General features: G+C 44.2%; 2 protein-coding genes across 2 annotated transcripts in view; both read right to left on the bottom strand.

Annotated features, from left to right (window-relative positions):
* Window positions 1–583, bottom strand: part of LOC115140484 (endothelin-1-like) — a 13,414-nt gene extending 12,831 nt beyond the window's left edge. The window contains exon 1 of the mRNA XM_029678825.2: window positions 354–583. Within this exon, the coding sequence (XP_029534685.1) occupies window positions 354–519 (166 nt within the window). The 5' untranslated portion in view covers window positions 520–583. The remainder of the gene's footprint in view (window positions 1–353) is intronic.
* A 33,871-nt stretch (window positions 584–34,454) lies between these two features.
* LOC115139397 (transcription factor HIVEP2-like) lies at window positions 34,455–132,879 on the bottom strand. Its single transcript, XM_029676717.2, is given in 12 exon segments — window positions 34,455–36,472; window positions 36,475–36,988; window positions 44,108–44,649; window positions 44,652–45,038; window positions 45,487–45,588; window positions 45,875–46,050; window positions 48,480–48,631; window positions 48,879–53,996; window positions 54,100–54,169; window positions 73,843–74,026; window positions 132,091–132,156; window positions 132,692–132,879. Coding segments are annotated over 8 exon segments (7,014 nt in total). The 5' UTR covers window positions 53,757–53,996; window positions 54,100–54,169; window positions 73,843–74,026; window positions 132,091–132,156; window positions 132,692–132,879; the 3' UTR covers window positions 34,455–36,209.
* Between the last annotated feature and the right edge of the window lie 11,300 nt (window positions 132,880–144,179).

The following is a 144,179-nucleotide window of genomic DNA, read 5'->3' as shown; positions in this document are numbered from 1 at the left end:
AGTAGATTCAATAAATCAACTTAACACACTGCTCCTTTGAATAACATATCAAAACAGACAGGGATAAAAGCACACAGTCAAAGCTGACAGTTGACCCTGGCATCTGCTCAAAGGCATGACCAACGTGAGCTCTCTCAATCACCTACTACATGTTATCTCTATTAAACCACAGCTCAGGTGCAACAAGTATACCCCGCAGGATAGTAAAGCACACTTTATGCCAGTTAAAACAAAACGTGCAAGCTTCTCATACGGTCTCAATAATCGCTGTAAATAAGAATTTGTTCTTATAACTGACTTGCCTAGTTAAATAAAACATAACTAAAATAACAAAGTAGGAGAAAGGTCTTTACCTTCATGCTCCAGTATCAAAACCAAAGTAGTGGTCAGGAAGTAAAAAGTGGTGAGATCCATTATTCTGTTCCAATGTTCCAAACAGCTGTGAGTACAAACAGATCCAAATTCAAAAATAGGAGTGACAATATTTCCAGAAGCAGGGACCAGTGAGAAGTGAAGCATGGAGAGGTTCTACAGTCAGTCCCAGGCACTGGTCTGGAGCAGCAGCACCTCAGACACCAGCACACCCTCCCTTCCTCCTCCCCAGATTCAGTCTCTGTCACTACTTCTGCCTCTCCTCTCCCCCACAGTCCCACACATGGACAACAGCCCTACACTTGTGTGTGTGTGTGTGTGTGTGTGTGTGTGTGTGTGTGTGTGTGTGTGTGTGTGTGTGTGTGTGTGTGTGTGTGTGTGTGTGTGTGTGTGTGTGTGTGTGTGTGTGTGTGTGTGTGTGTGTGTGTGTGTGTGTGTGTGTGTGTGTGTGTGTGTGTGTGTGTGTGTGTGTGTGTGCGCAGCGATACACTACACTAAGTGTACATCTCTGCTATGTGCTGCAGGCCTGCCTGTTACTGATAACATACAGCAGGAAAGAGCTGCCTTGAGAGAGGATTGTTTCTGACCACATACCGAAAGGTGTGCTGAAGGTGTTGTCACAGGGCCAAACCGGTTGGGATTAGAATAGAGCACTGTGGTGAATCCAGCACCAGAGCACAAGGAAAGCAGATGTTTTAGTGGGAAGGGAACTGGGGAATAATTGGTTGTCAGATTCCCAGCAGGCAGTGGATTTTGAGGATATGTTTGGCATAGAGAGGTCTAAAGAACAAGTCCATGGAGCTAGAAAAAAAAGTATTTTGGAGGAAATCCTCAACTTCATACGGGGAAGCTGTCTAGCACCGTGTCTTTTAGCCAAACTAAGGGAAACCCATTGTGGCAAACCAACATTTTAATTAAAAGAATAAAGAGTCCATTGAAGCATCTCAATTAACGCATCTGTGTGCCAGACACTTTGTTAATTGCTCTAAGCCAGGGTCTTGTATTGGTCTTGTATTAGGTAAAGTTTTGCTGCCTTCAAAATAGTTTACAGTACTCACGTATCCCTCTCTTTAACCCAGGCTTTTTGTTTGTTAGAGTGTTTATTTATTTTCCATCCTTTGGCTGTACCATTTGCACATCACATTTGGATCCGATCAAAGCCCAGACGCACTAACATCATCGTTGTGGTCTGTGTTGTTGGAGGTTGTGTGTGATATCTAGAAACTGTGAAGGTGAGTGAGTAACCTAATGCTTTAATGCGTGAAGGTTTCCCTGTGCACTCTTCATTGGGGCCTGTAACATGATCACAGTAGGTATACTGAAGTATTCTGAGTCCCACCACAGGGGCTATTTCTTCCTACCCTCACTCCCATTTAGCAGAGTCTTAGACTTCTCATTAGTTGAGATTAGGCTTAGTTTTGCATTCAGGAGAGAAAATTAAAGGCTTGGTGAAACACAAAACAACATCTTTGCTCACTGTGCCCCTGGCTACAGCAATTAGATACTTGAGGTGAGATGGGGTGGGAATGGATGAAGGGGAAAAAGGGAGACAAAAAAACTTCAGAGACTTTTCAGCCCAACTTTTCTCCCGCAAAGTCTGCGGAAGATTTAATGAACAGGTTGTCATCAACTGTCAGTAAATATGGCCACTCACTCACTTAGGCTCCCAGGGTTAGCGCTGCAGGGATATCTCAACAGTGCGTGCAGAATGTAAAAACTAAATTTACCCTACAAGTCTCTCTAAAGTAAAGGGCATAGCTTACTGGTATGTTTTGATCAAAGGAGGGGCAGAAAGAGTCATTTAATTTCTTTTTTAAGAGGTATGGGTGAGGGGCAATTTTGTGTTGTGACTCATAGGTGTGATCCCTTGGCTACACTTTCTACTGGCTCAGGAGACATGACTTCACGGTCCATTTCTCATCATTTCAGAATTTGTTTGACACAATGCAGATTTTTTTTGTAAGATGTTCCTGTCTTTCTCTCCTTTGACCGAATCGTTAAAATCACAAAGGCCATCTGGTAAAATGTCAAATAGAACTTTGACTTCAAGTTTTAAGTCAAGATAAAACGTTATAATTTCTTATTACAATTATCCAGACTTAACTGACTTGTGGAAAAACAAGAGCACCTTGTGGATGATCATTAGAGCAATTAGAACAGCATGACTCCCCCCTTCCATTTCACTCAGCTGATGACAAACACCTGTAAAGAATGATTATTGGGTGATTTAGGAAATGACAGATTTGGGTTTAGGAGGACATTCTCAAATGTCCTGAGTACAATTACTCCATTGACCTCCAACCACAATTAGACTTACCACATGTTCAGTCACTCCAGGACAGTCACAGTCAGTCACACAACCACACCAAATTTGGAAAATGTCCATGATATTTTATCCTATCAGGGCTACACAGTGTGCATTATGAACCCTAACCCTAGCTTCATGTCCACACCCCAGGCTCAACCCAAATCCTAACCATAATTCTAACCCTAAGCCAAGCTAAATGTCCACACCCCCGCTAAACCCTATTTCTTACCATAACCCTAATGGTTAGGGTTATGGCTATAGGTTAGGTTTTGAAACCCTACGGTTTATAACCTTAACCTTAATACTAACACAAATATTCACCCTGGCTCAACCCTACCCCTAGCCATAAGCCAATAACTACATGTATCTAATTCTAAGGACACTTGCAGTAAGTGTGTTCCCAATACAGACGGTTCCACCTGATTTATCCTAGCACCAATGCTACAGCTGGAGCTTCATTCTTTCTGCATCTATACTTAGATAACAGGAGCCAGTTCCTGAAGTGTGATTAGGAAGGTAGGGTCAGCTGAGGGAAATGAATGCTAATTATATAATATTTTCACTTTCTTACCTCCTCTAGGGGCAGATAGACTGCTAAACTTTCAAATTTGCAGTGGAAATTTCATCTATGATCTCCTGAACAGACTGAAAACACGAGCGTCACCACTAGAGTACTAGACAACACGGCCCAAAGAATGTAGATTAACTGCCTGGACTGACATCTGAAAGCACAAAAGGACACTATTGGAGAGCGATTAAAGGAAAATAAAACAGGCGAATCATGTCAGAAAACAGTTGATAAATAATGTCATCTACAAAGGGAAGGACTAATCCTTAAATATGTGACATGTCACAAAGGCAGGACAGCCATCGCAGAGTGTGCCATTAGTTTAGACAGATACTGTGCTTTAGTGACCAGGCAAATGGTCTCATAGACTAGACGTAACATAGAAAACGTAAATCCGAGAAACTTGAATTCGTATGATATGTTACATTTGGTATGATTACATAAGACAGAAGTTTACAGAAAGGCACAAATGAAAGTGGGGTGGGCTTGTAATGTGAACCTCTAGCAACCCAAAGGTTGCGTGTTCGAATCTCATCACGGACTTAAGCATTTTAGCTAATTAGCAACTTTGCAACAGCTTACTACTTTCTATCTACTTTGAAAATACTTAGCATGCTAGCTAACCCTTCCCCTAACCTTAACCATTTAACCTAACACTAACCTTAACCATATGGGTGGGCGTATAATGTGAATGTCTAGCAACCGAAAGTTGCGTGTTCGAAACTCATCCCAAACAACTTTAGCATTTTAGCTAACTAGCCATTTTGCAACTATTTACTACTTTTTAGCTACTTTGAAACTACTTAGCATGTTAGCAAACCCTTCCCCTAACCATAACCTTAACCCTTTAACCTAACTCCTAACCCTAACCTTAACCCTAACCTTAACCCTAACCCATAGCCTAGCTTTATGAAATAAGTGACAGGCACACCATTTTCTTCATAATGCATTCTGTCCAGTAGGGACAGTAAATGGAGGATTAGTTGAGCAACCCTCGTTTCTAGGAAACCATACACAAAATGTATAATTTTACCAAATATACAGGAAGAGATCATCATTTCATGGAGTCTGTAAAGGAAGAAACCACAATGGACAAGTTAGGTCCAAAAAATGATTTTTAACCATTCAAATTCATTTATTGTGTTATCAATTTATTGAGGTTTCATGATCCTTGTATCTACACCAAAGAAGATAATTTTAAGATTGGGTTCATCAGTTGGCATCGCTATACGTTTTAATATGAGGTCCTAACCCTAGCATGAAAGTGCATAATTGTAGCTGTCTGGGCTAAAGTAGTCAAAATGGTTGCCTTGGGGTAAGTTAAGCCAGTGGTTGAGCCAATGGCAAGTTGAGAAAAGTGTTTTCTTCCCAGGCATTATCACTGGGATATGAGATAACAACAGGGCCTATTCTAAAAGTGTAAAAAAAAGTACAAAGTGTTTGTTAGGTGTTAAATATGTGCTAAAAGATGCTTAAAATTATTCAAAGACAAAAAACAAGATTGTGATTGTGTTGAATTGTGTTTGGGAAATAAAGATAGACATGGTTTTAAAAAGTTAGTGGAAAATTTTCATTCAGTGCAGAAATTTGTAGGCGGCTTAACTTATCTTGTTCCGCGGATCAACTTATCTCATTGTGCCAAGAGACCACTTTTTTTGGACAAGCTATCTTTTCAAAACTGTAATGATTTACATGAATTCTGATAATTTCCAGGGATTCATATCCTGAAATATATGTAGATATATTTGTTAGAAAGAATAATATATTTTCATTGACGGAGTGATGCTGAATATAAAAAATGGCTCAACCCCACTCTTGTTGTGGCTAAAGGCCTCCCCATACTAGGTTTGGTTTACTCCAGGCAGAGCTCAGCTAGGCGACGTGAATGTCTGTGCCTCCCATTCTCCCTCAAAAAGACATTCGCTTGTCTCTCTTGAGACGCCGTAGCAACAAGATACAGTCAAAATCAATCTAAGATAAAAAATCTAAGAGAAATCGAGAAATCTGTCATTCATTTTGATGTTTAGTCACAAATGTTACATCTAACTAAGATGTTTGGTGTAGTATTTCTCAAGAGAAGAAAATTTCATGAAAACTGTCGTTGAACAAAAGCAAACTTCATTGAAGAAGCCCTACTGTTGACCAATCACAGACAAAGTGGCGTAGACTTTGACTACTGAACTTCGCTGTTAAAAAACCCTGCTTGAACACTGCCGAACACCAAAACCACCAAAAACATCAGTCTCATATTAAGATAATAAAAATCCACAGCTTTGACTGTGCTTACAAAAAAATATTCAAGGATAAAATTGTTTTCCACATATTTATTTGACACCCTTTTCTTGGCAGACGTTTCTAGAATTTAAGCCAATTTAATTGGTTTCCACAAATCACCTCATATGCATTTGAAACTTTCAGGGTTCATATTGAGAGATTGATCACTACTCACCTCCTTACTGCCACAAAGTTTTGATCTTAAAATCACGAAGGCCATCTGGTAAAATGTCAAATAGAACTTTGACTTCAGGTTTTATCTATTTGGCATCTCTTAGGACCATTATCCAAACGTAAAGGGACAGTTCACTCTGGCTCTGACACAGCATATAGTCATTACTATATTAACAACATCAAGTTTTTGTCATAAACATCACAATGATCCAAACCACCAGCTGCAATGAGCACATTTTAATTTCACTGGTAAATCGGGGAGTTTCGACTTCCTGTGTATTCCTCTGCTCATGGTGAACCACATTCATAGTGCCGGCAATCATAGTGCCCACAAACTTGGATGATGGTGTTGTTTACTTCGAACAAACAACACAAAGTAATCTCAGAACTTCTCTAGGTAAGAATTTTGTTTTTTTTCACTAATGTTTGTCATCATGCCTGTGTAGTGTTCTGTGGCTGGCTGTGCTAATTACAAACAAGCGCAAAAAAAAGTTGTATTTTTCCGTTCTAAATACTACAGATTTACCCCTGCCAGTGGGCTGCAGCTATCAATAATTATGCTTGTGGTAACCAAAGATTATCGGGGATTTTCAGGTTGAACTGATGAGGAATCCATTCCAATGAAAGCTGAGAAAGTTACCTCTAAAGATTCTCGATTAGAGGTAACCTAAAGTTAGCTACCTTGCTAGCCTAGCGGGACTAGGTAAGATAGCTAGCTAGCTAATGTTACAATCCTGTATTGAACTCTGAAAGCTATCAACATATATAAGGTTCTTCAATAACTTTATCCAATCAATTTTTTCAGTTGGTGGCACCAGAACATCATTTGGTCGCACCTTATTTTTATTATAAAGAAATGGATCATTGATGATGAACTAGCCTGTCTCCCATACTGTGCCTGCATTCCATACAGAACCAAGCTAATAATGACTAGCCATCATTTAAATTAGCATGCCCTTGTGTTCTTACATTTATTTGAATAGATTTACTGTAACAGCAAAGAGACTGTTACATTTATTGCAGATTTTAAAGTGCTATGTGTTCTTTTCTGCAAAATCCTCGAGAGAGAAGATTTGATAAAGAAAGTGTAAGGACCACTTTCCTCCAGTTTCTTCATGCTTTCACTCTCAAAATCTACTTTTTTGTAGAAAAGCAACTACAGTGGATGTTCTAAGTCTACAAAAATGCTTAAAGGGAAATTTCACCCAAATTATCTTTTGGTCTTTTTTTGTCATTAGTCCACTGTTGTTGTTTTTTTGCATGTCAGCAGTCAAGTTACCAAGATATTGGACTTTTAAGAAGCAAAGTGTCATCAGCCAGATCATGATGATGATGCAAAATGGATCATATGATGCAAAACGCATCATCATCATGACGTGGCCGCTGACACTTAGAAGTTCTACTGCTCCCATATAATTGTTCTGTGATTTGATTTCTGATCAGTTTTTATGAGAGATGTTGGTGTTTTGGTTTGTTTCCCAACATTTGAATTGAAGGCTGTTGTGCTGGTCTGTTGCACTTGTTGCGGTAAAACCATGTGTGGTTATTATGAGCAAGACAACCGAATGTTTTCTTCAACTTGATTTTCTATTTTTTTTTTACAATTAAAACCATTTAAAATTTGCATAAATTAACATGGGTTTGAATTAGAGCCACAGTAATACAGTGGTACAGTAGCTATTTAAAATGGTCCTAATCCTTGGCAAATTAAGCTATAAACCAACTTTAAAACATTCAGCCTATCCTAACTTCAAATTCTTTAAGATCTCTGTCACGTTCGTTGAATGGAGGAGACCAAGCGTGATATGAATACATCTTCTATTTATTAATGAAGGTGAAACACTAAACATAAAATAAAATAAATCACTAACCTTGAATGATCTTCATCAAATTACACTCATAGGACATCATGTTACACAATACATGTATGTTTTGTTCGATAAAGTGCATATTTATATCCCAAAATCTCAGTTTACATTGGCGTGTTACGTTCAATAATGTTTTGCTTCTTAAACATCCAGTGATTTTGCAGAGAGCCACATCAATTTCCAGAAATACTCATAATAAACATTGATAAAAGATACAAGTGTTATTCATAGAATTAAAGATAGACTTCTCCTTAATGCAACCGCTGTGTCAGATTTCAAAAAAACTTTATGGAAAAAGCACACCATGCAATAATCTGAGTACGGCGCTCAGAGACCAAACCAGCCAAAGAAATATCCGCCATATTGTGGAGTCAACATTAGTCAGAAATAGCATTTTAAATATTCACTTACCATTGATCATCTTCATCAGAATGCACTCCCAGGAATCCCAGTTCCACAAATAAACGTTTGATTTGTTCGATAAAGTTCATAATTTATGTCCAAATTCCTTCTTGTTGTTAGCGCGTTCAGCCCAGTAATCCATCTTCATGAGGTGTGGGCACTAGGTCCAGACGAAAAGTCCAAAAGTTCCGTTACAGTCCGTATAAACATGTCCAACGATGTACAGAATCAATCTTTGGGGTGTTTTTAACATAAATCTTCAATAATGTTTCAACCAGAGAATTCCTTTGTCTGTAGAAACGCAATGGAACGCGAGCTACCTCTCATGTGAACGAGCGGCGCGAGCTTGTGGCACTCTGCCAGACCACTGACTCAAAGAGCCCTTATGAGCCCCTCCTTTACAGTAGAAGCCTGAAACAAGTTTCTAAAGACTGTTGACATCTAGTGGAAACTTTAGGAAGTGCAATTTGACCCCATAGACACTGTATATTCAATAGGCCAAGCGTTGAAAAACTACAAACCTCAGATTTCCCACTTCCTGGTTGGATTTTTCTCAGGTTTTTGCCTGCCATATGAGTTCTTGTATACTCACAGACATCATTCAAACAGTTTTAGAAAATTCAGAATGTTTTCTATCCAAATATACTAATAATATGCATATATTAGCAACTGGGACTGAGTAGCGGGCAGTTTACTCTGGGCACGCTTTTCATCCAAACGTGAAAATGCTGCCCCCTATCCCAAACAGGATAACTTAGTAAGGGTATGGGGTAAATTGAGCATAAGGACAGGGTAAGCATAAGGGCACATTTCTAACACTTGTACAAAACATTTAACATAGGCTCAGACCCTGGGATAACCTCATATCCCAGCGATAATACCTTACATGACACTTTGGAAGAAAACACTTCAATTGTGGCCTTGGGCGAGGGGAGGGGGTGGGGGGGCAACTGAGAAAGGCATTTTTCAAAATACTATAAAAATAAAACTGACAAAATGTAATCATTTGTATGGGGTACATTGACTACATTGGCTCAACTTTTGCATCTGGCCAAATGGCACAATTTACCCAAAAGCAACCATTTGGATTATATTGTATTAGCCCTCACAGCTACAAGGATTCATATGTACATTTAGGACTTCATATTGTAGCTTATAGAGACCCCAGCTGATGTATAAAACATTCTTAAAACTATCTAATTTGGTTTACATACAAGCATCATGAAACCTTAAACACAATACATTATTTTTACTTTGTGAAAATCTATTTTTTGGGCCTAACCTGCTTACCACTTTTTCCATGTGGCTTCCTCCTTCACAGACTTCATGAAATGATGACCTCTTCCTAAATATTTGGTCACATTATTCATCTTGAGTATGGTTTCCTAGAAATTAGGGAGCGGGATGACTTGCTTCCTCTTCTGTTCTTCTGTTCCTCCATACCACCACAATGTTGGCATACTGTACAACACATCAAAATAGAGAAGAGTTCAAAGTACCATACAATTATTGTTAATGGAGATTTGTACATTTATGCAAAAAGGGTTCAGTTCCACGTAAATAGTTCAAGAGCAGTTCAAAACCAATGGCCAACAGGGATTTTTGCCACTTTTACTTTCTTGCTATAGTGGAAACGTGGATAGAAAACCCAGCGCTGTTACTGACTCCCGTTGAAGAGCCATCCATGGCCAGGCTGAGAGTGTGCTGACTCTGCTCAGGCTCAAATACATCTCAGTAGAATTAAATGGCAATGCTCCTCTATGTAGTGAGACAACTCCAATAGTCAGACAACTCCACCTAGCTGACAATATTTGTAAGTGCATAATTTAGTCTGTTACTGTTTCACACTGGTTTGCCAGTGTTTGGTTTCAAGTCTTACAGTTGCTGCTTTAGGTGAGACTGTTGTAAGCTGACGTAACTCTGACCATTATGGCAATAAATGTTTTTTGGAGGGGTTGAGTTTTTTTTTTTTGTGGAGTGTCCCTTTAATATCTATAACAAATAATCAGTGATTAGTCCAACATAGAGATTAGTACGGCGATTCAGCCAGGATTATACATTATTCACATTTAGTTTATACAAAAATTATTTTCCTTTTTAAGGATCTAATGCGCTCCTTTCCTTTCCAACACCCACACACTACCCTGTCTCCTATGTAATGTGAACAGATGATTATAGAACAACAAATGGTGTAGTTAGACTTGAAATGTGCTCATGTGCCTCTCTATCTGTCTACTTGAAGCTACCAGGTCCTTCATGTTGAAGGATTCAGACTAATGGAGTTCCCAGTGCCACATCTTCTTGCCACAATCAGACGACGCACTAGGGGAGAGACCACATTCTAATGTGTCTCAGTGGCCATATCTACAGGGGCCTCACCACATCCTGCTTCTCATGGTCCACTGTAGGGTTTGGAAGCCATGCGGGGAGAGAAATCAAATGTGATTACTACTGATTATCTCCTCTGGAAAGCACCGGTTGGAGAGAGAAGAGGAGTGGAATTGCCAGTAAATGTTTTTTGTTTAATAAAGTCATTTTTGAGTAAAAACACACTTTTTAACTCGTCCTGTTGAATGTATTTGAAATCAGATAGCTCAGAATATATGTAAGTGTGAATACCTTAGGAAAGACCGATGGATCTGCAATGGCATCTTAAAGACTATATACTGTACAGTAGGAAGCATAGATCTATTAGACTAGATTAGAACACTTTATTGTCCGTTAGGTTTGCACAAAATGGATCATTCGTTTCTGGCGCTTTTGCATTTAAAGGATTAAAACAGACATAAAACATGCATTAAAATGATTAAAAAAGACATACAAACATCAACATTACACACACTGAGCATTTCCATGTCAGTTCACCATAGTCTTATTGAGGATTGTCACTGCAGAGGGGATAAAGGATTTTTTAAAAAATTGGTTCTGTGTGAGTGACACCTGTAATCTCTGACAGGATGGAAGGATGCGTGCACTGGGCAGGTGTTGTCATTGAAGACCTGGAGTGCTTTACTTGTAGTGTTCTGTGAAGAGATCTGGGAGATGTGTTCTTTAGTCTTGATGACATTGAGGTCAAGGAAGCATTTGTCAAGCAAGTCATGAGCGGGACTCAGTAGCGGTGCGTGGGTAAAATCAAATCAAATTTTATTTGTCACATGCTCCGAATACAACAGGTGTAGACCTTACAGTAAAATGCTTACTTACAAGCTCTTAACCAACAATGCAGCTTTAAAAAAATACCCCCCAAAAAGAGATAAGAATAACAACAATTTAAAGAGCAGCAATAAATAACAATAGCGGGGCTATATAAAGGGGATACCGGTACAGCGTCAATGAGCTGGGGCACCAGTGTCGCGGTAATTGAGGTAAAATGTACATGTAGGTTCCTAAAAGGCAGGAAGCTTGGCCCTGGTGATGGGCCGTAAGCACTACCCTCTGTAGTGCCTTGCGGTTGGAGGCCGAGCAGTTGCCATACCAGGCAGGATGCTCTCGAAAGTGCAGCTGGATGCTCTCGAAGGTGCAGCTGTAAAACATTTTGAGGATCTGAGGACCAGTGCCAAGTCTTTTCCGTCTCCTGTGGGGGGATAGGTTTTGTCGTGCCCTCTTCACGACTGTCTTGGTGTGCTTGGACCATGTTCGTTTGTTGGTGATGTGGACGCCAAGGAACTTGATGCTCTCAACCTGCTCCACTATAGCCCTGTCGATGAGAATGGGGGCGTGCTCGGTTCTCCTTTTCCTGTAGTCCACAATCATCGCCTTTGTCTTGATCATGTTGAGGGAGAGGCTGTTGTCCTTGCACCACACAGTCAGGTATCTGACCTCCTCCCTATAGGCTTTGTCATCGTTGTCGGTGATCAGGCCTACCACTGTTGTGTTGTCAGCAAATTTAATGATGGTGTTGGAGTCGTGCCTGGCCGTGCAGTCATGAGTGAACAGAGAGTACAGGAAGGGACTGAGCACACACCCCTGAGGGGCCCGCGTGTTGAGGATCAGAGTGTCGGATGTGTTGTTACCTACCCTTACCACCTGGGGGCTGCCCATCACGAAGTCCAAGATCCAGTTGCAGAGGGAGGTGTTTAGTCCCAGGGTTCTTAGCTTAGTGATGAACTTTGAGGGCACTATGTTGTTGAACGCTGAGCTGTAGTCAATGAATAGCATTCTCACATAGGTGTTCCTTTTGTGCAGGTGGGAAAGGGAAGATTACAGTTCAATAGAGATTGCGTCACCTGTGGATCTTTTGGGACGGTATGCAAATTGAGTGGGTCTAGGGCTTCTAGGATATTGGTGTTGATGTGAGCCCATGACCAGCTTTTCAAAAAACTTGGCTATAGACGTGAGAGCTAAGGGTCGGTAGTCATTTAGGCAGGTTACCTTGGTGTTCTTGAGCACAGGGACTATGGTGGTCTGCTTGAAACATGTTGGTATTATCGACTCGGTCAGGTACAGGTTGAAATGTCAGTGAAGACACTTGCCAGGTGGTCAGTGCATGCTCGGAGTACACGTCCTGGTAATTCATCTGGCTCCGCGGCCTTGTGAATGTTGACCTGTTTAAAGAAAAATCTTGGTCCAGTACGATTAATCTCTGTCTTGATATCCAGAGGCTCTTTTCGGTCACAAGAGACGGTGGCAGAAACATTATGTAGAAAATAAGTTACAAATAACTCCAAAAAACACACACAAAAGCACAACTGGTTAGGAGCCTGTAAAACTGCAGCCATCTCCTCCGGCACCACATCATGTGGCTGTCCATGGTACTGATTTCTGAACCAAACAAAGATACCAAAAATGATTTACATTTACATTACATTTAAGTCATTTAGCAGACGCTCTTATCCAGAGCGACTTACAAATTGGTGCGTTCACCTTATGACATCCAGTGGAACAGCCACTTTACAATAGTGCATCTAAATCTTTTAAGGGGGGGGTGAGAAGGATTACTTTATCCTATCCTAGGTATTCCTTAAAGAGGTGGGGTTTCAGGTGTCTCCGGAAGGTGGTGATTGACTCCGCTGTCCTGGCGTCGTGAGGGAGTTTGTTCCACCATTGGAGGGCCAGAGCAGCGAACAGTTTTGACTGGGCTGAGCGGGAACTGTACTTCCTCAGTGGTAGGGAGGCGAGCAGGCCAGAGGTGGATGAACGCAGTGCCCTTGTTTGGGTGTAGGGCCTGATCAGAGCCTGGAGGTACTGAGGTGCCGTTCCCCTCACAGCTCCGTAGGCAAGCACCATGGTCTTGTAGCGGATGCGAGCTTCAACTGGAAGCCAGTGGAGAGAGCGGAGGAGCGGGGTGACGTGAGAGAACTTGGGAAGGTTGAACACCAGACGGGCTGCGGCGTTCTGGATGAGTTGTAGGGGTTTAATGGCACAGGCAGGGAGCCCAGCCAACAGCGAGTTGCAGTAATCCAGACGGGAGATGACAAGTGCCTGGATTAGGACCTGCGCCGCTTCCTGTGTGAGGCAGGGTCGTACTCTGCGGATGTTGTAGAGCATGAACCTACAGGAACGGGCCACCGCCTTGATGTTAGTTGAGAACGACAGGGTGTTGTCCAGGATCACGCCAAGGTTCTTAGCGCTCTGGGAGGAGGACACAATGGAGTTGTCAACCGTGATGGCGAGATCATGGAACGGGCAGTCCTTCCCCGGGAGGAAGAGCAGCTCCGTCTTGCCGAGGTTCAGCTTGAGGTGGTGATCCGTCATCCACACTGATATGTCTGATATGTCTTATTACAATCAATGTTGCTAAATGTCATGTGGCTATCCATGGGACTGATTTCTGTCTGTGCGTGTGTGTGAGTGCATAAGTAAAACATTTTTGGGGACTGATCTACTTGTAGACTCGTTAAACGCCAATGTCGTCCTCCTCTCTTTTATGTTGGCAAAACGGTCTATGGCTCTGTACTCTTTTAGCTTTTGTTTTCATAAGCTACCTAGCTAAAATGTTTGCTAGCCTAACTTACTCACATAGGCAACAATGGACCACCTAAGTTAGCTAGCTAGTTAACGTGAATCTACTAGGTTACATACTGAACTTCGATCGTCACAGGCCAGTGGCACAATATATGAATTTATGGTTAGATCAGAATCACCGTCATTGACACAACCAAGGTGATCAGATAGGGTGCCTTTAACACTGACAGTCTAGGGTCGCTCCCTCAGGAACTCTCGGATACACTGCACCAGGCCCAAGTTGACATTTAGGTCACAAAGCCGTTTTAGTAGCAGGTGTGGTTGCACTGTGTTAAAGGCTGATGAGTAAGACCCTGAAATATGTGTTGGCTTTGTGAAGATGGGTGTAGACTTTGTCCAGGAGAGTCAGTGAGGCATCCTCTACACCCCGGTTTGCCCGATAAGCAAACTGAAGAGGGTCCATTTGCATAGTTAGTTATTTGACAACTAGTCTTTCCTTGCCCTTGCTGAGTAGTGCGGTCAGGGCAATGGGTCTAAAATCATTGAGGGATTTGGTATGTGTTATCTTAGGTACAGGAATTATAGCAGACACCTTCCAGGCCTCGGGGACAAAGCTGGTGTTCAGAAACAGCTGGAACAGTCAGATGGAAACAAGCGCATTCCTTCAGGACCTTCCCCTTTAGCCTGTCTGGTCCAGGAGATTTGCGTGGGTTGACCCCTCGGGAACAAGACAAGTTCTTCCACACAGATCTCAACAAACAATTTCTGTATGGACCTCGCTTTGTGCACGTGGGCATTGTCATGTTGAAACAGGATAGGGCCTTCCCCAAATTGTTGCCATAAAGGTGGAAGCACAGAATCATCTACAATATCATTGTTAGCTGTAGCGTTAAGATTTCCCTTCACTGGAACTAAGGGCCTAGCCCAAACCCTGAAAAACAGTCCCAGACCATTATTCCTCCTCTACCAAATTTTACAGTAGGCACTATGCACTATGCAGGTAGCGTTCTCCTGGCATCCACCAAACCCAGATTAATCCGTAGGACTGCCAAATTGTGAAGCGTGATTCATCACTCTAGGGAATGCGTTTCCACTGCTTCAGAGTCCAATGGCGGTGAGCTTTACACCACACCAGCTGATGCTTGGCATTGCGCATGGAGATCTTAGGCTTGTGTGCGGCTGCTCGGCCATGGAAACCTATTTCATGAAGCTCCTGACAAACAGTTATTGTGCCGACGTTGCTTCCAGAGGCCGTTTGGAACTCGGTAGTGTGTGTTGCAACCGAGGACAGACAATTTTTACTCGCTACATGCTTCAGCACTTGGCGATCCCGTTCTGTGAGCTTGTGTGGCCTACCACTTCACAGCCGAGCCGTTGTTGCTCCTAGATGTTTCCACTACATAATAACAGCACTTACAGTTGACCCGGGGCAGCTCTAACAGGGCAGAAATTTTACGAACTGACTTGTTGGATAGGTGGCATCCTATGACTGTGTCATTGCATGTGTCACGTTCTGACCTTTATTTCCTTTGTTTTGTCTTTATTTAGTATGGCCAGGGTGTGAGTTGGGGTGGGCAGTCTACGTTTGTGTTTCTATGTTTTTTCTATTTCTGTGTTTGGCCTGATATGGTTCTCAATCAGAGGCTGCTGTTTATCGTTGTCCCTGATTGAGAACCATATTTAGGTAGCCTGGGTTTCACTGTTGGTTTGTGGGTGTTTGTTTCCGTGTGTGTGTTTGTCGCCACACGGTACTAGTTCGCTTTGGTTATTTCATGTATTCGTTTATTGTTTTTGTATTTCGTAGTGTTCAGTGCTTTTCTTATTAAAATCGTCATGAACACTTACCACGCCGCATTTTGGTCTGATCCATACTCCTCTTCAGACGAAGAGGAGGAAATCTGCCGTTACAGCATGGCTGTGTGCTCGATTTTATGCACCTGTCAACAACGAGTGTGGCTGAAATAGCTGAATCCACTCATTTGAAGAGGTGTCCACATATGACACTTGGGCACATATGCATTCTCCACATTGCCATAGCACATATCCGTGGTCATATCTAGTCTGGTTGAGCACTCTTAGCAAGTTAGGTAACTGTCACACAAACACATCTTTGAATATCAGCTGAAGAGGCTTGCCATTACTCATAAGTTATAACCATTAGAACACTTCTGTTTTGATTTACTGAACTCTAACATGATCGATCTTGTTAGCTACACATTTTTTTTAAAACATGACTTTTAAACGATTCATAGATATGAAAAGCATTGGTTTAGCAATGGCATATTTACACGTTCTTTTTCAGGATCAACAAAACAACAAAGACCTTGTGTGTATACTGAAACAAAGAATCCACTGTCTAATGATGTGCTTGTCTGGCGTCTGCACAGCAGAATGCTCTGCGGTGTCATGGGATTAACCTATTTGAACCTATGCACAGATTTTTGTCCAGATGTTTTCTGGATCCATAGTAAACTTACCACATCCACCGTTTATGAATGGGGTACAATAACAGTACTAAGCATATGTTAAGCAAAGGATCGGTGATGTTGTTTCTTTGTAGAATCATGCAATTACGCAACCAGAAAAACACACGTTTCTCAATTGCTACTTAAAATGTTTTACAACTTTTCGGACTATATTTAGAGGTTTGGATTCATGGAGAGCACTTGGGAGTTCTTGGACGATTGCTTTGAAGCTAAATTGTATCATTCACCAAAAATGTACAGAAATACTCGTATTTGGTCGTTCGGGTTATCATTTAGGATACTTTTCCTTAATGAATACAATTAAAAAATCACTAATTGCCCTCGTTGGTTTGGCTTTGGAATATCAATCAAGTCAAAATGTCAATTAAGCCGTTTAACATTTCCATGAGCATTCGCCCATAGAGTTCATGTAATAATGTACAGTACCAGTCAAAGGTTTGGACACACCTACACATTCAAGGGTTTTTCTTTATTTTGACTATTTCCTACATTGTAGAAAAACAGTGAAGACATCAAAACTATGAAATAACAAGGAGTTAAACAGATCAAAACATGTTTTATATTTGAGACTCTTCAAAGTAGCCACCCTTTGCCTTGATGACAGCTTTGCACACTTTTGGCATTCTCTCAACCAGCTTCATGTCACCTGCAATGCATTGAAATTAACAGGTGTGCCTTATTAAAAGTGTATTTATGGAATTTCTTCCTTAATGCTTTTGAGGCTATCAGTTTTGTTGTGACAAGGTAGGGGTGGTATACAGAAGATAACCCTATTTGGTAAAAGTCCATATTATGGCAAGAACTGCTCAAATAAGCAAAGAGACACGACAGTCCATCATTACTTTAAGACATGAAGCTCAGTCAATACGGAACATTTCAAGAACTTTCAAAGTGTCTTCGTAAAAACCATCAAGCACTATTATGAAACTGGCTCTCTTGAGGACCGCCACAGGAAAGGAAGACCCAGAGTTACCTCTGCTGCAGAGGATAAGTTCATTAGAGTTATCTGCACCTCAGATTGCAGCCCAAATAAAAGCTTCACAAGAGTTCAAGTAACAGACACATCTCAACATCAAATGTTCGGAGGAGACTTCATGAATCAGGCTTTCATGGTCGAATTGCTGCAAAGAAAACTTTACGAAAGGACACCAATAATAAGAAGAGACTTGCTTGTGCCAAGAAACACATCAATGGACATTAGACCGGTGGAAATCTGTCCTTTGGTCTGATGAGTCCAAATTTGAGATTTTTGGTTCTAACCGCTGGGTCTTTGTGAGACAGAGTGGGTGAACGGATAATTTCCGCATGTGTGGTTCCACCGTGAAGCATGGAGGAGGAGGTGTGATGGTGTGCGAGTGCTTTGCTGCTTACACTGTCTGTGATTTATTCAGAATTCAAGGCACACTTAACCAGCATGGTCGATAAGCCATCCCATCTGGTTTGAATTTAGTGGGACTATGATTTGTTTTCAACAGGACAAGACCCAAAACACACCTCCAGGCTGTGTAAGGGCTATTAAATAGCCATTCCTTTTGACCAAGAAGGAGAGTGATGGAGTGCTGCATCAGATGACCTGGCCTCCACAATCACCCGATCTCAACCCAATTGAGATGGTTTGGGATGAGTTGGACCGCAGTGTGAAGGAAAAGCAGCCAACAAGTGCTCAGCATATGTGGGAACTCCTTCAAGACTGTTGGAAAAGCATTCCCCTCATGATTGAGAGAATGCCTAGAGTGTGAAAAGTTGTCATCAAGCAAAGGGTGGCTACTTTGAAGAATCTCAAATATAAAATGTATTTTGATTTGTTTAACACTTTTTTGGTTACTACATGATTCCATATGTGTTATTTCATAGTTGTGATGTCTTCACTATTATTCTACAATGTAAAACCCTTGAATGAGCAGCTGTCCAAACTTTTGACTGGTACTGTACATCAAAATGATATTGGCACAAGTGCATAAAACAATGTTTTTATTTCACCCAGTTTCACTGATGTGTCAGAATAAGCAAATGGTTTTAAATGTTGTGTTATTGCTAATAATCCGTAGCGCCATTCCTCATTCACAATGTATTGCACCCTCTCATTCTTGTTTTATCCAGTTCTCTCATTGAGATCAGATCATTGTTTGGAGGTGGCCTCAGTCAGTATGCTGACGGTCTACAGTTTGCAACAGTGTGACATTTTAAAACGCCAGAAACGTGGAGCGGATGACGACAACGTGGCTCTAAGAATAACAAACATACAGACGCGGGCCAAGTCCACCCTGTACCCCAGCCCAAACACACGTCAATGACATGAGACCTGCCATGTCTTTTTCCCTTTCTCTCTAACACCCCCCTCCCTCCTCCTTCGCTCGCTGGAAATACTTCGGCCAAAAGTGGCCTGAGGAACAGATTTTTCAACCATATGTCCTCTCTGTCTCACTGAGCTCCATCTTTCCCGCTGCTTCATCTCTTGCCTGCACCCCCCTCCTCCTCCTCCATCCATCCCGCCATTCCTCCCACCTCTCCCTCTCCTCCTTTCCCTCCATCCCGCTCTGGGCAGCTCATATTACTTGCCCATCTATGTGTTGGCACTGTTGTTTCCTATGTGTTATGTCTATCTTCAGAGATGTGGGGTGTTCTGGCCACCTCTCTTGAGGTTAACCGCTGGTCTGCTCTCCCCTCCCTCCTTTCTGACCCAACTGACAGAGCTCCAGGAATCCCATCCTGTAATACTGTAGCAGACTACAGAGTAGAAGATAAGGTCTTGCAAAGGCGGTTAAGAGCATTGGGCCAGTAACCAAAAGGTTGCTGGTTCGAATCCCCAAGCCATCTAGGTTTAAAAAAAAATGTCAATGTGCCCTTGAGCAAAGCACTTAACCCTAATTGCTCCTGTAAGTTGCCCTGAATAAGAGTATCTGCTAAATGCAAGTTTTGCTGCAACACCCTTTTCACTTTTAAACATATTCAATTTTCCAAATAAACACCCCAGCATGGACCTGTCACAGGAGAGAAGGAAAGGTTTACTATCCAGATTTCCTCAGAGCCGTGTCATTAATGTGTGACCTGGAGCGGTGGCTGTGGGGGAGAGAGAGGCAGACAGCATGGTGATGGTGTGGTGCTGATGACTGATTTATAGGGCTGGATTAATGGAGCGAGGGTCATCCCGGCGTGGAGCAGACACAGCCCTGTCCTCCACAACCTCCCTCCATCTGATGGAAAAGTAACCTCTCAGTATGTTCAGCATGCCCTTGCCCTTTCTCATGCCCATCACGGCAGAATTGATGTTGTTCTTTCCCCCAATGTTTCCAAATAAATCTTCCTAATGGTGGCAGCTGTAATCACAATTTAACAGGGCCTGACTCAAACTCAAGGAATTCTAGGCCATCTTGTTGTCCTTAAATATCTTTTGCATGTGCTTTGTCAGTGCGGTGGGTTATGGTGAAAAGCCAGCCTGGCAAAGTACTAGCCAAGGAGTCTTCCCAGGCCCAAGAGGGGGGGGGGGGGTGTAACTATCAGAGACAGAGAGAGAGAACGTCATCTGGCGTGACTGGAGGATATCAGGGTATGGAGAGGATGAGCACAAACTCAACATTACAAGCATGTGCCCAAGGGAGAGGCCATCACTCCAAACCCATCATTACTCTGTACTACCATTTCCTAATTACAGAGTAATTAACTCATTACCGCACAGCATTTTCTCTAGAACCGGGTCCCACAATACCGAGTGGGACCAAAAACCAGCTCTCCTTCTCCCAAAGAACCATTAAATATCTCCATCCCATACCCAAATGAACCTAAAATATTCACATTATGAAAGTTGGAATCTACGTATATACGTTGCTCTCAGGGAGCATTTGTTTTTAGAGGAGTGATCGTCAACGGCTGTGTGTGGTCGAGGTGCTGGAACACGTGACGAAACACACAGTTGGTAGGTACGAAATGAATCATCCACCGGTAGGAACGAAATTAATAATCTGTGAGGGTTTGTATAAGGTATGAATAATGATGAGATACAGAGGCACATACAGCATCCTGTTTACAGAAGAACATACAGCATCCTATATACAGAGGAACATACAGCATCCTATTTACAGAAGAACATACAGCATCCTATATACAGAGGAACATACAGCATCCTATTTACAGAAGAACATACAGCATCCTATATACAGAGGAACATACAGCATCCTATTTACAGAGGAACATACAGCATCCTATTTACAGAAGAACATACAGCATCCTATATACAGAGGAACATACAGCATCCTATTTACAGAAGAACATACAGCATCCTATATACAGAGGAACATACAGCATCCTATTTACAGAAGAACATACAGCATCCTATATACAGAGGAACATACAGCATCCTATTTACAGAGGAACATACAGCATCCTATTTACAGAAGAACATACAGCATCCTATATACAGAGGAACATACAGCATCCTATTTACAGAAGAACATACAGAGTCCTATATACAGCGGAACATACAGTATCCTACATACAGAGGAACATACAGCATCCTATATACAGAGGAACATACAGCATCCTATTTACAGAGGAACATACAGCATCCTATTTACAGAGGAACATACAGCATCCTATATACAGAGGAACATTGTTCCTCAACTGTAATGTATGACATAATTTCTATTATTTTATTTAACTAGGCAAGTCAGTTAAGAACAAATTCTTATTTACAATGACGGCCTACCAAAAGGCAAAGACCCCCTGCGGGGACCGAGGCTGGGATAAAAAATAGATAAATAACATAAATATAGGACAAAACACACATCACGACAAGAGAGACAACACTACATAAAGAGAGACCTAAGACAACAACATAACAAGGCAGCAACACATGACAACACAGCATGGTAGCAACACAACATGACAACAACATGGTAACAACACATTAGTAGCAGCACTAAACATGCTACAAACGTTATTGAGCACAGACAACAGCACAAAGGGCAAGAAGGTAGAAACAACAATACATCACGCAAAGCAGCCACAACTGTCAGTAAGAGTGTCCATTATTGAGTCTTTGAATGAAGATATTTAGATAAAACTCTCCCGTTTGAGTGTTTGTTTCAGCTCGTTCCAAGTCGCTAGCTACAGCGAACTGAAAAGATGAGCGACCCAGGGATGTGTGTGCTTTGGGGACCTTTAACAGAATGTGACTGGCAGAACGGGTGTTGTATGTGGAGGATGAGGGCTGCAGTAGATATCTCAGATAGGGGGAAGTGAGGTCTAAGATAGGGGGGAGTGAGGCATTTTATAAATAAGCAACCAGTGGGTCTTGCGACGGATATACAGAGGTGACCAGTTTACAGAGAGGTATAGAGTGCAGTGATGAGTCCTATAAGAAGCATTGGTGTCTAATCTAATGGCTGAATGGTAAAGAACATCTAGCCGCTCGAGAGCACCCTTACCTGCTGATCTATAAATGATGTCTCCGTAATCTAGCATGTGTAGGATGGTCATCTGAATCAGGGTTAGTTTGGCAACTGGGGTGAAAGTGGAGTGATTACGATAGAGGAGACCAAGTCTAGATTTAACTTTAGCCTGCAGCTTTGATATGTGCTGAGAGAAGGCCAGTGTACTGTCTAGCCATACTCCAAAGTACTTGTATGAGGTGACTACCTCAAGCTCTAAACCCTCAGAGGTAGTAATCACACCTGTGGGTAGAGGGGCATTCTTCTTACCAAACCACATGACTTTTGTTGTGCTCAGAACAAGGTTAAGGGTAGAGAAAGCTTGTTGGACATTAAGAAAGCTTTGTTGTAGAGGATTTAACACAAAATCCGGGGAGCGGACAGTTGAGTATAAGACAGTCTCATCTGCATATAGAGTTGATGTCGGAAGTTTACATACACTTAGGTTGAAGTCATTAATATTCGTTTTTCAACCACTCCACAAATGTCTTGTTAACAAACTATAGTTTGGACATCTACTTTTTCCAACAACTGTTTACAGACAGATTATTTCACTTATAATTCCCTGTATCACAATTCCAGTGGGTCAGAAGTTTACATACACTAAGCTTGGAAAATTCCAGAACATTATGTCATGTCTTTAGAAGCTTCTGATAGGATAACTGACAGTCAATTGGAGGTGAACCTGTGGATGTATTTCAAGGCATACATCCAAACTCAGTGCTTCTTTGCTTGACATCATGAAAAAATCTAAAGAAATCAGCTATGACCTCAGAAAAAAAATTGTAGACCCCACAAGTCTGGTTCATCCTTGGGAGCAATTTCCAAACGCCTGAAGGTACCACGTTCATCTCTACAAACAATAATACACAAGTATAAACACCATGGGACCACGCAGCCATCATACCGCTCAGGAAGGAGACGCGTTCTGTCTTCTAGAGATGAACGTACTTTGGTGCGAGAATTGCAAATCAATCCCAGAAAAACAGCAAAGGACCCTGTGAAGATGCTGGAGGAAACAGGTACAAAAGCATCTATATCCACAGTAAAACAAGTCCTATATCGACATATCCTGAAAGGCCGCTCAGCAAGGAAGAGGCCACTGCTCCAAAACCGCCATAAAAAATCCAGACTACGGTTTGCAACTGCACATGAGGACAAAGATCGTACTTTTTGGAGAAATGTCCTCTGGTCTGATGAAACAAAATAGAACTGTTTGGCCATAATGACCATAGTTATGTTTGGAGGTAAATGGGGGAGGCTTGCAAGCCAAAGAACACCCTCCCAACCGTGAAGCACGGGGGTGGCAGCATCATGTTGTGGGGGTGCTTTACTGCAGGAGGGAATGGTGCACTTCACAAAACAGATGGCATCATATGAGGAAGGAACATTCTGTGGATATATTTAAGCAACATCTCAAGACATCAGTCAGGAAGTTAAAGATTGGTCGCAAATGGGTCTTCCAAATGGACAATGACCCCAATCATACTTCCAAAGTTGTGGCAAAATGGCTTGAGGACAACAAAGTCATGGTATTGGAGTGGACATCACAAAGCCCTGACCTCAATCCTGTAGAAAATGTGTGGGCAGAACTGAAAAAGTGTGAGCGAGCAAGGAGGCCTACAAACCTGACTCAGTTACACCAGGAATGTGCCAAAATTCACCCAACTTATTTTGGGAAGCTTGTGGAAGGCTACCTGAAACATTTGACCCAAGTTAAACAATTAATTGGCAATATTATCAAATACTAATTGAGTGTATATAAACTTCTGACCCACTGGGATGTGATGAAAGAAATAAAAGCTGAAATAAATCATTATCTCTACTATTATTCTGACATTTCACATTCTTAAAATAAAATGGTGATCCTAACTGAACTAAGATAGGGATTTTTTACTCGGATTAAATGTCAGGAATTGTGAAAAACTGAGTTTAAGTGTATTTGGCTAAGATGTATGTAAACTTCCGACTTCAACTGCAAGCTATGTTGTTGATGTAAATTGAGAAGAGCGTGGGTCCTATGATTGAGACTTGGGGTACTCCCTTGGTGACAGGCACTAGCTGAGACAGCAGATTTTCTGACTTTATACTCTGCACTCTTTGAGAGGAACACCAATATTCCTTAGCTGGCCCAGATAAATGGAATGGACTACTGTATCAAAATCTTTGGCCAAGTCAATAAATATAGCAGCACAACATTGCTTAGAATCAAGGGCAATGGTGACATCATTGAGGACATTTAAGGTTGCAGTGACACATCCATAACCTTAGCGGAAACTTGATTGCATACCAGAGACAATACTATAGACATCAAGATATCCAGTCAGTTGATTATTGACATATACAGAGGAACATACAGCATCCTATTTACAGAGGAACATACAGTATCCTATTTACAGAGGAACATACAGTATCCTATTTACAGAGGAACATACAGTATCCTATTTACAGAGGAACATACAGTATCCTATTTACAGAGGAACATACAGTATCCTATTTACACAGGATCACACAGCATCATATTTACAAAGGAACATACAACATCATAGATATCATCCTAACCAACTTGCCCTCTAAATACACCTCTGCTGTTTTCAACCAAGATCTCAGCGATCACTGCCTCATTACCTGCATCCATAATGGGTCAGCGGTCAAGCGACCTCCATTCATCACTGTCAAACGCTTCCTGAAACACTTCAGCGAGCAGGCCTTTCTAATCGTCCTGGCCCGGGTATCCTGGAAGGATATTGACCTCATCCCCTCAGTAGAGGATGCCTGTTTTTTTTTAAATGCCTTCCTCACCATCTTAAATAAGCATGCTCATTCAAGAAATTTAGAACCAGGAACAGATATAGCCCTTGGTTCTCTCCAGACCTGACTGCCCTTAACCAACACAAAAACATCCTATGGTGTTCTGCATTAGCATCATACAGCCCCCGTGATATGCAACTTTTCAGGGAAGTTAGAAACCAATATACACAGGCAGTTAGAAAAGCCAAGGCTAGCTTTTTCAAACAGAAATTTGCTTCCTGCAACACTAACTCAAAAAAGTTCTGTGACACTCTAAAGTCCATGGAGAATAAGAACACCTCCTCCCAGCTGCCCACTGCACTGAGGATAGGTATCATTGTCACCACCGATAAATTCACTATAATTGAGAATTTGAATAAGTATTTTTCTACGGCTGGCCATGCTTTCCACCTGGCTACCCTGGTCAACTGCACTGTACCCACCACAGCAACTAGCCCAAGCCTTCCCCATTTCTCCTTCTCCCAAATCCAGTCAGCTGATGTTCTGAAAGAGCTGCAAAATCTGGACCCCTACAAATCAGCTGGGCTAGACAATCTGGACCCTTTCTTTCTAAAATTATCTGCTGAAATTGTTGCAACCCCTATTACTAGCCTGTTCAAACTCTCTTTCGTGTAGTCTGAGATTCCCAAAGATTGGAAAGCAGCTGCGGTCATCCCCCTCTTCAAAGTGGGGGACACTCTTGACCCAAACTGCTACAGACCTATATCTATCCTACCCTGCCTTTCTAAGGTCTTCGAAAGCCAAGTCAACAAACAGATTACCGACCATTTCGAATCCCAACGCACCTTCTCCGCTATGCAATCTGGTTTCAGAGCTGGTCACATGGGTGCACCTCAGCCACGCTCAAGGTCCTAAACAATATCTTAACTGCCATCGATAAGAAACAATACTGTGCAGCCATATTCATTGACCTGGCCAAAGCTTTCGACTCTGTCAATCACCACATCATCATCAGCAGACTAGATAGCCTTGGTTTCTCAAATGATTGCCTCGCCTGGTTCACCAACTGCTTCTCTGATAGAGTTCAGTGTGTCAAATCGGAGGGCCTGTTGTCCGGGCCTCTGGCAGTCTCTATGGGGTGCCACAGGGTTCAATTCTTGGGCCGACTCTCTTCTCTGTGTACATCAATGATGTTGCTCTTGCTGCTGGTGAGTCTCTGATCCACCTCTACGCAGATGACACCATTCTGTATACTTCTGGCCCTTCTGTGGACACTGTGTTAACAACCCTCCAGACGAGCTTCAATGCCATACAACTCTCCTTCCGTGGCCTCCAACTGCTCTTAAATACAAGTAAAACAAAATGCATGCTCTTCAACCGATCGCTGCCTGCACCTGCCCGCCACCTCCCTCACTAACTTTGAGCACCAGCTATCAGAGCAGCTCACATATTACTGCACCTGTACATAGTCCTATAATTTAGCCCAAACAACTACCTCTTCCCCGACTGTATTTATTTATTTATTTATATTTTGCTCCTTTGCACCCCATTATTTTTATTTCTACTTTGCATTCTTCCACTGCAAATCTACCATTCCAGTGTTTTACTTGCTATATTGTATTTACTTCACCACCATGGCCTAGTTATTGCCTTTACCTCCCTTAACTCACCTCATTTGCTCACATTGTATATATACTTATTTGTCTATTGTATTATCTTGGCCAGGTCGCAATTGTAAATGAGAACTTGCCTACCTGGTTATATAAAGGTGAAAAAAATATGTTAAAAAATGAAAACATATTTACAGAGGAACATACAGTATCCTATATGGGAAACATTGGATAGCTGATATGGACCATATAAATTAGCCAGGATCTGAGGAAGTACATGTAGAACCAAAGATATGATCTATCTGCCGTAATCATACGCAGGGGACCACATTTTTAGGAAACAGAAGCCGGCAAACGTGGTGTAACCGTGTCTCCATGAAATACATTTCATGTTAAAATCATTTTTAGGACATGTTGCAGATTTGACAATAATTCCCCCAAAACTGCTCTCTTAGTCTACATATATTGATTGCTTATCAATTTCGTTGGGCTCTCATATCACCACCAATGTGAGATTACAGTAAACAATAATATTAGTCTGACTCTGAGACTGTTGTTATCTGCTTCACATCTGGTTCTGTTTATGAGTTCCCATGCCGACCATATGTGGCTCCAGTCCCCAAGCTACTTTGCCTGGATCTCGGGGCCAGAGAGAGAGAGTGAACTTCATCCATCCGGCAGGCAGCCAAACCCAGCCTGGACAATAAAAACACCTCCCTATTTTGTAAAAAAGAGAGTTTATCCCAACCAGAATCCGACTGAATTAATACTGCACATATAATAGGACTGTTCATGTAAGTACAGTGGCTGTTATCTTATCAGGGACATGGGAGGGATTTTTCTCTTGAGACATTGTCTTGCCTTGGGCTGTTTTGAACAGCAACATTGAGGATGTATTGTTTAAATGTGTAATTAAACTGCAGTCATTTTGGGGGATTATAATCTAGTTAGGAGTGATGCAAAAATGATTTAAAACGCTTGACGAAGTCTCATGAAATGAAAATCATAAAGTGTAAAGTAAGTGGATAAAACTAAATACATGTGAGGTGCCGACTAATGCAGAACAGTCATCCGTCTACATGCATGCAGTTCACATTTCAACAGGCTTTCAACACAGCTGTACTACTATGTTTTACCTACAGGTGGCAGTATATATCTATGACCACAATGAATGTTCTTGAAGCCGCTTAGCCTAGAGTCGTTAGTATATTTATTTCAACAGCTTATAATACTAGGTAAGTTTCATATTCACAAATGCAAATGGTCTAATTCAAAACATAACTTTTTTCATTTTATTAATGAATTTAAACAACATGGCACTACTTTAACTAAAATGAAGGGGAAAAAAGGCAATTAAAACTTGTTGTATTATTAATGAATATGATCTCTTTGTTTAGGATTCCTGGCAATTTAAATCATTTGTATGTATGCTTGTTTGCATGCGACTATTCCTCTTTTGTTTGCGGATATTTGTTCATTTAAAAAAAATAATAATAATGAAAATGACTACTCGACTCAAAGAAAATACAAAAATAAAAGCATCTACATTCATAGATTATATTCTAGGTCAGTGCTGACTTTTACTTAGGGTAGAGTCTAACCAGCCTTTATGTGGGACATATGGGTTGTTGTGTGCACTACACTGCTTTATGCTTACTGTGTATATAATCCTGTCATTGACATTTACAGAATACAATTTTCTGGTAAACACAAATTTTGGTTCATATTCCAATGTTCCTGGCACACACCTTCCTCTATATCATTTTTTGTCAAGCCATCATGCATAGGTAGAGTACATTTGAATTATTTAACCTTTATTTAACTAGGCAAGCCAGTTAAGAACAAATTCTAATTTACAATGACGGCCTAGGAACAGTGGGTTAACTGCCTTGTTCAGGGGCAGAACAGCAGATTTTTTACCTTGTCAGCTCAGGGATTCAATCTAGCAACCTTTCAGTTACTGGTCCAACAGTAGGCTACCTGCTGCCCAAATTTTACGTAAAAATAATTTACATTAAATGATTTCCCATGCAAGTGGGTTTCCGTCTGAGGGATATCATCAGAGCTTGTTAACGTCACCAGTTTTTCCTGTCAAGTGCTCAGATGAACCTTCCCGATCCTGGAAACATGGACATGAGAGAGAACATTATGGTTTTAATTGATACATTTTTTTCCTGACACCAAAAAATGGACAACTATTTCCTCCTCCAAACAGATTCCTCTCCAGGAAAACAGGCACACACACTATGAGGGTACCCCCCAAACCAAACACTCACTACTTCCTTGGAACCTGTGAGTTCAATCTTAACGACACATTGCAGTCTTCCATTATGCTAGTACTACATCCTAGTGATTCCAAATGACCAATTTGAAATGAGAGAAGTAAATCATTTGGCAAAATAAGACCGCTTTTAGACAGCTTGTTAACTGCACGTTGAACAAACCGCACGGCTTGACGAGTCATCATTTATATCTAGCATGCATTTGCTTTATCCAGAAAAGTCCCATTGATCATTTACGACCTGGCCAAGATGGCACTTCAATAAAAAAATAATGCATTGATCATACACAATACAGTGCATACACAGCACAGCAAAAACATAAAGAGATTATTTCCTGTCATTGTGGGTGTTTATTAGGATCCCCATTAGCCACTGCAAAAGCATCAGCTATTCTTCCTGGGGTCCACACAAAACATGACATAATACATATTACAGAACAATATTAGTCAAGGACTGAAATGCATCAATTTAAAACGTCACACATAGCCGACATATCAGTACATACACACAATATCTAGGTCTAATACATAGTACAGCGCAAATTACAATACAATATATGTCAAATGGCTGTGTCCCCTTTGTGCAGTAAGTTGGTCTTTTATCCGTTTTTTTAAACTGATTTTATTGCTAGCTTGAGTTGCCTGGGGTGGCAGAGAGTTCCATGTCGTCATGGCTTTATTTAATACTGTGTGTTTCCCAGCCTTTGTTCTGGATCTGGGGACTGTGACGAGACCTCTGGTTGCATGTCTTGTGTTGTACCGAAGAGTGTCCGAACTGTGTGCCAACTGGTTGAACAGACAGTTCGGTACCTTCAACACATCAATACCTCGCACAAAGACCAATAGTGATGCAGTCAATCTCTCCTCAACTTTGAGAAAGGAGAGACTGGCATGCATGTTACTGACGCTTTCCCATGTACATCTAAGTGCGATAAATTCTTTGTTCTGGTCCATCTGCAATTTATCTATGTCCTTCTTTGCTGCACATGACCACACAGCTGGGCAGTAGTCCGGGTGATAAAAAATGTGGGCCTGTCTGGTCGACTGAAATGTCAAGAAGGCAGAGCAACGCCCTATCATGGACAGACCTCTTCCCATTTTAGCAACCATTGAGTCTATATGTTTTGACCATGACAGCTTGCTATCTAGGGTTACACCAAGCAGTTTAGTCTCCTCAACTTGCTCAATAACCACATTATTCAATAATAGATTGAGTGATTTGTCCCACAAATGATGCTTTTAGTTTTAGAGATGTTTAGCACCAGCTAGTTACCCATTCTGAAACTGACTGGAGCTCTATGTTACATTTCTCAGTTATTTATTTTAATGTTGCAGCCAATGTGTATACTGTTGAGTCGTCAGCGTACATAGACACAGGCTTTATTCAAGAGCAGTGGAAGGTCATTTGTAAAAACAGAAAACAGTAATGTCCCTAGCCGGCTGCCCATAATATGGCAGAGGATGCAAATCCATAACAGCTATGTTTTCTCAGCAATAGGTTATGATCAATGACATCCAAGAGCTGTAATGTACAGTAACTATATCCTTAGTGGCATGCTACAGCACGCCCTCTAAACCCATAACTAATTTTGCTCTTGCTCTATAACATTTCACAATAGCCACTCAGTACACAGTGTGAAGTGGGTGATTGTGGCATTATAGGGATGGCCACTCCTCCTTTTTCAAACAAATCAAAATGTTTATTTACTATACGTGCCTCACCCTTAAACCAACGACAACTGTAAATGTCTGTAAGAGAACAATAGAGAGTAGGTAGGCTATCTTTAGGGCCAGGAGAAATCTCTGGGCTGTGCTTAATATTCAGAGGCTGGCTCCAGCAGCACGTCCTGCCGTCCTGATCTGTCTGTGGTAGCCGTTCATCAGAGAGGGTTGGACATGAAAAGACAGGACAAGGCCAGACGGATGGCAGGTGTCTGGGTGACACAGCCATGTCCTAGGGGAGGACACTCAACCGACGGCCTGCCTGCCACCCTGATGGAGATGTAAGGAAAATAATACATCTAGCGTGCTCACTCACAGCTGTAACAGCACCAGGCCACTGCACCCACACGCCTGGATACAAAATAACCAATAGGCTAGTCATTTGCTGGCTGTATTGTATATTCTACCTGAATACCGACATACGGTAAGAACAAGTTGTCAGATGCAGTATTCATGAGGATGACAATCTGACAATCCAAAATAGGCCTCTGAGTTACTGAAGATCTAACGGGAGAATTCCCATGTGAATTTACGTAAACAGATGACTTTCAAAGTAGAAACATATAAACTCATTAGGTTTAAAATACTCTAAGATCAAAGTATCGTTCAAAGTGATCTGAAAGACAAGCACATTAGTGAGAATAACCAACCTAGATGTGTCAGAGTGGATTAAACCAAAGGGAAGTATCTACACGCAGTGATTGACAAAAATTAGCCGCTGGAGATGAGATCTTTAAGGTTTTATATAAGAGGTATATATATAAGAGGTATAACTGAGGTAGTTGATAAAGTGTAGACCATCCAAAGGCCTAGGGCTCTATTCAATCCATAGCGATGAAGATCCAATTTATAACGCAATGTGTTGGCTCAATCGGAAATTACCTTTACATTTTAATTTATTTATTTATTTATTTTATTTCACCTTTATTTAACCAGGTAGGATAGTTGAGAACAAGTTCTCATTTGCAACTGCGACCTGGCCAAGATAAAGCATAGCAGTGCAACACAAACAACAACACAGAGTTACACATGGGGTAAACAATAAACAATAAACAAGTCAATAACATAGTAGAAAAAAAAGAATCTATATACATTGTGTGCAAAAGGCATGAGGAGGTAGGCAATAAATAGGCCATAGCAGTGAATAATTACAATTTAGCAAATTAACACTGGAGTGATAAATGATCAGATGAACATGTGCAGGTAGAGATACTGGTGTGCAAAAGAGCAGAAAAGTAAATAAAATAAAAACCGTATGGGGATGAGGTAGGTAAATTGGGTGGGCTATATACCGATGGACTATGTACAGCTGCAGCGATCGGTTAGCTACTCAGATAGCAGATGTTTAAAGTTGGTGAGGGAGATAAAAGTCTCCAACTTCCGAGATTTTTGCAATTCATTCCAGTCGCAGGCAGCAGAGAACTGGAAGGAAAGGCGGCCAAATGAGGTTTTGGCTTTAGGGATGATCAGTGAGATACACCTGCTAGAGCGCGTGCTACGGGTGGGTGTTGCCATCGTGACCAGGGAACTGAGATAAGGCGGAGCTTTACCTAGCATAGACTTGTAGATGACCTGGAGCCAGTGGGTCTGGCGACGAACATGTAGCGAGGGCCAGCCGACTAGAGCATATAGGTCGCAGTGTAGGGTGGTATAAGGTGCTTTAGTAACAAAACGGATAAACTGCATCCAGTTTGCTGAGTAGAGTATTGGAAACTATTTTGTAGATGACATCGCCGAAGTCGAGGATGGGTAGGATAGTCAGTTTTACTAGGGTAAGTTTTGCGGCGTGAGTGAAGGAGGCTTTGTTGCGAAATAGAAAGCCGTCTCTAGATTTGATTTTGGATTGGAGATGTTTGATATGAGTCTGGAAGGAGAGTTTGCAGTCTAGCCAGACACCTAGGTACTTATAGATGTCCACATATTCCAGGTCGGAACCATCCAGGGTGGTGATGCTAGTCGGGCGTGCGGGTGCAGGCAGCGAACGGTTGAAAAGCATGCATTTGGTTTTAACACTTTAATGTGGATCTTCTGAGATCTTCTGAGATCCCAAACCATCTCAATTGGGTTGAGGTCGGGTGATTGTGGAGGCCAGGTCATCTGATGCAGCACTCCATCACTCTCCTTCTTGGTCAAATAGCCCTTACACAGTATGGAGGTGTATTTTGGGTCATTGTCCTGTTGAAAAACAAATGATAACCCCACTAAGCACAGACCAGGTGGGATGGCTATCACTGCAGAATGCTGTGGTAGCCTTGCTGGTTAAGTGTGCCTTCTAAATAAATCACTGACTGTCACCAGCAAAGCACCCACACACCATCACACCTCCTCCTCCTCCTCCATGCTTTATGGTGTGAACCACACATGCAGAGATCCTCCGATCACCTACAGTACTCTGCGTCTTACAAAGACATGGTGGTTGGAATCAAAAATCTCAAATTTGGACTCAAATCAGACCAAAGGACAGATTTCCACCAGTCTAATGTTCTTGCTCGTGTTTCTTGGCACAAGCAAGTCAATTCTTCTTATTGGTGTCCTTTAGTAGTGGTTTCTTTGCAGCAATTCAAACATGAAGGCCTGATTCACGCAGTCTGCTCTGAACAGTTGATGTTGAGATGTGTCTGTTACTTGAACTCTGTGAAGCATTTATTTGGGTTGCAATCTGAGGTGCAGTTTACACCAATGAACTTATCCTCTGCAGCAGACGTAACTCTTGGGTCTTCCTTTCCTGTGGCGTTCCTCATGAAAGCCAGTTTCATTATAGCGCTTGAAGGTTTTTGCGACTGCACTTGAAACTTTCAAAGTTCTTAACATTTTCAGGATTGACTGACCTTCATGTCTTAAAGTAATGATGGACTGTCGTTTCTCTTTGCTTATTTGAGCTGTTCTTGCCATAATACAGACTTTTATCAAATAGGGCTATCTGCTGTATACCATCCCTACCTTGTCACAACACAACTGATTGGCTCAAACGCATTAACTTCTTATGGTATAGGGGGCGCTTGCGTCATACTTGGCCAAAAGCCAGGGAAAATGCAGCGCGGCAAATTCAAATAAAATTATATAAAAATCAAACTTTCATTAAATCACACATGTAAGATACTAAATTAAAGCTACATTCGTTGTGATTCCAGCCAACATGTCAGATTTTAAAAAGGCTTTTCGGCGAAAGCATAAGAAGCTATTATCTGATGATAGCACAACAGTGGGTAGCATATTAAGAGGGTAGCATATTTCAACCCTGCAGGCGCTACACAAAACGAAGAAATAAAATATAAAACATGCCTTACCTTTGACGAGCTTCTTTTGTTGGCACTCCAATATGTCCCATAAACATCACAATTGGTCCTTTTGTTCGATTAATTCTGTCCATATATATCCAAAATGTCCATTTATTTGGCACGTTTGATCCAGAAAAAAACAGCTTCCAAATTGCGCAACGTCACTACAAAATATTTCAAAAGTTGCCTGTAAACTTTGCCAAAACATTTCAAACTACTTTTGTAATACAACTTTAGGTATTTTTAAACTTAATAATCGATCAAAATTAAAGAAGGAAGGTCTATCTGTGTTCAATACAGGAAGACAACAATCCAAGCTACTTTTCAAGTCTTGCGCAACTCTCAACAGTGTTACGCAGTTCCTAGATGGCCATACTTCTTCATTGCACAAAGGACAAACCTCAACCAAATTCCAAAGACTGGTGACATCCAGTGGAAGCGGTAGGAACTGAAAACAAGTTCCTAAGAAATATCGTTTCCTAATGAGAACTCACTGAACAGACAGAGACGTCAAAAAAAAGAACATTCTGAACGGTTAGTCCTCGGGGTTTTGCCTGCTACATAAGTTCTGTTATACTCATAGACATGATTCAAATCGTTTTAGAAACTTCAGAGTGTTGTCTATCCAAATATACTAATAATATGCATATCTTATATTCCTGGCTTGAGTAGCAGGAAGTTGAAATTGGGCACGCTATTTATCCAAAAGTGAAAATGCTGCCCCCTATACCTTAAGTTAAGAAGGAAATAAATTCCACAAATGAACTTTAGTCATCAATGCAAATGGTGGCTACTTTGAAGAATCTCAAATATAAAATATATTTTGATTTGTTTACACTTTTTTGGTTACTACATGATTCCATGTGTTATTTCATAGTTCTGATGTCTTCACTATTATTCTACAATGTAGAAAATATTCAATATTAAGTAAAAACCCTGTAATGAGTAGGTGTCCAAACTTTTGACTGGCACTGTACGTACATATGAAGCACTTGAGGGAGACAAAGAATGAAAGCATCGAGGACATGCATATTATTGTAGTCGTATTTATTTATTTTTTTAACAAAAAAAAACTTTTTTCCCACCTGTACTGTGATTCATTATTAAAACTGGGGTCTTACATGATATTGTACTTTCCACTGAACATCACAAAGTTACCCTTTTTTATGTATGTTTACCTTTTTTTCTCTTTTTTTCCTATACAATGATTTGTGCTTTGATACCTTAGATTTGAAAGACATGTTAATACAGTTAAGTGAATACCAGGGACTACTGACAAAAATGTCCAAAGAGTAAAATACACCGATCTTATACACACCATACAAAATACAGATATACATAAGAGTGACTGGCTGAATGCTCCCATTCATTTAGGTTGTTTATTTGCACAGCTTTTTACAAGCAACTGGGGATTCCAAATCCCAGTTCCAAAATGTATATATTATGAGATTGTACCCCCAAAATTTAGGGAACATAAGGTGCATTTCTTCAGAGTTCTTGATATCTGTGTGTACAAGCCTTTAAAAATGTTTTGGGGATGAACTGACGGCATCGCCCAGAATCAACTCTTTCCATGTATAAATGTGTATGACTGCATATATATATATATATATATATATATATATATATATATATATATATATACACAGATTCATGGGCATTCAATATTACATCTGCTGGAATGTTCCCCATACTACTCATTAAATCAAGTACTTCAAGCAACATGATTCACAGAAGATCAAACTATTTTTAATATTTCACTACTACTTCAGTAAGCGATGAACAACAACAAAAAGAAAGAAAATGCATAAGTGCACATGTTGAACAAAAAAATAATAAGTTCTACTTTTTTGTTAAAAAAAAGACAAAATCACAACTAGTGTAGCCAATCCAGCAGGAGAGAAAAAGGTACAAGCATTTAGAACTAACTACCATACTGTATGTGGGTGTCAATCCAAAATGTAAGTGCATATATATATATATATATATATATATATATATATATATATATATATATAGAATATATATATATATATATATATATTTTTATACAATAAGTATATATTCTTGTAAATTTAATTATATGTATATACTTCCAAGTAAAGTGTATTCACTAACATATAAAGCCATTTTACAGTGTACATATTTTTTGCTCTAATTACGCCATAGCAAAACCCATGCTTTACATAGAAAAGGCATACACAACATTAAGAAAAATGTACAATTTATAAAACATGATACAATAAATAGTATTATAGAATTGCTGCTGTACACAAAAGCCATTTAATTTCACTCATATAAAAATATGTTTTAGTGCAACCTTACATATATTGATACTTCACATCATTCAGACTCAAGTGTCCAAAAAAGACGGGAAATTGCATTTATTACAAAGCTGATAAACTTTATATATTTACATCTCTTCCTGCTTAATATGCTTATAAGAATATAAGCAGAAAGTAAAGAAAAGGCACACACATTTGTACATTTAAAAGTACCAGACTGGAGTCCATAAGCAATTTGGTCAGGCTCATGGATAAGTTAACATATACTGTATGTATATTCTCTGAAACTTTAAATAAGAAATACATTGTTAAAATAGCAAACCAGGTTATAAAAGGCATGCTATACACATACATTGAAACTGCAGAGTATCTACTTAATTTGCTTGTGTTTGCGTGTGTGTGTGTTTGAATGTCTGTCTCTCTGTGTTCTTGTGTTGTGTGTGTGCAATAGTATGGGTTGATGTCTTTACGTTGCACGTCCCTCCCTTTTTAAACATCGTTCACCTGTTCTCTGTGGAGTCCTTTGATATATCTTTACCTCTCTTTGTGCTTGTTGCCCTTTCCCCTGGGCCCTGTCGACCTGGTGACCTCTCCTTGACATGGTGGCCTGGCTCTGAGCTGGAGCTGGAGGGTAGGGGGAGAGGGGAGGCCGAGCGGCCGGCCGGGGTCTGCCTAACCTCTAGGCCACTAAAGTGCTGAATCCTGCTGGGAGCGCTCTCCTGAGGGATGGGGTGAGGGGGATGGCAGGGGTGAGGCAGCGGGAGCGGCGTCTCTGGTGGGGCTCTAAAGAGCACGCCACCACGCCTTTCTCCAGAGTGTCATGTTCCGTAGCGATGCGGAGAGAGGCGATAGCTTTGGTACATGTCTGTATGCTCTCCTCCTGCTGCTGATTGTCCTTGATGTCAGGCATGTCTGCGCTGTCCCGGCGACTTCCTGACCTGGGTAAGGACGGGCCGGAGGAAGGAACCGGGGTCCTCTCCATTCTTTCATGGCACTGGGGCGAATCGGTGGACCTGGTGGACCCCCTGGCCAGCGGGAAGGACACGTCACTGGTGCTAGACTCCTCGGACGTGCTCTTCTGCAGAGGGAGGCGGGCAGGGTGGGCCAGGCTGGTGACTGAGGTGGCCACGGAGTGCACCATCTGGATGCCCCCGATAGGGATCATGGGGAAGGGGATGCGGACCTGCTGCTGGGAGTGCAGGGGGAGGTGGCTGAACAGGCCCTGGTGTGGCCGTGTGGACTCCTGGCTGCTGTGGGGAGGGGAACCCTTCCTCTGATCCTGAAACAATACAAGATGAATTCAGTACAAAATATAGTGGCCAAAGATAAATAGGGTCTGTGGATCTTCGACTATAGAATATGCAGAAAGTACTACGCATTTTCTCAATTTAAGTCAGGGGCGTAGGTACTGGGGGGCGCAGACACACCCACTGGGGAGCCAGGCCCACCCAATCAGATTGAGCAATCCCCCAATAACATATTTTTATTGTATAATGTTTTTATTATTATTATTACTTGTCAGTGTTCCAAACGGGGTGGGTCCCATTGATCATCAGTTATCATATAAAAAACGGACAACATTTGCCTCCACCCTATGGCAAAATGAGTAGAATTGAGGTAATTAGCTGTAAAAAAAAAAATGCATGAAATTAGTTATAAAATTGTAAAATCTTCTCTCCGCCCTGTGGCAAAATATGTAGAATTGCAAGAAATGAACATTTAAACAAAAAATGTCTCTCTTCACTGTCATGAGGGGGGCCGCTAAAAAGTTTTGCTCGCAAGGTGAGAATTAGTCAAATAATTATTAACTTAAAGACATAATAAAGTCATCAAATAAAATAAACGTAATATACGCAACATTTGAAATATTTATTAAAGTGAAGTAATAAACCATTAATAAACCATTAATAAATAATGGTTTATAAAGTGATAGGCAGTAATGGGCAGTCACTACCCTCATGGGACTTTATTCATTGTTTTATTCTGTGCTGTTACAGCATTCAACCCACATAATGCATGGTGCATTTTAATGTTGAAAAAATATATATTTCTTAATAACTGATACAAAATCGAACCATCAGTCCAGTGATATAAAAAAAAAACTAGTAATTTAATGCCCATGATGTGCCTCGCAAGTAACAGGCTTTCCACATTTTGTTACCTTACAGACTTATTCAAAAATGGATTCAATACAAAAAAATCCTCATCTATCTACATTTACATTACATTTAAGTCATTTAGCAGACGCTCTTATCCAGAGCGACTTACAAATTGGTGCGTTCACCTTAAGACATCCAGTGGAACAGCCACTTTACAATAGTGCATCTACATCTTTTAAGGGGGGGGGGGGGTACACACAATGACAAAGCAAAAACAGGTTTCAAGGGCCAAGAGAGTGCAAAGCTGTCATCAAGGCAAAGGGTGGATACTTTCAAATATAAAATGTATTTTGATTTGTTTAACACTCTTTTGGATACTAAATGATTCCATATGTTTTATTTCATCGTTTTGATGTCTTCAGTATTATTCTATTGTGTGTAGATTGAGGAGGTAAAAAAACAACAATTGTATCCATTTTAGAATAATGCTGTAATTTGACAAAATGTGGTAAAAGTCAATGGGTCGGAATTTTTTCCAAATGCACTGTATGAAAATAGGCAAATGCATTAAACAACATTTATTTACATTCAATGTAAATCGCCTATCGTTCTTAGGAATTGTATGTCATTGGAAATAGAACTCTGCCCGGTGCTTCTTCATACTATCAACAAACTATCGGTTGATAAGCAAATGCTGGTTATGGTTAAGGTTCGTTTTAAAATATGGATTAGGGTAAGGGTTAAGGTTAGGGTTAAGTTTAGCATTAGGATAAGGGCTAGGGTTAGGGTTAGTACACATGTAGTTGAAAGGTTACTGATAATCTGTAGAGCTTCTACAGATGGACTATCCAAATGAAGTGTTACTTTGGATTTTAATGAGTCTTGAGATGGTAGGAAAAATCAGCTCAAATACAACAAAACTATTACCAGCTAAAAAGAAGTCAAATATGAATATTAAAAAATATATATATTATACAGCTGAAGCAGGCTCCATTTCACGCTTCATTTAAACTGTCCGGATTTAAAAAGAATCTTAAGAAAGAAAAAAAAAACAGTTACTAACCACTGAGTGATGAGCCAAGCTTACAGTACATTATGGCTAAGGCTGGCTTATCTTTTTATCCCTCACTACCACGGAAACCAACCAGATGGTGGGGAGAAGTCAAGAATGACTCCACAGTGCAAGAATAGTGCATTTTTCCCCTTTCCCCAGGGATTCTTAATTAGCCACATATATAAATAGAAACGACCGCAGAGACTGTAAGAGCACTCTATAGTGGGCCTGCCCGGTTCCATTGTACTATAACTTTAAGTTAGACTCTCCATTTATCATCCTATAAAAGCAGGCACTAATAATACACTGAACAAAAATGTAAACTCAACATATAACAATTTCAACTATTTTACTCTGTTACAGTTCATATAAGGATATCAGTCAATTGAAATAAATAAGTTAGGCCACAATCTATGGATTTCACATGACTGGGCAGGGGCGCATCCATGGGTGGACCTGGGATGGCATAGGCCCACGCATTTAGGAGCCAGGCCCACCCACTGGGAAGCCAGTCCCAGCAAATCAGAATTAGTTTTTCCCCACAAAAGGGCTTTATTACAGACAGAAATACTCCTCAGTTTCATCAGTAATCCAGGTGGCTGGTCTCAGACGATCCCACAGGTAAAGAAGCCGGATGTGGAGGTCTGAGGCTGGAGAGGTTACACATGGTCTGCGGTTTTGAGGCCGGTTGGAAGTACTGACAAATTCTCTAAAATGACGTTGGAGGCTGCTTATGGTAGAGAAATTAACCTTAAATTCTCTGGCAACAGCTCAGGTGGACATTACTGCAGTCAACATGCCTATTTCACACTCCCTCAAAACTTGAGACATCTGTGGGACTGTGTTGTGGGACAAAACTGCACATTTTAGAGTGGTCTTTATTGTCCCCAGCACAAGGTGCACCTGTGTTATGATCATGCTGTTTTAATCAGCTTCTTGATATGCCACACCTGTCAGGTGGATGGATTGTCTTGGCAAAATGTTCACGAACAGGGAATTAAACAAATGTGTGCACAACATTCGAGAAATAAGATTGTTGTGCATATGGAAAGATTCAGGGATCTTTTATTTCAGCACATGAAACATGGGACCAACACATGTTGCATTTATATTTTTCTTCAGTATATATACACTACCATTCAAAAGTTCGTGGTCACTTAAAAATGTCCTTGTTTTTGAAAGAAAAGCACATTTTTTGTCCATTAAATTAACATCAAATTGAAATACAGTGTAGACATTGTTAATGTTGTAAATGACTATTGTAGCTGGTAATGGCTGATTTTTTTAATGGAATATCTACAGTTGAAGTTGGAAGTTTACATAAACCTTTGCCAAATACATTTCAACTCAGTTTTTCATCATTCCTGACATTGAATCCTAGAAATAATTCCCTGTCATAGGTCAGATAGGATCCCACTTTATTTTAATAAATGTGAAATGTCAGAATAATAGTAGAGATAATTATTTATTTTAGCTTTTATTTATTTCATCACATTCCCAGTGGGTCAGAAGTTTTCATACACTCAATTAGTATTTGAAGGCATTACCTTTAAATGGTTTAACTTGGGTCAAACATTTCCGGTAGCCTTCCACAAGCTTCCCACAATAAATTGGGTGAATTTTGGCCCATTCCTCCTGACAGAGCTGATGTAACTGAGTCAGGTTTGTAGGCCTCCTTGCACGCACACGCTTTTTCAATTCTGCCCACACATTTTCTATAGGTGTGAGGTCAGGGCTTTGTGATGGCCACTCCAATAACTTGACTTTGTTGTCCTCAAGCCATTTTGCCACCACTTTGGAAGTATGCTTGGGGTCATTGTCCTTTTGGAAGACCCATTTGCAACCAAGCTTTAACTTCCTGACTGATGTCTTGAGATGTTGCTCAATATATCCACATAATTTTTCTCCCTCATGATGCCATCTATTTTGTGAAGTGCACCAGTCCCTCCTGCAGCAAAGTAAACCCACAAAATGATGCTGCTGCCACACTCGTGCTTCACGGTTGGGATGGTGTTCTTCGGCTTGCAAGCATCCCCCTTTTTCCTCCAAACATAACGATGGTCATTATGGCCAAACAGTTCTATTTTGTGTCATCAGACCACAGGAGATGGGATTGATTTGCACTTTTCGCACCAAAGTACATTCATCTCTAGGAGACAGAATGCATCTCCTTCCTGAGCGGTATGACGGCTGTGTGGTCACATGGTGTTTATACTTGATCACTAGTGTTTGTACAGATGAACATGGTACCTTCAGGTGTTTGCAAATTGCTCTCAAGGATGAACCAGACTTGTGGTGGTCCGCAATTCTTTTTCTGAGGTCTTGGCTGATTTCTTTTGATTTTCCCATGATGTCAAGCAAAGAGGCACTGAGTTTGAAGGTAGGCCTTGAAATACATCCACAGGTACACCTCCAATTGACGTCAATTAGCCTATCAGAAGCTTCTAAAGCCATGGTATCATTTTCTGGAATTTGCTGGTGTAACTGAGTCAGGTTTGTAGGCCTCCTTGTTTGCACACGCATTTTTTCAGTTCTGCCCACAAATGTTTTATAGGATTGAGGTCAGGGCTTTGTGATGGCCACTCCAATACCTTGACTTTGCTGTCATTTTTACCTTTATTTTACTTGGCAAGTCAGTTAAGAACAAATTCTTATTTTCAATGACAGCCTAGGAACAGTGGGTTAACTGCCTGTTCAGGGGCAGAACAACAGATTTGTACCTTGTCAGCTCGGGGATTTGAACATGCAACCTTTCGGTTACTAGTCCAACGCTCTAACCATTAGGCTACCCTGCCGCCTCATTAAGCCATTTTGCCACACCTTTGGAAGTATGCTTGTCCATTTGGAAGATGCATTTGTGACCAAGCTTTAAATTCCTGACTGATGTCTTGAGATGTTGCTTCAATATATCCACAAAATTTTCCATCCTCATGACACCATCTATTTTGTGAAGTGCACCAGTGCCTCCTGCAGCAAAGCATCCCACACAACATGATGCGGCTACCCCTGTGCTTCACGGTTGGGATGGTCTTCTTCGGCTTGCATGCCTCCCCCTTTCTCCTCCAAACATAACAATGGTCATTATGGTCAAATAGTTCTATTTTTGTTTCATCAGACCAGAGGACATTTCTCCAAAAGGTACGAACTTTGTCCCCATGTGCAGTTGCCAACCGGCTTTTTTTATGGCGGTTTTGGAGCCGTGGTTTCTTCCTTGCTGAGCGGCCTTTCAGGTTATGTCGATATAGGACTCGTTTTACTGTGGATATAGATACTTTTCCTCCAGCATCTTCACAATGTCCTTTGCTGTTGTTCTGGGATTGATTTGCACTTTTCACACCAAAGTACGTTCATCTCTAGGAGACAGAACGCGTCTCCTTCCTTCCTGAGCGGTATGACGGCTGCGTGGCCCCATGGTGTTTATACTTGCATACTATTGTTTGTACAGATGAACGTGGTACCCTCAGGTGTTTGGAAATTGATCCCAAGGATGTCCCAGACTTGTGGAGGTCTACAATGTTTTTTCTGAGGTCTTGGCTGATTTCTTTTGATTTTCCCATGATGTCAAGCAAAGAGGCACTGAGTTTGAAGGAAGCCATTGAAATACATCCACAGGTACACCTCCAATTGACTGAAATGATGTCAATTAGCCTATCAGAAGCTTCTAAAGCCATGACATAATTTTCTGGAATTTTTCAAGCTGTTTAAAGGCACAGTAAACTTAGCATATGTAAACGTCCGACCCACTGGAATTGTGATACAGTGAAATAATCTGTCTGTAAACAGTTGTTGGAAACATTACTTGTGTCATGCACACATTAGATGTCCTAACCGACTTGCCAAAACTATAGTTTGTCAACAAGAAATTTGTGGAGTGGTTGAAAAACGAGTTTTAATGACTCCAACGTAAGTGTATGTCAACTTCCAACTTCAACTGTACATAGGCATATTATCAGCAACCATCACTCCTGTGTTCCAATGGCACGTTGTGTTAGCTAATCCAAGTTTATCATTTTAAAAGGCTAATTGATCATTAGAAAACCCTTTTGCAATTACAGTATGTTAGCACAGCTGAAAACTACTGTCCTGATTAAAGAAGCAATAAAACTGGCCTTCTTTAGACTAGTTGAGTATCTGGAGCAACATAATTTGTGGGTTTGATTACAGGCTCAAAATGGACAGAAACAAAGACTTTCTTCTGAAACTCTTCAGTCTATTATTGTTCTGAGAAATGAAAGCCTTATAGTCAGAGTTCCTCTGTCCAGTGTCTGTGTTCTTTTGCCCATCTTAATCTTTTTTTTTTATTGGCCAGTCTGAGATATGGCTTTTTCTATGCAACTCTGCCTAAAAGGCCAGCATCCCAGAGTCACCTCTTCACTGTTGACGTTGAGACTGGTGTTTTGCGGTTACTATTTAATGATGTCATTCCATGACATCGACTGACTAGGTGAATCCAGGTGAAAGCTCTGATCTCTTATTGATGTCACTTGTTAAATCTACTTTAATGAAGGGGAGGAGACAGGTTAAAGGAGGATTTTTACGTATTGAGACAATTGAAACATGGATTGTATATGTGTGACATTCAGAGAGTGAATGGGCAAGAAATAAAATGCAAGTGCCTTTGAATGGGAGCACCGGTTTGTGTCAAGAACTGCAAATCTGCTTTTTTTTTACGCTCAATAGTTTCCCGTGTGTATCAAGAATGGTCAACCACCCAAAGGACATCCAGCCAACTTGACACAACTGTGGGAAGCATTGGAGTCAACATGGGGGGACAGGTCCCTGTGGAACGCTTTCAACACCTTGTAGAGTCCATGCTCCGATGAACTGAGGCTGTTCTGAGGGCGAAAGGTGTAGGGGGGGTGCAACTCAATGCAACTACATTTTTTTTCTGAGGTCTTGGCTGATTTCTTTTGATTTTCCCATGATGTCAAGCAAAGAGGCACTGAGTTTGAAGGTAGGCCTTGAAATACATCCACAGGTACACCTCCAATTGACTCAAATGATGTCAATTAGCCTATCAGAAGCTTCTAAAGCCATGACATAATTTTCTGGAGTCCATGCCCCGATAAACTGAGGCTGTTCTGAGGGCAAAAGGTGTGGGGGGGTGCAACTCAATATTGTGAATGTGTTCCTAATGTTTGGTATACTCAGTGTATATTATGCCAGTAAGGAGCTGTTCATGAAGGCTGATGTGCAATGTTTATATAATAGAATAGAACAGTTGAATACATTCTGGAACACTTACTGTCTCCATCTCTGAGTGGCTTCTGCTATGCTGGCCCATTGGCACCATCTCTGAGTGTAGGTGCTGGCCCAGACTCCAGGGGGCACTGTGATGGTGCATGCCCCTCCTGGGGGAGACAGGTCTGATCATGCCCCGGTGGCGACTCCGTGGAGACAGCTCCCTCCTGCCCACCAGTTCTCTGCCCGGTGACATGGGGCGTCCGGCGTGGGACAGGGGTGAGATGTGACTCCTGGGGGAAAGGTCCCTGCGGGGTGAGAGGTCCCTTCTGCAGGAGATATCCCTCTTGGGGGAGTGGTGCCTGAGAGGGGACACCTCTCTGTGGGGTGACAGGCGGCCATGGGGGGACAGGTCCCGTCGGGGGAAGAGGTACTTGCGTGAAGTGGAGGTGGGGGATGGCTCTCGGAGAGGGGAGGACTCCAGGCCTGGGGAAGAGAGGCGAGACAGGGACAGGTCGAATGATGAGGAGCTGTGAGCTGGGGAAAGGCCAAAGTCCTCGTCCATGGAGCTGGGTACATCTAGCCTGCTCTTATAGTCCTCCCCAGGGCGCCCTGCAGCAGCTGCTGGTACTCTGCCATCTGGCCCTGGCCAGCACCCTCACTGGGCACCATGAGCTGGGTGATCTGAATGCTGGGCAGGCTGGTGAAGTAGCTGAAGAGGGGTGGTTTGGAGCAGTGGCCCAGCAGGTCTGAGGAGCAGGCGCCCTGAGAGTCCGTGATGGACAGAGATGGTATGCCATAGGGCTGAGGGCTGGTGCTTCTGGAGCGAGTCTTCGGCGTGGATTCGCCATCGTAATCGTCGTCATCATCTTCATCGTCGTCCACCTCATCCCCGTCATCCTCGCCACCATCAGAATCATCGGCGTCTGAGAACTGGTGGTCAGCCATGATGCCTGACATCTTCCCAGTCTCCCTCTGGCCATCCTCGACATTGTCTAAAAAGAAACATATGGTTTATCTAACCGTTGATCCAGTCAAACCCTATGCAAATGCATTAACAGTAGCCTACTTTGTTCTGCAAGACAAATAAACAGAATTTAGTGCAGTCTTAACAAGGAAATGAGACATACAAACACAGTAGTGCTTTTCTATTTAGGCGTTTACAAATATTTTACAGCAACTGCAATTTACTTATTTTGGATTGAATGGGTCACTGGTGTTCTTTCCCACTTTATGCTAAATGATGGGATACAAGCAGGGAAAATGTGAACTGTGTATCTTTAAAGTTGGTCATTTTACATAAACCTGACAGAGGCGGTTCCTGTTTTTCATTACAATAATTGTTCCTCAAGAACCGCACCAGTGCAACATACAGGGCCCAGTATTGATCAAATATTGTCTCATCTCTATAAAATATGCTCAGTAAGTCTGTCTGATTCATACCAGCTTCTTCGGCGTCCGCATCCTCCACAGATGTCACTGACACCCCGAGCTCCAAGCACTTCTTCATGTGGGCTTTCGACTTCATGTGTTTTGTCAGGTTTCCTGAAACAAGAGTTTACGACTTTTAAAATGTCTTACTGGAAGCAGCATAGGCCGCCTGGCCTTTCAATTCACTCATCAACACTCCACTGCAGCAGAGAGAGAGAGAGAGAGAGAGAGAGAGAGAGAGAGAGAGAGAAACCTTGCCACCCTTCTAACGCAATGCTGTACATAAATCCTTTTCCAATGTGATCACTGTTTTTGTTTGAACTATCAGGTTAAAGTGCTTGAGAAGAAAGGTGTACATTTGCATACATGTGGTTATATGAAATGGAAGAAGGAAACCCACCTTTGGTTTTAAAAGCAAAGTTGCAGAACTTGCAGACATACGGCCGGACATCGGTGTGTGTGCGGATATGTTTCTTCAGCATGCTTGGCTTCTTACAGCGGATCCCACACTCTTCACAGATGTACTTCCCTCTTCCTCTGCCCCGCACGTAAACATAGTCTTCATTGGATTTGTACCTGAAATCATAACAAGATCAGATTATTCAACATTATTGGAGGGTTTTGAGTATATCGAAGCATGTGTTAAGGGAGCAAATATCAAATACATCAAACAGCTAACTTTACATTGGGAAAGTTAGCCTGCAACTGCTCAGAGAAAATAATTCCGGTGCCAGATTCAACTGGGTATTGGTCAGACATTTTTACAGCTGTTCTCGTTTCTGAAATTGAATTATATAAAGAAAAAAATCTAACTGTATATGGTAATATCTTCAAAGGGATATTCAAGACACCGTATGTTATTGTGATTAGAAGAAAAAAAATGATTTCAAAAATGATTTGGAAATCTATTTATCGCTTGAACCAAAGTAAATAGGTTAACCGAAGCCTCACGGACAGTAGTCAATAATACCACGGCAGTTAAACAACAAAACTATGCTCTACTGTATTTCCATAAAAACAGTAGCTTATGCTAGTAACACCTTTCAACCACAATTAAAAGCCATCTGAAAAATACATTCTGCTTTATATATACTGTGCATTCGGGAAGTATTCAGACCCCTTGACATTTTCCACATTTCTACTTTACAGCCTTATTTTTTCCTCTACACACAATGACAAAGCGAAAACAGGTTTTTAGATATTTATGCAAATGTATTGAAAAATAAAAACAGAAAAACCTTATTTACGTAAGTATTCCAACCCTTTGCTATGGGACTCGAAATTGAGCTCAGGTGCATCCTGTTTCCATTGACCATCCATGAGATTTTTCTACAACTTGATTGGAGTCCACCTGTGGTAAATCCAATTGATTGGATTTAGTGCATATCAGAGCAAAAATCAAGCCATGAGATCAAAGGAATTTTCGTGGAGCTGCGAGACAGGACTGTGCTGAGGCACAGATCTGGGGAAGGGTACCAAATAAAATGTCTGCAGCATTGAAGGTCCCCAAGAACACAGTGGCCGTCATCATTCTTAAATGGAAGAAGTTTGGAACCACCAAGACTCTTCCTAGAGCTGGCCGCCCAGTCAAACTGAGCAATCGGGGGAGAAGGACCTTGGTCAGGGAGGTGAACCCAATGGTCACTCTGAAAGAGCTCCAGAGTTCCTCTGTGGAGATGGGAGAACCTTCCAGAAGGACAACCATATCTGCAGCACTCCACCAATCAGGCCTTTATGGTAGTGACCAGACAGAAGCCACTCCTCAGTAAAAGGCACATGACAGCCCGCTTTAAGTTTGCCAAAAAACACCTAAATACTCTCAAACCATGAGAAACAATATTCTCTAGACTGATAAAACCAATATTTAACTTTTTGGCCTCAAAGCCAAGTGTCACATCTGGAGGAAACCTGGCACCATCCCTACGGTGAAGTACGGTGGTGGAAGCATCATTCTGTGGGGATGTTATTCAGTGGCAGGGACTGGGAGACTAGTCAGGATCGAGGGAAAGATGAACGGAGCAAAGTATCGAGAGATCTTTGATGAAAACCTGCTCCAGAGTGCTCAGGACTACAGACTTGGGTGACGGTTCACCTTCCAACAGGACAACAACCCTAAGCACACAGCCAAGACAACGCAGGCTCCGGGACAAGTCTCTGAATGTCCTTGAGTGGCCCAGCCAGAGCCCGGACTTGAACCCGATCGCCCATCTCTGGAGAAACCTGAAAACATCTGTGCAGCGACTTTCCCCATCCAACCTGACAGAGCTTGAGAGGATCTGCAGGGAAGAATGGCAGAAACTCCCCAAATACAGATGTGCCAAGACTGTACTGCTGTACAGTCTGTATACAAGACTGTATACCCAAGAAGACTCGAGGCTGTAATCGCTGCCAAAGGTGCTTCAACAAAATACTGAGGAAAGGGTCTGAATACTTATGTAAATATGATATTTCAGTTTAGTATTTTAATACATTTGCAAACATTTCTAAAAACCTGTTTTTGCTTTGTCATTATGTGTAAATTGTGTGAAACCTCATCGTGTGTAACACTGTGTGTAATCGTGTGTAAATTGATGAGAAAATGTATTTAAATTAGATTTTAGAATAAGGCTGTAACGTAACAAAATATGGAAAAAGTCAAGGGGTCTGAATACATTCTGAATGCAGTGTATACATCCTATTTCTGCGGGAAAAGCCTTCAAGTCCATGAAAAGCAGTAATTTGACAAAATCATGTAATAGCTACATTTCAGTTACCACAGTAATTGTTTCATCATTCTCATATAACATAGGCCATGAAGAAGTGGTTTCAGCCACCAGGCATTAAATCCAACTTAACCACAAAATATTTCATATTTAAGTGCTGATAATTTCTATACAAACCTGTACATTTTGTATAGAAGTCACAACAATATAACAATTTAAGCAGCCGTCTCCAGAAGGTTACACACTGATATCAAAAGGCTTTCAATTAAATTTGAATGGCTAATGGCAGCCATCTTGACATACCCTCCTTCAAAGATTCTGATGCGAGTGGGCTCAGCCTGCTTTAAGGAGGCCTCCTTCTCTCCATGGTCCTCCTTGATTCGATCCCTGGAGCTCAGCCCCTTGATTTTCTTCCCATATTTGCTCACATCTAGCTGCATGAGCTCTGGCTTCATCTGCAAATGGAAAACATGCAGTACACTAAGTTAAATCCTCGCAAACAGACAAAAACACTTGATGGCAGATGTAATGAAATGTTGGCTCAAAAATAACAATTTACTGTACCTAAGATTGCTTTATAATATTGTAGGGGATTTCAAACTTTCTAAAACTTACATGTGAGTTATGAAATCTGTAATGCTTATTTAGTAAATGTAAATGTAGTAAATTGTGAACAAGAGGCTAATGTGATGTGTTGATTACCTGCTCAAACTTCTGCTTCCAAGCAAGAGAGGACACAAGTTTTCCAGTTCCAGGTTGATACATAGCAGCCATCGTGTAGGTTTCTGTGTTCTTCCTCTGCTTGGATCGGAGCAGGGCCAGAGTAGCCTTGGTGCTGAGGCTGAGAGGGTTGGGGTTGTAGGAGCTGACGCACCAGGAGCCGTAGACAGAAGTCAGGGGAGTCGTCTGAGCGTTGTTTGGCTTGGTGTAATTCAGGAAGCACCAACTGACACTGGTTGCCGTGCGAAGACTGGGGAACTGAAAGAACTGCTGAACGTCTGCCAGATCTGTGAGCAGCAGTGTGCTTCCAGCAGCGCCCCCACTCTGATTGGCAGCCAGCTGCACCAGCATGTTGACAGGGATCTTGCTGCCCATGGGTGGCTTGGCCTCCTCTGGAGTGTCACTGGAGGAGACCATGGACTGTGGGCTGGAGCTAGCCTCTGGGGTGAAGGAGTCGTCAACATCCAGCTCCTCTGGGGACTCTCTGCCCCCAGGGGTGTCCATCACAATTTGCAGAGGGGGAGTGAAGCTGTCAGCTGGTGGCACATCGGGTATGTGAGGTGCGTTGGAATGCACTGGGATTTGGGTGGAAGGGAAGTCTGCTGGTGGGGAGGAGGACATCCTCTCCTGATCGTCCATTGAACCCTCACTCTTTAGAGGTGCATGCTTTGGTAACTTGACGCTGTCCTTCGAAGCACTCAGCTCGACAGCGCTCAGCTCTTTTACAATCTGCCCGTACATCTTCTCCTCCTTGACCCGTTTCTGCTGTTTGGTCTCTATAAAGAGTTCCAGGCTACTGGCTGGTGATAACATCCGCTTGCTCGCCCCGATACTGGAGGACGCATCCGTGGTGGAGATGGTTCTCGATGTCAACGACAGCGGAATTCCCGTGTTTAGTCTCCCATGTTCAGTGTTCAGATCTGGAACTTTCCAGAGTGGATAACGTGGAGCTCCCTCAGGCTGACCAAGGATCTGAGATAAGTTGAAGCAAACTCCGTGCTTTGAAACACTGCCGCCTGTGAGTGAATTGGATGATGCATTCTCTGAGCATATGACTCTTGCTGAATAAGCGCTCTGGCTGTGGTTAGTTATGAGCTGTGAAACACTTGTGTACATAACACTTCCGTAAGATGGCACGTGAGTCTGTATCCTAACAGGGATTAGCATACCTGGGAGTGATGGCTGTGATCCTGCATTCTGAGTGGCGAAGATTGGCTGGACCTGTTGCAGGAGCATTTTACTCTCGGTGAGGGCCACTTTAGACGGTGGAGAGCTGTAATGCTGGGCTTGGGGGGAGACTCTGGAGGGATACTGGTAGTTCTGACTGATAGCACCGTCAGCCTTAATGTCACACTGCTCCTGGATCTGCTGTAGCTGATGATGAGGTGGGTGGGATTTCTGGAGCATGTGCGGTATACTAGGCTGTCTGATATGTAGTTTCTGTAACTGGTGTGGCTGGAAAGCCAGATGTTGCTTGTGTCTCTGTGTTGACTCCGGATGCCAGAACAGGCCGGGCTGAAATGGCAGGAAAGGCAGTGAAGCCAAGCTGCTCTGGAGTGAGGAGTATTGCATGGCTTCCTGGCTGATGAGCTCATGACTTGGATGCTCTACCTCGGATGACTGTTGACTTGGCAGACAAGATGACTTCTGGAACAGTGTTGGGTCTTCCTGGCTGTCCTCACTAATTCTCTGTTGCAGAAGATGATAAGGTGACCCTCTCTTGGGTCTTGCTACTTCGCTGGCTGATGCACCATGAGAACCTTGAGAGGATGGGGGGCTCTGCCAAGATAAAGGTCCATGGTCTGAGTGCTCTTGCTTGATGGTCATTTCGAGACCACCTTGATCATGCACCACTGTCTCAGGGTAAACGCTAAGGGATGCCTGCCTTACTAGGTAGCCCCTTCTCCGTTCTTTCATGGCTGATGCACTGGAGTAAATCTCTCCCTGTCTGGATGATGTTGAGAGACTGCCATAGTCAAAGGACTTGCTACGGATTTCTGGGATCTCGGTGGCCAGAGCACAGGGAGCCTGTTCGGATGAGGATCGTCGCATCTCCCTCTGCTGGTGATGGCCGGGGATGGTGAGAGAGTTGCCACTGTACTCAGACTGCTTGCCAAAGTCATCCTGCTTGGTCGGTGACACAGACTTCAGGTTTTCTTCCTTGTCAAAGGACATAGAGAAGTTGGAGCTGTGGGACAGGTTGCTTTCCTGGCTGGGGCTCCTGGACAGGCTGGTGCAGGACTCAAAGCTGGAATCCCCAGAGGAGTGCTCCAAGTCTGCCAAACGCAGACGCTTCTTTTTAGGAGGCAGCTTCTCCGTAGGGAGCTGGGACAGTGTCTCACTCCTCTGGGGCCACTGGAATTCTTCAACGTGCTTCTCCGGCTCCTTGGTCGGTACATCAGGCTCTTTCTCAGGTTTATCTGGCTCCTCCGTCACCCTGATCTCAGGCACTTGGATGTTAGGCTGCCGCACCAGTTTGGGGGGCATGTGACAGGGCTGGTTGGGTGAAGCTAAATCACTGTCGCTCTGCTGCTCCATGCTCTCAGACCTCAGTATAGAGTCTGGGCTCTGCACATCTTCTGTGTTTTCTGTATCTGACTGCTCTGAATATTGGCTAGAGGATTTGTCTTGCAGGTAGGCTGGGTGCTCGAAGGACTCTGACTTCTCGAAGGAGTTTGGCCTACTGAGTGAGTTTGTGTGCTGAATGACAGAGATAACGTTGCCAGTTGCCTTTCTGTCAGAGTCTGGGACTAGCACTACATCCTCTGAGCACATACTACTACAGCATGTTTCAAAACTGTCTGATTGGCTATGTGCATTGTACATGGATCCTATGGATCCTTTCCCAGTAGGTGTTGCCCTTGAACCTACTTGACTACCTTGTTTTGAATCATAATCCCCAACCATATCTACTGAGCCACTACTGTCATACTGGCCTGGGCCATCCTCCTCGTCCCCTACACTCTTTTCCTTCCTGCGTTTACGAGTGGCAATCTCTGTCATTCCCACTTTAGTACCATAAGGGCTGTATGCTGTATGCTCTGGCACCACAGGACTACGCTCCCCTAGCTTTAAAACCACAAATGGGGCTGTGTTCTTGGGAATGTGTCCATAGGTTTCAGATTCGCCATGCCCTTCATGTGCTGAATGCTCAAAAGCTGCCTGTCTCCTAAGCCTCCTAAGACCGGCAGCACCCGGGTAGAAGACATCATCAGAGGTCATCATCTCGTCGAAGGAGTGGCTCACTCTTATCCCCGGTGGGACGTTGAGGTTGGTCGGGGAGGATGTTGGCATTGAGTTACTCCTAATGAGTGGCCCTGAATCAGGAGCCTCTAATAGACCTGTGTTGCTTTGGCAAGGGCTTGTGGGATACTGCTTAGGGTCAACACCTGCTAGTTGATGCGCTTCACTGTTATCATTACGGAAGAATATATGATCTTCAGATATCTTCCCCATGATTAGGTTAGTGTCTTGGCCAACAGTGGCCATGCCTACTGCAATGGATTGTCTCGATCTAGGAGAGTTAGGTTTGTAATACCAAGTCCGACCAAACATGATCTCCTCGTAGGACTTTGCGTTTGTGTTGGGAGGGCTGATCTGTTGCTCCGCACTCTCTGAAAGAGAGAAGTAGCCAGAATCTGTGCTGCCTTTGCTGTGTGGACTCAGAAGGTTCAGGGACTGCTGGGACTGCTGGTCTGAGTCCTGTGATCCCTTCCTATCTGTCAGTTTCAGAGCCAGTCTCTGTTTTATAGTAGGAGAGTCATCCACGCGGCTCACCTGGGAGCTGATGTGAGAAGCCTTGAGTTCCATGAATGGGGGGCACTCCATTGCTGTTGGTGGGATCCCTTGTTTTGGGACAATTAGGATAGGCACTTTCATGGATGCCATAGCTAGTTCCTCAGCTGAGTCAGCATATGCCGGCTCCCCACCCTTCTCCATTGTGCTTTTGTCCATTTCAAATGATATCTGGGGGATGGGGCTGACTTTGTCCATAAACATAGAGACCTCTGCCGTCTCCTCGTCGGTGTCCGTGCTCTGTTCACCGTCTGAGTGTACATCTGTCTCTCCCACTGAGGACGCTTGATCCATGTCTGTGCGTGAAGCTGCCAGTTCGGAGAATGGGACTAGTCCTGCTTTGATGGCATGGGCATGAGATTTTCGGTGTTTGTACAAATTACTCTTGGTTTTAAAGGAGAACCCGCAGGGGACACAAGGGTAGGGGCGTTCCCCAGTGTGTGAACGAATGTGCTTCTTCAGCACGCTGGGTTTCGCACAAGCCCTTCCACAGTAGTGGCAGATGTACTTTCCTGGCTTCTTGGGTTTCTGCTCCTTCTTGTATCCCTCCTCTGGCAGCTCCGGCCCTGATTTGGAATACTGGCCAAAAGAACTGGGTAAACTGGGAGATTTCTGACGAGAGAAAACTCCATGGGCACGGGAGTGTCCAGGGAATATGTCGTCGGATGGGAGCTGTCCAGCGAAAGGCCAGGCATGGGCCTCCAGACCAGGCTGTGGCTTGGCTCCGGACAGGAAGCGCTCTTGCATGGGCTGCTGTGGGTACTGTTGTGGTAACTGGTAGGAGTAAGTACGGGGGAAAGCCTGTGTGTATTGACTGTCTTGATGCGGCTGACCCATTGCAGTTGATAACATCTTCCCAGAGCCATACTTTTGTGCTGAGCCAGTAATATTGCTGCCACTGGCACCACTTTGCAGGCTTTCGCGATGCGAGTGCCTTTTTCCCTCCGGGTCAGCGAAAGTGCTTCTTTTTGTGACAGCTGAGGGCTCGGAGACCCACTTCCTTTGTAGCTTCTCCCGTGGCTCCTTGGTGGATTTTTGACCAGAAGCGGATTCATGTGGCTCCATTGTCCAACTATAATTCCTTTGGGTTTCTCAAAGGTCAAATGTCAGTTGCTGTAGTTCTCAAATGAAGGGGCCTTCCATTGCTGAAGTCGTTTTGGGTTGTTCTACATTTGAGTCACAAAGATCCTCTATAGTGGGCATCAGAACACTTTCTTTCTGTCAAGCATACTGTAAACTCGCGAACTTGCATCAGCCCTTCAATTTTCTTTTTGTTTATTAAATGTATCAAAACCTTTGAGTGATCTGAAAATTCAAACAGAACATTAATAAATTCCATGTACTGTGAAACAAAACGTGGTTTTAAAAATCATGATTCGGTATAAAATATCTATTACTGAACACTTACCAGTCTGAAACAAAAAGTTTTTGTTGATATCCCTCCTTTTACAACTTCCAAGAGAATCTTTATGTACGACCTGGAGAGAGGAGAGGGAAACAATTCAATGATTGAAACAAAGCATTTACTGTGAAGTCAGTTAATAACTTATGTCTCTATGATTTTTCTTCCTCGCAGTTCAGTCATCTACAGTTGAAGTCGAAAGCTTACATCAACTTTGCCAAATACATTTAAAATCAGTTTTTCACAATTCCTGACATTTAATCATTGTAAAAATTCCCTGTCATAGGTCAGATAAGATCAACACTTTATTTTAAGAACGTGAAATGTCAGAATAATTGCAGAGAGAATTATTTATTTCAGCTTTTATTTCTTTCATCACATTCCCAGTGGGTCAGAAGTTCACATACACTCAATTAGTATTTGGTAGCATTGCCTTTAAATTGTTTAACTTGGGTCAAACGTTTCGGGTAGCCTTCCACAAGCTTCCCAAAACAAGTTGGGTGAATTTTGGCCCATTCTACTGACAGAGCTGGTGTAACTGAGTCAGGTTTGTAGGCCTCCTCGTTCGCACACCCTTTTTCAGTTCTGCCCACACATTTTCTATAGGATTGAGGTCAGGGCCTTGTGATGGCCACTTCAATACTTTGAATTTGCTGTCCTCAAGCCATTTTGCCACAACTTTGGAAGTATGCTTGGGGTCATTGTCCATTTGGAAGACCCATTTACAACCAAGCTTTAACTTCCAGACTGATGTCTTGAGATGTTGATTCAATATATCCACATAATTTTCCTTCCTCTTGCAGCAAAGCACCCCCACAACATGATGCTGCCACCCCCGTGCTTCACGGTTGGGATGGTGTTCTTTGGCTTGCAAGCCTCCCCCTTTTTCCTCCAAACATAACGATGGTCATTTTGGCCAAACAGTTCTATTTTTGTTTCATCAGACCACAGGACATTGCTACAAAAAGTATGATCTTTGTTCCCATGTGCAGTTGCAAACCGTAGTCTGGTTTTGGAGCAGTGGCTTCTTCCTTGCCGAGCGGCCTTTCAGGCCTTTCAGGTTATGTCGATATAGGACTCGTTTTACTGTGGATATTGATACTTTTGTACCGGTTTCCTCCAGCATCTTCACAAGGACCTTTGCTGTTGCTCTGGGATTTTCACTTTTCGACACCAAAGTACGTTCATCTCTAGGAGACAGAAGGCGTCTCCTTCCTGAGCGGTATGACGGCTGCGTGGTCCCATGGTGTTCCTACTTGCGTACTATTGTTTGTACAGATGGACGTGGTACCTTCAGGCGTTTGGAAATTGCTCCCAAGGATGAACCAGACTTGTGGAGGTCTACAATTTTCTTTCCTGGGGTCTTGGATGATTTCTTCTGATTTTCCCATGATGTCAACCAAAGAGGCACTGAGTTTGAAGGTAGGCCTTGAAATACATCCACAGGTACACCTCCAATTAACTCAAACAATGTCAATTAGCCTATCAGAAGCTTCTAAAGCCATGACATAATTTTCTGGAATTTTCCAAGCTGTTTAAAGGCACAGTCAACTAGTGTATGTAAACTTCTGACCCACTGGAATTGTGATACAGTGAATTATAAGGGAAATAATCTGTCTGTAAACAATTGTTGGAAAAATGACTTGTGTCATGCACAAAGTAATGTCCTAACCGACTTGCCAAATCTATAGTTTATTAACAAGACATTTACGGAGACCTAAGTGTATGTAAACTTCCGACTTCAACTGTATATTCTCATGTACAGTTGCATGCAGTACAAGGAGTACAGTGCTAAACTAGATTGAGGTTAAAATATTTCGAATGAGTGTGATTGGGCCACCCACCCCCTCGTGCTTACAGTGAGTCATCAGTAACAACTAGGCCCACGCAGTTCCTAAAAAGACACAAAAAAGTACAAATAGCCGGCCAAATGGAGGTGACGTAAGACATCATATGTGCGTGGGCGTCCAAAGGGCAAGTCGTAAAGGAACTACAAGCACTAGCATTTTTCTTTTCGCTGGCCTCTGATGTTTACTTTCTATACATACACATACTGCAATGCCTAGTGAACACAGAAGCTACAAATAAACTTGCATTCGTTGGTGATTCTATTTCAGAGTGCTAACATACAGAAACCACACCAACACTTGAATATAGAATGAATCCAGTGTCTGAGACTAACACGCTGAACATGTAAGTCTCTGCCGTGATTTTCTTGATTTCATTTTTTCTCTCTGATTGCGACACACACACACACACACACACACACACACACACACACACACACACACACACACACAAGGCCCCTTTGCTCTGGCGCTACTGGGCTAGGAGCATGGAAGCTATGTGACACGGGTGTCTTGAGGCCAATGTGAGAGATAAAAATATCCCAGTCGAAAACACTGGTATTTTTAGCACCTGAAACATGAACTTCTCGTCGGTTTTTGTTTTCTTCCGTGCTGTTACACAAAAAGAATGTATGTAAACAACAGAACAAAGTCATAGGCGCTCAGAATAAGTGGTTGGATGTTGGTTTGGTACTGGCCAGATATCCTTTCTTATTGACCAACGATAAATACCACCTGCGATCCTGTTAAAAAAAACTGTACATGTACATGTTTCAATTAAACCCAAAGCCAAATGTGAAAACACAGCCAGATGTTGCTATGTTTAGAGAGATTGGAAGATGCAGAATGCAGTATCAATTGCAACACACCTGTATCAACAGGTGTTGCATACCAACCTCATGAAATGTTCTCGATTGTCAGCTTTGTAAAGATAACGTAGTTACAGAGAGAAACATTCTGAGAGGAATAATAACTCATCCTAGCCTATTCACACAATACGCACTCCGTATTTTGTGAAAAAGTGTCAGCTGATGAGCCTCATGAAGCCAGAGAAAACCTATCACTGAGTGGAAAAGAGCCATCTTTCTAAGCTGGAGTCAGTTTCATATATCACACTTAATGGTGGCCAGGTTGGTGCACTCCTCTCCTCTTCCCTTCTCCCCCCTCCATGTTTGGGCGCTTCTCCTTCCATGAATCCATCTGTCTAGTATCTCTTGTTATCAGTACAGATCCGCTACCATGGTGCCCGAAATTCTCTAAAATCTTTCTTTTAGGACATACAGTTCAGTAGGCATCTGCCCAAAACCATTAATGAATTATTCTCTGCCGTGTTGCATAAGGTTATCATTGTTCAAGTCAAAGAAAAACTATTGAATGGGTTATATAAAGTGTTTTCATCCTAACTAAAACGCTGTCCTATTTTCTGACTGAGCGTGGGTGGGAATATTCTTTGGCATCATTTTTAAGTGGAGTACCTGGAGGAAGTGTGCGTGGGACACACAGAGGCAGAGTGTGCTAGGGACACCTCGCTCTATAGAGACGGACCACATTCTCAAAGATATAAACAGACACACTCCACTGGATGATTCAAGCATTTTATGTAACATCTCCATAGTCTAACAGTAGTTCATCTGATAGGAGGCCCCACCGCCAAAAACTGACGGACCATGATGAGGCAGACATTTTCATTATTTACAGTACCCCCCCCCACAGTAAGTTACCCCCCCAAGCAAGCATTACAGTACATGTATCTCCATCAACCCCCTCCTCCCCAGAGGTATACATAAAGTGTGGGTATAAGCCATGTTAGCTTCTTTATTTGGGCTCTCTTTTCATGGGGAGAACGTTACGGTGATAGAGAGCCTCTGCCCACCTCGGGCCTAGTTCTGGTTTCTGGCTGGAGATCTATGGGGAGTGGGGGATAAGCTGGTAGCCTGGGGCCGTACCAGGCCCTACACACTGACGCACATCTCCATTGTGACTGGGGAAAGAGCAAACCTTAAAGAGGCCCTTTCACTCAATCAAAATACATCCTCTTTCCAATGCAGGGATTAGGTATTTAAGCGTTTTTGGGCTGGCAGATTCACGAGAGAGGATTAGAAAATGTTTTGTTATTTTGTGTGACAATGAGTGATGTGTAGTTATCCTTAAACCATTTGGACAGCCAAGATGCCACATACCAATTTGAAGTGCTTGGAATTCCTTTCAACACTGAAATAAAGAATAGAGTGAATCCCGTTTTCTTTTCCCATAAAATAACAACATCTGAAGTTAAAAATGAACCATGACACCATATCTCTCACTGTCCAACCAAAAGTTATTTGCAGGACACGAGCACTTTTAAAAAACAGACCTGGAAAATATCTCCGTTGCCAAACTATGTTCTTTAAATATTTGGAGTCATAGTCTTTGACACTGCTATTATCGACTGATGTTTTAGACCTATCAGTGTTACATAGTCACTCCAATAAACAGCTGAAGGTAATTAAATCAACCTCATCTAGTTTCAGTTCCATCTCTATTACAGAGGGTAGTACACACGGTTCTGTTGGTCTAAGCAAATTGACATCTGCAATTATACCTGAGTAATTCCTGTAGAAACAAAGGCCAGTCGCATGGGTAGCCGCCTGTGTGTTTTGGGTATCTCCTAAACCACAGGGCCATTCGATCAGCACAGTGGCCTAATTCAGTGGCCTGTCTGTGGGGTTGACCGTGACACATCCGCCAGTCTGTTTTCAAAGCTCCGGTTACCCCTTTTGTTTGTCCTCCTGGTGACATCACGTTCACAGCAGCGATGTAGGCAGGCACACACACACATACACACACACACACACAGGCCGTTTCTTATTTCCCTGAACGGAAACCGGCACAGTTTCTTGTACTTTCCAGGGCAGACTCTGAATAATTGAAATCATTGCTAATTGTTTCCATTCAGTAATTACAGAGTTTATGGTAACAAAGTCCTGCCTAGAAGTGCATCATGGTCAGTGCCTCAGCCTCAAGGGGCCTAATGAGACCCCCAACCGAGACCCTTGTTTATTTATCTGTGTTTGTTTGTTAGAAACACACACATATCTGCATACAAGTTTTATACCTTTCTCTGTGTCTTCCCTTACAGTGGGAATGAGAGGGGAGCTGGGTCAGTTTGCTGGGGTCTTTGTTCCAGCTATTCCAGCTCATTGGGGATGGAAGCAACGTTAAAAGCTCCAACTGGCTTTATCAACTGGCTAGCTAGGGGAAAATCTGAAAGGGTTCTGAAAATAGATTGAAGCAAGGCTCCTACAATAAAGTATTATGTGTTTTAGGGGCGTCTGGATCAACGCGCCTTTCACCTGAACTGTGTCAGGGAGTTATTCACAATGCAATGTTGAAGAATCCCTCTGTTCTCAAATGGACTGCATGCACAGAATACACCACATATTTTTTTGGACTATTGAAAGGACTGAGTGAAATGTATTAATTCTGCAGTCATGACACACTTCTCTACTCTATTCAGTTGCAGGTTCATCTGTGCCTCTCAATGTAACATGGGCAACAAAAGTAGCTTGTTTGTCTTTTCCAGTCTGTATCGTGTATAAAAAAATACACATATTGTAAAATATGAATAGAATGGAATAAAAACAAAATAATAGGCAATAAATATACACCCAGAAAATATTCCTGAATCTTATTGAAATCCCAGAAATAACTATTTTCATCTTCAGACTTATACCACCAATAGTTTGCGTCTTGACAGCCTGAGAGATTCACCATTTGCACAGCCAGCAGGTTTTGTGGTGTGATTGTATCCCCTGTAAGCAGGTTCTGTGGATGCATCACCCAGTCCGTTCGCAAGTCAGCCCACGGGAGTGTCATATTGACTCCTCATTAGGAGCCCAAAGATGAAGCACAGCCTGGAGCTGGGAGAGACTGCAGCCGGGAGATACTGCAGTCTGGAGACTGTGGAGAGACAACACGCAACAGGTTGAGAGAGGGGGGGGAAGAGAGAGACCATCCATTGCTCAAACCAGGTCAAGGTGGTCAGCAGAGCCAGTGCCCTCACAGAGCAATACTAAAAGTACAACTACAATGTAGTGCATCATACACATTTATAGAATGGTGAGTGTATGTGCAATGCGTATGGCATGATGGGATGGATATTTAGTTTTGGGACAAACTCCAGCAACACATGAGAAAAGTAAAGACCAGTACTGGTAAAACTACAAGGCACATGATTCAGACAAGAATCATATCTTGATAGTCATACATCCTGTCATACATCCTGTCATACATCCAGTCATACATCCTGTCATACATCCAGTCATACATCCTGTCATACATCCAGTCATACATCCTGTCATACATCCAGTCATACATCCTGTCATACATCCTGTCATACATCCTGTCATACATCCAGTCATACATCCTGTCATACATCCTGTCATACATCCAGTCATACATCCTGTCATACTCAGGTCTACATTTCAAGCAGAAAGTACGAGGTACAGCTAGGCATAAGATGGGAGGTGGTATTTTTAACATGGTGGGTGTGTGTGTAGTGAGTAGTGAAAAGAGAGAGTTGGGCTCTGCGTGGGTGAGAGGCCTTGGCTACAGCCTCATTGAGACAGGGTGAGGTGAGGAGTGTGGGTGACAGTTCCTGTGTGGGAAGAACAAGCCTGAATGCCATGCAGCAGGGTTACCATGCTGATGAATTGAAATTATGAAAGGAGCTGGTTGCACAACTCAGCTAGGCGGTTGGTCGGTCGCTCTGCTCGGCCACCTCTTCTCGCCGTCGGTGTGAGAGCTCAAGTGGGAAGACGGGTGTTCACTAGGCATAGCATACCACTCCTTAAACTGAGGCGTTCACTAGACATAGCATACCACTCCTTAAGCTGAGGCGTTCACTAGACATAGCAAACCACTCCTTAAGCTGAGGCGTTCACTAGACATAGCAAACCACTCCTTAAGCTGAGGCGTTCACTAGGCATAGCAAACCACTCCTTAAGCTGAGGCGTTCACTAGGCATAGCAAACCACACCTTAAACTGAGGCGTTCACTAGACATAGCAAACCACTCCTTAAGCTGAGGCGTTCACTAGGCATAGCAAACCACTCCTTAAGCTGAGGCGTTCACTAGACATAGCAAACCACTCCTTAAACTGAGGCGTTCACTAGACATAGCATACCACTCCTTAAGCTGAGGCGTTCACTAGACATAGCAAACCATTCCTTAAGATGAGGCGTTCACTAGGCATAGCATACCACTCCTTAAGCTGAGGCGTTCACTAGGCATAGCATACCACTCCTTAAGCTGAGGCGTTCACTAGACATAGCAAACCACTCCTTAAGCTGAGGCGTTCACTAGACATAGCAAACCACTCCTTAAGCTGAGGCGTTCACTAGGCATAGCAAACCACTCCTTAAGCTGAGGCGTTCACTAGGCATAGCATACCACTCCTTAAACTGAGGCGTTCACTAGACATAGCATACCACTCCTTAACCTGAGGCGTTCACTAGACATAGCAAACCACTCCTTAAGCTGAGGCGTTCACTAGGCATAGCATACCACTCCTTAAGCTGAGGCGTTCACTAGGCATAGCATACCACTCCTTAAGCTGAGGCGTTCACTAGACATAGCAAACCACACCTTAAGCTGAGGCGTTCACTAGACATAGCAAACCACACCTTAAGCTGAGGCATTCACTAGACATAGCATACCACTCCTTAAGCTGAGGCATTCACTAGACATAGCAAACCACACCTTAAGCTGAGGCATTCACTAGACATAGCAAACCACTCCTTAAGGTGAGGCGTTCACTAGACATAGCAAACCACACCTTAAGCTGAGGCATTCACTAGACATAGCAAACCACACCTTAAGCTGAGGCATTCACTAGACATAGCAAACCACACCTTAAACTGAGGCATTCACTAGACATAGCAAACCACACCTTAAGCTGAGGCATTCACTAGACATAGCATACCACTCCTTAAGCTGAGGCATTCACTAGACATAGCAAACCACTCCTTAAGCTGAGGCGTTCACTAGACATAGCAAACCACACCTTAAGCTGAGGCATTCACTAGACATAGCAAACCACTCCTTAAGCTGAGGCGTTCACTAGACATTGCAAACCACACCTTAAGCTGAGGCATTCACTAGACATAGCAAACCACTCCTTAAGCTGAGGCATTCACTAGACATAGCAAACCACTCCTTAAGCTGAGGCATTCACTAGGCATAGCAAACCACTCCTTAAGCTGAGGCGTTCACTAGACATAGCAAACCACACCTTAAGCTGAGGCATTCACTAGACATAGCAAACCACTCCTTAAGCTGAGGCGTTCACTAGACATAGCAAACCACACCTTAAGCTGAGGCATTCACTAGACATAGCAAACCACTCCTTAAGCTGAGGCGTTCACTAGACATAGCAAACCACACCTTAAGCTGAGGCATTCACTAGACATAGCAAACCACTCCTTAAGCTGAGGCGTTCACTAGACATAGCAAACCACTCCTTAAGCTGAGGCATTCACTAGGCATAGCAAACCACTCCTTAAGCTGAGGCGTTCACTAGACATAGCAAACCACACCTTAAGCTGAGGCATTCACTAGACATAGCAAACCACACCTTAAGCTGAGGCATTCACTAGACATAGCAAACCACACCTTAAGCTGAGGCATTCACTAGACATAGCATACCACTCCTTAAGCTGAGGCGTTCACTAGGCATAGCAAACCACTCCTTAAGCTGAGGCGTTCACTAGGCATAGCATACCACTCCTTAAGCTGAGGCGTTCACTAGGCATAGCATACCACTCCTTAAACTGAGGCGTTCACTAGACATAGCAAACCACTCCTTAAGCTGAGGCGTTCACTAGACATAGCAAACCACTCCTTAAACTGAGGCGTTCACTAGGCATAGCAAACCACTCCTTAAGCTGAGGCGTTCACTAGACATAGCAAACCACTCCTTAAGCTGAGGCGTTCACTAGGCATAGCATACCACTCCTTAAGCTGAGGCGTTCACTAGGCATAGCATACCACTCCTTAAACTGAGGCGTTCACTAGACATAGCAAACCACTCCTTAAGCTGAGGCGTTCACTAGACATAGCATACCACTCCTTAAACTGAGGCGTTCACTAGGCATAGCATACCACTCCTTAAACTGAGGCGTTCACTAGACATAGCATACCACTCCTTAACCTGAGGCGTTCACTAGACATAGCAAACCACTCCTTAAGCTGAGGCGTTCACTAGGCATAGCATACCACTCCTTAAGCTGAGGCGTTCACTAGGCATAGCATACCACTCCTTAAGCTGAGGCGTTCACTAGACATAGCAAACCACACCTTAAGCTGAGGCGTTCACTAGACATAGCAAACCACACCTTAAGCTGAGGCATTCACTAGACATAGCATACCACTCCTTAAGCTGAGGCATTCACTAGACATAGCAAACCACTCCTTAAGCTGAGGCGTTCACTAGACATAGCAAACCACACCTTAAGCTGAGGCATTCACTAGACATAGCAAACCACTCCTTAAGGTGAGGCGTTCACTAGACATAGCAAACCACACCTTAAGCTGAGGCATTCACTAGACATAGCAAACCACACCTTAAGCTGAGGCATTCACTAGACATAGCAAACCACACCTTAAACTGAGGCATTCACTAGACATAGCAAACCACACCTTAAGCTGAGGCATTCACTAGACATAGCATACCACTCCTTAAGCTGAGGCATTCACTAGACATAGCAAACCACTCCTTAAGCTGAGGCGTTCACTAGACATAGCAAACCACACCTTAAGCTGAGGCATTCACTAGACATAGCAAACCACTCCTTAAGCTGAGGCGTTCACTAGACATTGCAAACCACACCTTAAGCTGAGGCATTCACTAGACATAGCAAACCACTCCTTAAGCTGAGGCATTCACTAGACATAGCAAACCACTCCTTAAGCTGAGGCATTCACTAGGCATAGCAAACCACTCCTTAAGCTGAGGCGTTCACTAGACATAGCAAACCACACCTTAAGCTGAGGCATTCACTAGACATAGCAAACCACTCCTTAAGCTGAGGCGTTCACTAGACATAGCAAACCACACCTTAAGCTGAGGCATTCACTAGACATAGCAAACCACTCCTTAAGCTGAGGCGTTCACTAGACATAGCAAACCACACCTTAAGCTGAGGCATTCACTAGACATAGCAAACCACTCCTTAAGCTGAGGCGTTCACTAGACATAGCAAACCACTCCTTAAGCTGAGGCATTCACTAGGCATAGCAAACCACTCCTTAAGCTGAGGCGTTCACTAGACATAGCAAACCACACCTTAAGCTGAGGCATTCACTAGACATAGCAAACCACACCTTAAGCTGAGGCATTCACTAGACATAGCAAACCACACCTTAAGCTGAGGCATTCACTAGACATAGCATACCACTCCTTAAGCTGAGGCGTTCACTAGGCATAGCAAACCACTCCTTAAGCTGAGGCGTTCACTAGGCATAGCATACCACTCCTTAAGCTGAGGCGTTCACTAGGCATAGCATACCACTCCTTAAACTGAGGCGTTCACTAGACATAGCAAACCACTCCTTAAGCTGAGGCGTTCACTAGACATAGCAAACCACTCCTTAAACTGAGGCGTTCACTAGGCATAGCAAACCACTCCTTAAGCTGAGGCGTTCACTAGGCATAGCATACCACTCCTTAAACTGAGGCGTTCACTAGACATAGCAAACCACACCTTAAGCTGAGGCGTTCACTAGGCATAGCATACCACTCCTTAAGCTGAGGCGTTCACTAGACATAGCAAACCACACCTTAAGCTGAGGCGTTCACTAGGCATAGCATACCACTCCTTAAGATGAGGCGTTCACTAGACATAGCAAACCACACCTTAAGCTGAGGCGTTCACTAGACATAGCAAACCACTCCTTAAGCTGAGGCGTTCACTAGACATAACAAACCACTCCTTAAGCTGAGGCGTTCACTAGGCATAGCATACCACTCCTTAAGCTGAGGCGTTCACTAGACATAGCAAACCACGCCTTAAGCTGAGGCGTTCACTAGACATAGCAAACCACACCTTAAGCTGAGGCATTCACTAGACATAGCAAACCACTCCTTAAGCTGAGGCATTCACTAGACATAGCAAACCACTCCTTAAGCTGAGGCATTCACTAGACATAGCAAACCACTCCTTAAGCTGAGGCGTTCACTAGACATAGCAAACCACACCTTAAGCTGAGGCGTTCACTAGACATAGCAAACCACACCTTAAGCTGAGGCATTCACTAGACATAGCAAACCACTCCTTAAGCTGAGGCGTTCACTAGACATAGCAAACCACACCTTAAGCTAAGGCGTTCACTAGACATAGCAAACCACTCCTTAAGCTGAGGCATTCACTAGACATAGCAAACCACTCCTTAAGCTGAGGCGTTCACTAGACATAGCAAACCACACCTTAAGCTGAGGCATTCACTAGACATAGCAAACCACTCCTTAAGCTGAGGCATTCACTAGACATAGCAAACCACTCCTTAAGCTGAGGCATTCACTAGGCATAGCAAACCACTCCTTAAGCTGAGGCGTTCACTAGACATAGCAAACCACACCTTAAGCTGAGGCATTCACTAGACATAGCAAACCACACCTTAAGCTGAGGCATTCACTAGACATAGCAAACCACACCTTAAACTGAGGCATTCACTAGACATAGCAAACCACACCTTAAGCTGAGGCATTCACTAGACATAGCAAACCACTCCTTAAGCTGAGGCATTCACTAGGCATAGCAAACCACTCCTTAAGCTGAGGCGTTCACTAGACATAGCAAACCACACCTTAAGCTGAGGCATTCACTAGACATAGCAAACCACACCTTAAGCTGAGGCATTCACTAGACATAGCAAACCACACCTTAAACTGAGGCATTCACTAGACATAGCAAACCACACCTTAAGCTGAGGCATTCACTAGACATAGCATACCACTCCTTAAACTGAGGCATTCACTAGGCATAGCATACCACTCCTTAAGCTGAGGCATTCACTAGGCATAGCATACCACTCCTTAAACTGAGGCATTCACTAGGCATAGCAAACCACACCTTAAGCTGAGGCGTTCACTAGACATAGCAAACCACACCTTAAGCTGAGGCATTCACTAGACATAGCATACCACTCCTTAAACTGAGGCATTCACTAGGCATAGCAAACCACACCTTAAGCTGAGGCGTTCACTAGACATAGCAAACCACACCTTAAGCTGAGGCGTTCACTAGACATAGCAAACCACTCCTTAAGCTGAGCCATTCACTAGGCATAGCATACCACTCCTTAAGCTGAGGCGTTCACTAGGCATAGCATACCACTCCTTAAGCTGAGGCATTCACTAGGCATAGCATACCACTCCTTAAGCTGAGGCATTCACTAGGCATAGCAAACCACACCTTAAGCTGAGGCATTCACTAGACATAGCAAACCACTCCTTAAGCTGAGGCATTCACTAGACATAGCAAACCACTCCTTAAGCTGAGGCATTCACTAGGCATAGCAAACCACTCCTTAAGCTGAGGCGTTCACTAGACATAGCAAACCACACCTTAAGCTGAGGCGTTCACTAGACATAGCAAACCACACCTTAAGCTGAGGCATTCACTAGACATAGCAAACCACTCCTTAAGCTGAGGCGTTCACTAGACATAGCAAACCACACCTTAAGCTGAGGCGTTCACTAGACATAGCAAACCACTCCTTAAGCTGAGGCATTCACTAGACATAGCAAACCACTCCTTAAGCTGAGGTGTTCACTAGACATAGCAAACCACACCTTAAGCTGAGGCATTCACTAGACATAGCAAACCACTCCTTAAGCTGAGGCATTCACTAGACATAGCAAACCACTCCTTAAGCTGAGGCATTCACTAGGCATAGCAAACCACTCCTTAAGCTGAGGCGTTCACTAGACATAGCAAACCACACCTTAAGCTGAGGCATTCACTAGACATAGCAAACCACACCTTAAGCTGAGGCATTCACTAGACATAGCAAACCACACCTTAAACTGAGGCGTTCACTAGACATAGCAAACCACACCTTAAGCTGAGGCATTCACTAGACATAGCATACCACTCCTTAAGCTGAGGCATTCACTAGGCATAGCAAACCACTCCTTAAGCTGAGGCATTCACTAGGCATAGCATACCACTCCTTAAACTGAGGCATTCACTAGGCATAGCAAACCACACCTTAAGCTGAGGCGTTCACTAGACATAGCAAACCACACCTTAAGCTGAGGCATTCACTAGACATAGCATACCACTCCTTAAACTGAGGCATTCACTAGGCATAGCAAACCACACCTTAAGCTGAGGCGTTCACTAGACATAGCATACCACTCCTTAAACTGAGGCGTTCACTAGGCATAGCAAACCACACCTTAAGCTGAGGCGTTCACTAGACATAGCAAACCACACCTTAAGCTGAGGCGTTCACTAGACATAGCAAACCACTCCTTAAGCTGAGGCATTCACTAGGCATAGCATACCACTCCTTAAACTGAGGCGTTCACTAGGCATAGCATACCACTCCTTAAGCTGAGGCATTCACTAGGCATAGCATACCACTCCTTAAGCTGAGGCATTCACTAGGCATAGCAAACCACACCTTAAGCTGAGGCGTTCACTAGGCATAGCATACCACTCCTTAAGCTGAGGCGTTCACTAGGCATAGCATACCACTCCTTAAACTGAGGCGTTCACTAGACATAGCAAACCACTCCTTAAGCTGAGGCATTCACTAGGCATAGCAAACCACTCCTTAAGCTGAGGCGTTCACTAGACATAGCAAACCACACCTTAAGCTGAGGCGTTCACTAGACATAGCAAACCACACCTTAAGCTGAGGCGTTCACTAGGCACAGCAAACCACTCCTTAAGCTGAGGCGTTCACTAGGCATAGCCATGCAATAGCACAAGCAATAATGACAGTAGTTACACGTTTCCCGCTGATAGGCAGGTGGAATTTATTACTTTTATTTGCATTTGTTGTTATGAGATATGGCAAAAACATTTGGCATTGAATGGGGAAACATAATCCATCAAATTATAAACATATTGATGTTACAAAAATGGACTAATCTGGGCACTGGGTTGTCTCTTAACAAATCGCTGTGTCACAAATCTCGACTGGGTCGTGCCATGGGTATCAGCCCCATGCCTGATGAAGTTCCTGCTGATTGCGATGAATGTTATCTGCTCTTCCAAGAATGCTGGGCCATTATGGGAGGCGTAACCTACGAGCGGCGGTAATAAACAGAATCTCTCTTGGCTGTGCGGAGGTATACAGTCTGGCACTCAGGCCAACAGCACACACATCGCCTCACAGACAGTTGCCCCAGAGACACTGTTTGGCTGTTCACTCATTTGTTTATGGGCTTTTGATCGATGCGTCCATCCAGATCCTCTTAATCAGTTTCTGATCTGGTTTCTCCCTGGCTCTCTCCAAGAAGACAATCACATTCGGAGATTCAGAGTGTTTAATAGTCACGGGTTCAGGTGTTTCAGGTGTGATTGCAGGCTACAGTGAAAATCTTCAGCTCCACATTAGTCATTAGTCAGTTATTCAGGCTCCACATTAGTCAGTTACAGAGACCAGGAGCAGAGCTGTCTGTTGGTGTTGGGTAAAGGCCCAGTACAGAGACCAGGAGCAGAGCTGTCTGTTGGTGTTGGTTAAAGGCCCAGTACAGAGACCAGGAGCAGAGCTGTCTATTGGTGTTGGGTAAAGGCCCAGTACAGAGACCAGGAGCAGAGCTGTCTGTTGGTGTTGGGTAAAGGCCCAGTACAGAGACCAGGAGCAGAGCTGTCTGTTGGTGTTGGGTAAAGGCCCAGTACAGAGACCAGGAGCAGAGCTGTCTGTTGGTGTTGGTTAAAGACCCAGTACAGAGACCAGGAGCAGAGCTTTCTGTTGGTGTTGGGTAAAGGCCCAGTACAGAGACCAGGAGCAGAGCTGTCTGTTGGTGTTGGGTAAAGGCCCAGTACAGAGACCAGGAGCAGAGCTGTCTGTTGGTGTTGGGTAAAGGCCCAGTACAGAGACCAGGAGCAGAGCTGTCTGTTGGTGTTGGGTAAAGGCCCAGTACAGAGACCAGGAGCAGAGCTGTCTGTTGGTGTTGGGTAAAGGCCCAGTACAGAGACCAGGAGCAGAGCTGTCTGTTGGTGTTGGTTAAAGGCCCAGTACAGAGACCAGGAGCAGAGCTGTCTGTTGGTGTTGGGTAAAGGCCCAGTACAGAGACCAGGAGCAGAGCTGTCTGTTGGTGTTGGGTAAAGGCCCAGTACAGAGACCAGGAGCAGAGCTGTCTGTTGGTGTTGGTTAAAGGCCCAGTACAGAGACCAGGAGCAGAGCTTTCTGTTGGTGTTGGGTAAAGGCCCAGTACAGAGACCAGGAACAGAGCTGTCTGTTGGTGTTGGGTAAAGGCCCAGTACAGAGACCAGGAGCAGAGCTGTCTGTTGGTGTTGGGTAAAGGCCCAGTACAGAGACCAGGAGCAGAGCTGTCTGTTGGTGTTGGGTAAAGGCCCAGTACAGAGACCAGGAGCAGAGCTGTCTGTTGGTGTTGGGTAAAGGCCCAGTACAGAGACCAGGAGCGGAGCTGTCTGTTGGTGTTGGGTAAAGGCCCAGTACAGAGAACAGGAGCAGTGCTGTCTGTTGGTGTTGGGTAAAGGCCCAGTACAGAGACCAGGAGCAGAGCTGTCTGTTGGTGTTGGGTAAAGGCCCAGTACAGAGACCAGGAGCAGAGCTGTCTGTTGGTGTTGGTTAAAGGCCCAGTACAGAGACCAGGAGCAGAGCTGTCTGTTGGTGTTGGGTAAAGGCCCAGTACAGAGACCAGGAGCAGAGCTGTCTGTTGGTGTTGGGTAAAGGCCCAGTACAGAGACCAGGAGCAGAGCTGTCTGTTGGTGTTGGGTAAAGGCCCAGTACAGAGACCAGGAGCAGAGCTGTCTGTTGGTGTTGGTTAAAGGCCCAGTACAGAGACCAGGAGCAGAGCTGTCTGTTGGTGTTGGTTAAAGGCCCAGTACAGAGACCAGGAACAGAGCTGTCTGTTGGTGTTGGGTAAAGGCCCAATACAGAGAATAGGAGCAGAGCTTTCTGTTGGTGTTGGGTAAAGGCCCAGTACAGAGACCAGGAACAGAGCTGTCTGTTGGTGTTGGGTAAAGGCCCAGTACAGAGACCAGGAGCAGAGCTGTCTGTTGGTGTTGGTGTTGGGTAAAGGCCCAGTTACAGAGAACACGAGCAGTGCTGTCTGTTGGTGTTGGGTAAAGGCCCAGTACAGAGACCAGGAACAGAGCTGTCTGTTGGTGTTGGGTAAAGGCCCAGTACAGAGACCAGGAACAGAGCTGTCTGTTGGTGTTGGGTAAAGGCCCAGTACAGAGACCAGGAGCAGAGCTGTCTGTTGGTGTTGGTGTTGGGTAAAGGCCCAGTTACAGAGAACACGAGCAGAGCTGTCTGTTGATGTTGGGTAAAGGCCCAGTACAGAGAACACGAGCAGAGCTGTCTGTTGGTGTTGGGTAAAGGCCCAGTTACAGAGAACACGAGCAGAGCTGTCTGTTGGTGTTGGGTAAAGGCCCAGTTACAGAGAACACGAGCAGAGCTGTCTGTTGGTGTTGGGTAAAGGCCCAGTTACAGAGAACACGAGCAGAGCTGTCTGTTGGTGTTGGGTAAAGGCCCAGTTACAGAGAACACGAGCAGAGCTGTCTGTTGATGTTGGGTAAAGGCCCAGTACAGAGAACACGAGCAGAGCTGTCTGTTGGTGTTGGGTAAAGGCCCAGTTACAGAGAACACGAGCAGAGCTGTCTGTTGGTGTTGGGTAAAGGCCCAGTTACAGAGAACACGAGCAGAGCTGTCTGTTGGTGTTGGGTAAAGGCCCAGTTACAGAGAACACGAGCAGAGCTGTCTGTTGGTGTTGGGTAAAGGCCCAGTTACAGAGAACACGAGCAGAGCTGTCTGTTGGTGTTGGGTAAAGGCCCAGTTACAGAGAACACGAGCAGTGCTGTCTGTTGGTGTTGGGTAAAGGCTGTTAAATAAAGGTTAAATAAAAACAATTTAAACACATTTTTTTTAAAGCCCAGTACAGAGGAGATCCAGCTCATAATCAACCCTCTCCAGAGACTCAGAGTCCAGCATAATATGTTTAAAAGTATTGCTTGGTTGTAAGTACAGACGATGCTAAAGGGTATGTGTACAGTGTGACCTGTTTGGCCATGCCACCAGCCCAGCGCCTCATCTTGAAGATGAATTAGCCCAGAACAGTCTGTGGACTTTGGACAGGGTTGATGGGGAACAGGGGGTGACATCATTTCCCCCAGACAAGCCAGTCCATGAGCCTGAGTGTGAGTGGAGACACACACACACACACGCACACACACAGGCACGCATGCACGCACACACTCTCCTTCTCTCTCTCCCTCTCTCTCCCTTTCTTTCTCTGTCCCTCTCTCTCTCCTCCTCTCTCAGTGAGAGGCCCATCATGGGGTGCAGGAAGACTCCAGTGGTCTGAGCATAGCGCCTGGGGTGTTGAGCCAAAAGACCGGGCCCCACAGGCTGAAAGCCATTTAGAGAGGGAGAAACAGATCCTTTCAACATGAGGTCATGCTTAATACAACTGACACTCTGGCGGCCCCGCCAGTGTCCCCAGCCTGATATACAGTTACCAATGAAACAAGTGGCCAGACGGACACAGACAAAGCGGAGAGGGTGTAAGTGCCGCCATGCTAAGGACCTGGGGAGGCTAGGTTGAGGGTTGAGGGCAGGGAGGGAGGGAGGGAGGGGAGTGCGGTACTGTGGGACTCTCTGGCAGACCGACTGTGGGACAGAGCCGGGTAATTACACCAGGCCTCAGTAATTGAAAACGGCATAGATAAAAACCCATCTCCCTGTGTCTGTGTACAAGCCCTCTGCTCCAACAGGCTGCCTGCTGCAATGCTGGAAAGAGCAACAAAATAAGAGTCGGCAGCAGCATGCTTCCTGGTTGGATTTATGATCATTTCCTGGAGGTGGTAACGGCTAAACATGCATGCTGTGTGCACAGTGGGATAAACCATGTGACCCAGATCTTACTCTTTATGTTGTAGTAGGTGCAGTTATGGGATTTCTCCAGCTAAGCAGCAGAACTAACTATCCCTAGTTTATTCATGCTCCACAGCTGTAGCCGTTTAATGTACATGTTTCCATTTAGCACTGAACGAAACACATAAAATCCCCCCTATGGAAGGAAAGAGAGGGAGAATAAAAATAAATAAATAAAAGGGCTTCATGTTGGTTTTAATTGTCTATGGAAAGACGGTCATATTTTCCACCGGGTAAGCTTGAAAAATTACCTTCATTACATTTTCCACAACATTTTGCAGAAATGTCAGGAAGCAGCTGTAGAGGTACTGATTAATTGTCTTTCTCACTGGTTCCCCCACTTACAACACCGAGCCCCCCGTCTTTGCACCGACATTAGAACTTCATGAGGCATGCTAAACTTTAGAGCAACAGACAATAGGCGACGCTAACTTTTGAAACCACATAACCGTAGGAAAGAAGACTGCTTCCGTACGGACATCTCAGCTGTGGCTATCTTGGATGGAGGACTAACATAGGCTTAACTAAGCCTGGAAGGCAGCATCCACTACCCCTCCATGTCCACCCCCCCTCACACAGATCCCTCCCAGCGCTCAGAGTTTGGGTATTATATTCCTAATATACACCACACACCATGTGGACACAACCAGTGTATCAAACAGGGTGTTGTACTACGGCGCTGGGGAACTGCAGTGGAACAGTATACCTCATAACTTCCAAATATTTTGAATCCAGTTTCTATAAAGAGAAGGGGAAGGCAAAACAAGAAGGGGATCGTCTGGAGGATGTGATCCTGTAGGACTGGTGGAGGAGGAGGAGGAGGAGGAGAAGCTCAAACATCTGCCACCAATGTGCCTCCCTGCCTGCATGGTGCAACTAGGGCCTCCCTCCTAGACCAAATAAACGACTCTCGTCACTGTCCAAGGTTAACAGCCCCCGCTTACGGCAAAGTAAACAGACAGGACCCACTGACACCGCCTACCATGGAAAACCCAGTAAAGTGCTAATACTCCGTAGTTCAGACTTGTTGGAAACGTACACATCATGTCTAGCACAAATGTCACCAGCTCCACAGCCAACGTGTTTGGGAGTGAATGGACAAACGGTGTGTCTAGTCAAATGGGTTTCCCTTCCCTGAAGAAATAGCTAGCTGCACCACGGAGACATTTGGAGTTGATTCAGGTTAGCCCGACACGGGAGCAAAGAGAGGGTCTTCCATCGGCGAGAGGAGAGGTTTGAGCTGGAGGAGGGATGACAGATGGAGTGTGATGAAAAGTGACAGAATCATTTAGACCATTACATGGCCAGTCAGTTGGGAGTGTGGCTGTCACAGATCAAGAGGATGTTTTAGACCTGTAACAGCAGGGTCGTCTCACGACTGACCCGATAAACACAGCCATAATCAATTGTGCATAAACAAACACAATCCTATCTGCATCCTGGTGGTACTGCAAAGTCCCAATGATAGAAATCGAAAACAAGGCTGAATCATGATATTCTTCAGTATTTATACTTACCTATTGAACAGCCAGTAAATCATGAGCAGTATTTTTTATCACCTTTATCAAGAGTCAACCACAACCCATAGATCAGATAGCATCAGGCCTGTCTTTTATATCCCATCTGCTAGCATGCAGCTAAAGCTAACACCCTTTCCAGATGTGAGGCTCACTGAGACAAGGTGTCTGTTCCTAACACTCCAATTATTTCCACCCTAAACGCACGCACTCCTGACTCTTGTGTGGAATGTGTGTGTGTGTGTGTGTGTGTGTGTTTGTACACTCACCTGCGTGATCTCAGGGGACTTGAGTGGTGATTGAGCCTGGCACTGTTTAGGGGTCTTCAGTCTGCTTTGGGGCAAGGTGGGGGGGTTGGGGGGGATCACTGGGTCAGGCTCGTGGGAGGGGGTCAAGAGGGAGGTCCGAGGTCAGGATGACCCCTTGGTAGGGGTGAGGAGACGACACAGACCACTGGAAAGAAACAACAAGAAGAAGACCATTTAGACACCTCCCACAACAATAGAAACCTGCCATAAAAAAATCCAATAGACTGATTTTGAATGGGGCAATAAATCAAACCAAAATTAGCATTGCTCTATCAATCTGCTTTTAATTTAACTAAATGTTTCAGTGCTCTGGGTTGACTCCATATAGTTAACGGCACTCCTGCCAAAACGTTTTATAGAGATAGATCATAATTCATAGGATCTGAAAGGTACAGTATGGTGCACATACAGGAACAGGCAAAATGGTTACGTTGCCTGTTAAAGCCTTTTCAATAGAGCTAGCTATACATATCTCCCTCTGTTAGGAGAGATCGAATTGATGCTCTCCTTTCCGACCTGACAAATTAGACCAATCTTATCTGCGTAAAAGAGGAGTGGTCATAATTAGGTTGGTTGTTAATCTAACGGACAGTGAGAAAGAATTAGATCTTTTTTCTTATCATCCACCGTGAAAACGCCAGCATGAAACTCTGCTCGATCCATTCATAACCTCCTCAGCCGTGCTGACAAATCACAGATATTACATCAATAGAGACCCAGAGAGCCAAGGTCAATGACATATAGCAGAGGCGGTACTCTCTCTCACTCTCGCTCTCGTTCTCTCTCCTTTTATTTCTTTCTCTCTCTCTCTCTTCTTTGTCCCCCCTCTCTTCTTTATGCCCCCCCCTATTTAATTCCATGGCCGTGCTAAGGCCCTGACCCTCGGCCCACTGGCTGGGTCTGCTGCATGAAGAATATCACTGTGGTTTCGCAATACGAGGGACTCCTCCCTGATTAAATACAGTACAGTATGGTCACAGTAATCTGTGACCATACTCTCTCACTCACTCACTCACTCTCTCTCTGAGAATCAGGCAGACAGAGGTCCACCAGGCCAGGCATGCTGTGGTTTATGTAAGCTTTTCCAGGTCAGAGGGTAGAGAGCCCCCCCCCCTCCAGTAAGGTAGAGTACTACCCCACTCTGTCTGACCTAGGGCTGCAGGGGAGGGGAACTCTGAGGCAAGATAATCCAGAATATTTCCATGGAGTTGCATCATAATCTGCAGTATGACTCTCTCAGCAACAAAAGAGCATAGGCTAGCTTACATCTAGCCATGTTGAATGCCATGCTCCCCTCCAACGCAGGATTCCACCAGAAACTAAAATAAAGACAAACTATCCTCTCTTTCACACAATGTAATTCAAGGTACAAAAATGACAGTACTTCTACTAATCGGATTGATATGCCTAATGTACCACCCCAAACTGTTTGAATGCAGTGTCTGGACGACAACACGGATAATATACAGTTGGTGTAACGACTCTCGTTTGTAGAAGGAGACCAAGGCGCAGCGTGGTCGGCGTACATCGTATTTTTATTGATGACACCGAAAGAAAATAATAAAGACAACAAAAAAAAAGGAAAGCGCACAGTTCTGTCAGGCTCAGATACTAAACAGAAAACAAGATCCCACAAAACCCCAAAGGAAAAGTACAACTTATATTGAATCCCCAATCAGAGACAACAATAGACAGCTGCCTCTGATTGGGAACCACACACACACACGGCCAAAAACAAAGAAATGGAAAACATAGACTTTCCCACCCGAGTCACACCCTGACCTAACCAAACATAGAAAATAATAAGGACCTCTAAGGTCAGGGCGTGACAGTTGGCTGAGTTCTCTGTGCATCGGCAGGACAGAACAACTACGTCTGGTAAGATTAGGGGTGGGTGTGTGTGTCTATTTGTCAATAACGGCAGGTGCGCATTGTCTATTATTACGGAAGTCTCAAGATATTGTTCGCCTGAGTTAGAGTACCCCATGATAAACTGTAGACCACGCTATTTACCAAGAGAGTTTTCATGTATATTTTTCGTAGCCGTCTATCTACCACCACAAACCGATGCTGGCACTAAGACCACACTCAACGAGCTGGTTAAGGCCATAAGCAAATAAGAAAATGCTCATCCAGAGGCGGCGCTCCAAACTCTAGACCACCTTTACTCCACACACAGAGACGTGTACAAAGCTCTCCCTCGCCCTCCTGTTTTTCTAGCACAGACTGGAATAGGTTCCGGGATTCATCCAATGGCATTGAGGAGTATACCACCTCAGTCACCGGCTTTATCAATAAGTGCATCGACATCGTCCTCCCCACAGTGACTGTACGTACATATCCCAACCAGAAGCCATGAATTACAGGCAACATCCCCACCGAGCTAAAGGCTAGAGCTGCCGCAGTCATGGAGAGGGACGCTTACAAGAAATCCTGGTACGCCCTCAGACGAACCATCAAACAGGCAAAGCGTAAATACCTTACTAAGACTGAATCCTACTACACCGGCTCTGACGCTCTGACACGGCAGGGCTTGCAAACTATTACAGACTACAAAGCAAAACCCAACCGCGTGCTGTCCAGTAACGTGAGCCTACCAGATGAGCTAAATGCATTTTATGCTAGGTTCGAGGCAAGCAACATTGAAGCATGCATGAGAGCACCAGCTGTTCCGGATGACTGTGTGATCGCGCTCTCCTTAGCCAATGTGAGCAAGACCTTTAAACTGGTCAACATTCACAAGGCCGCGGGGCCAGGTGGATTACCAGGACATGCAGTCATGGCATGACCAACTGGTGTCATCACTGACATTTTCAACCTCTCCCTGACTGAGTCTGTACTACCTACAAGTTTCAAACAGATCACCATAGTCGCTGTGCCCAAGAAAGCCAAGGTAACCTGCCTAAATGACTACTGCCCCGTAGCACTCACGTCGGTAGCCATGAAGTGTTTTGAAAGGCTGGTCATTGCTCACATCAACACCATCATCCCAGAAACCCTAGACCCACTCCAATTCGCATACCGCCCCAACAGATCCACAGATGACGCAATCTCAATCGCACTCCACACTGCCCTTTCCCACCTAGACAAAAGGATCACCTATGTGAGAATGCTGTTCATTGACTACAGCTCAGTGTTCAACACCATAGTGCCCACAAAGCTCATAACGAAGCTAAGGACCCTGGGACTAAACACCTCCCTCTGCAACTGGATCCTGGACTTCCTGACGGGCCGCCCCCAGGTGGTAAGGGTAGGCAACAACACATCTGCCATGCTGATCTTCAACAGGGGGGTCCCTCAAGGGTGCGTGCTTAGTCCCCTCCTGTACTCCCTGTTCCCCTACGACTGCGTGGCCAAACACCATCATTAAGTTTGCCGACGACACAACAGTGGTAGGCCTGATCACCAACAATGATGAGACAGCCTATAGGGGGAGGTCAGAGACCTGGCAGTGTGATGCCAGGACAACAACCTCTCCCTTAATGTGAGCAAGACAAAGAAGCTGATTGTGTACTACAGGAACCGGTTGCATCACCGCCTGGTATGGCAACTTCTCTGCATCCGACCGTAAAGCGCTACAGAGGGTAGTGCATATGGCCCAGTTCATCACTGGGGCCAAGCTTCCTGCCATCCAGGACCTATATACCTATATACATTTTTTTCAAAAACTCCAATCACCCAAGTCATAGACTGTTCTCTCTTCTACCGCACGGCAAGCGGTACCGGAGCGCCAAGTCTAGGTCCATAAGGCTCATTAACAGCTTCTACCCCCAAGCCGAACAATTAATCAAATGGCCACCAGACTATTTACATTGACCCCCCCCCCCCCCCCCCCTTTGTTTTTACACTGCTGCTACTCGCTGTTATTTATCTTTGCATAATCACTTTACCCCTACCTACATGTACAAATTACCTCGACAAACCTGTACCCCTGCACATTGACTCAGTATCGGTACCCCCTGTATATAGCCTCATTGTTATTTTATTGTGTTACTTTTTATTTTATATTTTACTTTAGTTTATTTAGTAAATATTGTCTTCACTCTATTTCTTTAACTGCATTATTGTCTGTGCCCAATAATATTTGTACCATGTTTTGTGTTGCTACCATGTTGTTGTGATGTTGTAAAGCTACCATGTTACATTTACATTTACATTTAAGTCATTTAGCAGACGCTCTTATCCAGAGCGACTTACAAATTGGTGCATTCACCTTATGACATCCAGTGGAACAGTAGTGCATCTAAATCTTTTAAGGGGGGGGGGGGGGGGGGTGAAAGGGATTACTTTATCCTATCCTAGGTATTCCTTAACAACAACAAATGTTGTTGTCATGTGTTGCTGCCTTGCTATGTTCTTGTCTTTAGGTCTCTCTTTATGTAGTGTTGTCTCTCTTGTTGTGATGTGTGTTTTGTCCTATATTTATATATATTTTTATTTTCTTTTCTTCTTCTCCCAGCCCCTGTCCATAAAGAAAGCCTACTGCCTTTTGGTAGGCCGTCATTGTAAATAATAATTTATTCTTAACAGACTTCCCTAGTTAAATAAAGGAAAAAATAAATCAAATAAAAAATTGTTGTTTAAGGGCTTGTAAGTAAGCATTTCACGGTAAGGTCTACATCTGTTTGTTGTATTCGGCATGTGAAAAATACAACTTTGTTTTGATCGCATTTGGCCCACAGAACTTACTCAAAGGTTGCTGCTAGAACAACAAAATGAAGGCCATACCTGCCTCCATAAGACGTTGATAAAAACATGCTTGATAAGGTCCCTCAAATCATTTTACATTTCCATCCAGTTTGAAAACACCATAACATAACTACAGAAATAGCCGGCGGGAACTATTCTGTCTCTCTCAACTCTGAAGGTTAGGATAGAATACAAAGCTTTTTTTTTCAAAAAGCCAAGTCTCTTGCCAAGTCTGAGCTAGCCGCACATTTCCACCACATACCAAACCCACGGGTTGTAGCTATACAGAACATAGATGAATCCTCTTTTGAGGAGAAGTGGGCCATTTGTTTCAATATGGGCCTGTTGGCAGCCTGTTGGCAGCCTGTTGGCAGCCTGTTGGCAGCCGGAGAGCAGGAGTTCCTCTGAGAGAAGCTGGAGTAAGCGCTGTGATTATTGACTTCTAGTGGGCGATCACAGCTCTTCTTTTTTATCTCTAAGAATCACTACCGGGGCTTGTGAATGACGCGCACGTCCATGGCACCCATTACTCAATGCTGGGATAAATCTGGGAGAGGTCCATTCTCATTTATGGAGCACGTAAGAGGACTTTAGATGACAAATACTGTAGAGGGGCTCAAATAAATACTCATCGCTGCAACAAACTGGCAAATAACAGTAAGTTCTCCAGTAAACTCTGAAGCATTTGAACGGCATTTGTTGATTATTAGTCATAAAACAGTTTGAGGAAATATGAAATGTCCTCTTTCCTAAAAAGGGAGCACTGACTGGAAATTGGAAACAAAAAAAGCAGTCCCTCTATTAGAATTAGAGAACTTCCAGTTCCACACACACTTTCCTATCCATTGGCCTTCCTGAGATAATCGCTCAAAACAAGTTCCATGTTTATCCTGTACGTTCCGCAGTCCAAAAATACCCCCAGCATTATCCGTGCACTAATTCATCCTCCCTCCTGCCTACTGCAGAGGTGCTGTCGGAAAGCCGTCACAGCCACACTCATTATTATTGTCTCAGTCTCAATTGGATTACAAGGCATGAGCATTTAATACAACACACATTATGGTACTTTCTAATCTTAATCCCTCTTTCCAGTTCTCAGAAACATCAAAAAATCCTGCCACGCTCGTCTGTGTAGCAGCACTGTAGCAGCATAGCGTCGGTACATGGCATGGATGGATACACCACAAAGACAACAGCACTCTGAACGTAACAGCACTCTTACGTAACCCCTCGATTGATTCTTAAACACTTTCATGTTCTATTTAAAGTACCGCTGTTACTCAACAGAAGATACAAAGTGCATTGTTTTGGCTAAGGTATACGACAGGAAAACGTACGTGACAAACTGAAGAAGGCAGAGCCTGAAAAAAAAAAAAAAACACTGGATGGCATTGTGTTAATCTATAGCAACCAAGGCCAATGTTTACAGTAATTCCCTCACAAAACAGTGCCTGACAACCATTGTCTCTGTTTAAACTGAAGAGATCTGAACTGGGTGCTCGGTGGAGATGAAAAGACCCTCCTGCTCCCACTACATTATTCAGCTGATAAAAATGTCATGCGTAGTAATACAGGAGAGTTAGTGGGATCATTGGAAGTGGCATTAAGAAGCTAAATGTATCACAGTGTGGGGTACCCTCAGGCCACCGGGCCTGTCATCACCTCCTGCCCTGCTCCCCCTCCTCACCCTAATCCCTGCCCCTGCCAACAGGTCTGAAACCATGGAAACAGACGAGCGCCCTGTCAGGTGCACCTGCATCGGCCTGACACCTCCTCTGCCCTAGACGACAAACTCCCCCCTCGACCCTCCTCTTTTCTCCTCCTCCCTCTCTCTTTCTCTCCCCTCCCTTCTCCATTTTCTCTCCTCTCTTCTCCTTCTCTCCAGCCCAGAAACAGCCAGCCCTCCACAGCATGTTGCTTCAGCCGAAGTCCTATTCACCAGGGCAACCAGGGCAGCCGGCCTCCCTAACACGACTGAGATCCCATAATGAAGGGCCAATTAAGGCCATATAATGGGCTGAAGTGGCAGGGAGGCAGGGGGACAAAGCGCCCACCGCCCACGCCTCGCCACGTGCCCCTCTGACACATTTCTCTGGCATCAGTCACGGCCTCACATGTCTGCCGCGTCGCCTTTCACTCGGAGAGAATAGCAGAGCCCCGCAAAAAAACACAAAAAAACCCACTGCCTACAAATATGCTGCTGGGGGAACAAGGCCCCCTGTGTGAGCGTGTCCTGTTTCAGTATCCTCTTTCTCTCTGTCGCTCTCTTTCTCTTTCTCTCCCTCACCCTTCCTCTCTCTCCCTTTTCCCCCTCCCTCCCTCCCTCCCTCCCTCCTTCGGCCGTCTAAACTAGTCTGGGTGCTGGAGGATGAGGATCATCTCTCTCTTAATATCTCTCATTTAAAGTCACACGTCTGTCTTCCATAATTAATCAAAGTCGTCTTAATAAATATGCCTAAACTCCTGTTTCTGCTTTAATTAGTCTCGTAGCCAGGGGCGTTACATAGAGACAATGCAATTACCGTATACTTAATGGGGACACTTAAACATTTATGGGAGGAAACTGAAAAGTACATTTGAAGAATGGCACAATGGACAAAAAGGGGGCAGGATTCAACCCTGTTCCTGTGTTAGAGGTGATGAGGGGAGAACAGAAAGAGAGGGGCTCCACGCTCCAGCACAAAAACACATCAGAGGGTTCTGTTGTTTTTCTCCCCCCCTCTCCAGCTGCACATCCCGCCTCCCCTCCTCCCTCCTGTCCACCACTCCAATCCCCAAGTCTGTTCTTGACAGGTCAGGCCTGATGGAAAGCACAGCACTGAAGAATGAGTAGTACATCAGCGTGGAATTCAGAGAATAGCTGCGGTCATGACATCAGCGTCACACTTTCTTTCAAGTGGGGGCTCTGAGCGCTCCCCTGACAGCTGAGGTCGAGTGTCGTGTTACTCTTCACAAGAGCCGGGAAATCGGCCTAAGTGGATTTCCTGATGGCGTCGGCAGCCATCTTTCATTTGAGTGGGCTTGACGCTGGTGTTTGTTCTGCGGTGAAGTCAAAAGGAGAGAAGGATCTCTCTGTGTGCTGCTGGACAACAGACAAACGTCTGATCTCGGAGGGAGCTGGTTGGTTGGCCAGGCCTACACATGGATTCCTCCACTCTGAGGCCTTGTCAAGACTGCGGTTTCAATACAATATCCCCTGTGTGTGTGTGTGTGTGTGTGTGTGTGTGTGTGTGTGTGTGTGTGTGTGTGTGTGTGTGTGTGTGTGTGTGTGTGTGTGTGCATTCCTGAGAGTAAAGAATAACACATCACTTTCCTTTCAACAGCCTTAATACATTCACAGAACCTCAGATCCCATAGCCTTCAGACAGACCGTTTCCCCTAAACGAATCAACAACAATAGTTCAAAGCCTCAATACTAGTTACACTAACTAACACCACTGTGTGAAACCCCAGAGAGGGTCCAGAAGCAGACCAGACCCAGGAAACAATCAGGGTCCGGGAGCCAGACTTCAGCAGGTGTTGCAGAGAGAGCTGGGCCACTGGGCCGCTGCTCTGTAATCAGCGTGTTGGGAGACAGGATTTGGGCTGAACCAAAATGGGAACCGCATGGCCTTTAATGGGCATTAATCACACACTGAACTCAGCGTTCACTGCTGGGCAAGAGAGAGCGACATGCACGTCCACGCAGCATCCGGGAACAGATAATCAGTGTCATTTTCTCAACCAAATCACGTCTCCAAATCACTGTGTCTTTCTGTGGCTGTGATGGGGGGGAAGGGGGGGGGTCATGTTTCGACACACTCACACAAACACAGGCCCCAGACAGCTTCACGCCATCAGAGGTGTGGGTGGGGTGAGCTGACGGCCCAATGACACCCACTATGGTTGTCATGTCCAAAACAAAGGAATGAGAATCCGTCCCCACCCTCCCTCTCCTCACTAGATCTCTCGTTGTCCCTCTGGGGGCTGTGAGGTTACCAGGTTCAGTGGGGTCTGTTAGGGGTGAGTCCACGTACCCACTCCCCCTCTGTCTGTCTGTCTGTGTCATCCGCCTCTCCCCCCCCCTGAAAAACAACCTAGCCACGCCATGATAACTAGCCTGGGCTGCCTGTGAGTCTCAGCAGCAGCAATAGCAGCCGGCATCCCCGCCAAGCCTACTCCTGTTATATGAGGTGGGATCTGGCCCTGCGCTCCTCTGAGTCAGCCTGTTAAACCTATCAAGGCCCCGTCTGTCCAGTTTCCACTAGTTTCGCCTCCCAATACACACCCGCCCCACACTTTTTTTTCTCTCTGTCTCACTCTCTCTTTTTTTTTATGAAGCTTTGGGGTTTTTAAGAGCACCGAGGAGCATCTGGTGGGATTTCTGGTGTGCTGGGGCGGAATTCTCTGGGCTGAAATGAGAGCTTTATGGCTGTGTAATTGATGGGCTCGGGGACGGGCAGCACAACAGCAGCACATACCCATATCCTGTACGAGCCGGTCCCCCGTTTTATCGGGTCCCACTGGAAACATGCTGATTGACACTGAGGTTGAGGAGACAGGGGACTCTGTGCACTTCAACACATAAACACTCAATCATAAGTGGTTTGCAGAGAAGGTGAACATTTTCATATTGTTGGCGTCAGCTTCTCCAGTCAGACGCTAGCCATCTTTGCCTACACAGAAGTGGTCACAACACAAGGGTACTCCAAATCAATTGCCCCCACAAGACTGTTCCTTATGATGCAAATTAAATTCCACCATACATACTGCATGTCTGGCAATATATTATTAACAAGTCAAACCACCTTATTCCTATAAATCTTGTTCCTCCAGCCGGAGTGTGAGAGAGAACTTGTTAATTGCTTCCCTCCCATGTTAACGCAGTGTGCTGCAGTGTGCTGCATTACACAGTGGTGTGGTTAAGGGCACAGCTGTTTTCTCACTACAGGGAGCTGAACAATAGCCCCTAGCTTTGTCCTCCCCTGGTACGACAGTCACTTCCTCACCCATACCCTCCAACACACACAGCGCTCTGATGAACCAACTGCCTTCTGATGAAATTCCCTGAAATCCGCAGGAAACAAAGTGTAACCCGAAACTGCCAAGGCATGGGAAAGAGGTCTATCTTCCACCATTGTTTTGTACACACCACGTTTTTCATAGGGTGGGTATAGAGGGTAACTGGCTCTGGTTGTCCTGTCGACCCTATTTGTGGAAACCCTGGATGTTGATCAAACAAAGGCAGTCTACATCCCTCACTGCCTACAGTCAACATGCCATGGGAGGAAGGCCTTGGTAGAGCTAGGTATCTGGTTTTGGTAGGGGATGTCTGTATGGCCAAACAAGAGACACACAGTACAGGAAGTAGGTTGGGCTACCCTGTTGAAAGCGGACACAGTTATCAATGAAGAGCACTCCGTTCACACACACACACACACACAAACACGCACTCAGTCTCGGTGTGACGCAACACTGCCGCACCCCCTCCTGGAATGATTACAGGTGACGGGCCCATGGCCCGGAGGAGCTAATCTCCCCCAGACAGAGGATTGTGAAATGGGAGGGTCACAATCAGACGATCAGACCTTCATGCATTACCTTCCTTGAAAGGGAGAGCTTAGTCAAGACAGGGGGGGGGGGGGGGGGGCTTCCAAAGCATTGTGTTCATTCAGTCCAGCGGCAGCGTCACTGCTCAAGAGGCTGCCTGACATCACCTAGGGACTATGATAAACAAAGGTGTGCTCACACCAAAGCCTTTCACTCAAGGTGTTGAGAGGACACACTTTTAGAGCCGCCTGAAAGGTGAGTTCAACACCGTTTAGCACCGCAATCGTAACGTGACATTATCAGCAGCTTAAAACAGGGTTTTAACTTGGAATTTCAGATGCCTTAAAACGTGTACAAAATAATCAATAATCAGAGTCATTGATTATGAGTCAGAAATGGTTTGTTTATGATAAAAGGTCTGATAATATAAACAACATCCCAAACAGTTTGAAAAGTATGATGTAATTTGTCAGTGGGTGAGGAAAACATAAAAAAATGACATCCCACATCAGTTTTCCAGCTTTTTACCTTATTCAAGGTATCAAGCCAAGGCTTCAGGTTGACTGCAGACTCACCACAGTGGCGTTAGATGCGGGTAGTATGCTGATGCTCTAGCCTTGGCTGTCCTATTCATTATGGACTTCGATACAGAAACTGCTGTGTCTGCACAGTCTTTCCCAGCTAATCTCGGTATAACGGCGGGTGTGATAGGCTGTAAAAGGCTTCCTCGAGATAAAGTAGTGCCCTTACCAGAGTCCCTGTCTCCCCGCCCAGGGGATTAGAGAGTGACTGTAGGGAATTGGAGCGTCTTGTGCAAGCCTGATGCTGCAGGGACCAGGGCCATCCTCTAGGGCCCCCTATTATAATGTTGTCATTGGAAAGCAGGCTGCCTGCCCTGTCCACACTCCTAATAAAGAGCTAATTGGAAGGGGGAAACAGGGATGTTACCCAGAGCCAAGAATATCTCCCTGTCTGTCTGTCAGTCTTTCTGCTGTTTTTTTTTCAAAAAGCCACTTCAGACAGAGCGTCTATATTTTAGCAGCGGTGTCTGTCTCTTTAACAGCCGCACTGGGAGGAAGACGGCCCCGTACGCGTGACAATAACAATGCCTGAGTGAGCCTCAATATCCATTCATATTCAAGCTAAACTAAGCACAGGAGTAGTGCTTAGTGACCCACTTTACAAAGCTGGTTGCCAGGCCTGAATTAATTATAGAGGCCAGTGTCACTGCAGCCAAGGCAGAGAGAGAGTTCAGTGTATTTGATAATTTAAAAGCAAGGTACACATACACATTATGCACTTGATTAAGAATCTTCGAGAATGAACACATAAAGTCATTGTGGTCCTCTCTTTCATGATAGCACTTGGCAAGTTTAGAGAGAGGGGGGGTGGTGAGAGAGAAAGAGAGAGGGGAGAGAGAGGGCAAACGAGGGAGCGAAGGAAAGAGCAAAAGAGGAGGAGAAAGGAGAGAATCTCAGTGATAAGCAGATAGGAGAAAGGAGGACACACACAGTCAGATACAGTACATCGACAGGACAACAGGGTCACACTCAGCCACGGCCAAGTGTTGTTAAACCACTCCAGGCTGATAACAACCAGCAGTCACACCTCCACAGACACAACACCGTACACGGCAACGTCCCCGAGAGAGACATCCACTGCTCTCCGCTCTCCGTTCTTCACAGCCACAGTGAGGAGGAGGCCAGGCCAAGTAAGAAGAGGAAGGCCTGCTGATATGCCTCTATCTCCTCATATCAACTGATAGACAGCTTCTAAACAAACATGCCATCGGGGAAACAGTTCTGCTCCATCCACAGTTTTTTAGACAACAAATGTTATTCAGTCCAGTCAGAGCCTTGTATCGAGTGGACTTAGTCATTTAATGTGATTATGACCCTAAGCTGGAGGAATGTGTCGGTCGGCGGGACAAGAGGGTTTCGTTTAGCGTCTGGTTGAAGTAGCTGGGGGGGGGGGGGGCGGTCAGCACAGGAATTCTGTCCAGCAGACTGGGGAGACCAGACTGGGGAGACTGACTGACTGACTGCAGACAATGCGTCAGGCTGGAACTCTGTACCGGTTACCCCCCTATAGCCTCGCTACTGTTATTTTACTTTTGCTCTTTAATTATTTGTTATTTTTCTATTTGCTTCTTTTTTTTCTTTTTCACTTCAGTTTATTTGAGTAAATACTTTAACACCTATTCTTCTTAAAACCGCATTGTTGGTTAAGTGCTTGTAAGTAAGCACTTCACTGTAAGGTCTACCTACACCCTTTGTATTCGGCGTGTGACCAATAAAATGTGATTTGATTCAAAATGGCTTCTTCTATTAATTCGACCTCGACAGAACTTGATGGGAATCCAGGTGGAGTTGTGTTTAGAGTCCTGATTTCTCCTGACCATGTGATAACAAGCGAGAGAAGAAGAAAAAACTGAACCTTGGTTATAGCCTACAATAGAATTGGCCTCTAATTAGGGCCCAGAGGTTTATCCTGGGTCAGTGCTTATTAAGAAAAACGCAGAGCCCTCTATTCATATTATATGAATGAACAGTTACCATGTGGCTATACTGTAACAACTGCATTACACTCGTGTCTTTCTTCACCAACCATTCATACTGTACAGTGTGTACGGTACACCGTTCTCTCTAACCCTGGCAAAGTAGAATAAGGAAGAGCAAGTTCATTAACCTGATTTAAGCCACAGTAGGTTTGTGATACCTCGTTGACTGACAACTGTAACGTAGGCTTACCGTAGGAGCTGGGTGACGTTAACTGATGTTACATTTCATGTCATACTGACCCATAATGTGGGTGACTTTAGAGACACTGCAAACTATATTCTTAAACTCGGCATGATGGAGATAACTGAATCGCTTAAAACTGGCTTCATTGACTATTACTTTATTGAATAAGATGCAGTATGTACACTAAACATTAGGTGGTTTTGTAACCCTGTCCCAATAGAATTAATCCATTCATTACTATCCATTGAGTGTCTTCCCTGTTTATGTTAATAAGGCACCAGATCCCAGCTGGGTATTCACAGTTGAAGGCTTAAAGCTGCTGATGGAAATAAGTCTAAGAACATTTCTCAACAGAGCAGCTGCAACAATATTCCGGATGCTTCCATAATAAGGATTTTATGTAGAGAGAAGGGAGGGTTGTGGGGAGAAACTCCAAGGGGGGGAAAAAGATGGTATTTCTGCCTGCATATCTAAAATGATCTGTCTGTAGACTTGTCTGAGTGGATTTGGAAGTGTGGTGGCGAAGGACACCTTTTTGATACACCGCGCAAGTGGCCTTGGAGCGTGGAAGAACTGCTGAGACTCCGAGAAAAGCCATGAGTAATATACTGTGTCTGTTCAGCAACAAAAGTTCCACACTTAAATGATTCTGCCGTCCCTGTGAATTCAAGTCTGTATTGCTGTTTTGTTCTGATGGTTTATTTTATTTGTGTTCCCAGCCATTATTTCAATGCCTGAATGTAGCCATATACACCACCGTTCACGTAAAGTAACCGTAACGTTTGGGGTCACTTAAAAATGGCCTTGTTTTTGAAAGAAAAGCACTTTATTTATTTTTTGCCCATTACAATAACGTCACATTGATCAGAAATACAGTGTAGACATTGTTCATGTTGTAAATGACTATTGTAGCTGGAAACGGCAGATTTTTTTACGGAATATCAAATCACATTTTATTTGTCACATGCGCCAAACAGTGAAATGCTGACTTACAAGCCCTTAATTAACCAACAATGCAGTTTTAAGAAAATAACTATAAAAAAAAAAAGTTTTAAAAAACGTAAGAGATATGAAAAACAAATAATTAAAGAGCAGCAGTAAATAACAATATAGGGGAAATATACAGGAGGTACCAGTACAGTGTCAATGTGCGGGGGCACCGGTGTCGAGGTAATTGAGACAATTATGTACATGCAGGTAGGGTTGTTAAAAGTGGCTATGCATAGATAATAACAGAGAGTAGTAGCAGCGTGGGGTTTGCACATAGTCTGGGTAGCCATTTGATTAGCTGTTCAGGAGTCTTATGGCGTGGGTGTAGAAGCTGTTTAGAAGCCTCTTGGACCTGGACTTGGCGCTCCGGTACCGCAGAGAGAACAGTCTATGACTTGGGTGGCTGGATTTTTAGCTGCTTCATTAAATAGTACCCACAAAACACCAGTCTCAACGTCAACAGTGAAGAGGCGACTCCAGTGTCTGTGTTCGTTTGCCCATCTTAATCTTTTATTTTTATTGGCCAGTCTGAGATGGCTTGTTCTTTGCAACTCTGACTAGAAGGCCAGCATCCCAGAGTCGCCTCTTCACTGTTGATGTTAAGACTGGTCTTTTGCAGGTACTCTTTAATGATGCTGCCAGTTGAGGACTTGCGAGTCATCTGTTTCTCAAACTAGACACTAATGTACTTGTCCTCTTGCTCAGTTGTGCATCGGAGCCTCCAACTCCTCTTTCTATTCTGGTTAGGGCCAGTTTGTACGAGATCTTCAGTTTCTTGGCAATTTCTCGCATGGAGTAGCCTTCATTTCCCAGAACAAGAATAGACTGACGAGTTTCAGAAGAAAGTTATTTGTTTCTGGCCATTTTGAGTCTGTAATCGAACCCACAAACGCTGATGCTCCAGATACTTAACTAGTCTATAGAAGGCCAGGTTTATTGTTTCTTTAATCAGTTCAAAAGTTTTCAGCTGTGCTAACATAATTGCAAAAGGGTTTTTCTAATGATCAATTAGCCTTTTAAAATGATAAACGCGGATTAGCTAACACAACGTGTCACTGGAAAACATAAGTGATCGTTGCTGATAATGGGCCTCTGTACGCCTATGTAGATATTCCATTCAAAAATCAGCTGTTTCCAGCGACAATAGTCATTTACAAAATTAACCATGTCTACACTGTATTTCTGATCAATGTAATGTTATTTTAATGGTAAAAAAATTGCTTTTTTTTCAAAAACAAAAACATTTCTAAGTGACCCCACACTTTTGAACGGTAGTGTATGTGGCTGTGTTTTAACACAACACCGACATAAATTCCCGCCCAAGTGTTTTTGTGTTGAATGGCAACAAAAGCTGTGAGATTGAGAAAGCGATATAGAGAGAGGCGTGTAGCCGGAATCGAGCTGCTGACGCTAAAGGAAGTGGTCACGAGAGGTGTGAACTTGACTCCCCTGACAACAAAGAACAAGACTACTGAGAAAGAGAAAGAGAGAGAGAGCGTGAGAGAGAGAGAGAGAGAGAGAGCGTGAGAGAGAGTGAGAGTGAGAGAGCGTGAGAGAGAGTGAGAGAGAGAGAGAGAGAGAGAGAGAGAGAGAGAGAGAGAGAGAGAGAGAGAGAGTCACACACAGCTTCCGCTCAGTGAAGAACATAAAGGACGGGACACGGGCTTAAGACAAAGCAGTAGGAAATCGATAAAGAAAACATTTTCACTCATGTTCACCATATACCAGCGCTCTCTCGCACCTTGAGGGCCCACGCCAGGTTTCCTGACAGGGAGCAGTCTATGAGACATGGACTCAGGGAGTAAACACTGACTGACTCTCTGACTGGCAAGCACTGGAAACACTTGGTTCCACATGAGGAGGAAAGTTAGTCAGATTCCTACTGGGACACTCAACAACATGTTCCTTCGCTGGGAGGGAGAGGAGGAGCTGGATTGATCTCGCTCTCTTTCTTTCCGTGACCAAACCTCACCCGTGGAAAACAGAAACACACACAGACACAAACACACAGGGGTTGTGACAGAGCATATTCCACTTGTTCTCCTCTCACTCCGCTTCCAGTCCCCCTATTCGACAGCACATTTTTCCAAGTCATTTGGCCCTGCCCAAGGAAAGAAGACAATTGTGTCTCTTATTTTTCCATGTCTGTTCTAACATGTTGAATCCACTCCGTGGACAAGTTGATTTTCGAGAAGGGGCCTCTGATGTAAGGTTCCCATTGCATCACGGAGACAGTCAGAGAGCGACAGAGAGACTCACGGTCAGGAAACATCGTAGCCTCTTTTTTTATCCAGTAAAGTAAGAAGATAAACCCAATTTTCCCTTATTAAGAACATTTGAAGGGTATAATTACTTGTTTTTTCAGTAGTTCTCCTGCGAGATAGCATGGCTCAGCGGTATGGTACCCGCGGTAACGGAGCATGCTAACGCTTCCTGTTCCTTTACCCTCACGGCTAGAGAGAGCAGAGCAGGTCCCTCCTGATTGGCCTTCAACATGTGTGTTGGTAATGAATGGTAGTGGGAAGGAAAACAGCTGTGGGCTCCAATAAGAAGGGAGGGGAGGGAGGGCCCTGGTCTGATTAACACGGCTGGGGTGGGAGCCACACGGCTGGGGTGGGAGCCACACAAATAGACCCTGTGTTGGAGCAGGGCCCCAGAGAGACCCAGAGCCCTGGGCTGGGCTGCCAACCAAGCAACCACACCAACCCTCACAACAGCATAGGTGTTCCTGCCTGTATGGGACTTCCTGTCACTACCATTGGGACACTTTCCAGTCCAGCTGGGATCAGGAGGACAGGGGAGGAGGGAGTGGAAAACACGGGGGAAACCCACAGGCTGAGTATTACTCTAGTCCCATACTGGGGATAACAGGACTTATCCACAACAGCCTACGCCAAACCTGCGGCTATACTGTACTATATTAAAAGCTCAAAAAGTGAATGTGCCTGTATCAATAACTGATGTGTGTTAACACTTACAGAGTGAGATCAAATACAGTATCACTGTTAACTAACTTTGGTGGACTCTCCTTCCATTCTGACATTTTCTGGAAAGCCGGTGGCTTATAGCATTTCTCCGAAGTGAGATATAAATTGTCAGAAGATGGGCTTCTCTCTCTGCGGTCGGCCTGTATCTCTGAGGAAATACCCTTCATTCTCCAGTGAAGTAGGAGTGAAAAATGTGCCAGGGGTAGTTCAGAAACAAGACATCCACTGCAGCACTATTACTATATATTACCTCTCTCTCTCTCTCTGCAACACTATTACAATATTACCTCTCTCTCTCTCTCTCTCTCTCTCTCTCTTTCTGCAATACTATTACTATATTACCTCTCTCTCTCTCTCTGCAACACTATTACTATATTACCTCTCTCTCTCTCTGCAATACTATTACTATATTACCTCTCTCTCTCTGCAATACTATTACTATATTACCTCTCTCTCTCTGCAATACTATTACTATATTACCTCTCTCTCTGCAATACTATTACTATATTACCTCTCTCTCTCTGCAATACTATTACTATATTACCTATCTCTCTCTCTGCAATACTATTACTATATTACCTCTCTCTCTCTGCAACACTATTACTATATTATCTCTCTCTCTGCAACACTATTACTATATTACCTCTCTCTCTCTGCAATACTATTACTATATTACCTCTCTCTCTCTGCAATACTATTACTATATTACCTCTCTCTCTGCAATACTATTACTATATTACCTCTCTCTCTCTCTCTCTGCAACACTATTACTATATTACCTCTCTCTCTCTGCAACACTATTACTATATTACCTCTCTCTCTCTCTCTGCAACACTATTACTATATTACCTCTCTCTCTGCAATACATTTACTATATTACCTCTCTCTCTCTCTGCAATACTATTACTATATTACCCCTCTCTCTCTGCAATACTATTACTATATTTCATCTCTCTCTCTGCAATACATTTACTATATTACCTCTCTCTCTCTCTGCAATACATTTACTATATTACCTCTCTCTCTCTCTGCAATACTATTACTATATTTCATCTCTCTCTCTGCAATACATTTACTATATTACCTCTCTCTCTGCAATACTATTACTATATTACCTCTCTCTCTCTCTGCAATACTATTACTATATTACCCCTCTCTCTCTGCAATACTATTACTATATTACCTCTCTCTCTCTCTGCAATACTATTACTATATTTCATCTCTCTCTCTGCAATACATTTACTATATTACCTCTCTCTCTGCAATACTATTACTATATTACCTCTCTCTCTCTCTTCAATACTATTACTATATTACCCCTCTCTCTCTGCAATACTATTACTATATTACCTCTCTCTCTCTCTGCAATACTATTACTATATTTCATCTCTCTCTCTGCAATACATTTACTATATTACCTCTCTCTCTCTCTGCAACACTATTACTATATTACCTCTCTCTCTCTCTCTGCAATACTATTAGTATATTACCTCTCTCTCTCTGCAATACTATTACTATATTACCTCTCTCTCTCTGCCACACTATTACTATATTACCTCTCTCTCTCTGCAACACTATTACTATATTACCTCTCTCTCTGCAACACTATTACTATATTACCTCTCTCTCTCTCTCTCTCTGCAACACTATTACTATATTACCTCTCTCTCTCTGCAACACTATTACTATATTACCTCTCTCTCTGCAACACTATTACTATATTACCTCTCTCTCTCTCTCTGCAATACTATTAGTATATTACCTCTCTCTCTCTGCAATACTATTACTATATTACCTCTCTCTCTCTGCCACACTATTACTATATTACCTCTCTCTCTCTGCAACACTATTACTATATTACCGCTCTCTCTGCAACACTATTACTATATTACCTCTCTCTCTCTGCAACACTATTACTATATTACCTCTCTCTCTCTCTGCAATACTATTACTATATTACCTCTCTCTCTCTGCAACACTATTACTATATTACCGCTCTCTCTGCAACACTATTACTATATTACCTCTCTCTCTCTGCAACACTATTACTATATTACCTCTCTCTCTCTCTGCAATACTATTACTATATTACCTCTCTCTCTCTCTGCAACACTATTACTATATTACCTCTCTCTCTCTCTCTGCAATACTATTACTATATTACCTCTCTCTCTGCAACACTATTACTATATTACCTCTCTCTCTGCAACACTATTACTATATTACCTCTCTCTCTGCAACACTATTACTATATTACCTCTCTCTCTCTGCAACACTATTACTATATTACTTCTCTCTCTTTCTGCAACACAATTACTATATTACCTCTCTCTCTCTGCAACACTATTACTATATTACCTCTCTCTCTCTGCAATACTATTACTATATTACCTCTCTCTCTGCAATACTATTACTATATTACCTCTCTCTCTCTCTCTCTGCAATACTATTACTATATTACCTCTCTCTCTCTCTGCAATACATTTACTATATTACCTCTCTCTCTCTCTGCAATACTATTACTATATTACCTCTCTCTCTCTGCAACACTATTACTATATTACCTCTCTCTCTCTGCAATACTATTACAATATTACCTCTCTCTCTCTGCAATACTATTACTATATTACCTCTCTCTCTCTGCAACACTATTACTATATTACCTCTCTCTCTCTGCAATACTATTACTATATTACCTCTCTCTCTCTGCAATACTATTACTATATTACCTCTCTCTCTCTGCAATACTATTACTATATTACCTCTCTCTCTCTCTGCAATACTATTACTATATTACCTCTCTCTCTGCAATACATTTACTATATTACCTCTCTCTCTCTCTGCAATACTATTACTATATTACCTCTCTCTCTGCAATACATTTACTATATTACCTCTCTCTCTCTCTGCAATACTATTACTATATTACCTCTCTCTCTGCAACACTATTACTATATTACCTCTCTCTCTGCAACACTATTACTATATTACCTCTCTCTCTCTGCAACACTATTACTATATTACTTCTCTCTCTTTCTGCAACACAATTACTATATTACCTCTCTCTCTCTCTCTGCAATACTATTACTATATTACCTCTCTCTCTGCAACACTATTACTATATTACCTCTCTCTCTCTCTCTGCAACACGATTACTATATTACCTCTCTCTCTGCAACACTATTACTATATTACCTCTCTCTCTCTGCAACACTATTACTATATTACCTCTCTCTCTCTCTGCAACACTATTACTATATTACCTCTCTCTCTTTCTGCAACACTATTGCTATATTACCTCTCTCTCTCTCTCTGCAACACTATTACTATATTACCTCTCTCTCTTTCTGCAACACTATTGCTATATTACCTCTCTCTCTCTGCAACACGATTACTATATTACCTCTCTCTCTGCAACACTATTACTATATTACCTCTCTCTCTTTCTGCAACACTATTGCTATATTACCTCTCTCTCTCTGCAACACTATTGCTATATTACCTCTCTCTCTCTGCAACACTATTACTATATTACCTCTCTCTCTTTCTGCAACACTATTGCTATATTACCTCTCTCTCTCTGCAACACGATTACTATATTACCTCTCTCTCTGCAACACTATTACTATATTACCTCTCTCTCTCTCTCTCTCTCTCTCTCTCTCTCCCCCTCCCTCCCTCCCTCCCTCCCTCCAATCAGTGATGGAGGTCGCCTGGAAACATTACATAAACCTCTGAGATATAGATATATAAAATTCAACCATTTTTGGTATTATAACTCTGAGCTCACACACACACACACACACACACACACACACACACACACACACACACACACACACACACACACACACACACACACACACACACACACACACACATGTGCTCAAGAGCTCTGGGCAACCCCCACATCCCTCACCTCTCTCAGGGCTGGGCTGGGTTAATGCATACTGACAGCATAGAGCAGTGCAGAGTAGTGCAGCACATTGCTTACATAACGTTAGCAGCTGCTGTCTGACTGGGGTGGAGGGCAACACACCACACACTACACTGGCTCTTCTGGGACACACACTGGAGTCACAACTGCCTCCCCTCCAATCACACAACCATCAGCCAGTGTGTGTGTGTGTGTGTGTGTGTGTGTGTGTGTGTGTGTGTGTGTGTGTGTGTGTGTGTGTGTGTGTGTGTGTGTGTGTGTGTGTGTGTGTGTGTGGTGTATAGATATCTAGAGGGGGATCAGAAAGAGGAGTGGAGGGGATTAACCCACAAGTAAACAAACCACATAATCAACTGCAATGTTTTTTTTTCCCCCGACCTGGAGTGGGGAGAAATATTTCCTTGTCCTTTTCCCCACTATCTGGAATCTGGGACCGGTGGTCTTATTGGGCCTGATGTGTTCTCTCAGAGCTCCACCGCTGTGACAGAGCTCTCGAAGGGCTCTCATAAGAACATAACTACCAAGCACCTGCTGTGGTGGTAAAACATGGCTTCTAGTGGGCCAGGCCAGGAGCTGAGACAACTCTGGGCCCGACTGTACTAAAATAGCTCAAATAGTCCGCAACCTCTAAACAGGGCAAAACTGACAAACAGTAGGAAAAGAGAATAAAGCCTCTACGACATTAAGATTAACCGCACAGGAAAAGGAAACCAACAGTCTCCAGCCTCCTCGGGCCACATCAACGCACCAGAAAACTGACGTGAGCTTAGTCAACATCCTCTTTCGTCACCCAGCACTGCTCCTGTGAGTTTATAGGCTTCTATTCTGTTCTTTGGAGAAAGTTTCCTTCGCTCCGGCAGAAATCTGTCGTCTGTGGAGCGTTCAGGGGAGACCCGACAAAGGTGAGGCTGAATGGAGCACTGTCTGTATTGTCAGGGTACAAGTTCAGCTGTCACAACTGACTTCAGCTCTTGGAAATGTTAAAACTTCAAGCCCGTCCATCTGTGGGCAACAGTCAGGCTGCAATATTACTGAATGATAGAAGCTTCTCTTGGTTAGGAACAGTTTGCTCACGCTGCAAAACCATACTGCACTTTCTATCAACAGCTCCTATTGTCACACCCTGACCATAGTTTGCTTTGTATGTTTCTATGTTTTGGTTGGTCAGGGTGTGATCTGAGTGGGCATTCTATGTTGGATGTCTTGTTTGTCTATTTCTATGTCTGGCCTGATATGGTTCTCAATCAGAGGCAGGTGTTAGTCATTGTCTCTGATTGGGAACCATATTTAGGTAGCCTGGGTTTCACTGTGTGTTTGTGGGTGATTGTTCACCAGATAGGACTGTTTTAGGTTTTCGCACGTTTGTTGTTTTGTTAGTTTATTCGTGTACAGTTTCTTTATTAAAGTACAATGAATAACAACCACGCTGCATTTTGGTCCGCCTCTACTTCACCTAAAGAAAACCGTTACACCTATTCAGCTCATCCCACTGCATGATCATATTCCTCCGCCTCTGTTTAATTACAGCCAGCGGTAATCTGTGAAATAAGTTTGAAAAACCGGACAATTTCAAATCACCTCTTCCAAAGGTTTCAACACGTGCTACACACACCGACACAAAATGTATTTTTTGCCCATTTATATTCCATTTCAGCTGCAAATGACCAGACGCAGGTCTATTTTAGGGGGGAGAGCGAGAGAGAGAGAGAATAGGTGAAGTAGTATAGCAGTTTTTTATACCACCATTAATGTGGCCATGAAAGGGCCACCCTGGAGCCCTGTCCTCTTCCTCCTTGGGCCCTGAGGCCCCCCAGCCAGGAATGCCCCCTCAGCTGATGGACCGGCAGCCAGATCGTGCTAGCGCTTTAAGGGAATTTCCTACTTTCATATAAAATTGATAATGGGATGTGTACGCAGCAGGAATGGAAAATCGGAGGTGCGTTACGAGGTTTCACATTCCACCATCTCCATGGGCCAGACACAAATGCCACACATCTGCTGGAGGACCTCTGGGAAGTATCTCACGTCTGTCTGTCTGTCTGTCTGTCTGTCTGTCTGTCTGTCTGTGTGTGTGTGTGTGTGTGTGTGTGTGTGTGTGTGTGTGTGTGTGTGTGTGTGTGTGCGTGTGTGCGTGTGCGTGTGTGTGTAAGTCAGACTCCGGTCAAAAGGTTTGTAGGTATAGCTGCCAGACAGCCTGATCGAAGATTCCGTAAAAACCTTAACTCTAAACACATACTGTATGTATGAATGGCTGACCAGACAAGTCAAATGCACAGCCATCTTCCATTACCACTACAGCACAAAATATGACACCAAAAAAGGACATACCGGTCTGGGGTGTGAGAATACCATACAGAATGAATGTTACACTAGTATCACCATTGGAATTTGACCTGTGCTGTACTTTACAATACATTATCACGAGTTATTAGTTACAGTAGTAATAACACTACTTATTTTCCCTATCATGTCAAAAAAACTACATCGGAAATTATAGCCTGTTTCCAGAGCTTGTGCCCTGTTTGCGTAATTCTCCGGGCTGAATATCTTAACACACTTGGCCTTTTCACCAATGGGAGCATCAGGCAGAACCAGAAAGCAGATTTCCCCCGCTCTATTCTCCACAGGTGACCTTTGATCCTGCTGGCAGTGGTTGAAAAAGTATTGCATTGTCATACTTGAGTCAAAGTAAAGATACCTTAATAGAAAATGACTCAAGTAAATGTCACCCAGTAAAATACTACTTGAGTAAAAGCCTAAAAGTATCTGGTTTTAAATGTATTTAAGTACAGTGTTGGAAAAAGTAATTTTCATACTTGACTAAAAGTACAAAGTAAATGCCATAAATTAAATTCCTTTCACTGTGTTTAAAAAAACATATATTTACAGACAGCCAGGGGCAAATTCCAACCCTCAGACATCATTTACAAATGCAGTATTTGTGCTAAGTGAGTCTGCCAGATCAGAGACATCAGATGTCCCCATGTTATATTGATAGGTGCGTGAATTGCATGGGAGTAAAAAGTACACATTTTCTTTATGAATGTAGTGGAGTAAAAGTAAAAGTTGTCAAAAAAATAAATAGTAAAGTACAGATACCCCCAAAAATTACTTCTAGATTCTACTTCAAAAGTATTTTTTACTTAGTTTTACTTAGTTACACCACAGCCTAGCCACAGGGTTGGCTACGCTCAGAGGTTTCACCAGGTGACACAGACAGAGACACAATATCTGGTTCATCCCATGACATTGTATCACTTCCCCTCTTCCTTTTGTCCTGCTCTGAAGATCCTCCTGTGTTTGGTTGATTACAAAAGAACCAGTAGCACAAGGCTGTGTGAAAAAAACAAATATTTACAGTATCATTACTAGACCAAACAGCCCTGAATGTATCGCTATGTGTGTAGAAATATTACAAGCATACACTACCTTTCAAACGTTTGTGGTCACTTAGAAATGTCCTTGTTTTTGAAAGAAAAGCTAATATTTTGTCCATTAAAATAACATCAAATTGATCAGAAATACCATGTAGACATTGTTAATGTTGTAAATGACTATTGTAGCTGGATATGGCAGATTTTCGATGGACTATCTACAAAGGCATCCAGAGGCCCATTATCAGCAACCATCACTCCTTTGTTCCAATGACACGTTGTGTTAGCTCTGATTAAAGAAGCAATAAAACTGGCATACTTTAGACTAGTTGAGTATCTGGAGCAACAGCATTTGTGGGTTCGATTACAGGCTCAAAATGGCCAGAAACAAAGAACCTTCTTCTGAAACTCTTCAGTCTATTCTTGTTCTGAGAAATGAAGGCCATACCATGCGAGAAATTGCCAAGAAACTGAAGATCTCATACAACGTTGTGTACTACTCCCTTTACAGAACAGCGCAAACTGGCTCTAACCAGAATAGAAAGAGGAGTGGGAGGCCCCGGTGCACAACTGAGCAAGAGGACAAGTACATTAGAGTGTCTAGTTTGAGAAACAGACGCCTCACAAGTCCTCAACTGGCAGATTCATTAAAGAGTACCTGCAAAACACCAGTCTCAACGTCAACAGTGAAGAAGCGACTCCAGGATGCTGGCCTTCTAGGCAGAGTTGCAAAGAAAAACCATATCTCAGACTGGCCAATAAAAATAAAAGATTAAGATGGGAAAAAGAACACAGACACGGGACAGAGGAACTCTGCCTAGAAGGCCAGCATCACGGAGTCGCCTCTTCACGGTTGACGTTGAGACTGGTGTTTTGCGGGTACTATTTAATGAAGCTGCCAGTTAGAAATGTTTAGAAATTAATTAAAATTGAAAAGCTAAAATGTCTTGAGTCAATAATTATTCAACCCCTTTGTTATGGCAAGCCTAAATAAGTTCAAGAGTAAAAATGTGCTTAACAAGTCACATAATAAGTTGCATGAACTCACTGTGTGCAATAATAGTGTTTAACATGAATTACTACCTTATCTCTGTACCCCACACATACAATTATCTGTAAGTTCCCTCAGTCGAGCATTGAATTTCAAACACAGATTCAACAACGAATACCAGGGAGGTTTTCCAATGCCTCCCAAAGAAGGGCACCTATTGGTAGATGGGTAAATGTAAAAAATAAAAAAAATCATACATTGAATATCCTTTTGAGCATGGTGAAGTTATGACTTACACATTTATTTATTTATTTTTATTTATTTCACCTTTATTTAACCAGGTAAGCAAGTTGAGAACAAGTTCTCATTTACAATTGCGACCTGGCCAAGATAAAGCAAAGCAGTTCGACACATACAACGACACAGAGTTACACATGGAGTAAAACAAACATACAGTCAATAATACAGTAAAAAAAAACAAGTCTATATACAATGTGAGCAAATTAGGTGAGAAGGGAGGTAAAGGCAAAAAAGGCCATGGTGGCAAAGTAAATACAATATAGCAAGTAAAACACTGGAATGGTAGTATTGCAATGGAAGAATGTGCAAAGTAGAAATAAAAATAATGGGGTGCAAAGGAGCAAAATAAATAAATAAATTAAATACAGTTAGGAAAGAGGTAGTTGTTTGGGCTAAATTATAGGTGGGCTATGTACAGGTGCAGTAATCTGTAAGATGCTCTGACAGTTGGTGTTTAAAGCTAGTGAGGGAGATAAGTGTTTCCAATTTAAGAGATTTTTGTAGTTCGTTCCAGTCATTGGCAGCAGAGAACTGGAAGGAGAGGCGGCCAAAGAAAGAATTGGTTTTGGGGGTGACTAGAGAGATATACCTGCTGGAGCGTGTGCTACAGGTGGGAGATGCTATGGTGACCAGCGAGCTGAGATAAGGGGGACTTTACCTAGCAGGGTCTTGTAGATGACATGGAGCCAGTGGGTTTGGCGACGAGTATGAAGCGAGGGCCAGCCAACGAGAGCGTACAGGTCGCAATGGTGGGTAGTATATGGGGCTTTGGTGACAAAACGGATAGCACTGTGATAGACTGCATCCAATTTGTTGAGTAGGGTATTGGAGGCTATTTTGTAAATGACATCGCCAAAGTCGAGGATTGGTAGGATGGTCAATTTTACAAGGGTATGTTTGGCAGCATGAGTGAAGGATGCTTTGTTGCGAAATAGGAAGCCAATTCTAGATTTAACTTTGGATTGGAGATGTTTGATATGGGTCTGGAAGGAGAGTTTACAGTCTAACCAGACACCTAAGTATTTGTAGTTGTCCACGTATTCTAAGTCAGAGCCGTCCAGAGTAGTGATGTTGGACAGGCGGGTAGGTGCAGGTAGCGATCGGTTGAAGAGCATGCATTTAGTTTTACTTGTATTTAAGAGCAATTGGAGGCCACGGAAGGAGAGTTGTATGGCATTGAAGCTTGCCTGGAGGGTTGTTAACACAGTGTCCAAAGAAGGGCCGGAAGTATACAGAATGGTGTCGTCTGCGTAGAGGTGGATCAGAGACTCACCAGCAGCAAGAGCAACATCATTGATGTATACAGAGAAGAGAGTCGGTCCAAGAATTGAACCCTGTGGCACCCCCATAGAGACTGCCAGAGGTCCGGACAGCAGACCCTCCGATTTGACACACTGAACTCTATCAGAGAAGTAGTTGGTGAACCAGGCGAGGCAATCATTTGAGAAACCAAGGCTGTCGAGTCTGCCGATAAGGATGTGGTGGTTGACAGAGTCGAAAGCCTTGGCCAGATCAATGAATACGGCTGCACAGTAATGTTTCTTATCGATGGCGGTTAAGATATCGTTTAGGACCTTGAGCGTGGCTGAGGTGCACCCATGACCAGCTCTGAAACCAGATTGCATAGCAGAGAAGGTATGGTGAGATTCGAAATGGTCGGTAATCTGTTTGTTGACTTGGCTTTCAAGACCTTAGAAAGGCATGGTAGGATAGATATAGGTCTGTAGCAGTTTGGGTCAAGAGTGTCCCCCTTTGAAGAGGGGGATGACCGCAGCTGCTTTCCAATCTTTGGGAATCTCAGATGACAAGAAAGAGAGGTTGAACAGGCTAGTAATAGGGGTGGCAACAATTTCGGCAGATAATTTTAGAAAGAAAGGGTCCAGATTGTCTAGCCCGGCTGATTTGTAGGGGTCCAGATTTTTCAGCTCTTTCAGAACTTCAGCTGAATGGATTTGGGAGAAGGAGAAATGGGGAAGGCTTGGGCGAGTTGCTGTTGGGGGTGCAGTGCTGTTGACCGGGGTAGGAGTTGCCAGGTGGAAAGCATGGCCAGCCGTAGAAAAATGCTTATTGAAATTCTCAATTATGGTGGATTTATCAGTGGTGACAGTGTTTCCTATCTTCAGTGCAGTGGGCAGCTGGGAGGAGGTGTTCTTATTCTCCATGGACTTTACAGTGTCCCAGAACTTTTTAGAGTTAGTGTTGCAGGAAGCAAATTTCTGCTTGAAAAAGCTAGCCTTGGCTTTTCTAACTGCCTGTGTATAACGGTTTCTAGCTTCCCTGAACAGCTGCATATCACGGGGCTGTTCGATGCTAATGCAGAACGCCATAGGATGTTTTTGTGTTGGTTAAGGGCAGTCAGGTCTGGGGAGAACCAAGGGCTATATCTGTTCCTGGTTCTAATTTTCTTGAATGGGGCATGTTTATTTAAGATTGTTAGGAAGGCGTTTTTAAAAATATCCAGGCATCCTCTACTGACGGGATGAGATCAATATCCTTCCAGGACACCCCGGCCAGGTCGATTAGAAAGGCCTGCTCGCTGAAGTGTTTCAGGGAGCGTTTTACAGTGATGAGTGGAGGTCGTTTGACCGCTGACCCATTACGGATGCAGGCAATGAGGCAGTGATCGCTGAGATCTTGGTTGAAGACAGCAGAGGTGTATTTAGAGGGGAAGTTGGTTAGGATGATATCTATGAGGGTGCCCGTGTTTAAGGCTTTGGGGGTACCTGGTAGGTTCATTGATCATTTGTGTGAGATTGAGGGCATCAAGTTTAGATTGTAGGATGGCTGGGGTGTTAAGCATGTTCCAGTTTAGGTCGCCTAGCAGCACGAGCTCTGAAGATAGATGGGGGCAATCAGTTCACATATGGTGTCCAGAGCACAGCTGGGAGCAGAGGGTGGTCTATAGCAGGCGGCAACGGTGAGAGACTTGTTTTTAGAGAGGTGGATTTTTAAAAGTAGAAGTTCAAATTGTTTGGGTACAGACCTGGATAGTAGGACAGAACTCTGCAGGCTATCTTTGCAGTAGATTGCAACACCGCCCCCTTTAGCAGTTCTATCTTGTCTGAAAATGTTGTAGTTTGGAATTAAAATTTCTGAATTTTTGGTGGTCTTCCTAAGCCAGGATTCAGACACAGCTAGAACATCCGGGTTGGCAGAGTGTGCTAAAGCAGTGAAAAGAACAAACTTAGGGAGGAGGCTTCTAATGTTAACATGCATGAAACCAAGGCTATTACGGTTACAGAAGTCATCAAAAGAGAGCGCCTGGGGAATAGGAGTGGAGCTAGGCACTGCAGGGCCTGGATTCACCTCTACATCGCCAGAGGAACATAGGAGGAGAAGAATAAGGGTACGGCTAAAAGCAATAAGAATTGGTCGTCTAGAACGTCTGGAACAGAGAGTAAAAGGAGGTTTCTGGGGGCGATAAAATAGCATCAAGGTATAATGTACAGACAAAGGTATGGTAGGATGTGAGTACAGTGGAGGTAAACCTAGGTATTGAGTGATGAAGAGAGAGATATTGTCTCTAGAAACATCATTGAAACCAGGAGATGTCATTGCATGTGTGGGTGGTGGAAATAATAAGTTGGATAAGGTATAGTGAGCAGGACTAGAGGCTCTGCAGTGAAATAAGCCAATAAACACTAACCAGAACAGCAATGGACAAGACATATTGACATTAAGGAGAGGCATCCTTAGTCGAGTGATCAAAAGGGTCCAGGGAGTGGAGAGGTTGGTTTGGGGGTCACGGCGATTTAGACAGCTAGCCAGGACATCGGTAGCAAGCTAGCATAGGATGGAGGTCTGTTGTTAGCCACCTCTTGCGTTCCGTCAGTAGATTAGTGGAGTTCCGTGTTGTAGAGGGGATTAGTCCAAATCACACAACAACAAAAAAATAAAAACAATAGATATAGTTATAGAGGCCCAAGAAGAAACATGTTAATAATAAAAATAAATAAATTGTCCGATTGTCTATTCTGAGAGCATCCGGTAAGACAGCTAACGGTTAGCAGGCCGCAGATGGGCATTCAGGTAACGTCGCGACGGAGGAGCCAGCCGGATCTCCTTCGGGTAGATAACGTCGGCAGTCCAGTTGTGAGGGCCCGGAGGGGCTCCGTGTAGGCAGTAAAACGGGTCCGGATAGGTGACTGCAGCCCAGGAGTGATTGACGGAGCTCAGGAGTGGTTGACGGAGCTCGCTAGCTCGGAGTAATTGATGTTTGCTCCGAATCGACGAAAGCAGATAGACACACGGATAGCAGCCAGCTAGCTGTGAGATCCGGGAGTGAATGTCCAGAGAGCAGTTGAAATCCAGGGACATGGAGAGAAAAAAAAAATCGGTCCGGTATGTTCCGTTCCGAGCCGCGCTGCGCCGTACAAAACTGGCGATAGATTTTCGAGTTAAAGGATAGCTAATGACCACAAACCGTGGTTAGCTGAATACGAACGAGTTGCCAGTAAAGAAGCTAACTAGCTTCTGGCTAGCTTCTTGGAGGATTGCAGATTTGATTGCAGATTTGAGGTAAATAATACGTATTTATACATATCAATTGGTGAGGCAGGTTGCAGGAGAGTGTATTGAAGATGAGTTGATGGAAAATAAAAATAAAATGTATGTGAAAAAAAAGTTGTAAATATATATATATACACGACACGACAAGACGAGGACAAAAGACGTCTGAACTGCTATGCCATCTTGGAAACAGGTAAGTACAATACAAAACAATACATTGTTGTATGGTGTATCAATACACCCAGTCACTACAAAGATACAGGCGTCCTTCTTAACTCAGTTGCCGGAGAGGAAGGAAACCACTCAGGGATTTCACTATGAGGCCAATGGTGACATTAAAACAGTTACAGAGTTTAATGGCTGTGATAGGAGAAAACTGAGGATGGAACAACATTGTAGTTACTCCACAATACTAACCTAAATGACAGAGTGAAAAGAAGGAAGCCTGTACAGAATAAAAAATATTCCAAAACATTGCATCCTGTTTGCAATGGGGCAGTAATGTAAAACTGCAAAAGATATGGCAAAGAAATGAACTTGCCCCGGTTGTTAGATATTATGCACATTGATAGCTCGATCGCAAATGTCCTCGCCGTGCGATTTATCATAGTAGCAGGCAGCAGCAATCTAAACGATCAGACCGAAAACATGCGAGGGAAATTATGAAGCAAGTGGACGGAGACATACAGCTTCACTCTATCCAATCAGAGCAGCAGGATCAACTGTACAGCCCGCCCTTCTCGCTACAAACAGCCAGTTGAGTTACTTAGACCACATAGAACCGAGCACATGATTGACGGACATGAGAAAGACATGTGCTGGCACCCCGTTACGATACTCGTTTTGTCCGACTACTCGGCACACCCACAGTGGCTGTTTTTTAGGATAAAAAGAAACGGACTGGAACTAAACACATGCAAAACCCTGGAGGAAAACCTGGTTCAGTCTGCATTCCAACAGCCACAGGGAGACAAATTCACCTTTTAGCAGGACAATAACCTAAAACACAAGGCCAAATATACACTAGAGTTGCTTACCAAGACGAAATTGAATGTTCCTGAGTGGCCTAGTTACAGTTTGACTTGAAAATGGCTGTTTATTTATTGTACAGTCCAGGTGTGCAAAGCTGTGTTAGAATTTTTCTTCCACGTTGACAGAGTATTTTGTGTTAGATCGTTGACCAAAAATGACATTTGAATTCATTGTAAATGTGGAAAAAGTCAAGGGGTGTGAACAGTTTTCGAAGGCACTGTAAGTAAAGCGAGCAAGGGAGAGCCTTTATTTGTGTCAGATGACAGCATGGGCCTGGTGGGCTGAACCTGAGCAGCCTTGTTTTATGGACCTGTCGTCATCACAACTGATCTCTTGACTGTGTTAGCATGTGGTTCAAACAAACAGTTAGGCCAGTGTGTTGTGCTGTTTTGCTGTACACTGGGCTACTGCAAGGCCGGGGGCAGTGTGCTATTTCCATATACTTCTCCTTCCTCACACACTCCCTCTATGTGACCATGTGCACCACTCATTCACACTCCCTCACTACGTTTGCTGTTTCTGTCTCTCCTCTTGCTGGTGTGTTTTCCTCCATCTATCCTCATGTCTCAGCTGCTAAATCCTACAGTTATTATTCATGGATGTAAAATGCCACCCACTCTACAGCAATTTGGCTGAATGGTTGCCAGCTCTCCCTCCCTCCCTTTGTCTCTCTGCTGCACACAACAGACATGTCTCTAGGTTGGCTTGTAACACCGCAGACCTACATGATGATTAATAATAGGCTCTAAGCATTTTCCTCCACTATCACTCTGGACCTACAAACATGGAAAGAAGAGTAGATATGGAAAAATGCTAGAACAAAAGACATGGAAAAACGATAATAATACTATATAGACTTGCAATCTCTTACATCCATCTGGTTTATAGGAAAATAAGGGGGGAATCATTCAAATGAAGACATCTGTATGCATAAGTCCACGGATATTTTTATGGGGGTTTGGGTCCACCTGTGCTATGAGTAATGCAGGCGGACTGGCCTGGTGATTTTTCCAGCATTAACGAGCAGTGTAGCAGCAGTCGTTTCTGGAAGGGAACAAGCGAGGGAAAGGGAGGGAGGTGATTGGTGAATCTGAACGAGCGAGCTGCAAGACAGGAAACTTTCCCAGCCGCGCCAGACAGAGACTGGATCATTTCAGAGGGACATTGTCTACGAGAGTTGAAGCTGATCCTACTGTAGTTCAGAAAGCCTCTCAACAAAAGGCTCAATGGTGGAAAATATAGAAAGGAACCAAACGGCCAGCCTGCTAGCAATTAGCCTTCTAGCTATTTTGAGCCATTGTTGAGTAGCCTGGCTGTGCCACATTGACCTCCTGCATTGGAGCTCCATTCTACCTCCAGTCCCCTCGCTGTTGGTGTGAGGTGGTCAGAGTGGACGTGGCCTGGAATAAGCCTGGTGGACAGGTGGTATCACCTAGAGTTGAAGTGTTTACTCCATGGAACACAGTCCCAGTTTCCTGGCTGCCTCACAATATCTGTCTCACCTCTACATGGAGCCTCTCATTCATTAACTCTCTTTCCTTCTCTCCTCTCTTTCACCTCCCTCTCTCTGCATGTCCTCTCAGTCTGCCATGGGCGCTGTGTCCCGTGTCAGTGGGCCATCTGTGTGAGAGTCCCCCTGGCCCTGCCTTTCCACTTCCTCTGTTTGTGTGTTTGCGTGTACGTGCCTGCATGCCTGTTTGCACCCGTGCGTGTTTGTCCAGGCCTGGTGCCATGGCCTCCAGCGCTGGCAGTCAGGCTGTAATGACAGAGCACCAGCAGCTAACCCTGGACACTGAGGCGTTCTGCCCTGCCAAACCACTGACACTAGCATTAGCATCTGTGCTAATCCTCCCATACAGGCTAGGAACCAGCACCTCCAGCCCACCATCTAACCTGACACACGGACCACATACACTGATATGCTAAAAGTGGCCAAAGCTAGCCCTAGAAGTACAAGCAATAGTAACCCATGGTAACTGTGGGAAAGGAATACTGATTGTGAACACAATGGACATGAAGCATGCTGGGCCTGCTGTTGTATTTTCAAAAGGTACAATATGTTTTTGACTGAGAAATAGGTGCCCCTCACTCTCCTCTCACTCCCCTCTCTCCCAACTCTCTCACCCCTCTCTCACTACCTCCATTGTTTTCTCTTTACTGTTGAGCACAAGACATGTTTGCCAGAAGAACAGAGGCTGGGCTGTGTTAGCCTGCCTGATACCTGCTGAGTAGGAAATGGGTAGGAGGCAGGGAGAGGAAAGCTTGCCCGCCTGGCAGTGCCTGCTGCCCGGGCCTCTCTCTCTCTCTGCCATGGACCTGGCACCAGCAGCTGCCGGACAGAATGACAGAAGGTATGAGGGGCTTAGAACTTGCCACGCCCTGTCAGAGACCACGGCACAGGCACTCTCACAGTAGGAGGTACACTTACCGAAACACACAAACATTACAGTCCAACAGGACACAGTCACCCATCTCCAAACACATTTCCACAGCTAAACTTACTGGTCTGTCTGTCTGTCCTTACCACGTTCTTCACGGGAACAGATGAATCATAATCCTCCATAGGAAGGTGAGCAATACATTTTTTTGCTGAGACAAGCCCATTGTGCAGCTTCAAGGAGAATAGTGAAAAGATGTTTGCCGCAATGGACCTAAATATAGAATGAATCGGGGATTCAATAATTATCATAATGCCTATGTGTGTGTTTCCAGGATTGCTGAGGCCGAAATGGCTTTTTCCATTCAATCAAGGCATTTTCTGTACAGCGGCTGTGTGGAAGCATCCATCCAGAAGAGTGTATTGAACAGCTAGCACTTGAGAATGCAAACCTTAAAGGAAGTCGTGCTGGCTTGAGTGACTCTAGCTGTGTGGTTATGTTACCGCCTACACAGCGGGGACCAGATAAAGGTCACATCAATAGAGGTAAATGTCCATACTAGAGGAGCACGGCCGAGCTAGGCAATTACCCCCACTGGTACTATGCACAGTCACTGGAGCCAAGCTCCTGCTTAGAACACACTTACTTTTCAAAGGGAGTGAGAGACATGGGGGGGGGGGGGGTGAAAGAGAGAGCAAGAGCGAAAGAGAGGATGAGAGAGAGAGAGAGAGAGAGAGGGGGGGAAGAAAGGAAGAGAGAACTTGAGAGGGATGGAAACAGAGAACGAGAGAAGGGAAAAGACAGAAAGCGAGAGAGAAAGAAAGAAAGGCCGTGAGAGAGGAGAGCAGTGAGGAAAGTACTGACGTGTTGATGTACCTCCTCCTCTGAATCAGACAGCTGAACGCTCCTTGAAAAAAGGGTCACTGAGGATCACACGTCTCAGGTTAAGACACTGAGCCCATCCACCTGGATCCTACTGTACACTACAGGACACTGGACAGGACAGCCCTTCTCCCCAACCACAGGGCTCTCCAGAGGGTGGTGCGGCCTGCACAACGCATCACCGGGGGCACACTGCCTGCCCTCCAGGACATCAACCACCTGAGTTATGGCCTGTCCACCCCGCTATCATCCAGAAGGCAAGGTCAGAACAGGTGCATCAAAGCTGGGACTGAGAGACTGAAAAGCAGAGATAATGACAGAGAAAAGGTCATGGACAAAAATTGCTCCTAGCCTGGTCACAGATCTGTATATGCTTGGGAAAACATGTATATCTATCTGCTCCCAGGCTAGGCTGACCTTGGGTGAGGTACGTGGGCAGACAAAAATCCCAACCTACTCCAATACTGAGAATGAGAACATACTGTAGGATACTGGATGTGAATAACGCACAGCGATGGTCATTGATGTGGGAGTGGAGTAGCAATAACGCAGCTTGCAGTAAGGCCTCTCTGCATAGTAGACCCTTGTAGAGTGGTGGGAGTGGGACTGACTGTGACTCACTTTAGACAGGACTGGAGGCAAGCAGTAAACACCAAGTTAGATGGAAAAATAAAGTTGGGAGACCCCCTTCCCACTGTTTGGGCTCCAGGGTGAAATGCCTTATTATCCTTTATTACAGACAGACAGACACACACACACACACACACACACACACACACATGCACACGCACACACACACACACGTGCACACACACACACACACACACACAAGAAATAGCTTGCGAACACTCAAAAACAGGCTCGAGGCTAATCAAATAATCGCAAACAGAAAACAAGCAACAAAGAATGCAGCACCGAAACCTGCACACAATTACTGGCCTGTCCCGCTGCCAAGAGAGTGCAACTGATAAAGCAGGGGCCGGATCAGGCTGTTCTCGATGTGGCTCCATTGCAACCATAGTAGTGGTTGCTTAACGTAGCCCTGCATAACATTACCCGTGCCCTTTGAGGCCTATTGGAATCCAACTCGGGTAGTTGCATTGGTCCCCACCGACAGATACAGATAATGAAACAACTGACCAACACGCCCCATCACCCCGCAACAATGAGGCAGTAGCGTGGTACCCACCGCTCAGTCTCTCTGCCCTGTCAGGATGCAGGAGTACAGTGCTATAGCATCCACTACTACACACACAGCACAGAGCCAGGATGTGAGGACATTAGACAAACATTAACGTGAGCACACCGTGTCTTCCCTCCCATAGCTTCCTGCAGTTAGGGTTAGGACATAAGCTCTCAAAAGGTTGAGATGAGTTGAGAGGCAGTAGGAGGCCAGACAGGAGCCTACAGTGGGGGGGTGTCCCCCAGCCATGCCCGGGCAAAAATGTTCCCGCAAACGCCCTGAAGCACTGCGAGTACCAGTGACACACATTCTAAATCGTCTGAGAATTTGTGAATGGAAAAATGGTTTAGCACACTTGGCATAGGCACGAATCCTCATTCCAAGGTTATCAGACAGGGGTATTACAGTTCTCTTCTCCGCAGAAAGACAGACAGAGTGAGAAAAAGAAAAGCGAGAGAGTACATAAAAGGAATCTATCTGGCTGACTGTGGTGGGCAGGGAGAGAGAGAAGGAGAGGAGAGAGGGAGGAGTAGAGGGGAATGTTGTTCAAGTTCATTTCAAGGTTGTGCTAATTTCACCCCTGGACTACAGGAGCTAGAAAGAGTGTGGAAGAGAGACTGAGTTTGGGGTTGGGGTTTCTGTTGCTGGGGTGGTGTGTGTGATTAAGCATGCAGAGTGGCAGGAAGATGAGCTTTTCCGAAAGCAACATCTTTGAAATTGTGTGTATGTGCATGTGGGTAAGACCTGCGGGAGGCAAGAGGTGTGTGTACGTGTGGTGTTTCCCTGCCTTATTACCAGGACATTCTCTCACATAGCAAGTTATTCCAGTATGATCACACACACACACACACACACAGACACACACACACACACACACACACACACACACACACACACACACACACACACACACACACACACACACACAGAGTGAGAGAGAGAGAGAGACAGACACGCAAGCGATTCTGTGGCTCTGGGTGCTAGGCTGTAAAAGGAACCCATTCTTGTTAAACAACATTGTCCCTCTCCCTGCGGAATACAGATGGAGGGAGGGAGGTTTGATTCAAAGCATGCAACGGCAGCTTGGGGGAGGGGAGGGGGGTAGCAGTGCCACACAAGGAAAGACCTTTCCTTAATGGAGAAAACTGACAGCTCTGTGTAAGCTCATCAGTGGAGCCCAGGGGGAAGTGACCGGGGGTCCTACAGCCATGCTTCCTACAGAGTAAACAACTAGTGCCCCACTGGAGAGCTCCTGGAGAGGAGAGCTAGAGGACAGGGGAATGACGGAGGGGGGAAGGGGGATACGTAAGAAAAGGTGGATTGTAAACAGGCAGGCATTGTTTCCCTCTTATCTCCGTCTGGGAGACGCCTGCCAAGGCTGTGCAAACAAGGAACACAGAGCAGGCACACACACACAGCCCTGTGACAACCCCTGCAGCCCAGACCAGGCCCAATCTGTCATACACACACACACAGCCCTGTGACAACCCCTGCAGCCCAGACCAGGCCCAATCTGTCATACACACACACACACACACACAGGCAAGCAAAGTGAAGGCTGAATCGCTACAACAACACACAGCAGACAGTGGGTAACACAACACACAGAGCAGAAGGCCCCCCTGCCCTGTCCGTAACACTATCAGCACTCCGGTGGCAATCCAACAGCCACTGTCATCCCCCATTCAGTTCACAAAACACACTGACAACAAGGAAATCACCTTCTCAGCAGCAACACCAGCGGGAGAGACAGATAAAAAGGAGAGAGGGAGAAACATTTGGTCTACCAACCTAGCTATATCAGCTCCCCAGTCCCACAACATCTCCAGTCACCGACAGCATTCCTCTGGGGTGAAACTCCTTTTGTCCATTCTCTGTGGTCACCAATAGAAAAACCAAAATGCAGGGCCAAACTCCCATCAATCAGAATAGCCACTCACTGGTAGAGAGAGAGTGTATGCTTGTTAGGAGACCTACTGATGTAAGCTAGTCACCAGAGAAAATACCCAGTCAGTCATGACGCATACTTAGGAACAGAAATAGCAATAGGGCCCCCAGAGGGATTATACAACAGACTACATTTAGAGGCACTTCCACTGGCCCAAAGACCAGGCAGCGGCTTGTACACACTCTCGCTCTCTCTTTTGCTCTTTTTTCTCTCTATGTCTCTCTCTCTTTGCTGGCCCCCGAGTCTTTTTTCACAAAGTAAGTTGACATTTTCCTAAGCAAGACATGAGCACAAATAGAGGGGTCAAGTGAAAGGCAACAGTTAGGGGGTGGAGTGGTAGGAGCATGGCTGTTGCAGGATGCTGCTCTCTCTTAGTTATGGCTGCATAATGAATGGAATTGTAGTCAAAATTGCAATATTGACATGTGCAATATCAATATCGCTGCAATTTGCAATCAAGAGGGTGCAATTTGTTTTAAATGCCACGAATGTAACATTTCAATGTAAAAAGCATCCCCCTGGGAAGCTCTTGTCAACACTTTGGTTCCTAACCTGTCACATAACTTCTACTGTACCTGTCGTTGTCATGCCAAACAACACCAACCATAGAATCAGAATACTCATTTTTATTTCTATGATCCCAACAACCCAAGTGTTTTGATCTAAATCGCAAGTAAAATGGCAATCACAATATTTGGTAGACAAAATAGCAAATAGATGACATTCCCATATCGTGCAGCTGTACTCTTTACTGTTGTGATGACACAGTAGCACAGTCCTATCGGGGCAGCCCGGCAGGCCCCCGGGGGTTGTCCTGTCCCAGAGAGTGTGTACTGGCCAGGGGGCCAAAACAACATGGTAACCCCCCCCTTCTCCCCTCTACCCCTCCCGGCCAGCTTACTTCCCCTGCCGCCTGTGACTCCCCCTCTCCCCCTCCTCCATCCCACTCCTCACCTCTATAAATATCTCACCAGGCCAATACTGTAAAATCCTCTGAGATGTGCCATCTCTGGCCCCATCCTCTGCTCTCCGGTCAACGATATGATTTCCTCCTGTCTTGCTCTTTCAACACGCGGCTACCACCACATTATCGGCCACGGAGAGTGACATTGGGACAGGTCAGCACTGCGACAAGGCATCGGTGCGGCTAGTTTGAGGGTCACCGTGTAACATTCTCCGCATTGCATACATTCAGGGTCACACATGGCCAAAATAGCAGACATTGTGGAGAGGAATTCACCTCAAGACTCGGGGGATGACAACAAACACGTATGGCACTTGTTTAAAGTGGACCAACTCGACCAAGGTTAGACACCAGTCCCGTGCTGGTGATAAATTGGTTAATAACACCCGTGCTGTCATGCAAGACAAACGTACACATCTATAAGAAGCCCACTGTTACTTTGCCCTTACTGGAGAATCCAATTTACAGGTCTAAAAATAACTTGACCTCTGTTGACCTCTCTATGGGGAATCAGGAACCGGTGTGGGCAGGAGACAACTGGGAATAGTTGGCCCTAATACGCACACACACCAAGGACTCCCGGGAGACCTGACACCATAGCCACGTATGGGCAATTCAACGTAACCAACACCTGCTGTGAACAGAAGTCAATAGTCCACACTGTACACCTCTTACTAAGAGCACAGTGCTCCTGAGCAGTGAGCAGTACCAGGCGCATAGTTGAAGGCATGTCTGAGACAAGATCAATAGAACCCAATTTCACATAGTTCACAACGACATGCCTCATTATTTCTACCCTGCACGTGTATTGACAGTGGTAGGCAACCGAAAGAGAATAACACGACACCACACAACATATGAACAGATGGTTGGAGAGAAAAACAGGTAGTCGCTAAGGAAAACAGTCGGCAGTGTTTAACAAGCTCCAGACTTTCTCAGACTTTATCTTAAAGAGACAGTCCCCCCATCCTCCTGTACTGGTTGACTGTCTTCATTTGAGAAACATGTTGGTTATGTAACCGTGTAAAACTAGGACAGCTCTCTACCATGTTGGCCCTTTCGTATTTTCAACATACTCAGAGTATAAATAATGAACCTACTTATTGTGGAAAGTGCACATGCTCATATAAACGTGCAACATACCCTGGATACCAAGCAACAGAATGGTATAGTAGCAACATGTTTTCATAGTGTTTTATGAATATTGTATTTTGATTGTCTTCAATCAAAAACTGTATAAAATACCAAACCAAGTTGCTCTGTTCTGATGTCCAATACACATCCTCCTTCATCCCAACTCATCCTGTGTGTGTGTGTGGGGGGGGGGGGTGTTGCCCACACAGATCACCTCAGTGTCTTGATAAGAGAATCAACCACCTCTCGTCTCTTGGCAGGTAGACTAGCGGTTAAGAGCGTTGGGCCAATAACCAAAAGGTCACTGGTTCAAATCCTGAACTGGCAAGGTGGAAAAATCTTCTCTTTTGCCCTTCAGCAAGGCACTTAACCCCTAACAACAACTGCTCCCCGGACGCCGAAGACGTGGACGTCGATTAAGGCAGCCCCCCGCACTTCTCTGATTCAGAGGGGTGGGGTTAAAAGACACATTTCGGTTGAATGCATTCAGATGTGCAACCGACTAGGTATCCCCAGGTACATGTAATAGAGAACAATGTAGAGTTCTTCAAGTGGAGAATTCTATGAACACAGCTGAAGATAATTTTGCAGCACCTCAGGTCAATGCATTGCCTTATGGGTTTCTATACCATAAAATGTCTAGCAAGATTCCAACCTTTTCCATCCAGGACCCTGCACAACATTAGTCCCAAAACTCTGAGTGGAGTGTACCCTTTTAAAAGGCTACAAAATGACTAAAAAGAATATAACCTAAATGTATGCTAGAAAAAGTCAGTAAGCCTCTTTCTGGGACAAGAGCAAACAAACAGTGTTAATTGAGGACTTTCATCCCCTCCATTACATCCCCTCCTGTACAGCATCAATATTTCATCTCAAGTATTGCTGGAAGTATTTTACACACGCTGATATCCTGTTAGAAGAGTGATTTCCTATTAACACTTGCATAATTAACCAACATAGCTACCTCGATGAAATGCTTGCATCCTACTTGAGGAGCTGAAAATAATATTCTTTTGGAAGTTTTTACGGCACTGCGACACGGATCCCTTGTTTAAAGCAGGCAGAGAGGCGGGGGATGAAATAATACGTTTCCCCCAAAAGCAGGTTGGCAATACGACACCGTATCCCTCTGAAAACTTCAGGAGTAGTTAACCTCAACGCAAGTGATCAGAGACCTGGAATCATATTGAACTTTCTATAAAACAGGAAGAGAAAAAAAGGAACAATGGCCCTCTTAAAGATGTTACATTTCATCAGCCACATATTGCATATCTGTGCCTAATGTAAAGTGGCCATGAGAGCTACACTGAGAGAGAGAAGGAAAAAACGGACAACTGGAACCTTCTCTGTATTCTTATGTTTAAAGCTGAACAGTGGGTTTCACTTATACACTCCTGGAGCTCACGAAGAGGAATACAGGAAGTCCCCACAGCATGCAACACACACTACATGTTTAATAGCAATACACATTTTGTTACATTCTTATTCTAAAATGGATTAAATGATTTTGTTTTTTTAGCATCAATCTACACACAATACCCCACAAAAACAAAGCAAACATTTTTTTCAGACCTTTTTGCTATGAGACTTGAAATTGAGCTCAGGTGCATCCTGTTTCCATTGATCATCCTTGAGATGTTTCTCCAACTTGACTAGAGGAGGAGGAGGTGACCAAGAACCCGATTGTCACTCTGACAGAACTCCAAAGTTCCTCTGTGGGGATAGGACAACCATCTCTGCAGCCCTCCACCAATCAGGCCTTTGTGGTACTGTAGAGTGGCCAGACGGAAGCCACTCCTCAGTAAAAGGCACATGACAGCCCACTTGGGAGTTTTCCAAAAAGCACCTAAAGGACACAGACCATGAGAAACAAGACTCTCTGATCTGATGAAACCAAGATTGAACTCTTTGGCATCTGGAGGAAGCCTGGCACCATCCCTCAGCGCTCAGGACCTTAGACTGGGGTGAAGGTTCACCTTGCAACAGGACAACCCAAAGCACACAGCCAAGAAAATTCAGGAGTGGCTTCGGGACAATGTCTGAGTAATGGGTAAATGTCATATTTCATTATTTTATTTTAATTCCCAATTTGCTATAAATTCAACAACAAAACATTTTGTTTGTCATTATGGGGTGTGTAGATTGATGAGAATGTAAAAAAAAAAAATTAGAATAAGGCTGTAACGTAACAAAATGTGGAAAAAGTCAAGGGGTCTGAATACTTTCCGAATGCACTGTATGTCTAATGTTATGGTATTGAGTGCAGGTTGTACGACCTCCAGACAACACATTGTTCATTTTTCAATGAACATTTTCCCTCACATCATTCCCCATTTAACTTGACAAATGTGCTCCTTTACGCAGATATTGAATAAGCAGATATCGAATGAGTTCATCACATTTAATCACTTTATATATCACTTTCCCTTCTCTCCTTTTAGCCAGGTAGGGACAGAGAGAGAGAAGTAGAAACACAGTGTTTCACATGTTCCTGGCCTCTCTAATGTCATATATGACCTGGCGACCCCTGACGCTCCCTGGCCAGGAGGTGGATCCCCCCAGCAAGCCTTGGGGGAGCGTGAGGGAGCCTGACAGAATGAGAGCAAGCGATCATGAAAACAGTCACTCAGCAGCCCCTCCAAAACAAACACGCTCTCATGCAACCCAAGGCACAATTGCTCATCGGAGTGCAAGGCAGTGACTCGCTCTCAGCCAGCCATCAGGGACCCGGTTAGTAGTTACACAACGCAACCCCGCCTGCCTGTCTGCGTGTTTTCCACCGTCAGCCGAGTGGGTATCCCACAGCTGTCCCCGATTCCGGCGATGAAAACCTTCTGGTGCGAAAACCGAAAACTGAACGTCTCTCCCGAGCCCCTCTCTCTGGCCCTGTCATTCCACAGGGTCTTATGTTGCCCGGGGCACCTTTTGCCCCTGGCAGTAACACAAAGCAGGCAGAACAGCCTAGAGAGCCCCCCCCGCTCACCCCTCCACTCCCCCATGGCCTTTTCTTACTCCCACTAGTGTCAGTTTACGCCAAAATCCGCCAGACAAGCAGTACCAATTTTAGACTTGGCCCTAACTCAGATCAGCTGGCTTATGCGGGGGCTTCCCAAACAGATCACCCCTGCTGAGGACCCTCAGCACCCCTCCAAACAGCAATGCATGGAAGTGCAGGTGACTCACTAAGAGCCAGCCTCAAGAACAAAACAACCAAAAGATATCTGGGTTCAGGCTGGCTCACTGAAAATGCATGTTTTTCAAACTTCAATCAAAACCAAATGTTGCAGCCAACTAATAGGTCATATAATGTTGTGATTCATGAAAGACCATGGATGGGAGTTAATAAACAATTCAATTATTATGATCATTTGTAATAATTGCCCTGGAAAAAGCATTATCGCCTCATAATCACATTTTTGTGATTTGCCACTTTTTTAATTTGAAAGAAAGACAATTTTTTGCCCAAATCCTCCATCACAGATGGCTGGATGAAATGTTCATCAAACATGATATTAATTGGGATGCATCACACCTTTCAGTTTTACAGACGATCTGGGTTTTAACAGGTTTTAATGGCAGCCAATTTGTAGCTATTTGTGGCATGCACACAGGAACCGAGTAGGAGGCTCTGAGAGGGTGGTAAGTGGCATCTTGAATATTGACAGATGTAAAAAAAAAAGCATTTCAATGACATGAATATCCAGTAAATACACGATGCTCTACGCCACAAATAAGCAAGCGTGTTCTAGAAGACAGTACATTTATAGAGGAACATGATCAGAATGACACGTCTCTTTACATATTTCGACTGAGATGATAATCTTACCTTTTGCGTTCGAAAAACAACTCCCTCCAGCAGTGACAACCAAGCGAAAGCACAGACATACCATTCATCTTTATTGCCTGGGCAGACTGTCATTTACATTATATGGCCTGGCTGGGGAGTAGAGTAACAGAGAGGTTGTTTGTGGATGGACATGCGTTGAAGGACATGCAGGCTGATAGGCTCAGGCTGAAGTTACAATGGGCTGCCCCTTGAATGTTCTTTCCCTCTCTCTCACACACACACACACACACACACACACACACACACACACACACACACACACACACACACACACACACACACACACACACACACACATTTATGACCAAGCAGGTCAATTCTAATGGCAATCATTTCATTCTGAAAGACCAATAACGGTATGAAATGAATTCCCATGTACCAAATGGATAGAACGAAACACCACATATGCATGTGCCGTCGATCCATCTAGTTCCGTTTGGAATACAACTGAATGAAACACTTAGCTCCCAGCCCAGTGACTGATTCCATGGCTGCCTGATGGATGTGTAAACAGAGCTGTTAGCTAACATAAATGGAGTGCCACGCTGAAGAAAGCAGACACAGTCAACTGGTCTGGTAACTGGTCAGGTAATGGAATCCCAATACATGGCATCAACCTCCAACCAAACTAAATCCTCAATGACGAAGACTCTGTGGGAACCTTCTCACCTTGGAGACCGCCAACGACTTGCCGATCCTGGATGCGATCCTGTTTCCTTACTTTAGTTTCCCACACTCACTCCTAATGAGGACCTGCATGCTTTTTCCCGCTCCCTGTGTACGGTGCTGCCAAGAAAGGGAGTCACTGGGCCCTTAGCCCCGGTTGTAAACATGTCTTGTTTCGGGAAGTAACATGACACATATTTATTTAGGGATTTCTCCGAAAAATCAACAAGCTTTGTTAGCTTGTCCTGGCTTGCACACACAACAATACTCTTAATGGGAAGTTTTATAGGGTTCTATTAAACTATGGGAGCAGCTATATACAGTTGAAGTCGGACGTTTACATACACTTAGGTTGGAGTCATTAAATCTCATTTTTCAACCACTCCACAAATTTCTTGTTAAAAAACTATAGTTTTGGCAAGTCTGTTAGGATATCTACTTTGTGCATGACACAAGTCATTTTTCTAACAATTGTTTACAGACAGATTATTTCACTGTATCACAATTCCAGTGGGTCAGAGGTTAACATACACTAAGTTGACTGTGCTTTTAAACAGCTTGGAAAATTCCAGAAAATGACGTCATGGCTTTAGAAGCTTCTGATAGGATAATAGACATCATTTGAGTCAATTGGAGGTGTACCTGTGGATGTATTTCAAGCCCTACCTTCAAACTCAGTGCTTCTTTGCTTGACACCATGGAAAAATCTAAAGAAATTAGCCAAGACCTCAGAAAAAAATTGTAGACCTCCACAAGTCTGGTTCATCCTTGGGAGCAATTTCCAAATACCTGAAGGTACCACGTTCATTTGTACAAAAAATTGTACGCAAGTATAAACACCATGGGACCATGCAGTCGTCATACCACTCAGGAAGGAGACGCGTACTGTCTCCTAGAGATGAACGTACTTTGGTGCGAAAAGCGCAAATCAATCCCAGAACAACAGCAAAGGACCTTGTGAAGATGCTGGAGGAAACAGGTACAAAATTATCTATTTCCACAGTAAAACGAGTCATATATCAACCTGAAAGGCCGCTCAGCAAGGAAGAAGCTACTGCTACAAAACCTCCATAAAAAGCCAGACTACGGTTTGCAACTGCACATGGGGACAAAGATCGTACTTTTTGGAGAAATGTCCTCTGGTCTGATGAAACAAAAATAGAATAGTTTGGCCATAATAACCATCGTTATGTTTGGAGGAAAAAGGGGGAGGCTTGCAAGCCGAAGAACACCATCCCAACAGTGAAGCACGGGGGTGGAAGCATCATGTTGTGAGGGTATTTTCTGCAGGACTGGTGCACTTCACAAAATAGATGGCAGCATGAGGAAGAAATATTATGTGGCTATATTGAAGCAATGTCTCGTAGACATCAGTAAGGATGTTAAAGCTTGGTCGCAAATGGGTCTTCCAAATGGACAATGACCCCAAGCATACTTCTAATGATGTGGCAAAAAAGTCAAGATATTGGAGTGGCCATCACAAAGCCCTGACCTCAATCCCATAGAACATTTGTGGGCAGAACTGAAAAAGTATGTGCGAGCAAGGAGGCCTACAAACCTGACTCAGTTACACCAGCTTTGCCAGGAGAAATGGGCCAAAATTCACCCAACTTATTGTGGGAAGCTTGTGGAAGGCTACCTGAAACGTTTGACCCAAGTTAAACCATTTAAAGGCAATGCTACCAAATACTAATTGAGAGTATGTAAACTTCTGACCCACTGGGAATGTGATGAAAGAAATAAAAACTGAAATAAATAATTCTCTCTACTATTATTCTGACATTTCACATTCTTGAAATAAAGTGGTGATCCTAACTGACCTAAAACAGGGTATTTTTACTAGGATTAAATGTCAGGAATTGTGAAAAACTGAGTTTAAATGTATTTTGCCAAGGTGTGTGTAAACTTCTGACTTCAACTGTATCTGTGACTTCATATCATGTTATGTTATGGATGCCTCTGTTGGTGTTGTGATTTGATCTGTGTGAATGTTGCAATTTCTTATGTAACAGTAGTGCGTGTGTAATCCTAGCTAGTGTAAGGAACGGTGTGACTTTTCACAACATTGTCACGCTAAATGGATGCCATTGCTTTGTTGAAGGCCCCTTGTATTACCAGGGTCATCCCATCAACTGTACTGAAAGAACATTCGAGATGCTACAACAATAACACATATACTGTAACCATGGTCACAATGTACACTTATTAAACGACTAGTAATAAATAAATCAAGAGTATTTGATCTCTTCAAAGCCATCAACAAAGACAGGCCTTTACACAGGACACTTTGTGTCTGGCAATGTCCTTGTAGGTCAGCTAGCAGAGAAGACAACATCACGTCGCTTACCCATAGAGAACTACACCACTACCAAACCTACTTTCTCTGTGAATTTAGTGGGTATTTAGAGGATATTGTATAACTACTGTATAACGAGCACGCATGCTGACTCATATAGTGAAGGTAGTTCTAGATTTTGAACGTGGATAAGATGGGAGGCAAAATTCCTTTTGCACCTCTGTTGTTTCAAGCCATTTGTCTTCGACGAATGAGCGGCGCTACAAATAGACACACTGAAAATAATAAGTGACCCCATTATCTTCACAGCAGGATGATTACGTGTACGCCAATCATCCTCCATTCATACACTCTACCAATACCACACTAACTACACTGCCCGTGGAGAATACAGTAGTATTACAGACACCATTAGCACCCCCAGCCTCTGAGACGCTGCCTCTGTATACTGGTTAAAGTAACTTCTCTCCGTGTCAAACTCTGCGAGCAGAGTTCACCTTCTGCCTCTTATCTGATTCAACAGCGCAGGTCTGCGAGCGGGGCACCACCATCAAGCAACACTCTCTCTCTGCGCTGTTCAGCATCAAATATGCATCAAATGATATAACGCTTATATAATGCATCCCTGGCACAAGTCCGGGCTAAGCAATGCTGTGTTCTACAGCTAATTAAGTGGTCCGTGCCGAGCAAAACAGAGCAGGGGGAGCTGCTAATTTTAGGTCCTTCCCCGAGCCCATCCCAGAAACAGGAGGCTGAGAAGCAGCGGGAGGCTCCGGAGCTACCGCAACAGAGTGGCTCAAGGCAGGGGAGAGAAGGGAGGAGAGGATGCGGGTGGGGGGAGATAGAGAGAGAGAGAGATAAGGTCCCCAGTCAAACAGAGCAGACAGACCCGGGTTTCATCAGCGGAGAGCCCAGGTCTGTCCCAGCAGAGGAAATCAATCTGCCTCCCTGCCTGCTGCTGGGCCTTCCTCAGATCCGCTGTGTGTTTATGCAGATTACTAGCTTTAATAGAGTCCTCCGCAAACACCGGACCACATGGGTAACACCAGTCAGGCAGCCGCACTGATTCATCTGTATCCTGGAGCAAATCCTTCTCTCCTCCCCTGCTGTTCTGTAGGGCTAACCTAATAAGTTATCAATACTAACATCTACATCGCCAACAGTTAGTCACCTATGCATATTGTGATATCAGCCTCACACTCAAGTGTGGTTTAATCACCTCACAAGGCCACCAACACACACCATCGTTTTCCTTATCCATTCAAGGAATTAAGGAGATGTCATGAGTGGGCGCATACGGAGCGGAAACATTATTCTGAGACGAACAAAGAGCAGTTTGTGTGCAGACAAGAGCAGGCAGGGGAGGGAGGGAGGGATAGAGAGAGGCTGGGGAAAACTGACATCTGTGAGGAGTACTAAAGAAGGCAGAAGGACCCAGGCCTCAGGCTAGATCCTTCTCTGGGGGGGGGGTCTCGCTGAACAATGATGCTTTAAACACTGCTCAACTCACCTGGTGGATGGGGAAGCATCCGCCCCCACTTACCTTCAGTCTCTCAACGCTATCCATAACAAGGTCTCCCCCATCTGGCTGTAGCTAAACAGCAGTGCTACTCTGTGTGAGAGGCTGACCAAAATCTCTCACATAAATGTATGTTGCCTAAAAAAGACAGAGCAAATATGCAGCCATCTTTTACAGGATTACAGTCTCGACTAGCATCGGAATTTGCTGCTTCAATATTTATATATCCCACAAACTTGCCAGAGCAGCTTTTTGGATCTCTGCTTGGGAGAGAAAAAACACCTAAATTATAGCTTTCTATACAGTGGCACATCAGACACCTCAAATGAAACTACAGGGACTCCCTTTCAACACCAAATAATATTTATGCACTCCTTAAGACGTAAAACAGTGTTTATTTTTAAACTCTTTCTGCACAATCTTTTACCGTACTTTTTGCATCGCAATATTTCAAATGCAAAAAAAAAGTACATTCTTGCAGCAAGTAAAATAATACATTGGCCTAATTCATACTGCATAGTACACCAATATACTGTATGAACTTCTCGCTCTACAGGAAGGCAGCTTGTAAATTCAGTGGGGCCTCTCACACATAGAACAGCATCTCCCCTGTAGTATCCTGCCCAGTAGGCATGGATACTCAGTGCTCACTTAACTCCAATTACTCCTCATTGACTTAGAACAGAGTTGATCCCAGGACTATCAATTCTCCTGTAGCTGTCAGCGCTGAGTGATACGGCCCAGTGTTGCCCAGGTCTCTAACTCTCATTCTGTACAGACACAGGTATTCTCATGGATGAACTAACTGTACACACAGCTCCCTGACTTTGCTAGTAATTCTATGGCGAGCAGAGGGGTGAACTGAGGATGGAGGAGCACATCACAGAGAGATGGAGGGCATTCTTCTTATCCATTCCATGCATGCGGGCCCAGGCGCTGTACTGTAAAGCACGTTACTCCTCATTACTGCACGTCCACTTTAGTCAATGTGTACGAACTGGCTTGCAATACAGATAAGAGTTGTTAGTTGTGAGGGAAGTGTGTAGCATGCCACAGCATGGAAGATTGAAGGCTCCCAATGCAGTTCTGACAGATCGGATGCTTAAATTAGATACTCAGGAGAGGAGCAACAATGTCAGCTTCTGTGGATCTGCCAACTGCCAGATGGGATGAGAAAATGGCCAGAAATCAGATAAAAGAGAAACTTCCCACTAGGCTACCGGTGCATACCTGCCTGCCAAGACACAGCCCCAACAGGACTACTAGCTACGTATGCCACTTGCATTGGAAGTGTTTTGAAATGGCACACACACAACCTGCTTTCTGTGTCCAGGGGGTAGGGTGTGTGCACACTGGTGTAGATTGAGTGATTATGCCCTTGCAAGACTATGTTTTATTTCAGACGTGCTCCGAATGAGAGGTGGCACCATTTTTAATTTGGGGGTTCCGCAAATATTCTCTTTATCTTCCCTCCAAGTGTTTTGTTGTGCGCTATAGGTGTGTTCATTCCCTGATTTATTCTGCTGTGTGGTGCGGTGGGCCCAGACTGGAGAGGAGTGGAGAAGCGAGGAGGGGAGAGGAGAGAAGGAGGAGACAGGAGAGGAGGGAAGGAAGGAGGAGACAGGAGAGGAGGGAAGAGGAAGGAGGAGGAGGAGAGGTGGTGCGTAGACCGTTGTGTTGACACAGCCAGGATGCTAAAGCATATGCAGCGTTGGTCACTGGCAGCACTAGAGACATGACACAGAGGCAGCTCACACTTCCCTTCCTCAGCCCACCTAAATAAGATGTGAGAGTGTTCGTGTTGTGGGTGTGGGTGAGTGCGTGCGTGCGTGCGTGCGTGAGTGAGTGAGTGAGTGTGCAATGGCGACGCCTCCTCTTCTCAGCCCAAAATCACAGTCTGCTAGGAGAGGAGCAGGATGCAGCTCTGAAAGCAGGTGTCGAGTGGGAGGAAGTGATGATTCCACAACTGTTCCAATTTGTCCCTTGTGCTAGGCATCCATCAACCTATTTAGATATAGGATAGGGAACATACTGTATAAATACACTGAACAACATAAACCCCCGTGTATGGGTCTGACAGCTAAGATAACATACACTACATGTCAGAAAACGAGTGGTGGCATGCCTGTCTGACTGGTGCCCACCAAGACTGAACAAAGTGCCAACGACTTCAAAATGGTAAACGAGACTAGACAAACGAAGCCTGCTAAAAACACACAGACACCGAATACACTAATAGCTGACTGGCTTTCATGTTCACATCTAGTTCATGTTCACATTGAGGTTGAATATCAGGCTGATGGCGTTGTCTGGAGCTGTCAGTGGAATAGGATCTGTGTCTGTTAAGTGGTAGTCAGACTGCGCTGATCGTATTGCAGGTGGCAACAAAGCACCACTATTTTTACTATGTCAAACAGGGGAACACAGTAAAGAGCGTTTAAACATATACATCAAAACGCTCTTTTAGATGCCTCTTCGCCTCGCCAGTTAAAAGGATCGAGGACAAACAAAGAAGAGCTTCAGAACGGAGCTAGATATTCTGACACGTACGGAGAAAAGGAACCATTTTCTCTTTGCAAATATTGTCTTTGGGGTGTCGCTGCGCGTTGACAGGATGAGGAAGAGGATCAATGTTTACAGACAGATCGCTAGGGCTTTGGCGGGGAGGGAGGGAGGGAGGGGTTGTATTCATCAGAACCTCTGACACTGCGCTTCACAGTAGATTCAGTGCTGAAGACGTCTGAAGACTGCCAGCCCTGTGATCAAGGGCCCAGCTCTGTGATGGATGGCAACACACACACACACACACACACACACACACACACACACACACAGGCGGAAAAGGCAACCTCTCCAGGCAAGAGGGAGAGTCAGCTATAATCACATGCAAAGACACGCATATCGTACATATAACTTATCAAAAGCACCCATCGCAAAAAAATTGACTAATAATATTGGCCTACTTAGGTTTCTTGTCAATTTGTTTGTCTGTTTGCTTGAAGTTCTAGCATCAGTATTGAAATTCAGCATTCAAAACATGTTTTTCTGGGGTCCTTACAAATTCATGACGACTTTGGTGATGTAGAGATTTCTCTCTTTAATGCCCTGGCTGCCTGTGATGGGAGCTGGGAGCTAAGCTGGGAGCTAGCGAGCGCTAGCTAATCCTGAGGGCTAATAGAAAAGTCCAATCCCCTGCCACTCTCATCCCATACATGTCAATACACTCTGGGCTAAAGAGGGTATTATATAAGAGCCAGAGAAGGAGGCTGGAGGATAGTGGAGAGAGCACGTACACACACATATACACACACACACACACACACACGTGCACAGAGGGATGCTTCTCCTGGGTTTGTACACTGGCCTGCTACTTCGTCAGCACTTTATAGGTGTTTGACGTGATGTTGCCATGTGAGCTAAACCAGGCTCCGACTTTCAGTGTCACATCTTCCTAGCTATTGACCTTTTTTCACCCCCCCACACCCCCAAATGAAAACAAACATCTTGGTCTGGTGTGAGGTAAGGGTGTAAGGAGTGCTTCAGGCTGAGTGGCCAACTGTGGATAATCAAATACTGTGACGTATCCATGGTTCCTGCCTCTGACTGCAGAGTGGATGAGTATCATCGTCATCTTCCCATCATCTCATCATTGGAGTCAATAAAGAGAAGGGACACCGTCTGTCCGGCTTTCACGTCTCTCTCCTCTCTCCCTCCTCTGGTTAACGCAGTGAAAGGCAATCTGAATGAGGCTGAACAGCAAGGGGTCGGCTAATGGCAGACAGGCCAGATTAAGAGATGGAGAGAGAGGAAGTGCAAATATGGCAATGTCAGAGGGGCTCTATCCATCTCCTCAGCAGGCAGCACTGTCCTGTAGGGCTCACGCACAGGCTCACGCACAGACACATGCAATCACAAACACGTGCACACACAGACTCACATGTGTCCATGTAAAGGACTGAGAGTTCAGTCATGCTGAGAATAAAATGACAACCTTCCAGTAGCAGGACACACAAGCAGGAAGTGGTGACAATGGCAAACCTTTACCATTCATACAAGTCTCACTGGGCGGAAAAACGTTTTTTTCTCTCTCCTCTTTCACGTGTAAGTGCCTGAAATTAGTGTGATTTTTTTGTTGAAAAAACTACTAATCTCTCGCTCTCTCTCTCCTAGAAAATCATGTACCTCATTCAGTCCCCACCGCCCCTTAACACCCTCCCCGCTTCTATCTCCTCCTTCTCCTGCCCGCACCCCCTCTCTCGGTCCCCAGACTTCCATCGGCACTCAGCGAGCAGAGCGAGCTAACGAGTGACACTCCTGCCATTTGCTCTTTAGAGAGCGTGGGCGTAGTGAAGTAGCACTTTAGTCACCGCCTGGCACAGCTGCGGGCTCCGGGGAGACCAACTGGTTCTTCCTGTGAGCCCGCCACCTGTTCTGCCATGGCAAAAGAGAGAGAGAGAGAGAGAGAGAGAGAGAGAGAGAGAGAGAGAGAGAGAGAGAGAGAGAGAGAGAGAGAGAGAGAGAGAGAGAGGGGGATCAAGCTCACGGTTGCAGGGAGGAACAGGTGTGAGATGAGGATCCCTTTGTGGAGTGTCCTCTATGCAGCAGGCAGTCAGGCAGGCAGGCAGGCAGGCAGGGGTCCAGGGAGACAGACAGAGGGGGGCTTAAGGGTTGGAGAGCACAGCTCTGCAGCCTACTGTAGCTCATCATCCCTCTTTGGTCCAGTCAGTCCGTACCACCTAGACTGGTCTGGCTGTAGTGGTGGGTTATGGTAGAACTGTAGTGTACTGCACTAATGATATAGTAACACAGGATATAGCTTGTCAGATCCATCTTCACCCTTGCCTTTTGTGAACTAACACTCACACTTGACATTTTTCCCTTCTAGCACTGACTTTGCTGGTAGCTACTTTATTGAGGAAAAATGTACTATCTAAAGATGAATGCACTTACTGTAAGTCGCTCTAGATAAGAGCATCTGCTAAATGACTAAATTGTCCATGGAAATGTTGTGATACAGCTTACTGTCTATCAACACTATAGCTGGGAGACTGAGGTAAGCAATGGTATGGGCATTTCAGGACCCACAGGTTACACTCAGGTCGTACCAGTCCGTACCTAATCAAGACCCCCTTCAGCATGTGTGGGAAGACAGGGGAGGTAGAGTGGAGGTAAGTGGCAGGCAGGGGGCAGGTCTGCGTATCTTGGTGGGTGCAATCACTCCAGCCCTACTTAGTCTCCCCCTCCATCTCTCTCATCAGGACAGACCGACGCGAACTCTGCACGCTTCCGCAGCTTCCCTAAACAGGAAGTATGCATGGCTGCACAGACGTGAGTTTGTGAGCGCATCATTTGCATGTGCGGTGAAGAGGAAGAGGAAATGAAACCGTGCTTCGCTATGCCTTTACTGTACTGAGCCGCAGCGCCGTACGTTTCCTCATCCCCAAACACTGCTTTCCATGTGCTTTGACTAAGGACATAAGGCCTGCCCAAGGACTTCTGGGTAGCTGCATGAAATGGGAACAAGCAAACTGGTACTCAGCGACGCTTCAATCCATCCATTAAAATGCTCTGTTATCTATCCCCCCAGCACCAAAGGGAAATGGATCACTGTGTGTGTGTGTGTGTGTGTGTGTGTGTGTGTGTGTGTGTGTGTGTGTGTGTGTGTGTGTGTGTGTGTGTGTGTGTGTGTGTGTGTGTGTGTGTGTGTGTGTGTGTGTGTGTGACATGCATGTATTTTCCTCCCCATGGACACAGAGTGAAAGGACAAAATGACGGTAACACAATACAACTCAGAATAATGGGTTCATGTGGGTGAACAGGGGTGAATGGGTGTGAATGGGTGTGAATGGGGGTGAATGGGTGTGGACTCACGGAGATGTACCGATGTGACTAGTTGCTTATAAGCAGAGATCGTGTTCACGTGGTGGCTAGGGAATAAATGTGACTTTTAAGTGTATGTGTACACACACCGTTCAATTCCCTGCATATGAGTCTACGTGATCATGGTTCTGTACGGTTATGAACGTGCATGTGTTAGAAACTGAACATGTCCATAGATGTGTGTGAGCTCCGCTCCAGATCTGACAAGACTCCTGCACACACGCCAAGCAGAGCTCTTGTTCTAAGTCCACACCGATGCAGACGCAGCGCTTTGGCATGCTGCTGCCCCCTGTGTACACCAGCATGAACAGGCAAAATAGCAGCTCGCGCTGTGCTACAACATATCGACTGCTCACCTATCCCTCGTGTGTTGATGAAGGTGAAACCCAGACAACACAATTAGTCAGCAGCAGCAGCCGGGAGCCAGCTAACAACATCCTCACATTAGTACAGCCATCAGTCTAGCCACTGCTCCTGACTCCTGGATATCAATTGTTAATGTATCCAATCAATAGAGAAGTAGAATGAGAGAGAGAGACAGTCAGAGGGAGGGAGGGCTAAGGAGAAAGGGGGGAGGTTATCTTTCTAGTTAACTGACGTGTTGGGCTTGTGAGTACCTACATGAGAGGCGGACGTCGTGTGCACACAGAGCAATCACGTGTGCCTTAATTCTTAGCAGCCATATTTAACCCCCCCGGGGGGTGAATATATTTGGCCACAGCTGTTTCACAGGCTGAGCGCCCCCTCCTCTCCTCTCCCTTGTTCAGCCCCGTACATCCATACTGTTACACTCTCAATCTGATTCTGCCAAGGACGTGCTGAGCCGCGTGCTGAGGGTTCCCATAGTAACAGAATGTGTCTTTCTACTTTAGGGCTCTCTTTTTCTATCTATTGTCTACCATGCCGGCAGCTTGAATCAAAGCGCTCATCTATTTTCCTCCCCCCTCAGCTCCCCAGTCCATGACAAGCTTTCGGAATGCCTGCTGTGGTTCATAAAGTGGCCGGCCATTTTCTTTGGCCACTTATGAATATGGCTGTGTGTTTCTCTTGGAGTGGACCCTTTTACTTTGGATGACAAGGGAGATCAATGTTTAGGTTTTTGGTTTCGGTCTTTGGTGGTGGTTTATGGCAGTGATGCTGTAGACTGAAACCCTAAAGACAGCCCAGTCATAGTGTCGGGTAGATTCCTACTAGGCTTGGCTGTCCAGTGGAGGCCAGGGAGGGCCTTGGGGGCCCAGTATTCAATAAGTGTGTTGCTGTGCCTGGGTTTGCTTTAGCACGTTATAGTTGTGGTAAGCTGCCTGCTCTCCTTTCCTGCTGGGACTCCCCATGGCCATACGGTCAGAGGGGACACGGCAGCTTGACAACACTTCTATGCCTGGAGCCCTTCCACAAACACAGGCATAACCACACACACAGGCATAACCACACACACAGGCATAACCACACACACAGGCATACACATACACACAGGCATACACACACACACACACACACACACACACACAGGCATAACCACACACACAGGCATACACACACACACACACACACACACACACACTCCAACTGCGCCAGAGGTCTCATGTCTTACCCTATTTGCCTTACGCACACCTACTTACCTAGAAAGTCTACGTGTGTGGATTGTTAAATCCCACCAACCCATCATGATGTACCTAAATGTGTCTGCTTCAGGGAGACGGGAGCTGATCTGAGCTAGTAGGGAGCCGACGGCTCATTATGGGGTTTAGCCCTGGTGACCAGCGTAGCGGCAGATCTCTCTCTGTGTCCGAGCTCTCCCTGCCAGGTGTGTGAGTGTCTGAGCCCCAGCACCTTGGTCCGATCCTCCCGCCTGGCAGCATTGACCTTTCTCTGGGCTTAGGGCTGAAAATGGCGGTGCTGACAGAACCCCGCTGCTTTCAGAGGGAGTTGAGCTGGCTGGGCCGATGCCGCATGACAAACAGTGACAGCACTGAACTCAAGGGCATCGCGTGACAGGCCACAGAGCTGGGCCACCTCCACCTCTGTATGCCTGTATGACACTGCACATGGAGACAGGCACACATTCACTACTACACCAAAGGCGAGAGTAGACCAGAGAAGCCTTATCTGACCCAGCGCATGGTAGTCTGACCTTCGGCTACAGTAGCCACTCTCCTATGGGGATTAAACTTCACAGTAGACAGACTCTTGTCGACATGGATGTGGGGTGGGAGTGTTTCCTGTTGAATACGAAATAAGCACCAGTGTAACTCTAATCCTACCTCGCATGAGCCTCCTGGGTGCGTGGCTGGCTGGGCTGGGGTGACAGCAGGGCCAGAGTGGGCATGGTTGACCTGTAAGCATGGCAGGCAGTTCCACTGGGAACATGAAGCTATGGATAACAGCAGAAGGAAGGTACTGCGAGACACGACTGTCACTTGTACAATGCAAGCACCGTCTATGAGTAAATATACCTTAATGGTTAACGTACTGCTTCGGAAACAAGAAGTCACTGGACAATGAACATAGGTATTGATAATAATTTGGCATTATAATATGAATGTTACCATGTATCAAGCCACTATTCATAAATTATAACACATTCAGCTCACCCCACTTCTGTGTGAGAGTCCATTGGTGCTCTGTGGGAGGGAGGGGTTATGGCTATACACCCGCAGGCAAGACTGTATAAATCCTACTTCCCTGTCTGTCTGTCTACACTGAAGACCCATGGAAACTATTTTCCATTGGACAGAACATGACCTAAATACAGAGAGCCTCCATAAACTGTTCAGGACTGACGTCTTCTCCCACGTCTTCCCTCCCAAAACACCATGCGTCCCACTCCACTAAAAGCTTCAGTTGCACCCCCAATATCCTCTATATTGAACTTTGACGAACCGATGTCTAACCCCTCCGGCTGTTGACAGCTCCTGCTGTTCAGCTGACTCACTGGACGCCATTTTGGATCCCACAGTTTTCCAGGGGGTTGCATGAATCTCCAATTAGCAGATGAAACAACAACTGGAGGGCTCTACTACAGTGCTCTCCTGTCATCTAAATGTAAATGTAAATGTCATCTTAGAAAAATAGAGCTCGGAAACATAAACATTGCATGATGACAGATCCCAAGGCGGAGAGAAACAAGATTATAAATTCCTTTTAACCGACTAAGCACTTAATACCATTGGATTGTGTCTGCAGGGAAAATAAACAGTTACCAACCCAGAGTTTACTATATGGTACAAAATGATGAGGAAAAAATATTGAAGTAATAAACGGTATCAAATTCTATTGCAATATAATATTTAATAACTTATCGATAAAACCGTAGTCATTTCAAGAACTGGAAAGCTCTCCTTTTCAAACATGAAGGGAAGAAGTCTCTCTTTTCTCTTGTTGAGCAACTTGCCACACAAAGTTGTGCAATTAGTGACATTTCTCCCTGCCTGTGCACTGCACTGGCACTGCCAGGCTTGTCACCCCGATTCGCAGCCACAGGTAGCACTGAAGCACCCCCACACTGTCACTCCCACTTCCTGTGTGAACCGGGGACGACGAGATGCTGACATTCACACACTAACACTGACGGACGTGTGGGGCGGGCGCACCCACACACACACACACACACACACACACACTCAGCAGAGTGTGATGGTTATCAGTGTTTTACATGTATTTTTCTATCTGCAGCCCCACTGAGAGCCTCAGTCAGTCAAAGAACTGTGCTGCAGCTGGAATACACACCACCTCCGCAACAAGGCATAAAGGGAAGCAGTAGAGAGAGATAGAGAGAGAGAGAGAGAGAGAGAGAGACAGACAGAGAGAGAGAGAGAGAGAGAGAGAGAGAGAGAGACGTATAAAGGAACAGGATATGACACGGTGACACGAGTGACAGAAGGACGCTCTTTAAACCTTCAAAGGCTACATTGCTGCACGTTGTCAACAGCGTCAACAACATCATCTGACGCTGACTGTTTCTTTTATCAAGCCCATTGCATAGAAATAATTGCACCATAATTAGTCTAGCGGCATTAATATGTTAATGAGTGAAAAAGCGTACACAAAAAAAGCATTATAAATTTAGGATATTATACTCTTGGCAAAAGATTATTAACGGAGTCATTTGGTTACCATGGTATTCAGCAGTGACATTGAGAATAATTCTACAAAATAACTACATTACGCCTCATTCTAACCCGTCTATCAGACAAAGGGACTGCCATTTTACCCTCTAATGATGGGTATTATGCGAAAAAGAAAAACGGCTTCATTGGTTCTGTTAAAGATCTCACTTTTAGACAGAAATTCACACGTTAACACCTCTAGCGAGCTGTCCCTTCTATGATGGAGCTCCTGTCCTGTGTAAAGAACGATGGAAATGGCTGACCAGAGATAAACAGATGAAAAACGGTACAGTCCAGTCAGTAGAGTATAGTATGGGAACATACCTCTGGGATTTGTCAGACTTCTTCTCCCTGGCAAAGTTATCCAGGCACACACCCTCTTCACACACTCTGTGATCGGGAGAAAGAGAAACGGGCAGTCAGAATATAAAGACTAGTGGTTAAATGTGCATGACCCTGCACAAATACCACCCAAATCCCAGACAAACACAGTGAAAGTGTAAATTGGTATTCATGTATATTCTGCACAAAGTGAATAGTGAACCTGCTCGCCACACTTTTCTTCTATGTATCTGTGCCTGTCAGCCTGCTACGCTCCTCTTTCTCCTTCAGGTGGTGTGGTGGAGCCTCTACCACCATCCCTGAGAGACCCTCTCTGCTCTCACCCCTGTCCTCTGTGCCCCGTCCTCTGTCCTACATAGTCACTGTGATGTCACCTCACCTCCTTGGCTGACGAGAGGCAGGTGACAAGAGCAGCACCGAAACACACTGACAAGACCTCTCTCTCTCTCTGTATCACTCACTCTCTCTCTCTCTCTCTCTCTGTATCACTCTCTCTCTCTCGCTTTATCTCGCTTCCTTCATATCTATCTCTCTCCCGACATTATTCAGCAGTATTCCAGAGCCAAGCCTCACAGCAGCCCACCTGACACGGTGTCCTCTGCATCCCTTCAGCGATGGGGAGCCTTGGGGGAGAGGGGCGGGGGGTAGAAATCACAGCCACAGAGTCCAAGTCGCACAAGCCTCTACGAGCGCCGTTCACACGGCTCTGAGAATAAGAACTATTCCCTTCTACTGTCTGCAGCCCTCCCTCCCTCACTCTCTCTCTCTCTCTCTCTAGCTTGCCTGCTCACTCTCTCTCTGCCTCTAGCACTGCTCGCTGCTCAGAGGCGGGAGCAGAGCGGGATAAAAAAATTATCATATTTCTTTAGCATAAGCAGCTGTGGTCTGATTGGCTGGCTGGGAGCGGAGGAGGAATAAATCGAGCCAGTGACACACCATCAGTGGCTGCTGGCTGGCAGAGTGCAGCCATAAAAGTAGGTCTCAGCTGGTTTTACCGCTGCAGAAAGCAAAAGAAAAGAAAGAAATCAGGGGAAAGGGAGAGAGGCTACCTCTTTCTGAGAGCAGGAAGGAGGAGGCTATGAGTGTTTCCTGTTGTGCAGCCAGGGCGAGTGACTAGCGAGGACGTCACACAACGTTCACACTCCTCCAGGGCATCGGCACAGCCGGCGGAGGAGATACAGTCCTTTCAGTCACCCAGAGGAGGAGGAGTAGCAGGAGGACAACAGCACAAAGACTACTCCATGTGTTGACTCTGTCAGAATGTGCCTGCACTGCTGCCCCTCTGTTTCCTAAGTGGCCATGTCCTGCTCCATTGACAGGGGTTCACATTTAGAAGACATATAGCCCTGTGTGTGGGTGGGTGTGCATGTGCATGTGTGTCACACTGATCCATTATGCGGTTATAGTCAATGTGGTCCATGACAGCATCTGAGGAGGAGTGTCATTACTCAGCTGTGAATAGCCCCATCCGGCCACACTATGCCTGTCTGCACTGATACCCAGCTAGGGCCAATTACACTGTAAATCAACACTTTATTCAGAGAAAACCCATTCATTTAAGGAAAGCAAATACGCCAAGAATCTACAAGTATATGTATGCAGGCTTTTCCCTTTTAAGGAAAGTGTGTCATGATACACAAGAGGGAGAATAAAACTAGTAGGCGTACAAATTACATGTTTTTTCACCAATTCTGTCTTTCTCTTTTGAAGGACTACTCTCTTCCATTAGCCTTGAACAGCCTGCTATGGTTTTGCACTGGGCTACAGCCACGGAGCACAGGTGCAGATGTTATCAAGCTTCCTACTGTTGCAATTTCCCTCCACCACTTATATCAAGCCATCTGAGGGTAATTTTCTTCGGAAGCCCGGCCCGGCAGACCCTACGCAAACATGGGCCAAACGACACTCGAGGAGGGCAACAGGAGGCACATTCTGTTAGCCCAGCGTTGGCTCAACAAAGCATCCTTGTAGAGAGAAAGAGAGAGGGAGGGGGTCGCCTTGGTTACCACTGCCATTTCCTCCTTGTTCCACTGCTGCTCCAGGGGAGCAGTCAGCGCTACATATCACCCCCCCCCCTCTTCTCCCTTTCTTCCTCTCCCCTCCCCTGCCTCCTAGCTCTGCAGGTGTACATGTGCAGCTAATAGGGGAAACCACAGAGCAGGGTGAGTGTTTAGCAGGGTGAACCACTGAACCGCGTCAGCCCATTAACTGTATACGGTGCAGGGAGCACAGTGCCGGTGAATAATTCAAAGGGCCCCTCTCAGGGACCCGGTCACAGGTGGCCCTATCACCTTACCTCTGGGGCCTGAGAGCTGTGAGGAGGAACACTATACACACTGCTGGGGTTTTTACACAATGTTTTCCATAATCGACGGCGGTCGGCTAAATAGCAGATAACAGACTCATTGTCAGCCGGCTACTTTTTCCACCTCATTTATTAACTAGGCTTACTTTCATTTAAAAGTTTAAATTCACTAGTCAGAAAAGTCTGTATAGCCTACTCCCGCTAGAATGAACGACATGCATCGGTGGCTAGCCAATGAGTACGGGCCACCCAGTATGCACAGAGTCCTTTGTTAGCAAGGTTCCGCTGGCCTCATAGTTACGAATGACATTGTTTTGATAGCTACGTTAGCGTCAACTATGGATAGCTACCACAGGAGATTGGATTTCTGTTAAATCCTCACTAACAATGGACCCCGTGCGAATTGAGTAGCCCGTGATCATGCTACCAAATTTGCACGGGGTCCACAGTTACAAATGACTTCCTGCAGGCTAAGGAAGCTAGCCAGCTGTTATGGAAAACTGTTTGTCAACAAATGGAAAATAACTAGCTATTTCCGGGGTGGCGAATTACACTTTCTACCGGTGTCCTAGCTAGCTACTTCCATCATCTTAACATTGATAGAAGTCCAAACTCTCACGGTAGCTACCCATACCCACTGCATCTCAGTGCAAGAGATGTCACAACAGTCCCTGGTTCGAATCCAGGCTGTGTCACATCCGGCCGTTATTGGGAGTCCCATAGGGCAGTGCACAATCGGCCTAGCGTCGTCCATGTTTGGCCAGGGTAGGCAGTCATTGTAAATAAGAATTTGTTCTTAACTGACTTGCGTAGTTAAATAAAAAATACATTAAAAATGTAGCTGATTCTAACATAGCAACGTTGCTATCAAAACAATGTAATTTGTCACTATGGGACCAACAGAACCTGGAAACAAAATAGCCCTTGCTCATTGGGTAGCCAAACATCTTCTAGTGATCTATTGATAGGACAGGCGCCTGTCAGTCACTAAGCGAGTGAAGATATGTTAGTCTGCTCTCTGTCACCGCCTCTCAGTAACTGTGTTATTTTTTTGTGCGTTCTAGTTGGCCGCAGTCAGCTCCATGTGAATTTACACATGTTGTTTCTCGCAACCTTTTTTCTTAGGTTTTGCCACAAACTCAATTGGAACAGTAGATTAGATTCAGTTTTTTACACAATACATTAAATTTAATGAGTAGACTAGACTAGTGTTTCTGACAATATTACTAATCTAATGTCTTCCCTCAAAGTCCCACCCACAGTGACTAATTGACGGATCTGAAACCCTAACTCTGTGATTTATAAACATCCTGCCCCCTCCCCTGACAATCCCACGGACAGTGATTGATTGACAGGCCAAACTGTCAGAGGGATAGTTCACCCAAATTACAAAATTACATTGGTTTTCTTACACTATGTGTCCACAGCAGCAGAGTCAATACAATACATTATTTGAAGAACATGCATCAATGTGGAAATTCATATATTGCAGTAACAATGTACACTGATTCAAAATATAAATGTAACATGTGAAGTGTTGGACCCGTGTTAAATGAGCTGAAATAAAACATACACATAAAAAGCTTATTTCTCTCAAATGTTGTGCACACATTTGTTTACCTCCTTGTTAGTGAGCATTTCTCCAACATTAAGATAATCCAACCAGCTGACAGGTGTGGCATGTCAATAAGGTGATTAAACAGCATGATAATTGCACATGTGCACCTTGTGCTGGGGGAAATAACAGGCCACTCGAAAATGTGCCGTTTTGTTACACAACACAATGCCACAAATGTCTCGAGTTTTGAGGGAGTGTGAAATAGGCATGCTGACTGCAGGAATGTCCACCTGAGCTGTTGCCAGATAATTGAATGTTCATTTCTGTACCATAAGCTCCATCCAACATCATTTTAGAGAATTTGGCAGTACGTCCAACCGGCCTCACAACTGCAGACCACGTGTAACCATGCCAGCCCAGGACCTCAACATTCGGCTCCTTCACCTGCGGGATGGTCTGAGACCAGCCACCCGGACAGCTGATGAAACTGTGGGTTTGCACAACTGAATAATGTTTGCACAAACTGTCAGAAACCATCTCTGAGAAGTTCATCTGCGTGCTGGTCATCCTCACCAAGTCCCAGTCATGTGAAATCAATAGATTAGGTCCAAATTTATTTAATTCAATTGACTGATTTCCTTATATGAACTGTAACTAAATCTTTGAAATTGCTGCATGTTGAGTTTATTGCTCAGTATAAATATGACTTTAATCTCAAGAGAAGACAGGTTTAACAGTCCTGATCATATAGGCCTAAAACAACTAGCATACTGAATTCATACATTTTCAGTCATTTTAATTGTAAAATAATGTCTTTCTACTCAATAACACATCTCATTTTACCAATATGGGTATTTCATATGGAATCAAGGCCACAAAAATAGTGCTTGTTCTCCCGCCCGTGGTTAATTTTATATTTGGCTGGCTAATCCATGTACTTACGGAAAACACTGTTTATATAAATACACACTATCACACACACCTTACATAAAGATACTGTAGAGGGGGGAACCTGAACATCGAGCCACCTGTGTCAACGCTGTTTTTGTTATTGTGATCACATGATTGTGAAGATTTCAAGCCAAGGTCAGGATCCTGTGCTGTTTTCAGAGTTACAGACATTTCCATGGCGTCAGATGTAGGACACAGGTGTCTGAGTGTATTGTGACGTGAAAACACTTCTAGCGTAATGCAAGCAACACCACAGACCTACATACCCATTGCAGTACACCCTGGATAAACAGCCACAACTACACGGTCACAATGACCCATCTCTAACCATTTGACTCATCTCTGACCATCTCATACATTTGAATATGATTTGGATCCACAATGCCACACTGAGATCAAAGGGACCGACTAGTCTGAAGGTCATCCTGGTGCTTGGACCTCTGTGTCCTCATTAAAGTTCCAAAGGCTGGGCCTAATATAGTGTAAAAGAGGTCATACAATAAGATTTGTAGTGATTCTTATGTTGAGGATGTAAAGAATATTTGCTGGTCTGTGGTGTGTAATGACTAGCAACCAGATCCTGCACTTGGTATTCCAGGTACTAAGAAGCATGCACCCATTAAGAAAATGACTGTAAAAACTGCTAAATCCACTTGGATTGATGAGGAATTGATTTTTTTTATTTAACAAGGAAGGGATCATTGAGATTTTAAATATCTTTTTCAAGAGCGACCAAGCCAAGATAGGCAGCACAAAGTCATTACACAATTACAGACAGACAACATGATAAACTACAAGTAATCTAGTAAAAACCATAGAATTCACAAGAGTATAAAACAGCAAATTAAAAACATTGACAGGTCAGGGAATCAGCCTCAAAATCCTGATTTATAAACACCAATCGGGACAAGTTCTTCCAGTTTAAAAGTATTTTGTAAGGCGTTCCAAGATGATGGTGCAGAGTACATAAAAGCCCTTTTACCAAATTCAGTTCGGACATTTGGAACAGTTAGCAGGATAAAGTCCTGCGAACGAAGAGAGTACCCACCACATCTCTGAACAATAAAAATGGTAGTAAACCCAAAATTGTATGGTTGAGAAGCATGAGGCAAAAGGTATGGCAAGTAAGTCTGGAAGCACAACCGATTAGCAAACTGAATAAAAATAAGAAGAAACTATACTATGAAACAAAGATAAATTATATAAAGAATGATAGTAAAAAGCTTTGGAGCATCTTAAATGACATTTTGGAGAATAAATCAAACTCAGCTCAATCATTGAAACAGATTGTCACACCCTGATCTGTTTCACCTGTCCTTGTGTTTGTCTCCACCCCCTCCAGGGGTTGCTTATTTTCCCCAGTGTATTTATCGCTGTGTTTCCTGTCTCTCTGTGCCAGTTCGTCTTGTATGTTTCCAAGTCAACCAGCGGTTTGCCCATTCTCCTGCTTTTTGCATTCTCCTTTTTCTAGTCCTCCCGGTTTTGACCCTTGCCAGTTTCTGGACTTTGTACCCGCCTGCTTGACCATGAGCCTGTCTGCCACTCTGATCTGGTTTTGACCTTTTTGCCTGTCCACAACCATTCTCTTGCCTACCCTTTTGGATTAATAAACATTGTAAGACTCCAACCATCTGCCTCCTGTGTCTGAATTTGGGTCTCGCCTTGTGCCTTGATACAGATGGCACATTCATCACAAAACCCACTGATATTGCCAAATACTTCATTCATTTTTTAATTGGCAAACTTGGGCATGACATGCCAACGACAAACGCTGACACTACACATCCAAGTATATCTGGTCAAATCATGAAAGACAAGCATTGTCATTTTTTATTCTGTAAAGTGAGTGTGGAAGAGGTGAAAAAATGATTGTTTTCTATCAACAATGACAAGCCACCGGGGTCTGACAACTTGGATGGAAAATTACTAAGGATAATAGCGGACAATATTGCCACTCCTATTTGCCATATCTTCAATTTAAGCCTACTAGAAAGTGTGTGCCCTCAGGCCTGGAGGGAGGCAAAGGTCATTCACTAAATCACAGTCCTATTTGGGAACCCCCATGGGGATTGGGACGGGGGGGACAACAACAAAGGTTAGAGAGTTAGACAGAACGATTGCTTAAAGGACTTAGAAGGGGCCAGACACAGCTCAGGTGTGAGTCACTGTCATCTTCCCATCACTGAAGGGTGACATGAAGGCAAAGATACTTAGGATCCATGCTCAGTGATATCCTAGCATCCCAGTCTCCTGATCTATACACTACAGCCACCACTATAGATAATACATGCAGAACCACTAGTAACAGCAAGTTTTAGATACCATGGTCTTCCGTTCCCAACTCGATTCCCTCTCTGTGTAATCAAGTCATTAAATGTGTTGCATGGTTTGGTCTTTGAAACTAAGTGGAACTAACTTCCATAACGACAATGGTGCAAAGTAGATCTCCTCTTCCCAGACTGTGTGTTGTGTTCTGTGTTCCGTGTTCTGTGTGTATTCAGGGCCGTAGCTCAAAGGCAGAGATTGACATTAGACTACTATTTATTTACCCCACCACAGAACATTTGACTGTATCATTAACCTGCTGGTGTCAAATGGTCCAGTGTCTCCGTGCAGTCAGTAGAGGAAAGACTCTTATCGGTATACTGTAACAGGTACTGTAGATCTGAAATAAAGCTTCACAATAGACCAGCTCCCTAACCAGAGACACAATACATAAATGTCCACACACAAAGAGATGAGTAGAGGGTTTCATCCACTGCTAAGTGACCATTGTGAAATTGAGCAATATCATACTGCTTACGTTCTGTATTCCAGGCTCACAACCTCACCGTCCTCCTCTCACAATCAGGTTGCTGGTACTGTGAAAGACACGCTAAAATATGTGTGCAGTATGGCATAATATATCCCACTCCTCTCCTACAACGCTGTGGGACAGATGGTACAGCATGTAGGTTGGTCTTTTAGTATTCATGCCCAGTGTTTGTTGGGTATCCACAGTGCCACTCTACTGCTCTCTGCCTTTGGCTGTGGGTGCCGAACCTGAATGATATCCGTTTAGAGTCAGATCATGCTCAACAAAGGTGAATTACAATGATGGGATAGTAGGTTATTGCTGTATCTGCATTAAAGCAATGTAGGACATCTAAATGAAGGTACTGTATGAGAAACAGACAAAAACTGCCACTGAGTAACGTAGGCTTCAATTGTGGTACCATGTTAATAGACTGTTATCATGGATGTAAAGCCCTTGAGCACATCCATTAATGTTTCATGGGAAAATATATCACATGTTGATGGTTAGTTCTGTTTTGATGATGAAAAACACAATACTTAGTCACCTGTCATTGTCATGATGATAGACTGAAATATGGATTGAGGACCCAGCAGGTAAATATTATTGACATGGGTTCAATCAGTCAAACATACATTGGACAACCAGGAAGGATGTTAAACATGAAAATGTATCACCCTAAAGACTGGTACTGTATGTGCAAGAGCACAGATCTCTCTAAACTATCTTTCTATAAAAAGCCATTGAAAAATGTGCTTTCTATTAGGAAAATAATATAATAGAAATACATGTTGACCATATGGTTGGGAGGAAATAACTGTTAGGCAATGAAAAAAAAAATACAAGCTAAAGAGAAAATGTGAATTTTCAACATCACTAGCTCTGTGCATATGCTGCAGTTGGGTAATCCGGTGCAGAAACAACCCATTCCTAATCCATGCGTAATGGATAATACGAGTCAACTCTTACGAATTATTTTTTAATTATTTTTTTAATATACATTAAATCATATTATTTTCACCAGAAAGTGGGTAAAAAAAAAGCAGGCGCCTGAGAACCCCCTTAATGGGCCCCGTTTTTGACGGCGAACACGTCATGGAACATTCCCCGAACGGGCTAGTGTACCACCCACCATACCTCTCACAGACACACACACATTCAAGCACACAGAAACATAGGATGTAGGCTACATCAAATTACAGACCACGACAGTCAACACGCACATAACAGACAATAATATACAAATAGGTGACAGAGAAAGGTGCATGGTCTTGACTATTCCGCGGAGAGAGAATACAAGCTTCCTGCCATGAATCCATCTTAATCGGTTTACAAACCGTTTGCCCGCTGCATTGGCTGTGCAAATTCCTTAGGATATTACGCAACATTCCTAATCTGCGCGCAAACGCTGGGTATTCCCCATCCCCACACAGCTATTATAATAAACGGAACAAAGACAATAGATTTTTCGTTACAAAATAACGAAATTGTACACTGGAAGTCAACTGACAGTTTATATTTAGTCACTTACCGTGTCACATTTAAAGTTTCGTGCAAAACCCCACGTCCTGGTAGCCTAACATCCCAGAGAAATGACAACCTATGACAACGCTCTTGACACTTCGATAATTGCCGGATAAAACGTCACGAGAACACAAGAACGAGCAAAATTAGCAAAGATCGACTTCTGCAGGACTATTCTCGAACCTTATGCTGCCACTAAATAAAGAAAAGTTGTCAGTAAAAAAATGCTCTTCAACAGGATTTTTCCGTCTTTGAGGAAGACGCCGAAGCTTAGAGCGTGAGTTTGCGATCGGGAGACACAGGGTTTATTTGTGGAACCACTTCCCAGAATAGAACAGATGAGAGAGAGAGAATGAGAGAGAAGGAGAATGTGACAGTGTGTTTGGTGCGTGACGTCATCGGATCCCCCAGCGCGACCCAGGGAGAGAGAGGAAGATGCGGTGGAGCGAGGCAGTGTGAGGTGGTAGAGGGACAGGGACATGGAGAATCCGGCCCCGTCCCCCTCTCCTCCGTGCTCTGTACAAAGGGAACTCCCTAAGCAGCGCACCCAGGGACGTGACACGCAAACAGACAGACAGACAGACAGACAGACAGACAGACAGACAGACAGACAGACAGACAGACAGACAGACAGACAGACAGACAGACCAGGGTACATTTCATGCGAGGACCAATTTGAAAATATGTCTCTAGCATATCCTATTAATAAATATACCATAGTGCAATTACTGTGTACCACAGTGTAAACATTCTCTTTATTCTCATGGTTCAATATGCTATAGACGAAATTGCCAAGGGAATGGCTTACATGTCCCCCCCAAAATTAAGAACAAATCGATTCCTCCCCCCCAATAATTCTTTTTTTTTTAAATGGAGATTGGGGCCCTCCTGGAGTTCGGGTGCCCCCCAAATAGCATATGAACACTTCGTAAGCAATGTTAAAATGTGTAGAATTTCAGGAAATTAGCTTTAACAGTCGACTTTGGGCACAAAAAACTGTCCAACTCCTCCTCTTTGTCTTTTCTAACAGAAATGGGGTTTGCATTTGGTGGGTCATCGATGTGTCACCGACGTAGTTAGTTCGTTAGCTAAGCTACCCACTTGTAGCTAGCCAGTAACTCCTCCAGTATGTGTTGGCGTGTGTGTGCATGTGTGTTGTATGTTTATACACGGAGTGTACAAAACATTAAGAACACCTGCTCTTTCCATGACACAGACTGACCAGGTGAATCGAGGTGAAAGACATGATCCCTTATTGATGTCACTTGTTAAATCCACTTCAAATCAGTGTAGATGAAGGGGAGAAGACAGGTTAAAGAAGGATTTTTAGACACCTTGAAACAATTGAGACATGGATTGTGGATGTGTGCCATTGTCACGACTTCCGCCGAAGTCAGCTCCTCTCCTTGTTTGGGCGGCGTACGGCGGTCGACGTCAACGGCTTTCTAGCCATCGCCGCTCCATTTTTCATGTATCCATTTGTTTTGTCTTGTTCCCTGCACACCTGGTTTTCATTCCCCAATCAATCCATATGTATTTATTCCTCTGTTCCCCATCACATCTTTGTGTAAGATTGTTTGTGTTATGTGTATTTTGGAATTGTGGATATTGTTACACGCATTACTTTTTGTCTATGTTCCGTGTTTGGGCACATTTTATGTTACTTTGTGCTGTCATTTTGGACGGGAATAAATAGTGTGCCTGTTCAATACACTCTGCTCTCCTGCACCTGACTTCACCTCCAATACACACTCCTAACAGCCATTCAGAGGGTGAATGGGCAATACAAATGATTTAAGTGCCTTTGATACACACAGGAAACTGTTGAGCGTGAAAAACACTGCAGCATTGCAGATCTTGACACACTCAAACTGGTGCGCCTGTTTTGTGTACTCAGTGTAGTAGGTGCCAGGCACACCGGGTTGAGTGTGTCAAGAACTGCAAAGCTGCAGTGTTTTTCAAGCTCAACAGTTTCCTGTGTGTATGAAGAATGGTCCTCCACCCAAAGGACATCCAGTCAACTTGACAACTGTGGGAAGCATTTAGGTCAACATGAGCCAGCATCCCTGTGGAACGCTTTTGACACCTTGTAGAGTCCATACCCTGACGAATTGAGACTGTTCTGAGGGCAAAAGGTGGTGCAACTCAATATTAGGAAGGTGTTTTGTACACTCAGTGTAGAGTTAAGTGGATTAGCAGCTAGAACATGAGTGGCTTACTGTCTCTGGTAGCTGATGGTCACATCAGATCAGCTATGACCTGGGAGTCCCCATGGAAACACCATGGATACCTCCTCTCTCTAATCTCTAAGAAAGCCCTTCACAAGGGAGATCAGCTCCCATGGCCCTAAACTAACTGATGTCTTTAAATCATGGCTGGACTTCTTGGAGTTATATTGTCATACTTCCGCAAGGGCTCCCTGGTAAGAGATACCTATACTTGAATGGGACACATGCATAAATAAAGGATACATTAAAAAAAAGCTAAACGTTATCCAACATAAAATTTTTAAGATAAACAACATTGCTACTAAACCACCTTAACCTACACAACCTGACCAAAAGTATGTGGACACCTGCTCATCAAACATCTCATTCCAAAATCATGGACATTGCTGCTATAACAGCCTCCACTCTTCTGAGAAGTCTTTCCACTAGATGTTGGAAGATTGCTGCAGGAACTTGCTTCCATTCAGCCACAAGAGTATTAGTGATGTCGGGCACTGATGTTGAACGATTAGTCCTGGCTCGCAGTTGGCATTCCAATTCATCCCAAAGGTGTTCGATGGGGTTGAGGTCAGGGCTCTGTGCAGACCAGTTAAGTTCTTCACACCGACCCCGACAAACCATTTCTGTTTGGACCTCGCTTTGTGCACAGGGTATTGTCATGCTGAAACAGGAAAGTGCCTTCCCCAAACTGTTGCCACAAAGTTGGAAGCA

The sequence above is a fragment of the Oncorhynchus nerka genome, linkage group LG13 (genome assembly GCF_034236695.1).
Source record: "Oncorhynchus nerka isolate Pitt River linkage group LG13, Oner_Uvic_2.0, whole genome shotgun sequence".
NCBI classification, from domain to species: Eukaryota; Metazoa; Chordata; class Actinopteri; order Salmoniformes; family Salmonidae; genus Oncorhynchus; species Oncorhynchus nerka.
Note: the sequence above shows the minus strand (reverse complement) of the source record. Positions and strands in the feature narration are given on the sequence as shown.